Source organism: Pelophylax lessonae (genome assembly GCF_965119305.1).
Source record: "Pelophylax lessonae genome assembly, chromosome: 13".
NCBI classification, from domain to species: Eukaryota; Metazoa; Chordata; class Amphibia; order Anura; family Ranidae; genus Pelophylax; species Pelophylax lessonae.
In genome coordinates, this window is record NC_138780.1 from 32,600,738 (window position 1) to 32,743,588 (window position 142,851).

The 142,851-nt window shown below is 42.6% G+C and overlaps 2 protein-coding genes across 2 annotated transcripts; both read left to right on the forward strand.

Annotated features, from left to right (window-relative positions):
* Positions 1 to 33,367: 33,367 nt before the first annotated feature.
* LOC309569812 (olfactory receptor 5V1-like) lies at positions 33,368 to 34,294 on the forward strand (the record flags this gene model as incomplete). Its single annotated transcript, XM_082275815.1, has 1 exon — positions 33,368 to 34,294. One exon carries the CDS (start codon positions 33,368 to 33,370, stop codon positions 34,292 to 34,294), a length of 927 nt encoding a protein of 308 aa, XP_082131941.1.
* A 17,448-nt stretch (positions 34,295 to 51,742) lies between these two features.
* On the forward strand, positions 51,743 to 102,355 carry LOC309569813 (olfactory receptor 10A2-like; the record flags this gene model as incomplete). The annotated part of the gene is made up of 3 exons (XM_082275816.1): positions 51,743 to 51,860; positions 54,803 to 54,819; positions 101,387 to 102,355. 3 exons carry the CDS (start codon positions 51,743 to 51,745, stop codon positions 102,353 to 102,355), a joined length of 1,104 nt encoding a protein of 367 aa, XP_082131942.1.
* Between the last annotated feature and the right edge of the window lie 40,496 nt (positions 102,356 to 142,851).

Sequence of the window (142,851 nt, forward strand, 5' to 3'; positions counted from 1 at the left end):
CAGCAAGAATGCAGTACTACTGGCCCTCCTGCTTGGCAAGTGCCTGGGCCCCCCCCCTTTGAACTGGTGAGGCCTGGGCCCAGTACAGGAGGGCTGGCTGTACTGCCTTATCAGGGACCCTGCCTGTAGTTACGCCCCTGCCTTGCTCTATATTTGTACTAAAGCTGACGGCTAAGGGCTGATTGAAAAAAGTCTTTGTGAATACAGCAAGCATATCATCATCAATTAGAGGGCCGAGGCAGCATATATATCCGCATGTGCCGCTTCAGCTCAGAAACCCACATCCTAAAAAAAAAAGAGAATATCGCCCACCAGTGGTTGAATCAATTAATCTCCTTTCAATCCCCCGAAAAGCAATCTAACAACCGCCTCTGAAGAGTTTTTTTTAAATAAATTTCTATAATACAAGTAACACATAAATATATCATAGCACATAGTATCAGTAAAAGTAATGAAATTACACCAAGGCAATCCCATTTGGTAAGCCTATTAGACTGAAAAGTGCATATAGTAGGGTATATTAAATCTAGTGTAATAAAAGAGAATCTTAAATCGACATGGTAATTACTAATAGTGAGAAATAAAACAATTTAAATCAAATTCTATCTTGTGTCCTAGTGGCGCGCGGGTCTGTAACTCAAAAAGTCTATCTAGATTCACTCTGACTAAGGTTCTTAATTTTATTATTTCCTCTTCAATGGGGTTTAACACTTTCTATCCCCCAGAAACCTAGTTCTGTTGGATTTTTTTTTATGATGAGTAAGAAAATGTTTAGATACAATATGCTTTGGATATCCTTTTATAATGTTCTGTACATGTTCTCGTAGTCTTTTCCTCAATGGTCTTTTAGTTCTTCTTACATATTGTACAATGGCTCAAAAATGATATGGTCAAGAAATATTTAGAAAGAATAAAGGTGAATAAAGCGCCTGGACCAGATGGTATCCACCCACACACCCAAGAATTGAGCGCTGTAATTTCAAAGCCTTTGTTTCAAATTTTTAGGGACTCATTAAGGACTGGAATAGTACCACTTGATTGGCATAGGGCCAATGTGGTGCCTATATTTAAAAAGGGATCAAAGTCTTTGCCAAGTAACTATAGACCTGTTAGTTTAACTTCTATAGTCGGGAAGGTACTGGAGAGTTTAATAAAAGATCACATAGATGAGTTCTTGCTGAAAAAAAATATTTTAAGCAACAGACAGCATGGATTCATGTAAGACAGAAGTTGTCAAACAAACCTGATTTTCTTTTTATGAGGAGATAAGTAAAACCTTGAACAGAGGGGTGACTGTGGACATAGTATACTTGGATTTTGCAAAAGTGTTTGACACAGTTCCCCACTCACGGCTAATGTGTAAGGTAAAGTTTACAGGCTTGGAAAGATCAGTTTGTAAATGGATAGAAAATTGGCTAAAAGATAGAATTCAGAGAGTAGTGGTTAATGATTCTTACTCTGAATGGTCCAAGGTTATCAGTGGTGTACCCCAAGATTCAGTGTTGAGACCCTTAGTTTTTAATATCCTTATAAATGATATAGGGTCTGGGATTAAAAGTACCATTTCAGTCTTTGCAGATGGCAAGCTTTGCAGTGGAATAACTTCCTTACAGGACTATGTGGCAAATGAGGTTTAATGTTGATTAATGTAAAGTTATGCACTTGGGGGCTAAGTATATGCATGCATCATACATACTAGGAGGAGTAGAACTGGGGGAATTCATAGCGGAGAAGGATCTGGGTGTTCTGGTAGATCCTAAGCGTAATAATAGCATGCAAAGCCAAGCTGTCATTTCCAAAGCAAGCAAAGTCTTTTCTTGTATTAACAGAGGCATGGACTCCAGAGAGAGAGATATAATTTTGCCCTTGTACAGATCATTAGTAAGACCTCATCTGGAATATGCAGTTCAGTTTTGGGCACCAGTTCTTAAAAAAGGATATCTGGGAACTGGAGAAAGTGCAGAGAAGGGCAACCAAACTGATAAGAGGCATGGAGGAGCTCAGCTATGAGGAAAGATTAGAGGAACTACATTTATTCTCTCTTGAGAAGAGAAGATTAAGGGGGAAATGATCGACATATATAAATACATAAGGGATCCATAAAGTGAACTTGGTGTTGAATTATTCACTTTAAGGTCAACACAGAGGACAAGGGGACGCTCTTTACACCTAGAGGAAAACAGATTTAGTCTCCAAATACGGAAAGGTTTCTTCACTGTAAGAGCTGTGAAAATGTAGAATAGCCTCCCTCCAGAGGTGGTTCTGGCTAGCTCACTAGATTGCTTTAAAAAAGGCCTGGGATCTTTCCTGGGTGTACTTAATATAAGTGGGTACTAATATTTATAGGTAAAGTTGATCCAGGGAAAATCGGATTGCCTCTCGGAGGATCAGGAAGGACTTTTTTTCCCCTTCTTTAGCAAATTGGATCATGCTTTGCTGGGGTTTTTCGACTTCCTCTGGATCAACTGCGGGTATAGGATTGTGTATATGGGATTATATGGTTTGGTTTTCTTCACAGTTTTGTGTTTTTTATTGGTTGAGCCAGATGGACTTGTGTCTTTTTTCAACCTGACTAACTATGTAACTATGTAACTATGTAGGTGACAACTGCATTCTAGTAAATATACTGCTCCTTCTGTTCTACACAAGACAAAATCTTTGACCTTATGTTTTATTTGTTGTAAATAAATTCTCTTTTCCTACCATTGCTCCCTTTAGTATGTTTACACGCATAGCATTTCTTACATGGAGAAAAAAATTGTTTCATTGAAGAAGGAGAATTGTTTAGTTGTTGGGGGGTCTAAAATATTTTTCACCAGTTTATCTTTAATTGTTGGTGCCCTCCTAAAGAGAAAGGTTTTTCTGGTAGTAGAGTCTCCAATGTTTTGTCTGCCTTAAGTATCTCCCAATGTTTCTTAATTATTTTCTCTATTTGTTTATATTGGATATTATAGTCCAAAATTATAGCCATTTTGTGTGTATTTTCTGCATCAGTTTGTTTCTCTTTCATAAGGTCTTCTCTCTTCATTGTTTCTATCTCACTTACTTTTTATTCTATAAAAGATCTTTCATATACTTTTTCAATGAATTGATTGCCAATTATCATAGCTTGTTCTCCATACACCTCCTTTTTCTGTGCAATGTCTTCTTAATCTTACTATGGTAATTGCCCCTTCGGGATGTTCATTAACCAAAATTCATGGTGAAGGCTATCAATAGGTAGATAGCTATTTTTATCCACTGGTTTAACGTAGGTTCGTGTTCGTAGTAAATTTCTTTCTTGTTGTATTTCTAGGTCAAGGAAGTATGTTAATTTTGTGCTGGTTTCCCATGACAATCTGATTTTTTTTGATGATCATTAGGCTTTTCCATAAACTCTTTTAAGCTTTTTTTCCTCTCTCTCACATAGTATCAGTACATCATCAATATATCTTTTGTACATCAATAACTCTTTGGGTTTATCTGCATATATCACTTACTGCTCCCATTGGGGCATAAAAATGTTTGCTACACTCTGGGCAAATTTGGATCCCATAGCAAAAATAGTTGTGTTCCAAACTATAATGTAAGCATTTCAATAAAAATCCTCTTTGTGTACTTTTCATGTCACTATATTGCTTCAACTCCCATTCTGAAGCATCGAATGCTTCTTATTGATTAATTTATGATCTATAAGGAAGCTACATCTGCTGTTGCTAATATTAGAGGTCTTCTTCCTATATTGACCTCCTCTAATAACTGAATTATGTGTTTGGTATCACGGAGGTAGGCTTTAGTCGACTGCACCACTGGCTGGAGAAACCAATCAATATATTGGCCTAGTCTTGCACCAACTGAATTGATTCCATTTACAATTGGTCTTCCTGGTGGATGCGCTTTGTGTTTATGAATTTTTGGAATTATATAAGCCGCAGGTATCCAACAGGTAACTGGGACTAAGTATCCCCCCTCCTTTCCTCCATCCCTTATGAATTAATTGTTGCAATTCTTTCTTTTGATAAGCCGTAATATCTTGTAATTGTTTTTGCATCTATAATGTGTATGCCACTTTCGACTGGATTACTATTGCCCCCCCCCCCACCTTATCCGCTGGATGTATTACAGTGTCTTTCCTTTCCTCTAGTTGTTTAATCCCATGACGTATGTGTGCTGGATCCTTTATTTTCCTAATTGGTAATCTATTCAAATCTTGTACTACCATTAGTACCACAACATTAAGGCCCCTTTCACACCTGTCCGCCGATCCCCGCTGAGCAGGCGGATGACAACTTCGTCTCTGCTCTGTGTGCAGAGACGGAGGTGTCAGGTCCCCGCTGTCCTCTATGGGGGTATCAGATGAGAATGGACCGCCTGTCCATTCTCATCCGATCCACCAGACTGATGGAAAATAGGGTTACATCCCTCCGGATATGACAGACAGGATCGGATGTCAGCGGACATGTCTCCGGTGACATCCGCTGCCCCATAGAGATGAATGGGGCATCCGTCCGTGGGTGTCGTGTAGCTCCTGTGTCTCGGCCGGAAAGGGAGAGCCTGTATAGGAAACTGTGATCGGATCACTAGCAGATGATAGTGGTTTTAAATGTGAGTATTACTTTTTTTTTTTAAAAATAAATGTTACATTTTACACAATGGGAGTCTTCTTTGTTTATATATGCTGAAAATCTGGGAGGCAAAGTGTGAGAGGAAGCCTACAGGAGACACTACATGGATGGATTAACAACGATCGCAGCACGAAGGAGAATGTTCATTATTAAGCTTGATTGATCTGTTCGAGAGTATACATCCCATCTGGGAGATGAGCAGCCATCCATTTACAAATAGTCACAGCAGAGGGTGGAGAGTGTAAAACACAGGATGGGACAGAAATAAAATATTCACCTAGTGCATGGAGTGAAAAGCACAGAAGAATGAATTCACTAATTGGGACTGTGTAGTTTTGTATATAGATTTTTGAGCACTGTTGGAATCTATTAGATGAGATAATTGCTTGATTTATCTTTATTATACTAATCAGGGGTCAAGTCCTTGGAAAAAAAGCGTGGGAACTCACCCAAGACCCCCCACCTAAAAAATAAAAAAAAAGTGTGTGTGTATATGTATATATATATATAAAATACGTTACTCCTTTTTTAACAAATAAAGTGCAACATTTATTGTAATGTGCCAGTTTACGAGGACTCCTCCAAAATTAACATGCATTAAACAAATAAATATAGAACAGATGTAACAACAAAATAATTCACCCTGTATGCTGTACTAATAAAAAAAAAACACCATTATGTGTGATAATGGTTCCCTCGCAGGGAATTTCTAAAATAAATAGTGTATTAAAAAAAAAAATGTAACACAGTCCATTAGAAAATATCCCATCAACAGGAAAAATGTTTCCCTTGCTGTTCAAGATGATCAACTTTTCAAGATTTAGTAACATCTGCACTGAGATTTGTGGTCAGCCATTTTGAGACATATGGTAAAGAATCCCATAAATCCCAGGTGTGTTGTTGCAGGTGTATTTTGGGCATTTTTTGGGCGTCTTTGGAGGCAGGCATAACATCTGAACTTCTGTATAGGGGTATATATACACACACACATATATGTATATATACACATACACACATATAGGTGTGATAGGAGCGGAGCCCCATCCCTGCAAATAATTTAATTAGCGCATGTATGGGGTTCCGCTACTTTTACACCTATATGTGTGTATGTGTATATATACATATACGTGTGTGTGTGTATATATATATATATATACCCCTACACAGAAGTTCAGATGTCATGCCTGCCTCCAAAGACGCCCACAAAAAAGCCCAATAAATGCCTGCAAAAAAAACGCCCAGGTGTGAAAGGAGCGGAGCCACATCCCTGCTCTACTAAAAATTCTAAGACAAACAATCTTTTTCCTATAGCGGTCACCCTGACATGGATGAATTCGGTCACCCTGGCATACAAGGAGCGGAACCCCATCCCTGCTCTACTAAAAATTCGAAGAAAAATGATCTTTTTCTTATGGCGGTCACCCTGACATGGATGAATTCTGTCACCCTGCCATAGCAGTAAGAGTCAGTTCACCCTACACTACACTACGGTCACCCTGACACTTAACACTTTCCCTACAGAAACTAGATTATTAAATCTAACTATAGTGGAAAATAGTACCCTAACTACACTAGATATCCTTTTCCTCACACTAATAATTGCTAAATGACACTTTTGCAGCAGGAGTAACAGAACTGCTTCCACTCTCTTCCACAGCCCCTGTATTACAATGCTAGAGATTTGGCGGGGCTATGTTATATACTGGGGGGCGTATTCACTACTGATTGGCCTCTGGACCCCCTAGTCACTCCAATCACATTCCTAGCATCCTCCTGCCCCCTCAATTGGCTTTTACTGATGGTTCTGGTCCAATCACAGGCTTTTAACCTCCCTGGCGGTATGATTCTTTTGGATTTTAGGTGCTGAAAGCGGTACCATTATTTTAGGTGCTGAAAGCATGTAATTCTTGTGAATGAGCAGCCCAAACCAACTGTATACATTTATTATACATATTATATATATATATATATATATATATATATATATATATATATATATATATATGTATGTATACATATATTATGTATACATATATTATATATATATATATACGTATATATATATATATATATATATATATATATATATATATATATATATATATATATATATATATATATATAATGTATACAGTTGGTTTGGGCTGCTCATTCACAAGAATTACGTGTGTATATATATATATATATATATATATATATATACGTGTGTATATATATATATATATATATATATATATATATACATATATATGTATATATATATATATATATAATATGTGTGTGTGTGTATATATATATATATATATATATATGTATATGTGTATATATATACGTATATATATACTGTATATATATGTATATATATATATATACTGTATATATATGTATATATATATATATACATATATTTACATAAAAAGTACAGTAAAACTGCAGGAAAGGGCACTGGGGGGTAATGTAATGTGATTTTATTTTATTTTGAACGATATCAGTGTGTTTGGTGCATTTTACATTCGAATTTGCCGCCGGTTCCACCCCCCGGCGGACGTCTTGTCGCCGGAGACGGAAGCCGGGGCTCGCAGACGATCGGGAGAGAGCTCCGCCGCCGCACACCGCTCGCAGACATCGCTGGATCCCGGAGAAAAGGTAAGTAAAACCTCCTCCAGCATCCAGCGATCTTCCTAGCGCTACCCCGAGTGTGACTCGGGGTTACCGCTTTTGGCACTAAAATCTTACCCCGAGTCACACTCGGGAATACCGCTAGGAAGGTTAAAGCCCAGTTCCTGTCCAATTGCATTTTGATCGGTTCTGGTTGCCGAATTCCGAACTTTTTGAACAGTCAATGTTCGGTCGGACCGATGATCGACCCGAACCGTTCGATCATCCCTAATAAGCGCTATTCACTTGTGTGACAGTGACTAATTGATGCTAGATGGCTTCAAAAGTTGGTCATTTTTATTTAGCGTATTGAGAGAGCGCCTGCTGGGATAGATTCAGCCCTCGTTCATATTCACCGCGGCTTTGAAACCGTGCGACTTAATCTGAAATCGCACGATTTTAAAAGCCGCATATCAGTGAGACTTCTGGTACAGCTTTGAATATATTTGTGCGGCTTAATGCACAGATGTCTATTCAAATCACACCCAAAATCGCCAAAAGTAGTGCATGTACTACTTGCACCGCAAAGTCTGCATTGCACCGATTTGAACGGTGCCATTGCCAGCGATTGGATGCGACTTAATGTTCGATGTGTATTCTGCAAAGTTAAATTTAATAAGGTTTCATTGAAGACATTGCATAAGGATGGTACACTTTTCATTCTATTTTACGGTTTGGCATAAAGCTGGACTAGTCTGGAGCGGGCTGAAAGACTAATAATATCATATAGTATTTTGCAGTCATTTAGAATATTGGTTTAAATGAATCCTGATTTAAAAATAATCAAATAACAGGACAGTGTCCTTTTAAAACTTGAGTTTTAGCATTACAAATTATATATATGGCTATACTGTAGTTACAAAAAATGTTTTACATTTGTTTTACAAAAGGGGGTATTTATTTTTTCTTTCAAATATATAAAATATTTTCTTCTAATTTTGTAAAGCACATAATTAATATATATATATATATATATATATATATATATATATATATATATATATATATATATATATATATATGTATATATCTTTAGCAAATTCCTATGGGTGCATTCCTGTTTATACATTTCTTTTGCATTTCTAGTCTCAAGTGTTTTATACATGTGGATTTAGATTGGGAGAATTGTTCCCAGGGCTGGACGCCTTCAAGTTCCTCCTCCTATATATATATGCTTTATTGTATAATCTGGTGCACATCAACATTATTCAAATCTTTATATGCACTACATACTGTAAAGAGACTATGGATTAACTATAACCTTTATTTATTGAAATTCTCATATTAAATGAAACTTTGTTTTTTTTGGGACTATGAGTGACGTATCTCTAGTAAGTGCCATCTGTTTTGTTTGGTTTATTAGTGATATTTCTTTAGTAAAGGCAGTTTTTCAAATATTGCATCAAAAGATGAGTTAATTTTAAATACATTACATATACTTTATATACTTGCTAAATTGTATATGATCATAATGGTAAGGGTATCTCTAAAAATATATATTTAAAACACACTAACTTAACTTGCAGAATTTTTTTTTTTCTGGTTTTTATACCAAGCTTCCGTTGAGTGACCCTTCCACATAGTTACCATAATTCTAACTGAATGATATTACACTAAAGCATTACTGTAGCAGACAATGTAGGACAGTGGTGTCCAAATTTTTTTCAAAGAGGGCCAGATTTGATGAAGTGAACATGCGTGAGGGCCGACCATTTTGCCTGACATTCTTTGGACCATTAAAATTAAATGCAAATTAACTATTTTATGCAAAGTTTATTGTAAACGGCATACTTTTCATTTCGTCACATGGATGACAAATCTAAACAGGTGTTATGCCAGTTATCATGGAGAGAGCGCTGGTCTTGTCATACTAGCGCCAAATTTGTGTTTTTTAGTGCTCCCTTATCAGGCTAAAGCCTCGTACATACGATCAGATTATCGAACGATCTTGCGTCCGATTTTTGTTGCACGCTAGTCTCATATCGAAAGTGAAGAGGTTACTTTCATATGAAAATTCCCGTACGACAGAATTCAACTTCAGAAGTGATGTCATGTGTTGAATTGTTTTGTATGTGTTCTTTCGTTTCTGAGCATGCCTAGTCTTGCTCTTATGATTTTTTTCAGATTATAACTGTACTAATTAACCTCCCTGGCGGTAATCCCGAGCGGGACTCGGGGTGGATTTTTCATATCAGGAGCTGTAACCCCGAGTCACGCTCGGGGTGGATGTGCAGAGAGCGCAGCGGTGTTCTCTTACCTTCTCCTGGCGATCCAGCGATGATCTCTCATTGCTGTGACCGCCAGCCGAGATCCCCGCCGCTCGCCGTCGGTCTCCGTTGCTCTGATCACTTCCTAGTTCCGTTCCCTGCAGCAGCAATGCTGCATGGGAGCGGAACTAGGGAGGGAAATTAAAAAAAAAAAAAAAAAAAAGTTGCACAAAACACATTACACATTTTATATTATATATATTATATGCATATATATATATGCATATATATATATATATATATATATATATATATATATATATATATATATATATATATATATGCATATATATATATATATATATATATATATATATATGTATATATATATATATATATATATATATATATATATATAATTATATTATTGATTCGATCATAATTCATGCGTTATATATATATATTATATATATATATATATATATATATATATATATATATACACACATATATATATATAATATATAACGCATGAATTATAATCTAATCAATAATATAATTTTATTATATATATTATATATTATATAATAAAATTATATTATTGATTCGATTATAATTCATGCGTTTGTGTTTCAAATTTATCACATCTGGGATGTCTACTAGAGTCTTGTTTTGGTCAGGTTTAAGTCAGTAATTACTAAGAATTGTAGGCCTATAATACATAGCGCCAAATTTCCATGAAAAGAATTGTACCGCTTTTGGTATGTAATTCCTGACAGAATCATACCGCCAGGGAGGTTAAAGGAAAATTGGACGTTGTGTTGACGTATGATAAAAATTTTATAGCCTGCACATCCAGATTTTGTCGTCTGAAAATTAATTATCGGCTGTTGAAAGCACTATACTAACAATCCGAAAATCGGCAGAACGTTCGTCGGATGAAATTTTACTTCCGATTTTCGTATAGTGTGTACGGACCTTAAATCTGAGGCCATATTGAGCAAGGGAAATAAAGCTGGTGGGGATGGGCGGTGGATGTTAACATTTAGTGTATTCACAAGTAACATGGGTGTTGAAAGATCCAGAGATCCCAGTGGTCCTGAGCAGCGCTCTGGGATTCACAGGGGCCACAACAATAGATTTTTCCAAATTATCTGTGGGGCCATATTAAAGCTGCCAGGGGGCCGCAAATGGCCCGCGGCCCGAACTTTGGACATGCCTGATGTAGGACATACTTTGTTTTATTGCATGTGCATGCATTATATCCTTTTCTTTTTTTGCTTGGTAATGCCAGCTAACTGTATTTCCATTTTAGAGATTAGTGCCTTATATAACTGGTAACAACAATAGGACCATAGTGAAAGAATTCATCTTAATGGCATTTTCTGACTTAGCACAGATGCAGATGATACTGTTTGTCACTATTTTACTCGCATACATGATCTGCGTCAATGGAAATATTTCCATTATCATCTTCATTAAAATTGATCCCATACTTCATACCCCAATGTATACATTTATAGGTACCTTTGCAGTCTTGGAAATTATGTTTGTAACAGTCACTATACCTAAGCTTCTTGATAACCTAATTTCTGGAAATAAAAGTATATCTATTTTAGGATGTTTTACCCAGCTATATATCTTTAATGGATTAGGAATAGCTGAATGCTACCTCTTGGCAGTAATGGCCTTTGACCGAGACTTGGCTATTAACAATCCCTTTCACTATTCATCTATAATGAGCAAGAAACTTTGTTTTAAACTAGCTGTGGCACCATGGCTTATTGGGCTTACTATTTCCTTTATGACTACATTTTTCACTGCTCGGCTGAATTTCTGTGGTTCAAATCAGATCAACCATTTTTTCTGCGATGCAACCCCGCTTCAAGATTTGTCTTGCTCTGATCCTTTTCTCAGCAAAGTGACTGTTCTGTTAGCAGCTGTCTTAGCCATAGTCATCCCATTTATTATCATTATAAGTTTCTACTTTCACATTATTAAGACCATTCTAAGCATTAAGAGTACTGATGGAAAGAGAAAAGCTTTCTCCACCTGCTCCTCTCATCTTACTGTGACCAGTCTGTTCTATGGCACAGCCATAATTGTATATATCACACCTATTGGCACCCAATGTAATAAATTCCTAGCCCTTGTATACACTGTTCTCACTCCATTGTTAAATCCCTTTATTTACACCTTGAGGAATAAGGATGTAAAGTCAGCAATAAAAAAGTTAAGACCTAACCCCCATTCACCATAATCCAAACTTCCCTTCAGGTGTATCTGACTCCTTTCTCGCTGATGTATGGCCACACTCTAAAATACAGGCGCAGCACTTCTTTGACAAAGGACACCTTTTGACCCTACCCTCACTATTCTGTCGCTTAACAAACCAAGCATTTCCCTTCAGGACTTGCATCCAAATCTGACAATTCCTAAATAATCCCAAACTAATCCTGTTCTGGTCCTGCCAACACATGGCATTCAAAGTGATATGCAACAAACGGGAACCACAAACACACTTAATTTCTGATACATACTTACTGCCGTTCTCCGAACATAATCCCAAGTATAATAAAGTGAGAAACAAATGGGAACAAGAACTATCCTTAGACTTCACAGAGGAGGAATGGGAAAATATTTACACATACAAGGGAACAATTAATGTTTCAAGATTTAAAATCTTCCCAAGGGGGTATAGCACCCCCATGCATTGCACAAGATCTATCCCACAGTCTCACCCAAATGCTGGCGATGCAATGAAGGTGAAGGCTCGCTTTTACACATTTGGTGGATGTGTCCACTAATCCAACCCTTCTGGATGGAAGTCCACCGCCTTACCAACCAAATCACGAAAAATTCTTTAGACTACTCCCCAGCACAATTTATGTTGCATCACTCCCCAATATCGAAAAAAAGCATATTTTCGCTCCCAAGCTCTGCATATGGTAAATGCAGCAAAAATGCGCATACCATTCCAATGGCGAGATCCCAACCCCCCAACCATAGCTTAGTGGCTCCAACGTATAAAGAAAACTGCTGAAATGAAGAAGCTTGTCCAACAAGCAAAGGAGACACAGTCCAAATTTACCAAGCTATGGTCCTGTTGGCATCACTTTGTCACAACGGATGAATGCTCTCAACTCTTGTCCTAACTAGGTACTTTATATCTCTGACACCTTGAGGCAGAGGAGAATGGAATCCTTGTTTCCCCCTCCCCCTTTTTTCTTGCTCTTCCCGGTTCCCTTGGGCCCTACCACCCTACCTCTTCTTAGATCCTAATCTTGTTCTCCCCTTCCCTCTTTTACAACATTAAGACCAACAAGCTATCACACCATACTTATAAAATCCCAACATATACAGTATGTTACCTAGCTCTCCAGAGACTAACTGCCCACCTAAAAGGGTAATTGCCCCATGGCAAAGATTGACCCCTCTTACATAAGGGTTGGGAACAATAATCCTTTAAGAAGCCATATGATCCAGGTACCAAAGCTGACTGAACACTGCCCTGAGAGCCAACCATTACTAACGTTTATGTATACCCAGCTACGATAACACATTTTTTTGGGCTTTTCGGTTCAAGCACAAATCGTATTATATGTAAAAAATTTGTAGAACATAGATATCTCCAACCATGTTCTAACTGTTATATACTCGCTTCACTCCCAGTGAAGACTGTTACATGACCTGATGTGCTGACTCACATATGTAAACATTACCTTTATGGACTATTGTGTTTCCTTGCCTGAAATAAAGCTTTTGGGAAAAAAAAAGAAGCTAAGACCATTTTCTGATTGTTTCTGCTTTTTGTTAGCAAAGAAATAAAATAAAGTATTTATTTTAGTTTTTTTTTTTTTTTTTTTTTTTAAACATATTGTACCATTATTTGTTTCCTACATTAGAATCTCTAAATAGTATTTTTTCCTGTCATCTTCTGGCAAAAAACTCAAATGTAAATGGAACTCCCACCACTTCATAGAGTTATTTTTGGCTTCCTCTGGATCTACTGTGTGTATAGAGTTCTGTATTTGGAGGTTTCTGTTTATTTATTTTTTGTATTGGTTGAACCGGATGTATGTATGCCTTTTTTCAAAATAACTATGTAATCATGTAACCAATGTATACAGCTCAGTTCCATTGTCAGCCATATTTCTGGTGTCTGCACATACTGGGTTATGATGCCACTGTCTTCGTCCACGTTTCATCTTCCAACACTTCATTTGGGTACTAAATATGTCTATCTGTGAGTGTTATTTTATTGTTTTGTAAACTTTGAAATAACCAATTTTACACTATGATGGCATGTATAATTTCCCTTGGAGTTCTAAGAGGAACAAAGGAGGTCTAAGAAAAAGTTGGAGATACAAGTATTGAACACAGTTTGGCCCAATCTCTATGGAGGGGTCAGCATAGGGGTGAATTATCATAATATCAGGGGTGGAAGAAGTGGTGGGAGCATGTGTTGATTTGTCAAGCACTTTTAGTACCATTGACTTAAAGACTAAATTATGCAGTCGATCATTTGATTGTTGGGAGTTTTTTGCACTGAATATTATATATATATATATATATATATATATATATATATATATATATATATATATATATATATATATATATATTTTACTGGTTTTAATTTTTATCATTTTTTTGCAAGCAGTTAATGAGTCAAATCTGGCAGGAACAGCATTTAGAGCAAGGGTCTTCAAACTATGGCCCTCCAGTTGTTCAGGAACTACAATTCCCATCATGCCTATTCATGTCTGTGAATGTCAGAGTTTTACAATTCCTCATGGGGTGTGTAGTTCCTGCAACAGCTGGAGGGCCGTAGTTTGAGGATCCCTGATTTATAGCAATCACTGAACACTTGGTAATTTCATGTCAATGCAGTATCCCTCACATAACACTTTAGGGGAATGTTGGACTGATTTGTTAAAGCGGTAGTATACCGCTTTTTTCACTTTTAACTACAGGTAAGCCTATAATAAGGCTTACCTGTAGGTACAATTAATATCTCCTAAACCGGCGCGGTTTAGGAGATATTTGCAGTGCATGCAGCCGCTCACGCGAGCGGCGCATGCACTCTGAAGGTCCGGTGGACCTTCAGCTTCCCTTGCCGGGAGCTTGCTGGAAAATGACTCCCGCGTGCATTGCGGCTCCGGCCAATCATAGCGCCGGAGCCGCTGAACCCAGAAGAGACACTGTGGGATCATGTCAGTGCCCGCAGCGGTGTCCGGGGGTCCGTGTCGGGGCTTCGTTCTAAGGTAAGTAATTCATAATGAGCTAGAATGCGATGCATACTAGCTCATTATGCCTTTGTCTTGCAGTTTTTTTTTTTATTTTTTTATTTTAGGTTTACAACTGCTTTAAAGGAGTTGAGAATATCCACATAATAAACCATATGAATATTCATTTCAATTATCCAAACTTGTGTAAAGCACATTCTTGCTCATGTTGAATACCCAGTCGTATGCAGAATAAATAAGCTATGGGAATTTGTTTTTCACATAATTGGAAAACTGAAAGAAAAAATATTTACACAATTTATTTTTTATTTATTTAAATCAGCTTTCCCATGAAATTTTTTCACAGTTATATTTGTTTCTATTTTTCTACCAATAGAGCTGCCTTCATGTATATATTTAAATATGGAATTCATTATTAATATAATATATTATACAGTTATTATTAACTACCTCAATACTGGGCACTTAAACCCCCTTCCTTCCCAGACCAATTTTCAGCTTTTAGCGCTGTTGCATTTTGAATGACAATTGCGCGGTCATGCAACACTGTACCTAAACCAAATTTGTGTCATTTTTTCCCCACAAATAGAGCTTTCTTTTGGTGGTATTTTATCACCGCCAGGTTTTTTCTTTTTTGGTGCACAAATAAAAAAAGACCGAAAAGTTTGAAAAAAAAAAATAGTTTTTTTGTTTAGGTTATAAAATTTTGTAAATAGATAATTTTTTTCCTGCACTGATGAGCACTGATGACGCCGCACTGACAGGCACTGATGAGGAGACACTGATGGGGTGGCACTGATGGGGTGGCACTGATGGGGTGGCACTGATATGCAGCACTGATGGGCACTGATAGGTAGCACTGATATGCAGCACTGATGGGCACTGATATGTGGCACTGATAGATAGCACTGATATGCAGCATTGGTGGGCACTGATAGGCAGCGCTGATGGGCACTGATAGGCAGCACTGATGGGCACTGATCGGCGGCACTGATGGGCACTGATAGGCGGCACTGATGGGCACTAATGGGTGGCACTGATGGGCAGCACTGATCGGCACTGATGGGGGGCACTGATGGGCACTGATAGGCAGCACTGGTGGGCAATAATGGGCACTGGTGGGCGGCACTGATAGATGGCAATAACGGGCACTGATGGGCAGCACTGATAGATGGCATTGGTGGGCAGCACTGATAGGGGGGCACCACTGGCAGGCTCTCTGAGCCCTGTTTGCCATCCCTGGTGGCCATGGTGGGCATCCCTGGTGGTCATGGGTGGGCATCCCTGGTGGCTCTAGTGGCATCCCCTCCCCCCAGGGCTGCACTGGTAATCAATCATCTGATTACCAGCACAGACCCCCCCTGTGATCAGTGAGTAATTAGAAATACTCACTGATCACCCCGGCTGCAGAATCGATCCTCTGATCTTCTCCTCACTGACAGGATCTGTCAGGAGGAGAAGAGATCGAAGCCGTTACAACGGCTGTATTGACATTACATGACGGTTGTGATTGGTCACAGCCGTCATGTGATCAGGAGGGCCAATCACAGGGCCCTCCTGCCGAGGCTTGTTGCTCTGTGTCCTAGGGACACAGGCACATCAAGATCGCGCCGCTGCGCGTGCCCGCGGCGGCGCGATCTCTCTCCTTCTGAAGGACGTTCCGGAACGTCCATTCAGAAGGACGAGACTCCCACCCGGCCGTATATGTGCTATGGCCCGGGTGGGAGGTGGTTAAAGCTATTATTAAAGCTATCATCCAAAAAAGGTGTACTAGATTGTTTATTGGTTAATAAAAAAAACAAAATCTTTGTGTCTTTTATTTTTCATTATTGATAAAGTATTTATAAGATAAGGAATTGCTATAAAACTCTTTTTGGGTAGAATCCTGAACATTTTAGTAAAATATTTTTGAATAAAAACAAATTTACATGCTGAACCAGGAAGTTTTTAGTATGTTTATGGAGCCTCTATTAATGAAATAAAGCAACACTAATAGTGTGGCACATACACTATATTGTCAAAAGTATTGGGACACCTGCCTTTACATGAACATGAAGTTTATTGGCATCCCGGTCTTAGTCCGTAGGGTTCAATAATGAGTTGGCCCCCCCTTTGCAGCTATAACAGCTTCAACTCTTCTAGGAAGGCTGTCCACAAGGTTTAGGGGTGTGTCTATGGGAATGTTTGACCATTCTTCCAGAAGCACATTTGGAAGGTTTAGGCACTGATGTTGGACAAGAAGGCCTGACTCGCAGTCTCCACTCTAATTCATCCCAGAGGTGTCCTAACGGGTTGAGGTCAGACCTCTGTGCAGGCCAGTCAAGTTCCTCCACCTCAAACTAGCTCATCCATATTGTTATGGACTTTGCTTTCTACCAATGCTTAAAAAAAATGTATTTAAAGCTGAACACTAGCTCCCATTCTGCAGACTTGCACAGGAGGCTCTGGCAGCTCCGCTCAACTAACTTGCACCATGACATCACATGAAATGCTCAGGCACTGCCTCTGCCAGACCCTTCCCCTGCCGGTTTCACCAAAATACACTGTAGCAGGCACTTGGATGGTCTCAGCTGGCTCCGGAAAAGAACTGTGCATGCGTAGTTCTGAGCTGAGCTTTACAGCCATATTTTTTACTCGCAACCTTTTCCTGTCACTGGTATTTACTGGCAGGAAAAAAGTGTCCCATTTTTACTGACTGCCAGTAAAAATACTGACAGATGACAACACTGACCAGATATTGAAATGTTAGCTTATCAAAAACAGTGTCAAATATTGCACTAGTTTTATGTTGCCCTCTTTTACTTTTATAATAACAAATATTAAAAAAAAAATAAAATGAAGTGTTATTACTCGGATAAGTACATTATCTATATCAGTGATCTTTAACTTGTGATCTGCCCAACTTTTTCTGCTCAACAGCTGCCCCTATTGTTAGTCTTTTTTATATGGCCCATTACAATTCCTCTTCTTCCAATGTGGCCTGGGAAGGTTACAAGTTTGGATACCCCTTTTCTAACCTATTTTCTTTTTAAATGATGCATATATGTTTTCAAAGTGCATCAGTTTAACATCTTCTAATGTTGCCAAGGATTTGGCTGTCAGGTTTATATTGCTGTCACTGGTCACTTTCTACTATATCCTACTATGCTTTCAAAGTGGAACAATCCACCTTTTCTGTTAAAAATGTTGTGCACATTACTATCACGTAAAGAAAGTCTATTATACCTTTTAGGCGACTCAAACATAGCTTTAGATTTACAACTGAATAAGTCTGATCCCACTAGTAATTACCTAAACAATCCCCAAAAGCCAGACACAATTTAACTAAAAAGCTAAATAGTATGACCTGATAGATATACTGTATGGTGAGAATGTAACCCTTCAAGCAGAGTTTTTATTCATTATAACCATGTTTACTAATTACCTCCTCCATGGGAGACTGCCACCATCACTGTGCCCAAAATAAAAATTGTAATATGGTCAGACCATTCTCTGGTCTTATAAGCTTTCACAGAATTCAGATCTAGGCTAAAGTGGGGACTGAATAAATCCCACCTATGCACCCCAATAACATGTCAGGACATATCTGATAAATTGAAACCATACATGTTAAATTGTTAAACTGAATTGTTCAGAGGACACGTCTCAAGTTGATACACATATGGCGCTTTTCCACTGCATGGAACCGAACGGTTCGGCACACTTTTGTGCTTTTCCACTGCTGGTACCGCATGGTACGGTGTCGGAACGGTTCGGTAGGGTACGGCGGCGCTTTTCCACTACATGGAACCGAGCGGTACGGTACGGTACGGCTCTGAAAAAACAGTACCTACTCGATTGTGGTTCCAACACGTACCATAACTGGTACCATATCCCACAATCCTTTGCATGCAGTCACTTCTAGCCACTGATTGGTCAGAGAATCCCACCCACCCCGTTGTTATCCCACCCACTTAACTTTAGTACTACTTTAGTGGAAAAGCAAACCTATACCGTACCGTACCGAACCGTTCCAACACCGTACCATGCGGTACCAGCAGTGGAAAAACAAACCGGGCCAAGCAGGGCCAAGCAGGGCCGAGTAGAGCCAAGCCGGTCCTTGCAGTGGAAAAGTGCCAATAGAGAGAGATATCATCCCAGTAGCTTCCAGGATGAAGCATAATAAAAGTCTGCTTAGTAAGCAAAAGCAAACTGAATTTGAGGCCTTGATTAAGAAACAAACAAATTCCCCAGAAAGACTTAAAGAACAAAATAGAAACACAGTGTACAAGTACATGACTGGGGTATTGCCCAATATCACAGGCTGCCCGGGCTACCACCTAACCACCCACACCTCCCTGTGTCCCAATAACTGACACACACACCTGGTATGGTTTTAAAACGGCCAAGGCATCCTATTTATTAACACAACAGAAATGATAAACCACATTTTATTACATCCTTTTAATATCAATCCTCAAAAAACCAGCCTGCCAACAAAAATACCTGCTCTCCCAATAGGTCTCCGGATTTTAGAAGGCACCCTTAAACTGACCAACCGACTGTATCTGCCACCATCTTCGTGTCACCATAGGCCCCCAGACGCACTTACACCGACTCGGGGACAAACACTTGTCACTCCTCCCACCGATACAGCCAGTTTCCAACTATGATTCTTAACACCACCACTTCTTAGGGCAGGTACACCCATACCAACGATGGGCCCAGACGGCTCGCTCTCCAAAGAGCGTACCACTCCCCTGCCCTCAAAAACCCAGAGACCTCTGCCGCTGCAGTGACTAATAAAACTTGCAACAAACCACAACCCACGGCCAACCCAACAAACCCCCACCATGGGGCGGGAGGGAGGGAGATTTTCACCCTGCGCTGTCCCTTGCTGGAATGAGGCTACCAGCAACACTCCCCCAGAAGACCCCTTTGAGACCACACCCTGCCCCACCCTGTCGTCCACCAATAAGGTAAGTCTTTTATTTACTTAAAGACTCCTGAACTTAATTAACCCTTAGTTCTGTGGCCTGTAAGTCCAAACCCCAGTCATGCAGGCCCTCTGTCTAGGCTGCGCCTCAGCTCCTGGCCTATTCCTTGACTGGGGTATTGCCCAATATCACAGGCTGCCCGGGCTACCACCTAACCACCCACACCTCCCTGTGTCCCAATAACTGACACACACACCTGGTATGGTTTTAAAACGGCCAAGGCAGCCTATTTATTAACACAACAGAAATGATAAACCACATTTTATTACATCCTTTTAATATCAATCCTCAAAAAACCAGCCAGTCAACAAAAATACCTGCTCTCCCAATAGGTCTCCGGATTTTAGAAGGCACCCTTAAACTGACCAACCGGCTGTATCTGCCACCATCTTCGTGTCACCATAGGCCCCCAGACGCACTTACACCGACTCGGGGACAAACACTTGTCACTCCTCCCACCGATACAGCCAGTTTCCAACTATGATTCTTAACACCACCACTTCTTAGGGCAGGTACACCCATACCAACGATGGGCCCAGACCCTCGTTCTCCAAAGAGCGTACCACTCCCCTGCCCTCAAAAACCCAGAGACCTCTGCCACAGACGCCCAGCGTGAAACCTTACGCCTGGGCGTCCCCCCACACCCGCACAGCCCTGCGTAAACCCTCCTGCAAACCCAAGCACCACAAGTTGATGCCCACCGCATTAAGGTGAACTCCATCCCCACGCAAAAACAATCCCACATCCCGCTCCAGCTCCAGGTGCCGCACCACCAAGCCCCCATTACGGACCACAAACCTGGACACCTCTTTGTTGACTTTGATGCGCGCTTTGTTGAGCCTGTGCACCGACCTGGCCAAACGCCACGACGTCCTGGCTACTATGTCCGACCACACCACCACCGTGTCCGGAAAGAGGGTGCGCAGGCGCAAGAAGTCAAACTTAATGTCCCGGATCAGCTCCCTCATGGAACGAAGCCCCAAGTCATTCCCCCCCACATGCAACAGGAGCACGTCAGGAGGCCTATCCAACCTGGAGCAGCGGTGAACCTCAGGTAACACTCGGGACCACAGCATGCCCGGCACCCCAATCCATTTAACCCTGGCCTCCCTCCTAGAGAAACCCAACTGCCGACCATCCGGGCGAACATCCGCCTGCTTCGCCCCCCAGAACACATAAGAGTGCCCCAGGATCCACACCAAGCATTCAGAACCTGCAAAAGAAAATAGGACAATAGCCACCAAGGGAACCACACCCCCAGTCAACACAATGATCAGACGGAAAAGAAAAAACACGGAACCTGAGGGGTTCACACAGAAACACGACACAAGACTACACGAAAAAGACACGACCCCCCCCCCAGGACTCTCCCCGGAAGGACACCCAAACACCCCCACACCCTCCAGTCTTACAACAAATGCGGGCGGACATACAGCCGGAACCGCCCAGACTCCCAACGGCCAATCTTCTGCACCACTCGCTCCTCCAGACCCCATAGATCCGCCTCCGTAGCCTCCCCAATGCGGAAGGAATGCGAGGAAAAATTGGCCGCCGACCAACCGGCAGCCACCAAGGACTTCCGGAAAACCGACACAAACTGGAAGCTGGACAACGCCGATCCATCAGCATGCTGAAGCAAGGGCCCCGGTCCCGAGGGCCGTATAAGAAACCAGTCCCGGACAGCCCGCACCGGGCACACCCGGGAGCCCGGTATCTCGCCCAAGTCAATCCACCGTCCCACCCCACACTGATCCGTCTTGGACCTGCGGACCCGCAAAGACACCCCTGCCCCCCCAAACGACACCTCAGCCACATCCAGACCACCACCCCCTTTCCGGGACTGACACACCAGCTCACCTACCCGAAAAGCCCCGAAAAAAGCCAACACGAAAGCCGTACGAAAGAGGGTTGCCTCGAACGGCGAGGAACAGACCCCACCCAAACAACCCACAACGGCCCCCAACATAGCAAACGAGACCGGGCGACGGGAGTCCGGAGCCCCCTTACCCCGCCTGAAGCCCCGTGCCGCCCGCCTTACCATAAAATCCTTGGTCACATCCCTGACTCCTGACAACTGAAAAAGAAACGCCAGAGCCGCCAACTTCCGGTTAAAACAAGAAACGGACACGCCCGTTTCCACCTGCAACTCGAGAAAACACAACACCGCACCCAAGCTATCCGCATCCGAGAAGCAGCCCCCAAGGTCACTCACCAGCCCGTGCCACTCACCCCAGACCTTCTCATAAGCCAACCACGTAGACGGGCACACCGAATTCCTGACCAACCCAGGTATCAAGCGAAGGCGATGCTCCACAAGTGTTCCGGACAGGGCAGCCCGTTCCGCTCCGCTTCCGGTGCCAAGACGCAAAACTTCTCCCACTGAAAACGAGACAGAGCATCAGCCACTGTATTCTCAACACCCGGTACATGCACAGCACAAACATAACAATTCAGACACAGACAACGCAAGACCAAATGCCGGAGAAAACGCACCACCGGGGGAGAGGAAGCCGACGTGTTATTGATGGCCTGGACCACCCCCATATTGTCACAATGGAAGCGGACCCTCCGGTCCCGCAAAGCCTCCCCCCACAGCTCCACCGCCAACACAATCGGGAACAACTCAAGAAGCACCAAGTTGCCCAGCAACGCGGCCTCCCGCCAAGAAGCCGGCCACACCCCCGCACTCCATTGCCCCCGAAAGAAAGCCCCGTACCCCACCGACCCGGCCGCGTCCGTAAACAGATCCAACTCGCCCTGAGACACCATGCCGGCCATCCAGAGTGACCGACCATTGTACAACTCCAGGAACGAACGCCACACCAAAAGATCCGCCCTATGGTCCGCCGACAACCGCACAAAGTGATGGGGTGCCCGTACTCCCGCCGTCGCCGCCGCCAGCCGGCGACAAAAAATGCGACCCATCGGCATAATGCGACAAGCGAAGTTAAGCTTCCCCAACAGCGACTGAAGCGCCCGCAACTGAATCTTGCGACTCCCAAGCGCGGCCACCACTGACGTGCGCAGGTCACTCAGTTTATCCAGCGGCAAGCGACACTCCATCGCTTCTGTGTCAATCACAATGCCCAAGAACTGCAAAGCGGTAGCAGGCCCCTCAGTCTTCTCCGCAACCAGCGGTACCCCAAAAGACCCGAAGACATGTTGCACCGTGGACAACAGGACCCTGCACACCGGGGAATCGGCCGGACCCATCACCAAAAAATCATCCAAATAATGAATGATGGAAGACAACCCAGAAACGTCCTCCACCACCCATTCCAAAAAGGAACTAAAAGCCTCAAACAAAGAGCACGAAATGGCACAACCCATGGGCAAACAGAGGTCAACAAAGAACTGACCCTCCCAAACGCAGCCCAACAGATGAACACTGCTAGGGTGTACCGGCAACAACCGAAAGGCGGACTCAATGTCCGTCTTGGCCAAAAGGGCCCCCGCCCCCAACATGCGAACCCACGCAACCGCCCTATCAAAGGAGGCATAGGACACCGAACAAAGGTCTGGATCAATCGCATCATTCACCGACACCCCCTTAGGGAACGAAAGGTGATGAATCATCCGAAACTTGTTGGGCTCCTTCTTAGGAACCACCCCCAACGGGGACACCACCAGGCCCCCCATCGGCGGGGAGGAAAAAGGACCCGCCATCCTGCCCAAGGAAACCTCCTTGGCCAATTTTTCGGACACCACCGCCGCATGCAGTTTGGCAGACCGCAAATTATCAGGCACAGGGGGGACACTCTCAAGCGCACTCGGAATCACAAACCCCTCGGAGAAACCCCGAAACAACAAGCGCGCCGCGTCCCGATCCGGATACCTACCTAAGAACTGCGCCATTCTTTCCACCCGAACTGGGGTCCTCCCCCTTTCCAGTGTCAGACGGCTTCCCCTTTCCCTGCCGGAAACACTTAGACCCAGGGTGCGAGCCCCCGCAACTGGAGCACTCGTGCCGGAAGCGGCAAGAGCCCCCGAACTTGCAGTTCCCCTCGTTGAACTGCCAGCAGAACCCCTTGCGCTTTGAGGCCGACAGAGGAAGAAACGCCACCCCCGGCCCCCCCGGAAAAGGGGGTGCTGGAGCCCCGCGCCTGTGTCATAAGCTTCATCCACAGGCCGATATCCTTGTGGTCCCACCGCAAGTCAGGGCGAACCGCCTTCCGTTGCCGGAACTGTTCGTCGTACCGCAACCAGGCCACGCCCCCATACACCCGCATCGCCTCACCGATAGAATCGAGGTAACAAAAGAGCGCCGAGCAACACTCAGGCGACTTTTCCCGATGACGCAAGCCAGAATGTTGAACGCCTGCAGCCAATTCCCGAACGTCCTCGGGATCAGCCGATAACGCCGCTTCTCCTCCTCCTCTTTCTTGCTCTCGTCCGGCTTAACCTTATCCAGGTTAAACTTTTCCAGGGGGAGCAAGGAGAAAATTTCCACATACTCACCCTTCCAGATGCGTTCCTTCACCTCCGGCTTGAGATGAGCCCCCAAGGGGCCCTCAAAACAGACATAAACCTCGCAGCGCGCCGCATCCGACAGGCGCACGCCGTCACCATCCCCCGCCGTCTTCTTGGGGTCCGGCACCGCAGGAGCTACCAAACCCGCCACCTGCGAGCCGCCCGCCGAAACGGACCCCACACCAGCTGCTGCACCCGGAATGACGGGCGGCGGGGCAGGCCCGCCCTGCCCCCCAACCGCCGACCCCTGCACGCTCCCCCCCCCGGTCCATGCCTGCACCGGGGACCCTGCCAACACCCGAGGCCCACCATCCCCGCAGCGCGACAGCAGCGCGCTGAAGCCAGACATAAAGGCATGCAACACATTAGCCACAAGCCCCTCCCCCCCACAGCAGGAGCCCCAGACAGGGCCCCCCCCCACTCACCACCCCGGGAACCCCCCCCAAGGCACACAAACCCCCCAGTACAGACACCCCAGACTGTACAGACGAAGAGACAAGAGAGCTGCCAGAGGCAGACTTACCAGGCTGTGCCGAGGCCCCCGGCCTCACAGCCGCAGATCCAGGTCCTTGAAGTCGACTCCGGTCCTCCTGCTGGACATCCAGACCCGCCGACAGCTCTCCATCCTCAGATCCAGTCAGCTCACCCTACGAACGATCGTCCGCTGCAGCGCCACCGCCATCCAGCAGAGGGAGCTCCAAGCGCCGGCCGATGACGTCATCCACAGCTCCGCCGCGATCTCCCGCCACTCTTCTCCTCCGCAACACCCGCTGGGCACTCTGCAACCGGGAGGCAGCCGCCGCAGTCCGCTCCGGAGTCCCAGATGAAGGGCCGCTCGATCCACCACAGGTACCGCTGCTTCTTCCACAGGAAGTCCCGGCCGCCATGGCTAGGCCGCAACCCGAAGCTGCACTCCTCCCACGCCGAGCTCCGCCCCTAGCTGGCCGACCACCAGCGGAGCAGGCCGCAACAGCACTTCCACGAGGAGAGGGGGGAGGGGAGCGCGACACCGACCTCGCTCGCCCTCCAGGGGCCCGCCGGTGACGGGGATTCCTCCCAGCCCCCCTGGGAGAAGAGGCAGGCATCCTAGGGGTCACTTCTGGGCTCAAGCGCTCAGGGGGCCTTGACCTCCTAGCGCGCACTCTGTGGGGCACGGGCACAGCAGGAGCCCGGCCCGACCCCGAAGCACCTCAGGCATCTGAGCACGAAGCCACTGAGGTCCATTCGCCAGCGCAGAAGCCCTCACGCTGGCCAACATGGCTTCCAAATCCTCCATCCTGATTTCTTTTAATGTCTCTGCACACAGGAAAGAAGATTTTCACCCTGCGCTGTCCCTTGCTGGAATGAGGCTACCAGCAACACTCCCCCAGAAGACCCCTTTGAGACCACACCCTGCCCCACCCTGTCGTCCACCAATAAGGTAAGTCTTTTATTTACTTAAAGACTCCTGAACTTAATTAACCCTTAGTTCTGTGGCCTGTAAGTCCAAACCCCAGTCATGCAGGCCCTCTGCCTAGGCTGCGCCTCAGCTCCTGGCCTATTCCTTTTCTGCCTCACCACCAGAGTTTAAAAGAGCAAGAGATGGGTTACATTTTATTATTACTTCCAAGTGGATAAAACTGCAATTGTATTTTCCAGAAATCTCACCCCTAAACTTGACTCAAATCCCAAAGAATATTAAAGCATGGCTAAATCACTCAAAACTGATTCACAAAAAGTGATCCAAATAACTTATACAAATGGAAGCCTTTTTTTTTTCCAGAGAACACTATGTCCCTGTGTTGTCCCCAGAACATAGAAACCAAATGGAAAAACCCAGCTCACTCAAAGAGATGACTGTGGTGCTCAACATTCAAAAATATTAAAAGCTCTAGGGTCAGATTGCTTTGCCATCTTATATTGCTTGACGTCATTGTAGCCGAGTACTGCTTGGATCTTGAAGAGGGGGACATATCCCGAAAGCTTGTCCTGAAAAATTGTATGTTAGTGCAAATAAAAAAAGTATCACGGACAGTACTCAATTGTCTCCATCTTATATTACAAGTACAAAAAAAGAGCCATCCATTTGCTTCCACACTTAGAACAGTAAACATTTCTAATACAGTAAAGAGTTTGGCGTCTATATACATCAAGTTGAAAAAAACCTATATCACTATGATACTGAAAACTAAGGGAAAGATCATGAGTTCTCCAATTACAGACTTGATAAACAACAACCTAAAATTGATTATCAAGATATTGGCAAATTGGTTATCAGAGTTTGGAGGCATACATTTATAAAGATGAAATTAGTTTTATAACTCACCTAGAAGGTTCTGATCACATACACTACCGTTCAAAAGTTTTCCATGAAAACCTCACACTTTTATTCATCAAATGAGTTGCAAAATGAATAGAAAATATAGTCAAGACATTGAGAAAGAAAGGTGTATTGAGGCAAAAATGGACTTTCATGGTACCTTAATAGGCACTTTACACTGTTACTTTTCTAAAAAAAGAATTTTATTGATAACATTCATTAAAAACAACAATATTCATCAGCAATAACACATTGTTTGTCCTATTTGCTCACTATAATTTATTACATAGGATGATCTCAAGTAATATCCGTTGGTTGACATCATTTGAAGGCTGAATACTCAACATGTTTTATGGGAAAACATTTACCGCTTCTTCAGGAGCTTAGCCCATAAAAAGGAGCAAACATTGACATCTATTGCTGCAATACAGAATGAATAACAAAAAAAAATCCCAAGGTATATACAACAAACATCAATATACTGCATTGAAACTTGTATAAGAAAGTGCTGTGAGGTCCCATTGCATGCTCTTACCTAGAACAGGACCACCCGCAAGGAGTGTCGGAATGTACGCCTGTCTTGGCGAATGTGGGAGTCACATAGTCAAGACATTGACGATGTTAGAAAGAATGATTTTTATTTGAAATAATAATTTTGTCCTTCAAACTTTGCTTTCATCAAATAATTCTCCATTTGCAACAATTACAGCCTTGCAGACCTTTGGCATTCTAGCTGTCAATTTGTTGAGGTAATCTGAAGAAATTTCACCCCACGCTTACTGAATCACCTCCCACAAGTTGGATTGGCTTGATGGGCACTTCTTACGGTCAAGCTGCTCCCACAACAGCTCTATAGGGTTGATATCTGGTGACTGCGCTGGTCACTCCATTACAGACAGAATACCAGCTGACTGCTTCTTCCCTAAATAGTTCTTGCATAGTTTGGAGGTGTGCTGTGGGTCATTGTCCTGTTGTAGGAGTAAATTGGCTCCAATCAAGCACTGTCCACAGGGCATGGCATGGCGTTGAAAAATGAAGTGATAGCCTTCCTTATTCAAAATCCCTTTTACCTTGTACAAATCTCCCCCTTTACCAGCACCAAACCACCCCGGACCACCACATTACCTCCACAAGGCATCAGGCACTCCTCAAGCATCTGTTCACTTGTTCTGCATCTCACAAATGTTCTTCTGTGTGATCCAAACACCTCAAACTTAGATTTGTCTATCCTTAACACTTTTTTCCAATCTTCCTCTGTCCAATGTCTGTGTTCTTTTGCCCATCTTAATCTTTTCCTTTTATTGGCCAGTCTCAGATATGGATTTTTCTTTGCCACTCTGCCTAGAAGGCCAGCATCCTGGAGTCGCCTCTTCACTGTGTATGTTGAGACTGGTGTTTTGCAAGTACCATTTAATGAAGCTGCCAGTTGATGACCTGCAAGGCGTCTATTTCTCAAACTAGAGACTCTAATGTACTTGTCCTCTTGCTTAGTTGTGCACCAGGGCCTCCCACTTTCTTTCTATTCTGGTTAGAGCCAGTTTGTGCTGTTCTCTGAAGGGAGTAGTGCACACTGTTGTAGGAAATCTTCAGTGTCTTGGCAATTTCTCACATGGAATAGCCTTCATTTCTCAGAACAAGAATAGACTGTCGAGTTTCAGAAGAAAGTTCTCTTTTTCTGGCCATTTTGAGAGTATAATTGAACCCAGAAATGCTGATGCTCCAGATACTCAAGTAGCTCCAAGGAAGGCCAGTTTCATAGCTTCTCTAATCAGCACAACAGTTTTCAGCTGTGCTAACATAATTGCAAAAGGTTTTATAATCATCAATTAGCCTTTTAACACAATTAGCTAACACAATGTACCATTAGAACACAGGAGTGATGACTGCTGGAAATGGGCCTCTGTAATACCTATGGAGATATTCCATTAAAAATCAGCCATTTCTAGCTGGAATAGCCATTTATCACATTAACAATGTCTAGACTGTATTTCTGTTTAATTTAATGTTATCTTCATTTAAAAAAAACAGTGCTTTTCTTTAAAAAATACGGATATTTCTAAGTGACCCCAAACTTTTTAACGGTAGCGTACATACAATAGACAATAGACATCAAATTTTTAATAAAAGCAACGTGATATGGTGATCACGCGTCAAGGAGTTTTCTCCTCTTACAGGACAAACTGTATAAGACTTTCAATTCTTGCCCCTGGAATACCTCTTCTACCCTCTAAACAGATAGGAAATGGGGTAAAATGTATTCTTTATCCTAAGAACCCTACATTCCTGACCTATAGCAAAAATACAAGTAAAGGGCTTCAAATTGGACCCTGCAAATTTTTAAGGACATCCTTTAGGCATGTCCATTACTTCTATATTGTCTGCAATGATAATATAACCCTTGGTCTTATCTCGAGAATAACCCTAGATATCATAGGGATAATGTAAACAGATTGAGAACATAAATGTGCTTTATTTGCAAATGATCTACCATTGGTTTTATAGTCCCTGATAAATAAATTCAAACTTCAACAGGTACACAGATCTCCAGTATTAGAATTAATATCACTAAATAATAAGCAAGATAAATTATTATGATGCTAATTGAAATACTTACCCAGGGCAAAAAAAGAAAAGAAAATGCTATCTTCAGTGGAACTCAGATTTTGGTATTGTACCAGGGAATAAAAATAATGCCAACTATATTTCAAAAATAAAAATTATAAAATAAAAAAAAACAAAAATAAAAATTCTACCTGGGTGGTAAAAGCCACAGAAACAGGTGGAAGGGTGTGTTTTGGAGGAAACGACTTGATGAGTTGGGGTAAATTTACCACCTGTAGAGCATTAGTTTTGCACAGTTGTACAGTATGTCCTGTATTTTGAGTAAGCTGGATAAACTTCATCCTAAAGTATATTTTTCAGTTTTAATGCTTTTATTGATTTTATTTAAAAAATCTACATATATAGTATGCAATAAAGCATAAAGATAATAGTATTACAATGTGTGGATGGGTTTTTCTATTTGTCTTCCATCTTTTCTTGAGTCCAGGATATTAACCTACCACCATTAGTTGTACATATTGTAAATTATATTTCATTCCCTTTGAGTTTTGACAACCATATCTTAGAAAATTAGTTGGAAGGAGTATCAAAAGAAATTAATAGGAGTAGAGTGGAGAGGGGACCTGATGGCGGACCGAGAAGCACACTAGTCTCTTAGCTCTACGCTTCCTCTTCACATCCTGCTGTCCATCCTGCCCCGATCAGCCTCCTGTTTGTATCGCCAGACTCCCTGGAAATTCGTACACATACTGCCTGCCTTACATGGAAAAAATTGGCCCGCATAAATCGGCTATGATGGCTGGAACGATGGACTGGTTCCTTAGCCAAAATGGCGCTGGTGATCCTCCTTCCCTCCTCGGCCACTGCAGCCCCGCTACTCCTGCACAGCACACAGGAGGATTTCTTCCGCTCTATGTCCCCGGGACTCCCTGACACCCCACGATCCCCTGCCTGTGAAGAGGAGGTTATACAGGATACAGAGGGACAAGGTGAGCCAGTACTTCCCCCTGCTGAGCCCACATTAGCCCAGATAATGTCTGCTATACAGGATTGCAAGACCACATTAACTGCACAAATAGAGATTATACATATCAATTTTTCTTTATTGAAGCATGATGTCCAGCACAAGGGCTGCCGAGTCACAGTAGACGACCTTGAAAATAGATCCCACCGAAATAACCTGCGCTTTGTGCTGTCCCCTGAGCAGGAAATAGTCTAGAGCAATTTTTACTCACCTGGCTGAGAAAGACATTAGGCCATGATGCTATTCCATCCACATTCACTATTGAACAGGCACATTGTACTCCCCCTTGCCCCCCCCCCTGTGGGCGCCCCACCTCGATCCCTAAAAGCTTGCATTCTTAATTTTCAAGATAAGGTGGCTATTCTGCATACTGCATGACTGAAGGGTGAACTGCACTACAACAGTCAGGTTATTCGAATGTTCCCAGATTTTTCAGCTAAAGTTCAAAAACAAAGAGCTTCCTTTATCTCTTTTAAAGCTAGTCTTCGAGATCAAGATATACCATATTCCATGCTACACCCAGCAAAACTCAAAGTCATTCATCCCAGCAAATCCCACTTTTTCACCTCTCCTGCTGACACTTCCACCTGGCTGAACGACACCTTTGGTGGCCCGTGACGTTCTAGAAGGTGCTAACCAACTAAGCGCCTTGTTATTGCTGCCCTATATATAACAATTGGACTTTCTTATGACTGCAGGTTTTATCTGAGTATCAGTTACCTCCAAGCTGGTTGGCTCTACATTATCCTGTTTGCCCTCTTTGCACAGCTGAGGATGGTTCCCCTGAGGTGGGCACAGTCCTCTGGACCATTGTTTCTGATGAAGTTCACACTTCTGCTATCCTGAGGATCGATAGGCCTGGGCAGTCAAGGCATACTTTTCTATAAACTTTGGGAACATTACACTATACATGTTTCTCCCTGAAGAGGATCACACATGATACTTGGTTTTTCATATTTGTTCTTGTCCCCTACCTGGTTGTGATGTCCACATCATGGAGTTAATTGACTATTGTTTCACTTGTTCGGGTCATAGGCTCTCTATATTTGGGATGGGTGAGTTGGGATTTTTATTTGTTATTGCTCTCGTTTTCTTTTGTGGCATTTCAGTTTTTTTAGTTTCTTCAACTTGTTACCTATTGTTTACCAGTGCCTCCAATATGTCTCCCCTACAGTCGGGGGGCCTACTATAATCACTTTGCTATGCTGCCTATGGATTGTCGGATGCCCCTTGGAGTATCAGACATTTGTTCATATTTTTCATGACCTGTTAATATGGATGATCGGTTGAGAATTCTTTCTTGGGATGTTAGAGGGTTGAACTCACCTCGCAAGTGGTCCCTGGTTTTCTCCTTTCTTAAAAAATATAAGCCTCACATAGTCTGTTTGCAGGAGACCCACCTGGTAGCCCCTAAACACCTAGCATTCTATAAAAAAAAAAAAAAACCTGTTGCTATATGGATATGGTTATGGTTTGTCCCAGCCCTAGTCACTGTCACTTCTGCAGGATAGCTTTATTTGCATGTAAGTTTGGAAAAGCAATTTCAAAAGCATGCTATAGTAATTGGAACATAACTTTTTTTTTGCCTTTAAATCTTTTCCCTCAAAGATAAAAATTCTCTATTAAAAAAAAAAATATATATATATATAAGTCAATGTCAAAACAAAGTATACAGTATATAAATAACTAAAAATACCTATAGGAGTTTGTTATATTACTTTTAATTTTTACTCTCAGATGTTTTATTAAAATATACAAATTACTTTATCAAATGGGAATTGCAATTCTCCAGGTTCTTCCTTCCTTACCTATGATTTATTTTATAAATTGATGCACATGCACATTGTTTAGAGCTTTATATGCTCTACATGATGTATGAGAGAGAAAAATAATACATTTTTTTATTAGCTTTGTCTGGACCATGGATGATAATTTACTAGTAAGTGTGAAGTAAAACAATGAATAACCTAAATTTGAATGTTAGGGTAAAATTCCCATATAGTTGTTACAATGCATTTAATCAAATGGTTATTTTAAGTACAAAAGATCTTTTTTGCCATAGTTACAACATGCAGTGAATATAAAAAAAACAAAATGCACCTTGTATGATTTTTTTTCCTGGTTGTACACTCCTGGCTATATAATATAGTAAAGCAATACAGTATACACCAAAGCATAACTGCAGTAACCATTGAATGACATACTTTAGCTCAGTGTTTCTCAACCTTTTTTTCATTTAAGGCACCCTTTAAAATTACAGACAACCTCAAGGCACCCTCAAAAATGATGGACAGTCTCAAGACACCCCATTCTAAAATGTAAAAAAAAATTCTAATAGCTTTACATAATGCAGCAACATCCACACATAGGACACCCAATGTTAGCGGTGATTTATTCTTCAAAATTAAATATACTTTCTGGTACGGACTAGTATTCCAATGTTTTCCTTCTCCCTCAATTTCTTTCCATCAGTCAGCTAATGTGACCCGAGTGCTGAAGGTGAGGGACACAAGGGGGTCAAACAAGGATGCTGTGGAGGCAACATATGGCACTTTTCCACTGCAAGTACCGGCTCGGCTCTACTCGGCCCTGCTTGGCCCTGCTTGGCCCGGTTTGCTTTTCCACTGCTGGTACCGCATGGTACAGTGTTGGAACGGTTCGGTACGGTTTGGTATGGTTTGCTTTTCCACTAAAGTAGTACTAAAGTTAAGTGGGTGGGATAACAACGATTCTCTGACCAATCAGTGGCTAGTAGTGACTGCATGCAAAGGATTGTGGGATATGGTACCGGTATGGTACCTCTTGGAACCACAATCCAGGTGGTACTGTTTTAGAGAGCCGTACCGTTCAGTTCCATGCAGTGGAAAAGCGCTGCCGTACCGTACCGAACCGTTCCTACACCGTACCATGCGGTACCAGCAGTGGAAAAGCACAAAAGCGAGCCGAACCGTTCGGTTCCATGCAGTGGAAAAGCGCCAATACATCCTCCTTAATAACTAATGACATCATTGGTTGTTAGGGTGCCAGTGTCTAGAAAGTAGTAATGGTGCATAATGAAAAACATTTGGCTTTGTGTATCTAAAAGGTAGGCTTGATCCACCTACTAGCTTGTATACAATTTTTGATACATTTTTGGGCATTTTGCCAAGCCACCCCTAAAGAAACCACAAGGCACCCTGATTGAAAAAGGCTGCTTTAGGTAATGTAGTTATCTTTATGCAATGCATGTTTTCTTCTTCCCTTGCTTGTTAGTGGAAGCTAACTGTATTTCTTTCTTAGAGATTAGCGTCCTACATCACTGATGACAACAATAAGACCATGGTGAAAGAATTCATTCTATTGGCATTTTCTGACTTAGCACAATTGCAGATATTACTGTTTGTCACCATTTTGCTCTCATACTTGATCTGTGTTACTGGAAATATTTCTATTATCATTTTAATTATAACTGATCCTTTACTTCATAACCCAATGTATACATTTATAGGCACCTTTGCATTCCTGGAAATTATGTTTGTAACAGTTACAATACCTAAGCTTCTGGATAACTTAATTTCAGGAAAAAAGAGTATTTCTTTTCTAGGATGTTTCACGCAGTTATATTTCTTTAACGGATTAGGGATAACGGAATGCTACCTCTTGGCAGCAATGGCCTTTGATAGGGATTTAGCTATTAACAACCCCTTACATTATTTATCTATTATGAGTAAGAAGTTTTGTTTTAAACTAGCTGTGGCACCATGGATTATTGGGCTTTCTATTTCTTTTGTGACTACATTTTGCACTGCTATTCTACAGTACTGTGGTCCAAACCAGATCAACAATTTTGTATGTGATGCAGCACCGCTTCAAGATTTGTCTTGCTCTGATCCTTTAATCAGCAAACTGGCTATATTAGTAGCGGCTGTCTTAGCTGTAGTCATCCCATTTATTATCATTATAGGTTTCTACATTCATATTATTAACACCATCCTAAAAATTAAAAGTTCTGCTGGAAAGAAAAAAGCTTTCTCTACCTGTTCCTCTCATCTTACCGTGGTCAGTCTGTACTATGGTACAGCCATGATTGTATATATCGCACCCATTGGCAGCCAAATGGACAAATTCCTAGCTCTTGTATATACTGTCCTAACTCCTATGTTAAATCCATTTATTTACACCTTGAGGAATAAGGATGTTAAGTCAGCAATAAAAAAATCAAAATCTTTATTAACTGGCTTACTGACTGTTTCTGCTTTGTGTTAAAAAAAAAAAAAAAAGGAATAACTTTATTTACTTCGATTTTTAGAGAATTGCATATGTTTCCTAAATAAGAATTCTTGTGTTTGACGTAAATGTAATAATTTAGGTTTAAATGAATTTACATTAAATCGAATAACTTATGTTTCTTGAATAAGAATTCTTGTGTTTGACGTAAATTTATTGATTTAGGTTTAGATGAATTTACATTAAATCAAATAACTTAAATGTAAGTTTTTTTTTATTTAAGTTTGAGTGCATGCGATATAATCTATCTATCTATCTATCTATCTATCTATCTATCTATCTATCTATCTATCTATCTATCTATCTATCTATCTATCTATCTATCTATCTATCTATCTATCGGCTAAATTCATTTTATGCTTGTCTATTGAATTCCAATACATTTTTTTTTTTTAATCCGAGGTCATCATAACCTTTCTTAGGCCTCATGTACACTACAGCTTCTAAACTTAAAGCGGAGTTACACCCTGGGAAAGCTTTTTTTAATAAAAATATCCCGGGACAGTCAGGGCTAGTACATTCCACAATGGATATCCTCTGATCTGTCCCGGGTTGCACTTACCTTTTAGAAGAAATACTTACCTTGAAAAAGTATTGTCCAGCGCTGCCATCTCAGGTGCAGGCAGCTTGAAGCCAGCGCGATCCTCTTCTGTGTCCTCTTCCGTCTTCTTCGGTCCCACAATGCACTGCACCGACCCCGCCGTCACTTCTGGTGCCGCAGCGTCATCCCTGCACAGCTTCTGGGCATGCAAGGTATGACGGCGCCTGCACCGGAACTGATGTCGGGGCCGGTGCAGGCGCATTGATTCCTGGGAGCGATGACGTACAGCTCCCAGGAATCATTGCAAGCCAGGAAGTGATGAATCGCCGTGGCCGCCGAGGGGAGAAAGAGGAAGTAAGGTAAGTATATTTTCTTCGAAGAAAGGAGAGAGCGGCGCCAGCTTAGTATAGTACAAGTTTATTTAACACTGTTAAAATTGGTGACTCACTGTCCGAGGTTGGGTGAGACCGGTACACAAAGACTGTTAGGGTCATCCATCTTCCTCTTCCAGGATAGTGGTCATAGGAGAAGGTGGTGAGGTTCCAGAGGTATAGCCGAGCCGTTGTGGGGCTGCTAGTTGTCACTGGCCGCGGCGGAGCATGCACAACAGGGCTCCGGCTGCCGACTTCTGATCCCTGATGACATCACTTCCTGGCAGGAGAAAAATAGGGGTTGCACGCGTTCGGAGCATCCGTGCTCCTTCGTCAGGCGATGGGAGTGTCTCAGGTGGGGCAGGGAATTTATACCCTGTTGCCGGACTAATTGCAAAGACATCTGTCTGTGGGGGGGGCGGAGCCAAAAGACTCTAAGAAAGTCATCTCAGTAAAAACACAATTGGGGATACATGTCTCTAGGAAATCCATAAAAGTACATAAAAATACATAAAAATACATGATGGTATTACACCTATTTTTCTCCTGCCAGGAAGTGATTTTTATGGACTATCACTAAGTGTTTTATGGACTATCATGGACTAAAAATACTATCTTGTCCCTTAGTCCTCATTTACATTGGAGTGACTTGCCATGCAATTTGACAGATTAAATCGCATGACAAGTTGCACCACAGGCTGCTGAGGACGTATGATTACGAAACGCGTATGGCGTATTGCATCACTTCCGGTTCCTGCATTGAGTCTTGGACCGCATTGAGTTCCACACGCTGTTTTACACCGCTCGCTTGTTACCATACTATTGTGACTACCCTTAATCTTGTTTTTTGTGCAATAAACTCTAATTTTGGCAATATTACACTATGTGCCTTTCCTTCACATCTTGAACACCTGTACTACTGATACCCCGCGGAAACCTGGAGTACTTATCCCATACCGCCAGGATATCACCAGACCCCAGCTCCCCTCAGGATCTCTCCTACCCATGAATCCCCATAGACGTCCAATCCAGGAGAATAGGATTCACCACCTGAATACTACTTATACCCGCTCTATACCCCTGTGTGGGGTGGGTATCTCTGGTGAGTGTGCTATCTACCGGAGGGGTCATGGAGCACCTCACTGCCCACCATGGGGTCACTTATTGTATTTTATTTCACACGAAGATTGTCACCTGCTTAATCATCTTTTGGATACTCTCAGTCACTTTATCACAAGTTCATTGTTTATATACCACATTGGACTTTTCTTCCCTCTTTGTATACACTACCACCATTTATTTATTTATTATTATATGTCACTAATTTATATTGGTACACACCAATACCATTCTTGGGTATTCATGCACTTGGCACTTTGAATCCATGGTATTCTGTCTATTGTACCATATGCACTTGCCACTTTGAGTTTATGATATTTTTGCCTACTATACCATATGCACTTGTCACTTTGAGTTTATGAAATTTTGGACTATCATATATTTCACTTCACTTGTGGTCACACATGCACTTTGTTTTTTATTACTATTATAGATTTATATATATTTTTTGTGACATTGATGGTTGTATACTTATGTACTTAGCACTTTGATTCTTCTTTATCTGTTCTACATTTTATATATTTATACAGTGCATATGTTTACATGGTTTTTACCTCTCTCTTTTATATTGTCTATATATTACCAACATTTTTTACATATTTATTGTCATATACATCCGACATATCACCTTTATTCACGTTTTTAATCACTAGACAGCGCCATTCCCCCCACTCCCTTCCATTTATTTGATGTTATTTCTTTATTAAAGCAGTTTACTGTACTACCCAGTGTGTTCTGCGCTCACTTCCATTTTAGTTTCACAAACACCTTGCCTTGAGATGTATGCATGTAGTATTGTTTGTTGCTGCTTCAAAGACTGCAGGATGTATTATTATCAATAAGATGGATTCAATTATTTAGTTAAAACAAAAACAGAGTCTAAAATTAACATACGTTGTATCTGGAAGGTATTCACAGCGCTTCACTTTTCCACATTTTGTTATGTTACAGCTTTATTCCAAAATGGATTAAATCCATTATTTTCCTCAAAATTTTACAAACAATACCCCGTAATGACAACGAGAAATAGGTCATATGTTTTCACACCCTTTGCTTAATACTGTGTTGAAGCACCTTTGGCACAGATTACAGCCTCAAATCTTTTTGATTATGATACTACAAGCTTGGCACACCTATTTTTGGGCAGTTTCTCCTATTCTTCTTTGCAGGACCTCTCAAGCTCCGTCAGGTTGGATGGGGAGCGTCAGTGCACAGCCATTTTCATATCTCTCCAGAGATGTTCAATCGGGTTTAAGTCTGGGCTCTGGCTGGGCAACTTAAGGACCTTTACAGAGTTCACCCATAGCCACTCTTTTTTTTTATCATGGCTGTGTGCTTAGGGTCGTTGTCCTGTTGGAAGATGAACCTTTGGCCCAGTCTGAGGTCCAGAGCGCTCTGGAACAGGTTTTCAACAAGGCTGTCTCTGTACATTGCTGCATTCAACTTTCCTTAGATCCTGACTAGTCTCCCAGTTCCTGCTGCTGAAAAACATCCTGACAGCATGATGCTGCCACCACCATGCTCATTATATGGATGGTATTGGCCAGGTGATGAGCGGAGCCTGGTTTCCTCCAGACATGAGGCTTGCCATTCAGGTCAAAAAGTTCAATCTTTGTTTCATCAGACCAGAGAATTTTGTTTCTCATAGTCTGAGAGTCCTTCAGGTGCCTTTTGGCAAACTTCTTATGGGCTGTCATGTGCCTTTTACTAAGGAGTGGCTTCTGATTGGCCACTCTACCATACAGACCTGATTGGTGGAGTTCTGCAGAGATAATTGTTCTTCTGGAATGATCTCCTCTCTCCACAGAGGAATGCTGGAGCTCTGTCAGAGTGACCATTGGGTTCTTGGTCACCTCCCTGACTAAGGCCCTTCTCCGATTGCTTAGTTTGGCTGGGCGGCCTGCTCTAGGAAGAGTCCTGGTGGTTCCAAACATCTTCTATTCACGGATGATGGAGGCCACTGTGCTCATTGGGACCTTCAATGCTGCAGAAAATTTTCTGTACCCTTTTTTTAGATCTGTGCCTCGATACAATTCTGTCTTGGTGGTCTACAGACAATTCCTTGGACTTCATGGCTTGGCTTGGCTTGTGCTCTGACATGCACTGGTAACTGTGGGACCTTATATAGGCAGGTGTGTGCCTCTCCAAATCATGTCCAATCAACTGAATTTACCAAAGGGGGACTCCAATCAAGTTGTAGAAACATCTTTAGGATGATCAGTGAAAACAGGATACACATAAACTCTATTTTGAGTGTCATGGCAAAGGCAGTGAATTATTATGTATGTAGAACCCTCCTAGGTAGGTGCTAGAGAAAATATATATTGGTCCTGTCTGCTTATCAGGGGGGCCTGATCATTCAGTTAGGCTGTCATATGTTTCCAGGTGTGGTCTGTTGAGTCTGGGGAGTCTCCCCACTGTATCCAATGAGGGCCCTTATTGGACAGTGAAGGAAACCTGGCAAATAGTGCACCAGGGCTCATAGCTGTCCCAGTGGGTGGAGTTTGCCGCAATGCACCCTGGGATCTAATATAAGTCTGGGGGGAGCATGTGACAGAGGGTCTTTGGTGGGAAGCAAAGTCCCAGGAGGAGGCTGACGGCTGTCTCTCCTCCTGTCAGAGCAAGTGAGGGTGTCCTGGGCCTAGAGGACCGGAGGTTGAGCTGGGCTGCAGGAAGAGGATCCAGATTGTTTCTGACCGAGTGGAGCTGCTGGGCAGAAGTTTCCAGTGAAAACAGTGTTGTGAGTAATCGAGACTGCCCAGGGGTCTGCCTAGGACAGGGGGCCACTCCAGAAGGTCAAAGGGATCCGGGAGCCTGTTAACCAGTAGAGGAGGCTTAGAGGAAGGGGGTGCCAGTGTTTAAGCTCTGAAGACAAGTGAGAGAAATAGGGGCGCAGGTGTGGGCCCTGAAGTGTTCAGCAGTGCAGCAGTAAACAAGTAGCTACCTCAGCAAGAGTGCTTGAGGGAGCTGAAAGAGGACTTCTTTAGTCAGAAAGAAGTCACAAGTTAGTTCAGCGTTAACAGGCATGTGGCCAGCATTAACCAGCATCAAGCCAGCGTTGATAGGCATGCAGCCAGCCTCAAGTCAGCGCCAAATAGCGTTTTCAACTGTCCCCACCTATTTGTGAATAGTTCAGTTCAAGGAGTATCCCACTCATCCCTTCTCCTATCCATGTTACAAAATAAATACAAAAACCCAAGATACTGGACTGGTCATTGTATCAATGCTCACACTTGGAGAAACATGTTTAAATGTGCTGTTGTTGCTAGTGGTAACCCAGGGGGACCCATATCCAGCAAAACGGCTGGGAATTGTTCTAAATGTAAATGTGATTTTTTTCATTTTTAATAAAGTGGGCAAAAATTTCAAACAAACTTCTTTTACTTTGTCATTATGAGGTATTGCTTGTAGAATTTTGAGGAAAATAATGAATTTAATCCATTCTGAAATAAGGCTGTAACATAACAAAATGTGGAAAAAGTAAGCCGCTGTGAATACTTTCCAGATTGCAGTACTTTACTGCAAGCAGGCAGGCTCTTTATTGCATAAGAGTCATGCGATTTCTCTTCTGCCATAAAATAAATCTACCTGTCTGCTTGCATTGTCCTTTAAATGGTACACTGAATTGGGCATGCACAGCTCAGTTTACATTTAGGTACATTGCCTTTGGGCTGTGATGACTGAACTCCTGGGCACGCATGCAAATGATATTACCCTGTACCAGCCAATCAAGATGGTAAAAGACTGGAACCCAGAAGAGATCAGAGAGAAGATGTCAGCAAGAGACCCTGTGAGCTTTGAACCATCGAAGCAGTGGTAAGTTTTGGTTACTTTAGTTCACCTTTACAAAACAACTGCCTATACAGATAAGGGGCAAGTAAAACATGTGTAAAGGGGCTACAACCCTCCCATATAAAAGCTCCGCCCGGTGCTCAGATCTTGAGGTATCTGACACCTCCAACGTACCAGAGTAGGAAAGGGATGGTTTGTCACTTAGGATGGCATCCAACAAAATAGTATTTCTTTGCTCAGTAAACATGTACAATGCTATAAAACAGCATACGCATTTCGTACATTAGTCCTTAGTCATGGCTGATAAAAAACAAAATAAGTACCACTTGAATAGTATATAAAAAGGTCAAATGATTAACCAACACAAGTGAAAAAAAATGCAAAAAGGAAAACCGACATGACTCCGTGCAATGGAACACATCGCAGAAGATAGACATATGAAAAAATAGGTATATAAAAAGTGACCCATAATAGCATGCATAGTTCATATTATTCATCCCATCTGTGATTCAGTCCCTGTGGGGTGCGGGTCTGCATCCTGTGTATCCAGTAAACTTCACGTTATAAAAGTCTCTGATCTCTATCCACCCCAACCCCCCCTGGCTGCAGGTAAAATCCTCTCTAAATCACAAAATGAAAAAGAGGACATATCTCCCCTGTATACATCTCTGAAGTGTTTCAACACATTGGAGATACAGTATTTCTGGCATTGGGATTAAAACTGTCAGAGTAATGTTTAGAGATGTGTTTGCGTAAGGACAGTACGGTACAGCCCAAGTTTTGCACTTTACATTTATCACATTGGACTACATATACCACATGACTCGAAGCACAATTAATATACTGTGCAATTCTATGTGTTTCTCCTGTGGCAAAAGATGTAATATTCTTATTGGGTCTATGAACCCAACAATATTTGCATGTTCTAACCCCACAGTTAAATGATCCTGGATAAGAGAGCCAGGTTTTGTGGGTAATATGGGAGTGAACATGACTAGGTATCAAAATTCAACGCAAAGTGGGGGCCCTACGGCTACTAAAGCTAATACAGTTGGATAAGATGTTATTTAATGCCTTATCAGTGTACAAAATGGATATGGTTCTTTTTTTTCCATTAAACTCACTATTATACTCTACAGAATAGGTTGTGACAAAATGTATCCTCCCATCTTTTTCTGGATTTGGCTCTGGACCTAGATTTAACAGAATGAGTACTAGAGAGTAAATCCTCCTGTTGTTTATTACAAGTGACATTAAATCCCCTAACTATACTCCATTGAGGGTAACCCCTGATTGGAGAATCTGTCTCTGATAACCTCACAGTTGTTAGGACTAACAACTACTTTCAGGAAGTCCTGTGTGGGTAATGAACACAATCCTAAGATCCTAAGTGCCCCAGGACGACGTCACATATGGCAAAACGCGTTGGATTAACGATGTACTGACGTCACCGAGTACTGAGTGATCCCAGAAGGAGGGGTGTATTGTTTGCCGGCCGTCTTTTATCTGTGCTTGAGGTTTACTTCTTTGCTGTAAGTGAACATTTATTTATAATAAAGTGCTATAAGGTTTTACACTATGGCGGTCTTTTATCTACATTTATGGGGATCATGGACTGCAAGGAGGAATATCCTATGAGGAACACAGTGGAGATTATTGGTTATACATCCCTTTACTTGTGGCGTGTGTAATCTGCATTTGGCCATCTCCTCCGGTTTCCTGGTACTACGCTGAATCCACTTGCATGAACATAACGGCGAGGTCTATTGGTCACATTTCCATCTGTCTGCCTTTTTGCGTTTTTGACCCTTTAGGGTCTCCCCTTCTGGTAAGCAGAAAACGTGTGCGGTGGTGGATACACATGAGTGGTGGTGGACAAGCCTCAAGTCACCTGACAATTTTTCACATATCATTCACTTAGATATATTTATTTTTTTACCTGTTTTGGACTTATTGAATATTCACTTACTATTCAAGAGTGTATAATTTATTCACAATTCACATAGGTGTTTAATTTCCTTATTGTATAAATTGTCATCAATCACTTTTCACAGCGCAGCTTTATTTATATTTTTGTACATTTTTTGTGCTATCTCACTGCAAGTTGCAGATAGTAATTATTGTTTAGCGCAGTTAGGGGTGTTTTATTAAGATCCTAAATTATGCCTGTTTAGTCTTCCACTTATTTCAAGCATATTATTAGGGGACTATATGTCCTCCTCCTTTACTTTTATCAATATTAATGTCCTGAACACAAGACAAATCCAATTTATTAACGAGATCCCTGAAACCATCCATCGTTTCTCCCAGCCCCGCATCATCATTGGGGGATATTTCAACGCGACCTGCAGGAGATAGACAAATGTTTTTTTTATAATTCAGGCTCGCAAAGGGTGACTCCTTTCGTAAATGTATTAGAGTTCATACATTTTTGGCTCTTGGAGAATTAAACATCTAACCCACAGACAGTATACATATTATTCTCCTCCCCAAAAAATGTTTTCTAGACTTGATCATTTCTTTATTTCAGCCCCTATGTCAATATGTACTGTGACCTCTGAAATTGCTTCAATTACCTGGTCTTACCATGCCCCTATAACCCTGGACATTACCCTGTCTGCTTCTCCCCCTAGAACCTGTCATTGCTGCCTTAACAACTGTCTCCTTAAATCATTGGCTACTAAAGGCAAGCTGGCGAAAGACCTGACAGAGTTTTTCTAGCTTAACGAGGGCTAAAAAGGTGTCTACGCTGTGGGAGGCCCATAAGGCTTTCTTTCAAGGGCAATATTTCTCTGACAGTTCTCGTCTGAAAAGAGAAACTTACAGTCTTAGAGCCTCTTTACTCAGAAAGTTACGTGCCTCAGAGGGATTGCTCCTGTGCTCCCTCACAGTGTCTCACCTTCATGAGGTTACTTCTCTCCATAAACAGCTAAAATCGCTGGCCATGACTAAAATTGCAAAATCCTTGTTGTGGGCCATGCAGAAGTTCTATGAATTTTCCAATAAACCTCACAGAATGCTAGTAAATAAACTGAGATCCCACCCATTCCATTCCTTCCTTGGTTTTGCTAATGTAGGCTGATGCTACCCCGACAAATTGTCCCCAAACGATGGCCAAAGTCTTTGGGAAGTTCTATCAAAATTTGTACAATTGTTTGACTCCTGAAAACCATTTTAATTTCCAGCAAGATAAATTTGACAAGTTTTTTACGAATCATAATTTGCCTAAACTATCGCCCTCAAATTTAATCATGCTTAACGCAGTTTTCTCTCTTGAAGAACTTACTCAAGTAGTCAAAGACCTTCCGCTTCATAAATCCTCAGGTCCTGATGGGCTCCCGTATTCCTATTACAAAATGTTCTTACCCATCTTAAACCCCCACATGTTGAATCTTTTTAGATCCTTACACAAGGGGACAGTTCCTCATTCTCATTTTATGCACTCAAATATCTCCATCATACCTAAACCCAGCAAGGACCTTTCCACCCCAGACAACTACGAACCTATAGCCCTCTAAAACTTGGACTATAACATTTTCACAACAATTTTGACCAACAGACTGACTCAGTTACTCCCCAAATTGATCAACAAAGACCAGGTTGGTTTTGTTCCCATACCTAGTGTTGTCTAGACACGCTGGGGACAACACTAGGTATACAATAGATCTCATAGATCCTATAAAATACATTTCCCCATCCTACATCTTAAGTCTTGTTGCTCAAAAGGCGTTTGACCGCCTTAGCTGGGCATATATGTTTATTACTTTCTCCTATTATGGTTTTAAGGGACCTTTTTTTAATGCATTATATGCCTTACAGTATATTCTCATCCTACAGCTCAATTTCAACTGTCCTCCTTCTTGTCACCCAGGTTCCCCACGGATAATCCCCAAGCAGGGGTGTCCACTATCTACCCTGCTATTTATTCTTTGCTTGGATCCCCTGGCTGAGGCCATTCGATTGTACCCAGATGTTTAGGGAATCCTGATGCACCAACAAGAGTACAATTTGTCTTATTTTGCAGACGATATCCTGCTGAGGCTGATCAACCCTCTTGTCTCCCTGCCATTGCTTCATAAGTTGTTGTCCTCTTTTGGAGCCTTGAAGGTATACAAGGTTAACACTACAAAAACAGAAGCCAGCCCTACCAGTCCACATCCGTTCAGACCTTCTTGCTCATCTCCAACAAACATTCCCCTATCACTGGTGCTCCCACTCCCTGAAATATCTTGGGGTTCATATAACCCCTTCGTATAACGCCCTGTATTGTATCAATTATCCCTCATTGTTTCCGGAAATTACTCGTTCTTTGCATCAATGGGCCACTTATCCTATTTCCCTCCTAGGTAGGGTAAATGTTCAAAAAAATTATATTTTACTTAGATTGCTCTACTTTTTTGAAACCCTACCTGTGGTCATTCCTATGTCTTTAACTTAAGTCCCTACAGCAGAGGTTTTTGAAATTCATATGGAACAATAAGTCTCACTGTATAGCCAGTTCTGTGCTGATTTCGCTGAAGTCACTTGGAGCCCCTGACATTGTAAAATATTACTATGCTTTCTACTCACAGGCTGCTGTCTCCTGGTCTAGCCTACATGCTCCAGTCCTAACTGTTGGTCTGAAATTGAAAGAGGCTCCCTTTACCCTGTACATCCATGCATGGTCACCCTCGCTTCACAACAATGTCATATTAAAATGCATGTGTTTTGTTTTTATTTCATTTACTTTAACAAAATGGAAAAATTTTTATAACAAGTATTCTCTGTCCTCACCATGCTTCCCCTTTTCTAATATACTTTTCAATCCGATCTTGCCTGAAAGTTTATCTTTTGGGTGTATGTTACCATGGATACATGCCTCTTTTTTCAGCTTCGTAATTTAGTCCTTCCTGTGTCCCGCAGGTTGCACACCTTTGAGAATCTTCAGGAGAAATATCACCTTCCTAAACACATATTTTACTTTTACTTACAGGTTAAACATTTTTTTTCAGCCCTTATCCACTTCCCTCATTTTGGATAAACCTACTACTTTTGAATTTATTGTATCTGTGGTTAAGGCCCCTACCAACATCCTTTGATCTCCCCCATTTATAAAAATCTTCACAAAATAATTTCCCTTACAGAAGAATCCCACTCTTACATGCGCAATTGGGCACAAATTCTCCAGAGGCCAATCTCACTTGCCTCTCTGGGGATAAGATTTGGACTTCTGCTTTCACATAATCTAGATGTGTGGTGCAGAAAGAGACTGCTTTAAAAATGTAAATGTTCTGGTACAGAACTCCAGAGGTTATACATCGGCAAGACCCTTCGATCTCTGGGATGTGCTGGTGCTGTAGCCTTGAATAAAGCTCTCATTACCATGTTTTTTGGAAATGTTTACGACTGAGCCCCTTTTGAAATTATGTTATGTTGCTGCTTCAACACTTATTTCAAAGGTCCTTTCAATTGGATCCTGCTCATTACTTGCTAGGCCTTCCCTTCTCCGGTGTCTCTAAACTAGTTAAGTGATTGATCTCATACAATCTCCTTGCTGCCCAGAGAGCCATCCCTCTTCATTGGTTGTGTAATGATCCACCCACAAAACTCCAGATTTTACATATTGTGGCTGATATCCGGAGAATGGAATTCCTTACTGCCACTGCTACTAAAACTCTCATACAGTTTATTAACAGTTGGGACATCTGGGATCACTCGGATGACTCACCTCTTCCTACACCTTCTTAACACTTCTAATGGCAGCTGTCTCATTTCCTGTTGCCTGCTACTCCTCCTTCTTCAGGTGTGTGTTGCAGTAGTATCCTGAGATTTTGCTAGGAGGGCCAGCATGTTTCCGGTATTTTTTTCCCTCTTCGTAATGGGCTTGCTTACAAAAAAACCCTTCTATTCTCGGCTCTTTTTAATGATAATGTTCGATAAATCTATTGTGCTTCAGTCCATTTAGTTAAGTTATCTGGTGATGTGTCTTCTACATATATTTTTTTTATATTTCAGTCCCTTTCCTCATTGTGTTTATCTCCCAGACCTCCCAGAGATTTGCTGAATTATTATTCCCCTTAGGTAAACTTTAAGCGTGTCCCATACTATGTCCTGCGTTGCTGATTTTCTATTATGCTCCAGAAATTCCCGAAGTGTGTCTATCACAATTTTTTTGGGAGTAATCAACTGTAACCAAAACAGATTCACTCTTCATTCTCCCCCTTCCCATAATTTTCCCAGTCCTGATGTCAGAACTAAAGGGGAGTGGTCCGACAATCCTCTAGCCTCATATCTAATATCTGTAACCATTGTAGCAAGGGCATCATTCCCTATTGCCATATCTATTCTAGAAAGTGACGAGTACGTACTCTAGCAACATGAGAACATCCAAGCTGTTGGGGGGGGGGGGGGCGTTCATGTCAAATATCCCTCAGCCCTGTCTCTCTAAATTTATTATACAATAATGTATATGTGAAAAAAAGTGCAAGTGAGTACTGGCGCTGCCCTTTCAATAAAATTGTGATGATAAGTTTGTTAATGCTCGTGCCTGCAGCTGCTGCCCTCACCATGAACTGCCACCTACAGGTGGTGTTTCATGATGTCTAAAAGTGCTGCTGTGCAGGTGAGTAATGGTGCTGCCTAGTTTGAGGTAATAAATATATTGGAAGAAAAAATATATAGGTAGAAAAAATATATTTTCTATATATGAACACAATAAATGTGGCTGCTGACCCCACTCCAATTGATCCCTAATAGTGGCATCCACTCATAGGGTGTTGAATAGGTAATAATGCTATGAGTGTTGAAAAACCTTAGTACAGGTGAGGAAACAAAATAATGAATACATATAGAAAGTGACAAAAAGCTAAAGTGCTGGTGCAAAATGAGTGTCAGCTTATTCCATGAATTCAATAAGTACTCCCCCGTGCTAAAATTAAAAAATGAATATAAAACATCTAATGCCTCATTTCCATTAAGCTGTACGGTTCGGTTTGGTACAGTTCAGTACAGTTTGGAACGGTATACCTTGATCAGGCTTGCGTTTCCACCGCCAACAGTTCCTCAGCAAAAAAATTATCTCAACAGTATAGCTCCACCCTGTTGGTACGGTACTAATGTGCTTGGTACCCCACCTATAGGGTCTCCAAAAAGTGGTATGGTACGGTTCGGAATTAGGGTACCATTCTCAACTTTTGACAATGGAAACTACAAAAATTGCGTACCGTACCGAACCGTACGGCTCAGTGGAAACAAGGCATAGGTGCACTGTGATTCAGAAATAAGGTGCAAAATTCACAAATCACAAAAGCCAAAAGGTCTGTGTAGAAACCCCCATACACGGGGAGTTCTTTTTCCTTTAAAGTGTGCGTGCTTATTTTAGCACTGTGTTAGTCCAAAAAAAATGGTGCTTAGTGACAAAAAATCAACAAGGTGACATAAAGTTCATCAAGGTGCTTCAAAATAAATGTGGTTGTAAATAAGATTACAGAAGAAATCACTTGTGCTGTGACAGGCTCCCAGTGAACTCACTCATGTCCCCCTTGGGGATACATTTACCAGATTGCAGACCCCTTACAGGGGAAAACAGCCACTCTCCAGATTATGTCAGAGTGATGAAATGCGTAGGGCGAAGTCTATTGTCATGACGTCACTTCCATTAATTCATTGAATAAGCTGACACTCATTTTGCACCAGCACTTTAGCTTTTTGTCACTTTCTATATTTATTCTTTATTTTGTTTTCTCACCTGTACTAAGATTTTCAACACTCATAGCATTATTACCTATTCAACAACCTATGAGCGGATGCCACTATTAGGGATCAATTGGAGTGGGGTCAGCAGCCACATTTATCCACCTGAATATTCTTCACCATGTTAAAACCCCCTTCTGTCAGGACTGGTACCCTTGGTTTTTCAGCCATAAATTCCAACAAATGCTTAATTACTTCTAGTTTGAAGGGTGGAGGATAATACACATTCATTAGTATGCAAAGCGTCTCCACCAGCATACAATATAAAAATATGTATCATCCCTCACCATCTATCTTTACTTGCCTACAGGAGAACTTCTTTGATCTATGTATTAGGATACTCGTTCCTCTTGAGTATTGAAGTGAGAATCCTTTACATCTTAACCGTGAAACAGTTTCTTTTGTTGAAAATTGTGTGGAGAGGGCTAGGCTGTAAACGAGATACACAAGCACCGTCCCCAAAATAGTAATTGGGAAGAAAATTGTAATTCAGATGTGGTAGAGCTGGAAAGAACTATGAATTCTCCAACAAGCCACCCCGCTAGAGAGATGGCCGAAGTGAGTGCCAGAAAATCAGTATAGCTTTCAAAAAAACACAATCAGGAGTGCTGCAGTGTCTGCTTTTCATTTATACAACATGTATCAGCTGGTAATGTGACTCCATTCCCAGGTGATACATGTTGTATAAATGAAAAGCAGACACTGCAGCACTCCTGATTGTGTTTTTTTGAAGGCTTCTTTCCGGCTCTTCAATTCCGGGCCCCTGGGAGGGTGTATCCCCTCCCCCCTGTGGATTGATTTCTTTATATATGGGGACATTTTCTCCCCTTTTTTCCTTCCTTTGATACAATGGGTACTAAGGTGATGTCACCTGTTGCCATGTTTGGCAGTCTGTAGTTTGACCAGTATTGTTGGATACTATGACACGTTGCAAAACTGTTTGATGTATATGTAGTGGCTGGATCCTGAAGAAGCTATTTCAGTGAAACGCGTTGATCCATCCACAGATCTTACATTTTATATTCAGGCCTTGAGACCTGTCATGCATGCATATCATAAATTCTCATTGTATCAATTTTAATGGATTATCTGTAATAAATAAAATTGTTTAAGATTTTACATCGTATGTGGATATATATTTTTAATATTAGGCACATTTAAATCCCCATCGTCCAGATCTGGTAGTTTCAATTTCGCTACCTTCCCTCCCCCCCTTTCCTGTGTGCTTTCCACTACCACACCTGGATTACAATTTTCTTCCCAGTTTCTTTTGTTAAATGTGTCTCTTATAGGCAAAGGACAGCTACTCCAAAAGTTGAAGCTATTTTTTTAATAAATGGCCCAATCCCCTCACATTCCATGAGCAAATTGTAATTCCTTCATTCATTTTTACTCAAAAAAATAATAAAATTAATGTGCGTATAAATTTGTGAGCCACCCTGTGTAAATAGAGGCCATATGCCATGTTCCTTTAACCCATAACCTCTGTGCTTTATATACAATATCCCTCCCTATTAAGCAATTTTCCCAATGTGTACTGTACCTTTTCAGTACCAAATAACTGTGTCTGTTTTTTCCATTCCCATCTCTCTATTTTGACCCCCTCCCCCCAAAGAAAAAAAACCCCTCCCTTTAATTCCCCTTCAATCCCCCTCCCTTCCATCCCCACCCCCCCCTCCAAAAAAGAACAAAGGCAAGGAGCATTGATTGTGACCCCCTAATCTTCCTGTGTGAATATCAGAATTTCTACCTGCAAAGAATACCATAGTCAGTGCCTAAACACTTGCAACTCTCAAAACAATCACACCTTCTAACCTGTAACTCCATTCTGATGCTCCTATTTAAACAAACAAAAAAGAAAAAGGTGAACCATGTATAAGATTTTACCTGGCCTCTGCAAATATTTATATAGTATGCTAATTTTTTACAACCAAGAGGCGGCTGCGGCAGGCGCATCTTAAATAAAAAGAACCATACTATTTGCCACAACTTACAGTCATGCCGGGTATAAAATGGCATATTGCACATTTAACTGCTGCAGGCGCCTCTTGATATTTTTAAATTTCACCCTCCTTCTCTGTATTTCTGCTGAGTCTGGAAAAAATGTTCACCCCATTAAGTCTTACGTCTTTCATTTCTCTTGCTTTTTTGCAATATTGTTTCTCTGTCCTTAAAAAAAATATTTCATAAGCACAGGCCTTGGTATCCCACCCAAGGGAGGGGTTTTCAACACGACTCTATGAGCCCTTTCAATTGCAAACATGGGGGAGAATTCTTCTTTTCCAAAAATCTCTTGGATCCATCTTTCCAAAAAATCTGTCATATTGTTCCTTCACTTCTCTCTGGTAGACCCACTGTTCGAATATTATTTCTCCTTAGCCGGTTTTCTAGATCTTCCAATCTATCATTCTGCCTTTTGACTGTTCCCTTTAAGAGTTCAATCTCCTGTTTCATAGGTGTTAGTCCATCTTCAACCCAACTTACTCTGCTCTCCATTTCTGTAGTACGCTCACACACTTTTTGTAAATCCTGTATTACAAATGACATTTCCTCCTTAATATCCTTCAGTTGGTCTCTCATTTCTGACAAGGCAGATTTACACCCATTAACCGCCATCAATACTTCTCTCAAGGATGGTTCCTCTGCAAATGAAACTTCCAGGCCAGAGAGATCATTTGGGCCCGCTAGGATTGGGGTGCAAGGTGCTGACGCTGCTTTAGGAGGTCTACTATGTGGACTTGATCCTTTCAGAGCTAAGGAGAGTGGTGAGGATAATTTTAGTTGTTGTCGCTTCCCGGTGTTCTGAGATAAATTATGGGCATATTTCTCCAGTTTCTCTGCCACTTCCTTGCTTTTTTCCTTGGCCGCCTTTTGGGACTGTAAGCTAGTGACATCCTGTGATGCTGGTATATCCCCCTTTTTTCTCGTCATCATTTTCAGCTTAACAGTAAAAATGGGGGGGGGGTCAGAGAATAACAAAGACAAATTCTAACAGTTCCTCCTCCTCCTTTATCTCTCAATAATGTTTCAACAAATTTACAGAACTAGTATCCTCTTTTTTTGGGATTTTTTCGGCAATAATAGAAGAAACAATGTTACATTTTTTTACATATTTATTATTTCATATGTAAAAAAAAGAGGATACTAGTTCTTTTTAATAGGTTTTCAGGGATAATGGCAAACATCCCTTTGGTTTAATGAGCATCAGTTTGTCAACAAATTTACAGAAAAAAAAAATTACATATCTATGCCAGTTGATATGTATAAGGGCGACCAGGAGGGAACTAATAAAACACAGGTATTCTTCCAGAGTTCCAACAGCACCATAGGCAATCAGTCAGCCCTCACCAGCAATGGCTAAGAGCTCTAGGACAGCAGTTCAACAAATTCAGCAAGATCTGATAAGAATCTAATAAAGACATATCATCCATCCAAGGCTAAAGCAAACTTGCAGGGTCCAGGGCAGACCGATGAGGGCCGAAGCCCTCTAATTGCAGCTGAGGAAGACCAACTAGAGCCGCTTTGAGCCACCAGGACCCGAGGGAGGCCGCCAATCATGGCTGGCTGGCTTCAGGCACAGACTGACATGAGAACCCAGTAGTGCAGGCTGATTGAACAGCCCAGTTACGCCAAACACCGTCCCTCTGGTCTCCAGCTTCTGAACCGCCGCTCCACACTGCATCGTGCTGCAGGCAGTCATTCGCCTGATCCCCGGGCACACCATGTAGACACACCGGTTAGCTGTCAGGGTGGAGGAGCGTCAGGTAAGTCACACGGGCCTGCTCACATCAGCATTAGACCACACCAGACCCAAGTATCTGCATATTTGTTCTACATTATTACTCAAAATATTGAAGTCAGAGGTTTAGCGTGATGGCCAGACAAAGAGCATTGGCAGAATTAGAAGTCAGCAATGACAGGTTTATTTTCGGAAGCACCCCAGCACAGAATCAATACATGCAAAAGTCAGAGAAAAAGACATCTGTTAAAGGTAATTTTGTAAAAAGTAAAGAATATAGCAGGAGCAGGTAATTCTTCTTTATGTCTCACTGCGTTAGGCTAAGTTTACACTAGCTTCAAAAGCGTAAGCGGTTTTGAAGCTCCACTAACGCCTGTCAAAATTGTGTGCATTGCAGCATTCAGTGTTTTTCACTTGGTCACATTAGCGTCACATCAAAAGTAACCAATCATAGGTTCAGCCAGGCTGTACCACTTCCGAAATACTTCCATTGGTGTCAATGTAAACGCACTGCAAATGTGCCACAAATGCCACAAATGCTCCTATGGTTTTTTCAGCACATTTGAGATGCGTTTAGAAACTCATTACTAGCCAAGATTTTTTCTTATGTGATGCAAACACATTAAAAATTCATGCTCTACAAACATGGAGTGAGACTTTATATAGGTAGGTAGGAAATTATAAAAATAGCTCTTAATTCAATAGAATTAAAAGATACAGCACAGTATAAAAGATTGCAATCAATTACATCAAGGGTTTATATAGCATGTATATATTCCATCAAATGATAATGTCTTCAATGACAGTCCGTAAAAAACACCTCAATGTTTTTCAACTACAGAGACTTCATCAGGAGATAAATAGCACAGTCTGAAATATGATTATAAATAAATACCAGCATTCCAGCAACATTCAGAGGACATTATAAAAGGAAAAAAGCAATTGTAAACCAACTAAGTATTAGTTACACAGACCCCATTAATACATACATAAAAAGAGAGGATCCAAGTCCAAGGAAAACCCTAGAATGCAGGCCTGATGTAATGCAACAGATGCTGGGCCCTGCCACACCCTAAAGCCAATGGCAAAATGACAGCCTAGCAAGAAACGTATAAGTATGGAGTTGGGATACAACTGTATCTGCATGATATTAAGGGAGTGTTAGAGGAGCATTAATCCCCAAACAGGCTCACCTAGTATAAATTAAAGTATACCTAGTATACAGAAGGAAAACCTTCAAAGGTAGGGCTCATTAAGTTCTCAACCCCTAACAAAAAAAAAAAGAAAATGTTTCTATGTATATAAATATTTTCCAAAACATTTTATTGAGGTAAAATGGAATGACATAACAAGTGAACATCACTTTTAGGAAGTACAAAATGCATCAAAAAGAAAAACAAGGGAAACAGCAACAGTACGCACAGTGAATAGGGTTGAGTGAACAAACCACGACACAATCATACAGTGAAGTACAGGAGTATACAAGATCATCACAAGTCAGGCAGTGTAAACCGTTTAGTAAGGTGAGGACAATCTTGGTTCCCATACTCTTGGTGCAGGGCCGTGGGGAGAACACGTAAGCAAAAAAACGTTGCGACTTCCACCAAGGTTGGGTGTGCAACGGATAAGGCACCTTCAAGGGCATTGGTGGCTCCCCCCATGTCCGGACACCCCCAAAGGGGAACACGCTGTATCCGGGCAAAGGGTTCTATGTATATAAATATAATGACCAACCCATCTACCTGATAAAGATGAATGGTGAAGACATGAAAACATGTCATGGGACAACCACAATGGTCTTGAAAACAGTCTAGCACACACAGCAATGGCTATAGGAAACAAAGCAGGCAACATATAGTCCGACTCCAACTAATCAGCTGATGCCAATCAGAACCCAGCGGTAATTCCCACCATAGCACTGGATTATTGGGCTGAAATAAAACAGCAGGGCAATGGGAGGAACAAAAAATAGGAACCTCCCTCCTGCATTCCCTGCTTGTGGTCACTGCAAAGCCGCACATCCAAACCCAACAGAGGCACCGGCGAAGTGCCTGCATCACTTCTGGCATGGTCCATGTCAATTGAAAAAGCGCCAAACCATAGAAATTTGGCCATCACAAGTGAGGGAAGACCACCAGAACACCAAAAGGCCAATCTGCATCATACAAAATGTAAAAACAGGTGGCCAAGAATGGACTAGAGCCACCATGTGGGAAACAGATGACAAATAGCAAATCCTCACTCCTTTGGATCAAGGTCCATGGTGTAGGGGCTGGACATGCTGGTCGTCCATCAGAGCCAACCAGGGAAATCCTAAAAGGGACATGCATCCAATTGACAATTAATAAACACAACAAATAAAAAAGCAATAAAAATTATGAAACCTATTGGGTGGCCCTAAGTCTATGAATTCTCTGGATTCTCGTTGTAAAATATGCTTGTTCCAGTCTCCACCTCTGGTGTCAGGAAACACTTGGTCCAGCACTCAGGAGCATAGATGGGGCATATGTTTAGTTATGTACTTGTACAGTAACAGACGTTCCCTGTCGTGGCAGCTGTTATGTGTTCATATATCCTTCTCCATAGCTCTCTTATTCTTTTGTCAATATAGAAAGATCCATAAGGACAAGTCATAATGTATACAACACCCCGAGTTTGCAGAGTCTTTAGGAATAAAGGTATGACCAGTAGGTAAAATAGGATTCCTATCAGGACATATAAATTTACAGTAATTACAGGTCTCACATGGAAAAGTACCTCTCAAAAATCTCGAATTGTGATGTTTAGATGAGCTAAACACACTAGAAACGAATTTAGATGAAGGTGATCGTCTGTATGTAATATGCAGTTCAGAAGGAATTATTTCCAAAATTTTAGGGTTAGATGGTGCCAATATTTTTGGCAAAATATCAATTCAATAAATAAAGAGGCGAAAAAAAATTATAAAAAGAGGGCACTTGCAGAATATTTGGTTCACTTAAGAAAAGAGGATGCCTTGTCCTCTTCTCATTTTTTATTTTTTTTTTGTTGGTGAATTTCTATAGGTGGTTTTATTTGGATTTTGTGGAAGTGAATATTATTTATCATTTATAGTTTGTACATGGGTGGGTGTTCGTTTTAGTTTGTTAGGGACTTTCTCCTGTTTGTTTGTTTTGTTTTTTTTTTTAACATTTCATTTTTTTGTTCTTTTTAAGTCTCTGGTAACCACAAGGTATTTAGTGAATTGTGTTATGGATAACATATGCTGGGAAGTGTTGTTTCTTGAGTATTGCACAGGTAAGGTTGCTGGCGGTGCCTGATGTCCTTGTCTGTCCCCTCATGCAAAGCTTGCAATACATACATAGTACATAGGGGGTACATAGTACCCCTACCCAATCACCAAAAAATGTGTTAAAAAGTAAAAATTAAAAAACACAGAAATAGTTTTTGACAATACCTTTATTGAAAATTAAAAAAAACAGTGTCCCCCAATGTAGATCCATCATCAATCACGCCGACCTGAAAAAGAAAAAAAAAATTGTTCTACTGTCCAGTAAGGCAAACTGCCGAATGCTGTTCTTGCTGTTTGATAGTTCTTATATAGGTAAGGGCCCCCCTTGTGACCTCAGGTAGCAGTGCATGCTGGGTCCATGATGTCACAGGGGACAGTGCCACTAGGTGGCCCTACCTTTATATATATAAGGACTCTCAAACAGGAATCCAGGCATTCGGTAGTTTTCCTTACTGGACGACGGAGAAATTTTTTTTCTTCTTCGAGTTGGTGGTGCAGCGGGCAGCATTATTGGCTATGGGTCTACATCGGGGGACACTGTTTTTTATTTTTTAATAAAGGAATTTTCAACAAATTGTCTGTGGGATTTTACTACTTTTTTTACAATTTTTTTGTGAATTAGTAGCCATATTCATTAACATGGGGGGGGGCGGAATCTGGGGGGCTTCCAGATTCCAAAAAGCGCCCTACTCACAGACCCCCACAACCACAGCCCAGGGACGTGGGGATGAGGCCCTTGTACCCATCAACATGGGGGGGGGGGTTTCAGCAAGCCAATAGAGACATGCAATACACTATGGGGTTGATTTACTAAAGGCAAATAGACTGTTTAGTTTGCATAGTGCAGGTACACTCTGCATTTGCAGATGCTCCAGGACTTAGAAGATGAGGAAAGCTTCTCTTTAAAAAGAATACCCAAACACATGCATGGAAAAGTAAAAAAAAATGTTTGCTTGCACATGATTGGATGATAGAAGTCAGCAGCTTCTGCTCCTTTACTAAGCTCTGAAGCAATTGCTCTTGCAACTGCACTTTGCAAAGCACACATTCTATTTGCCTTTAGTAAATCAACCCTTATGTGAGACTCTAAAAAATCTGTCCTTATCATTTACAATATTGGTCAATAATGGACTCTCAGCAGTGGCGGATGGTGCTCCATGGGCTGGGGGGCAGCGGATGGACCACACCATACCCCCCCGGACAACACCAGCTCCAGTCCGCACTGCCCCCCCCCCTATCCCCCGGTCGCCGGCTCACTCACCCTAGGCAGGCAGCGGAGGTGGCTTCCCACTCATTCTCCTCCCTCTTCCTCCTCCGCTCCTTTGCAAATAGCATGGCTTTTTCTTTCGGCCAATCAGGAAACGGGTCTCAGGACTCCTGATTGGCTAGGAGGAAAATCAGTGTGGCAATAGCGAATATTCATTTGCTATTGTCACACAACTGGGTGTGCTCAGTGCACAGTGCTCTACGCCCCAAGCCCACCCTTTTTTGAAGCCCATTAGAGCCTCTGGCTCAAATCACATGCTTAAAAAAAAAAAAAAAAACCATTGGAGTCCATGCGTCCGGCGCCCTGCATGTATATTAGGGGGCCAGATGCATGGATAGGGCCGCCACTGACTCTCAGTAATAAATATCCTCTAAAATGTAAAAACAAAGACTACCTCTGTCATACTTGTCGCCACTATCACTAGAGATGAGGAACAGTGATAAGAATTGCTAGGGGCTAGTGATACCATTTAGAAAATACTTCTTAGTGGCTGTAGTACAAATGAATGAAACATAAAAACAAACTTATAGCAGTGTAATGGTGAAACACAGCAAAGTACTAAAAATGTATTAGTGTTGATGGTGTGTAAGACTGAAGAGCTCGTAATGGAGTAATACTGAAACCTGGCCTGCCATTAGATATCATGGGTCCTCATACAGTCCACCTGACAGGGCCCCCAGTCTTGTAGTCTCAGTCAACAGGGATATCCATATTTATCTAAATATTGATTCAGAAGCAATAAAATGTGGTTCAGATATGCCTCTCTATGGGTGGAAATATCTCTTGTAAGTATATGTCAATAGTACTCACCTCCCCCTGACTCCTCTGCTCACTCTTCACACATGTAAGTTCCTTGCTACTAATCAAAGATAAAGTCTGACCGCACTCAGGAGTTGATGAAAATGGAAGTGTTTTATTCCCCATAAAACTTGAATACATACAGTGCATCACACAGACATGGGACAGGTTGATGTGTTTCCCGATTCTACAGATCGCTTACTCATAACCAATAGTGGGAAATCGGTGAGAGAGCCGTATAAGTAGGCAGGCAACATATCAGCTGAAACAGATTCAATGAAATGATCAAACACACCCAGAATCTGATGTTAAAATGCCTAGCACTAGTTCCTTGCTACTTCTGGCTATGTCCAGCATGCTCTCTTTGGCTGAAGGGACTAGAGTGTGTAGATGACCATGCTGGCCTGGTGAAGCATCTGGCAAATTGTTGGTGGCTCTCTATGTGATTGCTATACTAAGGGACTTTTCTGGGGAGTTTGTCCCCAAAAGTGGACAGTGGTAGTGGATTCTATTAGGATCCTGTGGCAGCTACCTTCCTAATATAAGGTTAAATGTCATTTCAGCTGGATTGACTTGGGTAAATATGGGGGAGCGCCAGATAAAAAATGGTCATCTGGCTTGGTGGTTTATCATAAAACGTTATTGCACTGACAGAGGTTACAGTAGAGCAAATACATTTTAGGAGAATAGCTATTTTGTGGAGTGGTCCCAGTCCATTAGAGGCTGATGAAAGATAAATATATGTTGTCAGCTGAGCAGCAAAATTCTGGTGTGCTGTGAGCAAGGTGCAGATGCAGTTCTGCTATACTTACTCAACTCATTGGTTGCAGGCTGAGAACCAAGCACCTTAGGCAGTGCCGGGACAAAGTCATCCAGCGCCCAGGGCAAGGATGCCAAACTGCACCCCCCCTTCCCTTGGGGTTAGGGTCAAGATGACCACCCAACCCTGCAATAAACCATTGCGCCCAGGGCAACTTCTCCTCCTGCCCACCCCTTGTTCCGGCCCTGACCTTAGGTATCTCTATTGGCCACTGCAGTCTCCCATTGGAAGCACCCATTCTACACTGTAGAATTCCCTACTGCCTGCCACCATCCCCTACAGTGTCACAGGACAGGTCAGTGATATAGAGGCTACGGCCAGCCTTCCATTACTCTCTTGGGCCCCCTTGCTGACCTGATGGGACCGGTATGGGAGGGCTGGCTGTACCCCCTTATTGGCAGCCCTGACTGGAGCAGTGAGATGTGTCCAGCTTGTTTCTGATTTTTACATTCAATAACTGAATGTTAGTGTGGAATGGGGGAGGCTGGTAAAGCTGCAAACAGGCATAGAAAAATCTACTGAATGTCACCACAGTGTAAAATGACACAAGAATTTTGGTATGAATTTCCAAAACTTCCACATGACTGTAGATATCCACATCCTAAATTTCCATTTGCAATAGTAACTAATGCAAATCAAGTGGTTACACTAGAAGAATATACTCAAAGTTTAAATTATGATGTAAATGTTTTCACTGAAGCGAAAAAAAAAAACTTCATACACATTGGATTTTGCTGGTTCTTTTTCTCAGTCGTCAAATCTCAATGGGAAAGCAATCTTACAATTATCAAACACACATGATAATTGGGAGCTGCATTTACTCTTATAAAGGATATATATGTGAGTCTAAAGATTCTGGTTTCATACTTATTTGAATACTCATTCATCAGCAGATCATACCTTAGGCCTCACCAACATCCCCTTTAATGGAAAATGGGAAATAGCTCTGAAGTAAGTTTAGAAGCTTTGTCCCATATGTATTTCACTGGTTTTCTGTATCCGGCTTAATTTACATTATTGTATTACTGAGGAAAATTATATGATTTGCACCTGTAATGATATTCACAGTGCATGGATTAAAGAGGTTAAAAACTCTTCCAACTCTGCTTTTATTTTTATTTTTTTTTTTTATAACATATTTTATTTTATTTTCAAGGGCAACAATAACAAAGGGAAAAACAAACAAAAAAACAATAAGGCAACATTCGACCAGCATGTAGAGAAGAGCTTAGTTCAGTACAGATAGGTCATTTTTTTTGTTTTATTTTTTAAATTTTTTTTTATAACATATCTTTATTGATTTCCAAAGGTAACAATAACAAAGGCAAAAACAAAAAAAAAAAAAAACAATAAAGCAACAATAGTTCAACAATAAGGCAACATTCGACCAGCATGTAGAGAAGAGCTTAGTTCGGTACAGACAGGTAATTATTTTTGTTTTATTTTTATTTTCTTTTATTTTCTTTTTATAACATATCTTTATTGATTTTCAAAGGTAAAAATAACAAAGGTAAAAATGACAAAGGGAGAAAAAAAAAAAAAAAAACAATAAAGCAACAATAGTTCAACAATAAGTAAAGTCAACTCTGCTTTAGAGTTATTGTTTAATCCCGAGTTTACTTATACCTCTGTGAACAAGCGTATTTACCAACAGCTGTTGGTGGTGGCAAAAGGGCTAGCAGAACCTTGATTGCATGCAACGACAAACTAACTTTTAATTTTTTTTTAAGTTGTAGTTTTATTATTTTTACTTCAGTACAAGCAAGCATTTGGACATTGGTAGCGGTATTAAGACTTTTTCAATGTTAATTCCTTTGCATGCCTTTATACCAGGCATTCAATATATTCAAGGATTACTTGTGACAAAATGAACTGATTTTATGCATTGGCTAGAATTTCAAAGGTAAATAGCAAATTTCTCCAAAGTCCGAAGTCAGTGACACTCACTTCTAAAACTCACTTGTAAATTAGACTACAGCAGACTAAACTGGATATACATTTTGAAGAAAGTAACACTAGAAAATATTGTAGAAAATTATTCATTTGCTCTCATTATTATTACCCACAAAGACAAAAGTTAAAACACCATAGAGAAAAATCCTGTTAAAATCAAATCTAATACCCATTCCACAATATCCATATGTAGTTGCATATTTAAAGTCAATGCATAACTTGAGATAAAAAAATATCGAAATGCTTTGAGACTCAAGGTAAATTATTTTGTCTAGTAAATAACTTAGAATGGTTGCTTACAAAATTTGCTACTATGCTCTTATATCAATAGAGTAAGGCCTCATGCACACTGGGCAAGCCATTCTTCTGGCATGGCAAAGGCACCTAAAGCTAAGCCTTTTTGTAAATGTGTTTAGGTGCCTCAAGCAGACCACAACAAAAAATTGGTGCAAAACACCTAACTCCTGCGCTCTGGGAGGTAATCTTCTAACCACATCCAGCCACACTCATGCGGCTACCAAAGACTTTCTACTTGGCTTTGCTTGGATACTTCGGCCTTGCAGCCCCTTTTCAAGACCAGGGTAGTCTGAGACCACTAAAATCAAAGAAAAAACACAAGGGGGAACCGGCCTAGTGCGTTATCCTCTATAAAGGTTTTATTGAATAAAAGGTATAAAAAATACTCACAGCGTCTTGGTAAAGGCATATCAAATGGATATAGTGCCATCTGCATCAGAACCACAAAGTATAGCGTCCTCTGAAGCTAGGCTCATACCTTGCTCATATGCTATACCTTCTGGTTCTGATGTGGATGGCACTGTATCCATTTGATATGCTTTTACCAAGAATCTGTTTGTGAGTATTTTTATACCTTTTATTCAATAAAACCTTTATCGAAGATAACGCACTAGGCTGGTGCGCTCTCGTGTTTGTTCTTTGATTTTAGGTGCCTCAAGCGCATGGGTGTTACTTTATTTCATTGGCCAGAATAATAATTTAATCTGACCATTGAAATGGATTATTGCTCAAGTGCTTAATGCACCCAGTGTTAATGTGCATTTAAATGCATTTACACACGTTTAGGCTCATCAAGCATTTCATGCTGCCAAAACACTGCTGCTCCTGAATATGCATGTTTTTATTTTTTTTGCCTCTAAACACCTGTAAATGTCTATGTGTGCATGGATACATAAGCCAACATTGAGGGTTGCTTACCAGCAGAAAAAAACTCAAACACTCCTAAAAGTGGTATATTTAAAGCCAAATGTGCATGAGGACTAAGAATTTATGGCCTCATAAAAAAAAGGTATAAAAAATGCCAGCTTTTCTTTTTTTTCCATGCCTTTGAGTGCAGCTGTATATTAACCACTTGCCGACCGCCACAAGTACATATACTGCAGCGGTCAGCCCCTCACAGGCAAAGTGACGTATGGGTACGTCAGTAACGTCACTAGCCTGTGAGGCTCTGGGGAGCGAGCGTGCGCCGCCGGGTGAGCGCTCCCGCTTGGTCACGGACGCCCCTGCGCGTGTGCCCGGTGGACCTGATGTCCGCCGGGCACTCGCGATCGTCCGTTACACCGGGAGAAAGGCAGGCGGCTAATGTAAACAAAGCCACCTGTCACTCTCCCCTGTTTAAGAATAGTGATCATACGGTTCTACTATGTAGGATCGTTCTTACACCTCAAGCCACAACCAATCACAGTTAGAATCACGCCCCTAGGGACACACCTATCCCCTCCCTCTCAAAAAAGTTAACCCCTTCACTGCCAGTGTCATTTTTACAGTAACAGTGCATATGTATAGCACTGATTACTGTAGTAATGTCACTGGTAACCCCAAAAGTGTAGAAAAATGTCAGTCAAGGGTCCGATCTGTCCGACTCACCAAAGCCAAGTTCTTCCACAGCAAAATTCTCATTCTGGACCCCAGATCCATTCTCACACTTTTATTAATCACTTTTGGACCGGAAGATTATCCCCCTAATGACCAGGCCATATTTTCCTATTCGGCACTGCATTACTTTAATGGTCAATTGCGTGGTTGTGCGACGCTTTACCCTAATAAAATTGATGTCTTTTTTTCCCACAAATAGAGCTTTCTTTTGGTGGTATTTGATCACCTGTACGATTTTTATTTTTTGCGCTAAAAACAAAAAAAAAAAAGCGACAATTCTGAAAAAAAACAAAAAAACAATATTCTTCACATTCTGCTATATAAAATTCCCAAGAAAAAAAAAAATTAAAAATCAAAGTTTTTTAACTTTTTAGGCCAATTTGTTTTCTGCTACATATTTTTGGTAAAAAAAATCGCAATAAGCGTATCTAGATTGGTTTGCGCAAAAGTTATCGCGTCTACTAACTACGGGAAAGATTTATATAATTTGTTTTTTTTTTTTTTTTACTAGTAATGGCGGCCGATCTGCGATTTTTAGCGGGACTGCAACATTGCGGTGGACAGATTGGACCCCTAACTGACATTTTTGACACTTTTGGGGGGACCAGTAACATTACTACAGTAATCAGTGCTAAAAATATGCACTGTTACTGTATTAATGACACTGGCAGGGAAGGGGTTAACACTGTGGGTGATCAAGGAGTTAAATGTGAGCCTAGGGGAGTGATTCTAACTGTATGGGGGCGTGGCTTGTGACATGATCACAGAGACCTGTGATCCTATATAGAAGGATTACAGGAGCTCTGTGATCATTCCAGAGAGAAGAACGGTCAGCTGTGTTTACAACAGCTGAGCGTTCTTCTCACTCAGCGGGGAGCGATCGCGGGTGGCAGGCGGCAATCAGAGCCGCCTGCCCCGTGCATCAGAGTCCCCGCTGCCGAGTGAGGGTGGGAGCACGCCGTCAGCGGTACGCGCTTGCAGCCTAGCTGCAGGTGTGCGAACGACGTAGCCCTATGTCGGTTCGCGCAGGAGGGCCTGCCTGCCGCAGTATACAGTGGGTACGGAAAGTATTCAGACCCCCTTAAATTTTTCACTCTTTGTTATATTGCAGCCATTTGCTAAAATCATTTAAGTTCATTCTTCTTCCTCGTGAATGTACACATAGCACCCCATACTGACAGAAAAACACAGAATTGTTGACATTGTTGCAGATTTATTAAAAAAGAAAAACTGAAATATCACATGGTCCTAAGTATTCAGACCCTTTGCTGTGACACTCATATATTTAACTCAGGTGCTTTCCATTTCTTCTGATCATCCTTGAGATGGTTCTACACCTTCATTTGAGTCCAGCTGTGTTTGATTATACTGATTGGACTTGATTAGGAAAGCCACACACCTGTCTATATAAGACCTTCCAGATCACAATGCATGTCAGAGCAAATGAGAATCATGAGGTCAAAGGAACTGCCTGAAGAGCTCAGAGACAGAATTGTGGCAAGGCACAGATCTGGCCAAGGTTACAAAAAGATTTCTGCTGCACTTAAGGTTCCTAAGAGCACAGTGGCCTCCATAATCCTCAAATGGAAGACGTTTGGGACGACCAGAACCCTTCCTAGAGCTGGCCGTCTGGCCAAACTGAGCTATCAGGGGAGAAGAGCCTTGGTGAGAGAGGTAAAGAAGAACCCAAAGATCACTGTGGCTGAGCTCCAGAGATGCAGTCAGGAGATGGGAGAAAGTTGTAGAAAGTCAACGATCACTGCAGCCCTCCACCAGTCGGGGCTTTATGGCAGAGTGGCCCGACGGAAGCCTCTCCTCAGTGTAAGACACATGAAAGCCCGCATGGAGTTTGCTAAAAAACACCTGAAGGACTCCAAGATGGTGAGAAATAAGATTCTCTAGTCTGATGAGACCAAAATAGAACTTTTTGGCCTTAATTCTAAGCGGTATGTGTGGAGAAAACCAGGCACTGATCATCACCTGTCCAATACAGTCCCAACAGTGAAGCATGGTGGTGGCAGCATCATGCTGTGGGGGTGTTTTTCACCTGCACGACAGGACGACTGGTTGCAATCGAGGGAAAGATGAATGCGGCCAAGTACAGGGATATCCTGGACAAAAACCTTCTCCAGAGTGCTCTGGACCTCAGACTGGGCCGAAGGTTTACCTTCCAACAAGACAATGACCCTAAGCACACAGCTAAAATAACGAAGGAGTGGCTTCACAACAACTCCGTGACTGTTCTTGAATGGCCCAGCCAGAGCCCTGACTTAAACCCAATTGAGCATCTCTGGAGAGACCTAAAAATGGCTGTCCACCAACGTTTACCATCCAACCTGACAGAACTGGAGAGGATCTGCAAGGAGGAATGGCAGAGGATCCCCAAATCCAGGTGTGAAAGACTTGTTGCATCTTTCCCCAAAAGACTCCTGGCTGTATTAGTTCAAAAGGGGGCTTCTACTAAATACTGAGCAAAGGGTCTGAATACTTAGGACCATGTGATATTTCAGTTTTTCTTTTTTAATAAATCTGCAACAATGTCAACAATTCTGTGTTTTTCTGTCAGTATGGGGTGCTATGTGTACATTCATGAGGAAGAAGAATGAACTTAAATGATTTTAGCAAATGGCTGCAATATAACAAAGAGTGAAAAATTTAAGGGGGTCTGAATACTTTCCGTACCCACTGTATATGCGGTGGGTGGTCCAGAACCGGTTACATAGCTTAAAAAGACCACTGCACGCCCAAAAAAAGATTGCCATTTGCAAATATAGAAAGTTGTGAAAGTAAGCATACAGCCAGTCAGTAGTAAAATAGTAAGAACGATAGCTGAGCTGAAATGTTAAGACAACATGCTTCCAAGTGATGTAAAATGGGTTGTCTTTATTATGAAAACCCTTGAGGTGATTGCAGCCGTATTAGTGCATGTGCAGCAAAAAAAAAAAAAAAATAGTATTGTCTTTTATACTTTTTTAATTTGCACTAAAACTAGCTATTTAGGGGAACACTTTCTGGGTGTTCCCTTCTTTTTCTTCTTGGTCCAAGCAGTTTTCTATTGCTTGAGTACTGTTTGTACCAAGAAGAAGGGACGACCCCTAAAGAATGTCCAGAAAACATAAATGCTAGTGCAAATAAAAGAGTATCATGAACAGTATCCAGTTGCCTTGATGATTACCCCCCAAAAATTAGAAGAGGAGTTCTAGAGGTCTGGAAGGGTTTGTCTGGAAGTGGTTCCAACACCACTGATCCCTGTTTCCTATGGAATGTTATAATGGCTGAGAATGTCTGAAGGCTGCAGCAAGCAGGCTATACTTGCCTCTGTTTAAAGACTGGATGATAGCTGTGGCAAAGTGGAACAATTAGGAAATGTATTGACAAAATCGCAAAGAAAGAAAAGGTCTTAATGGCGGAAGAAATGGTGGCCACCATAGGCATAGGGCAAGAGGAATATGTTCAAATGGTACACAGATTAACACGTGTTGCATCCAGTGGTGGACTCAGAGTTGAAGGAACTATCTAATGGAAGAACATGAGATGACACATGAAATGTAGGTTTTGCTTCATCCATTAGCAGGCAAAAGACAGTAAGCACGGAAGCCAATAATGGGTTGCAGGGTCCAGACATTGCAACATATACAGTAGTTGAGGGCAAAGAGCAAGAGCTGGGTCAGCCAGTGTTTGGCAGCAGAAGGCAACAGTAACAGTAGAGAAAGTATAGGGAAACATTGCAACTATTTGATGAGGACAGTATAATAGATGGTGGATATGATAATTGCAGGACAGAAACAGGAAGGTGAAAATAAAAATTGCAATTATATTACCAAAGTTAAATGTAAACATGTCAAGAGAGCATAAAGGTCCGTTCACACTATGGCGATCCGACTTCGGGGCGACCTGTGAAGTCACGTGCAGTGCGACTTCGGCGTGACTTGCACGGACTTCATAAAATGAATGTCTATGCAAGTCGCCTCCAGGTCGCCCCGAAGTAGTACAGGACCCTTTTTCTAAGTCGGAGCGACTTGTGTCGCTCCTGTTAGAACCGTTCCTGAACTACACTATGGGACGCGACGGACCGCAACTTGTCAGGCTGACCAAGTCGCGGTCCAAGTCGGATCAGTGTGAATGGGGGCTAATTGTTAGCAAGGAACAGGAAGAAGGCCACCACCTCTTCAGATGTACTATGAAGATAATTAGTTAATGTCCTTCATGGTATCATTACAGGAGTCTTCAGAGAACACTGGAATACAGATATAAAAGGTACGATTTTTTTTTTCCTATGAATGAGTGCTCTAAACTTTACATACATGGTAACATCTAAAGTGTGTTTTCACTTCTGCAGCCAAATTGGGATAACACTAGGGTTGAGCGGACACCTAGATGTCCGTGTTCGACGGGTTCGGCCGAACTTTAAAAAAAAGTCCGGGTCCGTGTCCCGGACTTTTACCGAACTTTTCCCGGACACCGAACCCCATTGAAGTCAATGGGGACCCGAACTTTAAGGCACTAAAATGGCTCTAAAACACCAAAGGAAAGGGCTAGAGTGCTGCAAATGGCAGCAAAACGTAATTAAGAGCATGGCAAGTGCTCTGCAAACAAATGTGGATAGGGAAATAACTTAAAACAACAAAAAAAAACAGAAAAATAAAACAATGTTCTTCTTCATCTCTGAAGGACGAGGCCCATATGGAGTAGGAGGGAGGTTGAGGTGGTGGTGGATGTGGCGGTGACATAGGCGTGCGCACAGGGTGTGCTGGGTGTGCCTGGGCACACCCTAATCACCTAGGGCACATAGCATTGCCAGTGAGGAGATGGGAAAGATCTCCCTGGGACCTGCTCTGCTCTATTTCTCCTTGCCTACAGGTACATGGCCCCGATACATTACTCTCCCTGCTGGCAAACACATGCATGTGTATTTCAACTTTGGGGTGCACACCTTAATGCAATAGGCTGCGCACACCTATGGGCGGTGTAGGTGGAAGCGGCGGTGGAGGAGGACCAGGGCCGGATTAACAGCATCATGGGCTTGGTGCTGAGGATTTTGAAGGGCCTTAAGGGCCGTGCCTTGCCATGCACCCAGAGGAGGAAGGGTGCAGCCATGCATGCCTAATTCAACATGGGATGCTGTCTCTGAAGCCCATAAACACATCCATGCATCGCCAACTGTCCCTCCTTGTCCGGCCTTCACGCTGTGTGGGGAGGTTCTGAGGGTGCTGCCTGGGGAAGCAAGCATAGAAGCCAGACTTCTGTGTTTACAAGTGACAGAAGAGCGGTAACAGTGAATATGGCCAACCCGGGGCCTATATAAAAGGTAGGGGCCTGGAGCTGCAGCTCCAATAGCCCCTACATTAATCTGGCCCTGAGGAGGAGGACGAGGTAGCCAACACTGCTTCTTTTCAAAAATTTTAAATGAGGGTACACCCCAAAAGAGTGAGAAAGAGCAAAAATGGAACAATGGGTGGGTAAGGTCGGTATCCATTGCTATTCTGCATAAGGTACGGAAAAGTCCCGTGGGATCCATGCCTGGTTCATTTTAATGAACGTGAGCTTGTCCACATTGTCTCTGGACAGGCGGCTGCGCTTGTCTGTTATAACGCCCCCAGCCGTGCTAAATACCCGTTCAGATAATACACTGGCTGCAGGGCACGCCAGCACCTCCAAGGCGTAAAGGGCAAGCTCAGGCCATGTGCCCAATTTGGAGACCCAGAAGTTGAAGGGGGCAGACCCGTCATTCACTACATGTAGGCGTGTGCACACATACTGCTCCACCATGTTGGTAAAATGCTGCCTCCTGCTAAGACGTTCCATCTGAGCTGCTGGTGCTGCTGTTTGTTGTGGCGTGCTGACAAAGCTTTTCCACATTTCGGCCATGCTAACCCTGCCTTCTGAGGTGCTGGCGGTGCCCTGGTTGCGTTGGTGACCTCCTCCTCCTCCTCCTCTGCCTTGTGCTTCCACTGTGGCCCCGCTGTCAGATGGGAATGCCAGCAGCATGGCGTCTACCAGCGTGCGCTTGTACTCGCGCATCTTGCGATCGCGCTCCAGTGAGTGAATTAAGGACGGTACGTTGTCCTTGTAACGGGGATCCAGCAGCGTGGCCACCCAGTAATCAGCACAAGTTAGAATGTGGGCAACTCGGCGGTCGTTGTGGAGACACTGCAGCATGTAATCGCTCATGTGTGCCAGGCTGCCCAGAGGCGACGAAAGGCTGTCCTCTGTGGGAGGTGTATCGTCCGTGTCCTCTGTATCCCCCCAGCCACGCACCAGTGATGGCCATGAGCTGGCCTGGGTGCCACCCTGCTGTGAACATGGTTCCATCTCCTCCTCCAGCTCCTCCTCCTCCTCATCCTCCTCATCCTCCAGAACTGTGCCCCTGCTGGACAATTGCGTCCCTGGCGTTTGCGTGTGCAGGAACCCACCCTCGGAGCCCCTTGCGAATGACTGCCCTGAAAGCCTTGGAAATGTTACCTCTTCATCCTCCTCCTCCTCCTCATCCTGTGCCACATCCTCTTCCATCATCGCCCGAATTGTTTTTTCAAGGAGGCATAGAAGTGGGATAGTTAAGCTGAGAACGGCGTCATTGCCACTGGCCATGTTGGTGGAGTACTCAAAACAGCGCAACAAGGCACACAGGTCTCGCATGGAGGCCCAGTTATTGGTGGTGAAGTGGTGCTGTTCCGCAGAGCGACTCACGCGTGCGTGCTGCAGCTGAAACTCCACTATGGCCTGCTGCTGCTCGCACAGTCTTTCCAGCATGTGCAAGGTGGAGTTCCACCTTGTGGGCACGTCACATATGAGGCGGTGAGCGGGAAGGCCGAAGTTACGCTGCAGCGCTGCCAGGCGAGCAGCAGCAGGGTGAGAACGCCGAAAGTGCGCACAAACGGCCCGCACTTTCTGCAGCAGCTCTGACATATCGGGGTAGTTTTTAAGGAACCTCTGCACCACCAAATTCAGCACATGCGCCAGGCAAGGGATGTGCGTCAAACCGGCTAGGCCCAGAGCTGCTATGAGATTTCGCCCGTTATCGCACACCACCAGGCCGGGCTTGAGGCTCGCTGGCAGCAACCACTCATTTGTCTGCTGTTCCATGCTCCTCCACAACTCCTGCGCGGTGTGTGGTTTGTCCCCCAAACAGGCAAGTTGTAAAACTGCCTGCTGTCGTTTACCCCTGGCCGTGCTGAAGTTGGTGGTGAAGGTGTTACGCTGTCCGGATGAGGAGGCGGTAGAGGATGAGGAAGCGGAGTAGGAGGAGTTAGGAACAGGAGGCAAACTGAAGCGCCCTGCAATCCTCGGTGGTGGAAGGACATGCGCCAAATTGCTATCCGCCTCAGGCCCATCCGCCACTGCATTTACCCAGTGTGCCGTTAGGGAGATATAACGCCCCTGACCGTGCTTACTGGTCCACGTATCCGTAGTTAGGTGGACCTTGGCACAGATGGCGTTGCGCAGTGCACACCTGATATTTTCCCCCACTTGGTTGTGCAGGGAAGGGATGGCTTGCCTGGAAAAGTAGTGGCGGCTGGGCACGACGTACTGTGGGACAGCCACCGACATAAGGTTTTTAAAACTGTGCGTCTCCACCAGACGGAATGACAGCATTTCAAAGGCCAATAATTTTGAAATGCTGGCATTCAGGGCCAGGGATCGCGGGTGGGTAGGGGGGTACTTCCTCTTCCTCTCAAGTGTTTGGGAGATGGAAAGCTGAACGCTTCCACGGGACATTGTGGAGATGGTTGTTGGTGACCCAGGTGGTGGTGTTGCTGACAGATCGTCTGTTTGCGGGGTGGCAGGTGCCGGTATCACTACAGATGTGGCTGGAGCGGCCGAGACTGCAGCAGAAGAGGAAGCAGGATGAGCCAGAGACGTTTCTTGGTTTTGAAGGTGTGTACTCCACTGCAGCTCGTGCTTTGCACTTAGATGCCTGATCATGCAGGTTGTGCTCAGGTTGAGAAGGTTTATGCCTCGCTTCAAGCTCTGATTGCACAGGGTGCAAACCACTCGTGTCCTGTCATCAGCACATTTTCTAAAGAACTTCCACGCTAGAGAACTCCTTTGAGCTGACTTTGGTGCGCTCGTTCCCTTGCTGCGTTGGGCAGTAGCGGGCGTAGTGTCTAGGGCACGGCCGCTCCGCTTCTGCACCCTGCTCCCTCTTCTGCTGTGCTGGTGGCTCTGTGCGACCACCGCCTCTTCCTCCAAACTACTCAGGTCACCTGCATGACGTTCATTCCATGTGGGGTCGAGGACCTCATCGTCCTCCACATCATCTTCCACCCAGTCTTCACCCCTGCCCTCCTTGTCGGTCTCCAAAATGCTGAACGCCGCAGCAGTTGGCACCTGCGTTTCGTCATCATCGGAGACGTGCTGCGATGATCCTTGCATGTACTCATCTTGAGAAATAAGTGGTTGGGCATCGCTGCACTCAATCTCTTCCACTTCTGGGGCAGGGCTAGGTGGATGGCCCTGGGAAACCCTGCTGACAGAGTCCTCAAAAAGAATAAGAGACTGCTGTATGGCTTGGGGCTCAGACTGCTGGCCTGATTTGCAAGGGGGTGAGGTGAAAGACGGTTGGACATTGGCTGCAGGTGCCAACTCTGACCTTTCTGCAGTAGACTGGGTGGGAGACAATGTGAAGGAACTGGAGGCACTGTCAGCAGCAAACCAATCTACTATCGCCTCAACTTGTTCTGGCCTCATCACTTCTAGGGGCGTTTGATGCCCTACCAAATACTGATGCAGGTTCTGTCGCCTACTCACACTTGAGGAAGGTGTTTCACTTGTGCGTGTAGCTGGCACAGATCGACCACGTCCTCTCCTTGCAACAGGAGCTCTACCAGCAGCACCACGACCCAGGCCACGGCCCTTATTTGACGGTCTCCTCATATTTCTGTAAATTAAGATCTTGCCCTAGAAAGGTTTTTATTGAATAACGGAATAGGAAATATGATCCAAAAAAGTGTATGTATCTCGCACGTACAAAACCACACTAGGCCCCAATTACTATTGTTTCTACCCCTAAAAGGATGGATGAGGAGTAGGAGGAGTATGGAACAGACAGCACCCTCAAATCTTCAGAAGTATGAGATGAACCCCAAAAACTTGGAAAGGTGGATCTCACACGTACCGACACAGACTATCCCGCAATTCAATTGATCCTCAAAGGTTTTTATTGAATAGCGGAATAGGAAATATGATCAAAAAAAGTGTATGTATCTCGCACGTACACAACCACACTAGGCCCCAATTACTATTGTTTGTACCCCTAAAAGGATGGATGAGGAGTAGGAGGAGGAGTATGGAACAGGCAGCACCCTCAAATCTTCAGAAGTATGAGATGAACCCCAAAAACTTGGAAAGGTGGATCTCACACGTACCGACACAGACTATCCCGCAATTCAATTGATCCTCAAAGGTTTTTATTGAATAGCGGAATAGGAAATATGATCAAAAAAAGTGTATGTATCTCGCACGTACACAACCACACTAGGCCCCAATTACTATTGTTTGTACCCCTAAAAGGATGGTTGAGCAGTAGGAGCAGGAGTATGGAACAGGCAGCACCCTCAAATCTTCAGAAGTATGAGATGAACCCCAACAACTTGGAAAGGTGGATCTCACACGTACCGACACAGACTATCTCGCAATTGAATTGATCCCCAAAGGTTTTAATTGAATAGCGGAATAGAAAATATGATCAAAAAGAAAGTGTATGTATCTCGCACGTACACCACCACACTAGGCCCCAACTACTATTGTTTGTACCCCTAAAAGGATGGTTGAGCAGTAGGAGGAGGAGTATGGAACAGGCAGCACCCTCAAATCTTCAGAAGTATGAGATGAACCCCAAAAACTTGGAAAGGTGGATCTCTCTCACACGTACCAACACAGACTATCCCCCAATTTAACTGATCCCCAAAGGTTTTTGATTAAATAGCGGAATAGAAAATATGATCCAAAAAAAGTGTATGTATATCACACGTACACAACCACACTAGGCCCCAATTACTATTGTTTGTACCCCTAAAAGGCTAGATGAGGAGTAGGGGGGGTATGGAACAGGCAGCACCCTCAAACCTTCAGAAGTATGAGATGAACCCCAACAACTTGGAAAGGTGGATCTCTCTCACACGTACCAACACAGACTATCCCCCAATTTAACTGATCCCCAAAGGTTTTTGATTAAATAGCGGAATAGAAAATATGATCCAAAAACAGTGTATGTATATCACACGTACACAACCACACTAGGCCCCAATTACTATTGTTTGTACCCCTAAAAGGCTAGGAGTAGGGGGAGTATGGAACAGGCAGCACCCTCAAACCTTCAGAAGTATGAGATGAACCCCAACAACTTGGAAAGGTGGATCTCTCTCACACGTACCAACACAGACTATCCCCCAATTTAACTGATCCCCAAAGGTTTTTGATTAAATAGCGGAATAGAAAATATGATCCAAAAAAAGTGTATGTATATCACACGTACACAACCACACTAGGCCCCAATTACTATTGTTTGTACCCCTAAAAGGCTAGATGAGGAGTAGGGGGAGTATGGAACAGGCAGCACCCTCAAACCTTCAGAAGTATGAGATGAACCCCAACAACTTGGAAAGGTGGATCTCTCTCACACGTACCAACACAGACTATCCCCCAATTTAACTGATCCCCAAAGGTTTTTGATTAAATAGCGGAATAGAAAATATGATCCAAAAAAAGTGTATGTATATCACACGTACACAACCACACTAGGCCCCAATTACTATTGTTTGTACCCCTAAAAGGCTAGGAGTAGGGGGAGTATGGAACAGGCAGCACCCTCAAACCTTCAGAAGTATGAGATGAACCCCAACAACTTGGAAAGGTGGATCTCTCTCACACGTACCAACACAGACTATCCCCCAATTTAACTGATCCCCAAAGGTTTTTGATTAAATAGCGGAATAGAAAATATGATCCAAAAAAAGTGTATGTATATCACACGTACACAACCACACTAGGCCCCAATTACTATTGTTTGTACCCCTAAAAGGCTAGATGAGGAGTAGGGGAAGTATGGAACAGGCAGCACCCTCAAACCTTCAGAAGTATGAGATGAACCCCAACAACTTGGAAAGGTGGATCTCTCTCACACGTACCAACACAGACTATCCCCCAATTTAACTGATCCCCAAAGGTTTTTGATTAAATAGCGGAATAGAAAATATGATCCAAAAAAAGTGTATGTATATCACACGTACACAACCACACTAGGCCCCAATTACTATTGTTTGTACCCCTAAAAGGCTAGATGAGGAGTAGGGGGGGTATGGAACAGGCAGCACCCTCAAACCTTCAGAAGTATGAGATGAACCCCAACAACTTGCAAAGGTGGATCTCTCTCACACGTACCAACACAGACTATCCCCCAATTTAATTGATCCCCAAAGGTTTTTGATTAAATAGCGGAATAGAAAATATGATCCAAAAAAAGTGTATGTATATCACACGTACACAACCACACTAGGCCCCAATTACTATTGTTTGTACCCCTAAAAGGCTAGGAGTAGGGGGAGTATGGAACAGGCAGCACCCTCAAACCTTCAGAAGTATGAGATGAACCCCAACAACTTGGAAAGGTGGATCTCTCTCACACGTACCAACACAGACTATCCCCCAATTTAACTGATCCCCAAAGGTTTTTGATTAAATAGCGGAATAGAAAATATGATCCAAAAAAAGTGTATGTATATCACACGTACACAACCACACTAGGCCCCAATTACTATTGTTTGTACCCCTAAAAGGCTAGGAGTAGGGGGAGTATGGAACAGGCAGCACCCTCAAACCTTCAGAAGTATGAGATGAACCCCAACAACTTGGAAAGGTGGATCTCTCTCACACGTACCAACACAGACTATCCCCCAATTTAACGGATCCCCAAAGGTTTTTGATTAAATAGCGGAATAGAAAATATGATCCAAAAAAAGTGTATGTATATCACACGTACACAACCACACTAGGCCCCAATTACTATTGTTTGTACCCCTAAAAGGCTAGATGAGGAGTAGGGGGAGTATGGAACAGGCAGCACCCTCAAACCTTCAGAAGTATGAGATGAACCCCAACAACTTGGAAAGGTGGATCTCTCTCACACGTACCAACACAGACTATCCCCCAATTTAACTGATCCCCAAAGGTTTTTGATTAAATAGCGGAATAGAAAATATGATCCAAAAAAAGTGTATGTATATCACACGTACACAACCACACTAGGCCCCAATTACTATTGTTTGTACCCCTAAAAGGCTAGATGAGGAGTAGGGGGGGTATGGAACAGGCAGCACCCTCAAACCTTCAGAAGTATGAGATGAACCCCAACAACTTGGAAAGGTGGATCTCTCTCACACGTACCAACACAGACTATCCCCCAATTTAACTGATCCCCAAAGGTTTTTGATTAAATAGCGGAATAGAAAATATGATCCAAAAAAAGTGTATGTATATCACACGTACACAACCACACTAGGCCCCAATTACTATTGTTTGTACCCCTAAAAGGCTAGATGAGGAGTAGGGGGGGTATGGAACAGGCAGCACCCTCAAACCTTCAGAAGTATGAGATGAACCCCAACAACTTGGAAAGGTGGATCTCTCTCACACGTACCAACACAGACTATCCCCCAATTTAACTGATCCCCAAAGGTTTTTGATTAAATAGCGGAATAGAAAATATGATCCCAAAAAAAGTGTATGTATATCACACGTACACAACCACACTAGGCCCCAATTACTATTGTTTGTACCCCTAAAAGGCTAGATGAGGAGTAGGGGGGGTATGGAACAGGCAGCACCCTCAAACCTTCAGAAGTATGAGATGAACCCCAACAACTTGGAAAGGTGGATCTCTCTCACACGTACCAACACAGACTATCCCCCAATTTAACTGATCCCCAAAGGTTTTTGATTAAATAGCGGAATAGAAAATATGATCCAAAAAAAGTGTATGTATATCACACGTACACAACCACACTGGGCCCCAATTACTATTGTTTGTACCCCTAAAAGGCTAGATGAGGAGTAGGGGGAGTATGGAACAGGCAGCACCCTCAAACCTTCAGAAGTATGAGATGAACCCCAACAACTTGGAAAGGTGGATCTCTCTCACACGTACCAACACAGACTATCCCCCAATTTAACTGATCCCCAAAGGTTTTTGATTAAATAGCGGAATAGAAAATATGATCCAAAAAAAGTGTATGTATATCACACGTACACAACCACACTAGGCCCCAATTACTATTGTTTGTACCCCTAAAAGGCTAGGAGTAGGGGGAGTATGGAACAGGCAGCACCCTCAAACCTTCAGAAGTATGAGATGAACCCCAACAACTTGGAAAGGTGGATCTCTCTCACACGTACCAACACAGACTATCCCCCAATTTAACTGATCCCCAAAGGTTTTTGATTAAATAGCGGAATAGAAAATATGATCCAAAAAAAGTGTATGTATATCACACGTACACAACCACACTAGGCCCCAATTACTATTGTTTGTACCCCTAAAAGGCTAGATGAGGAGTAGGGGGAGTATGGAACAGGCAGCACCCTCAAATCTTCAGAAGTATGAGATTGTGTTCACTGTACCCCACAAAGATTGAGTTCACTGCACCCCACAATGATTGTGTTCACTGCACCCCACAAAGATTGTGTTCACTGCACCTCACAAAGATTGTGTTCACTGTACCCCCCAAAGATTGTGTTCACTGCACCCCACAAAGATTCTGTTCACTGTACCCCACAAAGATTGTGTTCACTGCACCCTAAAAGGATGTTGTTCACTGCACCCCACAAAGATTGTGTTCACTGCACCCTAAAAGGATGTTGTTCACTGCACCCCAAAAAGATTGTGTTCACTGTACCCCCCCAAAGATTGTGTTCACTGCACCCCACAAAGATTGTGTTCACTGCACCCCAAAAAGATTGTGTTCACTGTACCCCCCAAAGATTGTGTTCACTGCACCCCAAAAAGATTGTGTTCACTGTACCCCCCAAAGATTGTGTTCACTGCACCCCACAAAGATTCTGTTCACTGTTCCCCACAAAGATTGTGTTCACTGCACCCCAAAAAGATTGTGTTCACTGTACCCCCCCAAAGATTGTGTTCACTGCACCCCACAAAGATTCTGTTCACTGCACCCCACAAAGGATTTTGTTCACTGCACCCCAAAAAGATTGTGTTCACTGCACCCCAAAAAGGATTTTGATCACTGCACCCCAAAAAGGATGTTGTTCACTGCACCCCAAAAATGATTTTGTTCACTCCACCCCAAAAAGATTGTGTTCACTGCACCCCACAAAGATTGTGTTCACTGCACCCCAAAAAGATTGTGTTCACTGTACCCCCCAAAGATTGTGTTCACTGCACCCCACAAAGATTCTGTTCACTGTACCCCACAAAGATTGTGTTCACTGCACCCCAAAAAGATTGTGTTCACTGCACCCCAAAAAGGATGTTGTTCACTGCACCCCAAAAAGGATGTTGTTCACTCCACCCCAAAAAGATTGTGTTCACTGCACCCCACAAAGATTGTGTTCACTGCACCCCAAAAAGATTGTGTTCACTGCACCCCAAAAATGATTTTGTTCACTGCACCCCAAAAAGGATTTTGTTCACTGCACCCCAAAAAGGATGTTGTTCACTCCACCCCAAAAAGATTGTGTTCACTGCACCCCAAAAAGATTGTGTTCACTGCACCCCACAAAGGATTTTGTTCACTGCACCCCAAAAAGATTGTGTTCACTGCACCCCAAAAAGGATGTTGTTCACTGCACCCCAAAAAGGATTTTGTTCACTGCACCCCAAAAAGATTGTGTTCACTGCACCCCACAAAGGATTTTGTTCACTGCACCCCACAAAGATTGTGTTCACTGCACACCAAAAAGGATTGTGTTCACTGCACCCCAAAAAGATTTTGTTCACTGCACCCCAAAAAGATTGTGTTCACTGCAGCCCAAAAAGATTGTGTTCACTGCAGCCCAAAAAGATTGTGTTCACTGCAGCCCAAAAAGATTGTGTTCACTGCAGCCCAAAAAGATTGTGTTCACTGCAGCTCACACACAGAAAAATGGATGTGGATCACTGACACCTGCCTATCTCCAATCCCACACCACACAGCAATATCGATTGTAGTTTGTAGAACACAGTTTCCCTAAAATTCAGCAGACTCTGTCCCTAACAGGATTGAGAAGAGATCGTAGATCAGGATTGAGTGCAGATTCACCCCACCCCCCACACAGCAATATCGATTGTAGTTTGTAGAAGACACTGACCCTATAATTCAGCAGACTCTATCCCTAAAATGCCTACAACTCGCCCTGCCTAAACACTCCGACCTGTCCCTCAATTCTATCCGGACACAAATGGTTTTTTCCTGCCTATCTTTCCCTAATCAGCAGCCAGCACATTGATGTGTGCTCTGTCCCTTAGCTAAGCAGCAGAATGACGCTGCTGCGGCGGCTGCCTCGAACTTATAAAGACTTGGTCACATGCTTCAGACGGCCAATCACAGCTACTAAGACATTTGCAGGCATGGCTGGGATGGCTTAAGGCACACCAGTTAAACGATTGTTGATTGGCTGTTGAAAGCCCGCCATGAAAAGAGCGCCAAAGCATGCAAAACCCGGAAATAAAACGACCGAACACGGATTTTTACCCGAACATACAGTAAAGTGTCCGTGTCCGTGTTCGGGTAAAAAAAATCCAATTATTCGGTACGAACACGAATAATACAGTCCGTGTTCGCTCAAAACTAGATAACACCTACTTTAGATTTGTTACATGTCCCAATTTACATAGTATAACTTAAAAAAGTCTTCTTCATTATCAGTTGTATCTACAGTAGATGTGAACACTGTCTGTTCTAACAAAGGGTTTAGAGCTGTGGTTGTTGTGAACCCCTGGTCCCACTAGCAGGCCAGGTTTGCAGCATAACAGAAATACATCACAGGTGATATAATTAGCTACTCAGTGATTGCAGTATTCTAGTCTGCATTTCCCCAAGGTAATACTTAAAATCTGGCAGCATTTACAGTATTTATAAAGCCTCTAACATAAAAAAAAAAAATTGATCCTGTTACCTTAAAGCATGTTATACAGCACAGTGCTTTGCTGTGTAATTTGGCCCCTTCTGTCACCTAAAATACCTGGCTGATCCTGCCTGGCTATGTCCTCCCCTCTGTAAACTGACCATGGTATACCATGGTGGCTGAGCCCTGACACTGTTGTCAGTTTACCTGCCTCCGTCATCCTGTGTACCCCCTGTGTCTGTGTTTTATAAAAATAAGCCATTCTTTACAAGTTTTCAGAGCGCCACTCGTCGCTCATGTGACCCGCCGCCTCTCTCCTCCTCCCCTCCTGACTGACATCAGTGAAGAATCCTCGGCCCCGCCCGCTGTAAGCAGCTGTCAGATGGGAGAGGAGAGAGCCGACCGGTCACATGAGCGGTGCTGGACCCTCTGAAAATTGGTAAAGAATGGCTTATTTTTTTAAAACACATACACAGACACACAGGCACACAGGATTATTAAACAGACCAGACAGGATGGTATAAAGTGGTTTAACAACCACTTGAAAGGGGAATTTGAGATTCCGGGGGGGGGGGGTGCATTTGCCCCCCTTTGCCCCTACTTGCGGACGCCCATGTAAGGAAAGACTCATTCTGACATTGTTCAAAAAACCTTGCCATCAGCAAGGGTAGGAAATATGTTTTAAATTTTTTTTTTTTAAGAATGCAGTGTAAATGTGGACACATAACAAACATATAGTGGGGTTTTCTGAAATTTAACTGCAAATGTGGAAATGCACTTTAAGATGTACTTCTTCACAATATTTGTTTAATACGCTGACCTAAAATGTGTACTCAAAATATTGCCTTTTTTTATGTTATGTGGAGACACAGAGGAGGATTCTGAAACTGTATAAATACAGCGCTCAATGGCACAAGTAGTCAACTGCTTGCAATAGGTGTAAATATACAGAAAACCACCTTCAAAACAAATAAAACTTTTGTTTCATCTATGTTTTTTATAAGTGGAGGATGACACTATGGAATGGAACAGTCAATGTCGTTATTTCACAAACAACATTACTAACTTGGCTTTACATTGATTAAACTTACCTCCCCATTCTTTTTACCCACTTCATCGTTCCTTCTCACTAGGGTTGAGCGAACACGGACTGTATTATTCGTGTTCGTACCGAATAATTGGATTTTTTTACTTTACTGTATATTCGGGTAAAAATCTGTGTTCGGTCGTTTTATTTCCGGGTTTTGCATGCTTTGGCGCGCTTTTCATGGCGGGCTTTCAACAGCCAATCAACAAGCGTTTAACTGGTGTGCCTTAAGCCATCCCAGCCATGCCTACAAATGTATTAGTAGCTGTGATTGGCCGTCTGAAGCATGTGACCAAGTCTTTATAAGTTCGAGGCAGCGCCGCTACGGCGTCATTCTGCTGCTTAGATCAGGGACAGAGCACACATCAACGTGCTGCCTGCTGATTAGGGACAGACAGGAAAAAAAAAAAACATTTGTGTCCGGATAGAATTGAGGGACAGGTCGGAGTGTGTTAGGCAGGGCGAGTTGTAGGCATTTTAGGGAGAGAGTCTGCTGATTGCTGTGTGGTGTGGGATAGGAGATAGGCAGGTGTCAGTGATCCACATCCATTTTGCTGTGTGTGGGCTGCAGTGAACACAATCTTTTTGGGGTGCAGTGAACACAATCTTTTTGGGGTGCAGTGAAAACAATCTTTTTGGGGTACAGTGAACACAATCTTTTTGGGGTGCAGTGAACACAATCTTTGTGGGGTACAGTGAACACAATCTTTGTGGGGTGCAGTATACACAATATTGGTGCAGTGAACACAATCTTTTGGGGTGCAGTGAACGAAATCCTTTTGGGGTGCAGTGAACACAATCTTTGTGGGGTGCAGTGAACACAATCTTTTTGGGGTGCAGTGAACACAATCTTTGTGGGGTGCAGTGAACACAATCTTTTTGGGGTGCAGTGAACACAATCTTTGTGGGGTACAGTGAACACAATCTTTGTGGGGTGCAGTGAACACAATCTTTGTGGGGTGCAGTGAACACAATCTTTGTGGGGTACAGTGAACACAATCTCATACTTCTGAAGATTTGAGGGTGCTGCCTGTTCCATACTCCCCCTACTCCTCATCCATCCTTTTAGGGGTACAAACAATAGTAATTGGGGCCTAGTGTGGTTGTGTACGTGTGAGATACATACACTTTTTTGGATCATATTTTCTATTCCGCTATTTAATCAAAAACCTTTGAGGATCAGTTAAATTGGGGGATAGTCTGTGTTGGTACGTGTGTGATCCACCTTTCCAAGTTTTTGGGGTTCATCTTATACTTCTGAAGATTTGAGGGTGCTGCCTGTTCCATACTCCCCCTACTCCTCATCCATCCTTTTAGGGGTACAAACAATAGTAATTGGGGCCTAGTGTGGTTGTGTAGGTGTGAGATACATACACTTTTTTGGATCATATTTTCAATTCCGCTATTTAATCAAAAACCTTTGAGGATCAGTTAAATTGGGGGATAGTCTGTGTTGGTACGTGTGAGATCCACCTTTCCAAGTTTTTGGGGTTCATCTCATACTTCTGAAGATTTGAGGGTGCTGCCTGTTCCATACTCCCCCTACTCCTCATCCATCCTTTTAGGGGTACAAACAATAGTAATTGGGGCCTAGTGTGGTTGTGTACGTGTGAGATACATACACTTTTTTGGATCATATTTTCTATTCCGCTATTTAATCAAAAACCTTTGGGGATCAGTTAAATTGGGGTATAGTCTGTGTTGGTACGTGTGAGATCCACCCTTCCAAGTTTTTGGGGTTCATCTCATACTTCTGAAGATTTGAGGGTGCTGCCTGTTCCATACTCCCCCTACTCCTCATCCATCCTTTTAGGGGTACAAACAATAGTAATTGGGGCCTAGTGTGGTTGTGTATGTGTGAGATACATACACTTTTTTGGATCATATTTTCTATTCCGCTATTTAATCAAAAACCTTTGGGGATCAGTTAAATTGGGGGATAGTCTGTGTTGGTACGTGTGAGATCCACCTTTCCAAGTTTTTGGGGTTCATCTCATACTTCTGAAGATTTGAGGGTGCTGCCTGTTCCATACTCCCCCTACTCCTCATCCATCCTTTTAGGGGTACAAACAATAGTAATTGGGGCCTAGTGTGGTTGTGTACGTGTGATATACATACACTTTTTTTTATCATATTTTCTATTCCGCTATTTAATCAAAAACCTTTGGGGATCAGTTAAATTGGGGGATAGTCTGTGTTGGTACGTGTGAGATCCACCTTTCCAAGTTTTTGGGGTTCATCTCATACTTCTGAAGATTTGAGGGTGCTGCCTGTTCCATACTCCCCTACTCCTCATCCATCCTTTTAGGGGTACAAACAATAGTAATTGGGGCCTAGTGTGGTTGTGTACGTGTAAAATACATACAATTTTATGGATCATATTTTCTATTCCGCTATTTAATCAAAAACCTTTGGGGATCAGTTAAATTGGGGGATAGTCTGTGTTGGTACGTGTGAGATCCACCTTTCCAAGTTGTTGAGGTTCATCTCATACTTCTGAAGATTTGAGGGTGCTGCCTGTTCCATACTCCTCCTACTCCTCATCCTGCCTTTAGGGGTACAAACAATAGTAATTGGGGCCTAGTGTGGTTGTGTACGTGTGAGATACATACACTTTTTTTGATCATATTTCCTATTCCGCTATTCAATAAAAACCTTTGGGGATCAATTAAATTGCGGGATAGTCTGTGTTGGTACGTTTGAGATCCACCTTTCCAAGTTTTTGGGGTTCATCTCATACTTCTGAAGATTTGAGGGTGCTGCCTGTTCCATACTCCCCCTACTCCTCATCCATCCTTTTAGGGGTACAAACAATAGTAATTGGGGCCTAGTGTGGTTGTGTACGTGTGAGATACATACACTTTTTTTGATCATATTTCCTATTCCGCTATTCAATAAAAACCTTTGGGGATCAATTAAATTGCGGGATAGTCTGTGTTGGTACGTGTGAGATCCACCTTTCCAAGTTTTTGAGGTTCATCTCATACTTCTGAAGATTTGAGGGTGCTGCTTGTTCCATACTCCTCCTACTCCTCATTGTGCCTTTAGGGGTACAAACAATAGTAATTGGGGCCTAGTGTGCTTCTGTACGTGTGAGATACATACACTTTTTTGATCATATTTCCTATTCCGCTATTCAATAAAAACCTTTGGGGATCAATTAAATTGCGGGATAGTCTGTGTTGGTACGTGTGAGATCCACCTTTCCAAGTTTTTGAGGTTCATCTCATACTTCTGAAGATTTGAGGGTGCTGCCTGTTCCATACTCATCCTACTCCTCATCCTGCCTTTAGGGGTACAAACAATAGTAATTGGGGCCTAGTGTGGTTGTGTACGTGTGAGATACATACACTTTTTTTGATCATATTTCCTATTCCGCTATTCAAAAAAAACCTTTGGGGATCAATTAAATTGCGGGATAGTCTGTGTTGGTACGTGTGAGATCCACCTTTCCAAGTTTTTGAGGTTCATCTCATAGTTCTGAAGATTTGAGGGTGCTGCCTGTTCCATACTCCCCCTACTCCTCATCCATCCTTTTAGGGGTACAAACAATAGTAATTGGGGCCTAGTGTGGTTGTGTACGTGTGAGATACATACACTTTTTTTGATCATATTTCCTATTCCGCTATTCAATAAAAACCTTTGGGGATCAATTAAATTGCGGGATAGTCTGTGTTGGTACATGTGAGATCCACCTTTCCAAGTTTTTGAGGTTCATCTCATACTTCTGAAGATTTGAGGGTGCTGCCTGTTCCATACTCCTCCTACTCCTCATCCTGCCTTTAGGGGTACAAACAATAGTAATTGGGGCCTAGTGTGGTTGTGTACGTGTGAGATACATACACTTTTTTTGATCATATTTCCTATTCCGCTATTCAATAAAAACCTTTGGGGATCAATTAAATTGCGGGATAGTCTGTGTTGGTACGTGTGAGATCCACCTTTCCAAGTTTTTGAGGTTCATCTCATACTTCTGAAGATTTGAGGGTGCTGCCTGTTCCATACTCCCCCTACTCCTCATCCATCCTTTTAGGGGTACAAACAATAGTAATTGGGGCCTAGTGTGGTTGTGTACGTGTGATATACATACACTTTTTTTTATCATATTTTCTATTCCGCTATTTAATAAAAAACCTTTGGGGATCAGTTAAATTGGGGGATAGTCTGTGTTGGTACGTGTGAGATCCACCTTTCCAAGTTTTTGGGGTTCATCTCATACTTCTGAAGATTTGAGGGTGCTGCCTGTTCCATACTCCCCTACTCCTCATCCATCCTTTTAGGGGTACAAACAATAGTAATTGGGGCCTAGTGTGGTTGTGTACGTGTGAGATACATACACTTTTTTGGATCATATTTTCTATTCCGCTATTTAATCAAAAACCTTTGGGGATCAGTTAAATTGGGGGATAGTCTGTGTTGGTACGTGGGAGATCCACCTTTCCAAGTTTTTGGGGTTCATCTCATACTTCTGAAGATTTGAGGGTGCTGCCTGTTCCATACTCCCCCTTCTCCTCATCCATCCTTTTAGGGGTACAAACAATAGTAATTGGGGCCTAGTGTGGTTGTGTACGTGTAAAATACATACACTTTTTTGGATCATATTTTCTATTCCGCTATTTAATCAAAAACCTTTGGGGATCAGTTAAATTGGGGGATAGTCTGTGTTGGTACGTGTGAGATCCACCTTTCCAAGTTGTTGAGGTTCATCTCATACTTCTGAAGATTTGAGGGTGCTGCCTGTTCCATACTCCTCCTACTCCTCATCCTGCCTTTAGGGGTACAAACAATAGTAATTGGGGCCTAGTGTGGTTGTGTACGTGTGAGATACATACACTTTTTTTGATCATATTTCCTATTCCGCTATTCAATAAAAACCTTTGGGGATCAATTAAATTGCGGGATAGTCTGTGTTGGTACGTTTGAGATCCACCTTTCCAAGTTTTTGGGGTTCATCTCATACTTCTGAAGATTTGAGGGTGCTGCCTGTTCCATACTCCCCCTACTCCTCATCCATCCTTTTAGGGGTACAAACAATAGTAATTGGGGCCTAGTGTGGTTGTGTACGTGTGAGATACATACACTTTTTTTGATCATATTTCCTATTCCGCTATTCAATAAAAACCTTTGGGGATCAATTAAATTGCGGGATAGTCTGTGTTGGTACGTGTGAGATCCACCTTTCCAAGTTTTTGAGGTTCATCTCATACTTCTGAAGATTTGAGGGTGCTGCTTGTTCCATACTCCTCCTACTCCTCATTGTGCCTTTAGGGGTACAAACAATAGTAATTGGGGCCTAGTGTGCTTCTGTACGTGTGAGATACATACACTTTTTTTTGATCATATTTCCTATTCCGCTATTCAATAAAAACCTTTGGGGATCAATTAAATTGCGGGATAGTCTGTGTTGGTACGTGTGAGATCCACCTTTCCAAGTTTTTGAGGTTCATCTCATACTTCTGAAGATTTGAGGGTGCTGCCTGTTCCATACTCATCCTACTCCTCATCCTGCCTTTAGGGGTACAAACAATAGTAATTGGGGCCTAGTGTGGTTGTGTACATGTGAGATACATACACTTTTTTTGATCATATTTCCTATTCCGCTATTCAATAAAAACCTTTGGGGATCAATTAAATTGCGGGATAGTCTGTGTTGGTACGTGTGAGATCCACCTTTCCAAGTTTTTGGGGTTCATCTCATACTTCTGAAGATTTGAGGGTGCTGCCTGTTCCATACTCCCCCTACTCCTCATCCATCCTTTTAGGGGTACAAACAATAGTAATTGGGGCCTAGTGTGGTTGTGTACGTGTGAGATACATACACTTTTTTTGATCATATTTCCTATTCCGCTATTCAATAAAAACCTTTGGGGATCAATTAAATTGCGGGATAGTCTGTGTTGGTACGTGTGAGATCCACCTTTCCAAGTTTTTGAGGTTCATCTCATAGTTCTGAAGATTTGAGGGTGCTGCCTGTTCCATACTCCCCCTACTCCTCATCCATCCTTTTAGGGGTACAAACAATAGTAATTGGGGCCTAGTGTGGTTGTGTACGTGTGAGATACATACACTTTTTTTGATCATATTTCCTATTCCGCTATTCAATAAAAACCTTTGGGGATCAATTAAATTGCGGGATAGTCTGTGTTGGTACGTGTGAGATCCACCTTTCCAAGTTTTTGAGGTTCATCTCATACTTCTGAAGATTTGAGGGTGCTGCCTGTTCCATACTCCTCCTACTCCTCATCCTGCCTTTAGGGGTACAAACAATAGTAATTGGGGCCTAGTGTGGTTGTGTACGTGTGAGATACATACACTTTTTTTGATCATATTTCCTATTCCGCTATTCAATAAAAACCTTTGGGGATCAATTAAATTGCGGGATAGTCTGTGTTGGTACGTGTGAGATCCACCTTTCCAAGTTTTTGAGGTTCATCTCATACTTCTGAAGATTTGAGGGTGCTGCCTGTTCCATACTCCTCCTACTCCTCATCCTGCCTTTAGGGGTACAAACAATAGTAATTGGGGCCTAGTGTGGTTGTGTACGTGTGAGATACATACACTTTTTTTGATCATATTTCCTATTCCGCTATTCAATAAAAACCTTTGGGGATCAATTAAATTGCGGGATAGTCTGTGTTGGTACGTGTGAGATCCACCTTCCCAAGTTTTTGGGGTTCATCTCATATTTCTGAAGATTTGAGGGTGCTGCCTGTTCCATACTCCTCCTACTCCTCATCCATCCTTTTAGGGGTACAAACAATAGTAATTGGGGCCTAGTGTGGTTGTGTACGTGTGAGATACATACACTTTTTTTGATCATATTTCCTATTCCGCTATTCAATAAAAACCTTTGGGGATCAATTAAATTGCGGGATAGTCTGTGTTGGTACGTGTGAGATCCACCTTTCCAAGTTTTTGAGGTTCATCTCATAGTTCTGAAGATTTGAGGGTGCTGCCTGTTCCATACTCCTCCTACTCCTCATCCTGCCTTTAGGGGTACAAACAATAGTAATTGGGGCCTAGTGCGCTTCTGTACGTGTGAGATACATACACTTTTTTTGATCATATTTCCTATTCCGCTATTCAATAAAAACCTTTGGGGATCAATTAAATTGCGGTATGGTCTGTGTTGGTACGTGTGAGATCCACCTTTCCAAGTTTTTGAGGTTCATCTCATACTTCTGAAGATTTTAGGGTGCTGCCTGTTCCATACTCCTCCTACTCCTCATCCTGCCTTTAGGGGTACAAACAATAGTAACTGGGGCCTAGTGTGGTTGTGTACGTGTGAGATACATACACTTTTTTTGATCATATTTCCAATTCCGCTATTCAATAAAAACCTTTGGGGATCAATTAAATTGCGGGATAGTCTGTGTTGGTACGTGTGAGATCCACCTTTCCAAGTTTTTGGGGTTCATCTCATACTTCTGAAGATTTGAGGGTGCTGCCTGTTCCATACTCCTCCTAATCCTCATCCATCCTTTTAGGGGTATAAACAATAGTAATTGGGGCCTAGTGTGGTTGTGTACGTGTGATATACATACACTTTTTTTTTTATCATATTTTCTATTCCGCTATTTAATCAAAACCTTTGGGTATAAACAATTAAATTGCGTGATAGTCTGTGTCGGTACGTGTGAGATACACCTTTCCAATTTTTGGGGCGCATCTCATACTGCCGAGGATTTGAGGGTGCTTCAGTCTGCCTCCTGCCTGCTCCTCCTACTCCTCTTCCTCATCCTGCCTTTAGGGTAGAAAAAATTGTAATCGGGGCCTAGTTTGTGTTTGTACGTGTGAGATACACCGTTTTGTAAAATTTGTCCTTTTCCGCTATTCAATATACACCCTTTTGGAGTGTAAAAAATTTAATTACGGCATAGTCTGTATCGGCACGTGTGAGATACACCTTTTAAATTAGTTTGGCGCATCTCCTTCCCCCGCCAAGGATACAAAAAAATTTAATCGGGCCTAGTCTGTGTTTGTACGTGTGAGATTGTAAGATCCTGGTACCTGCGGTACCCTTCCAGCCTATTAATTGTACATTACGTTCCACCATATAGATAGGTGGAACGCATCTAGTACCTGTCCCTTTAAATTCCATGACCTCATCAGTGAGTGCCGCTCTGAGCGGCTATTTCAACCGCCGGCATTCACTCACATGTGTTCGTGCAAACCGCTTGCTACAGCATTACCTAACGCTGCCGAATCCTCCAGCTATTCCCTAATACCTGGATTGACCGAAGACTTGCTACAACATCTTGTATCTCGCTACAAGATCATTACCTCACCGCCGGAACCCTCTCCTTACAAACCTACCAGTGATAAGTACCCCACAGGGGAATACCTTCCTAATCTACTTTCACTACTACTCTGCTTACTAAAGACTATTGCTACTCTAAGAACTATACTGTTACATCTATCATCTGCACGCTACTTAGATTGCAAGCTCTTGAGCCTATTACCATCTTGTCACTGCACTAGCCTAGCATCTCCTGTACACTCCATCTGCTCTTCACTACCACCTGTACCCGTACATGATTGCTATCCTAAGTGCTTACTATCACCATCTGTTACCTCTTACCATTGCTATCACTATCCACGCCTGTCCCCTCAGTATCACCTCTATACTTTCACATATAAACATATCACTCCAGGAACATCTTTAATGAGTGTCTGTGTCTGTGTATGTGCTTGCTGAGACAGGCTGATGCACAATGATGAGTCTTGAGAGTTGGATATGGTAGTTCAACACATCTCTACATGACTACTGAGTGTAACTTCCGCAGCTGCAAATCCACACCACACAAATAAACGCCGGAGCGTTACAGATTTCACGAACCCGAAAAATGGATTCAGCGGAAATAGCTACACATGTGATACAACTATCACAAAAGGTAGATTCATTAATTCTTTCACTTACTGAAGTGAAAAAAGAAAACCAGACCTTGAGACAGCAGATAGCCCGTGTTTCACAGCTCACTGCTGCCCAACCCCGTGAGCCCAAAATAAACCCTCCACAAGTGTTTACGGGTGATCGGAAAAAATTCTGTGAATTTAAAAATGCATGTCAATTGCTTTTTAATCTAAAACCTCGCACTTACACTACAGACCAATTAAAAGTCTGCACCACTATATCATATATGTCAGGTGATCCACGGGCTTGGGCAGACTCTCTTATTGAGAAAAATGACCCTCTTCTCAACTCCTATCCTACGTTTTTAGCAGAGCTCTCTAGCCTATATGAAGACTCTAATAGGCAGAGTACTGCTGACAGCCAATTGAGGGCTTTAAAACAAGGAAGGAGACCTGTTGAAGATTTCGTAGCAGAGTTCAAGAGATGGACCCTTGATTCAGGGTGGAATGATGCATCTCTGCGAACCCAGTTCAGGCTTGGGTTATCTGAAGCCATAAAAGACGAGCTCGCCCGAGCGGATTTACCTGGCACCTTGGATGCCGTGATACAACTTAGTATCAAAATAGACAGACAATTGCGAGAGAGGAAGGCTGAGAAAATGGGAATCCCATTACCCAACCCTTCTCGGGAGTCGTCCTTCGATCCTACTCCTATGGAGGTAGGAACCATCCGCCCACCAATATCGTCTACTGAAAAGGCCAGGAGAAGAACAGAAAATCTCTGTATGTATTGCGCCTCCGCCGAACATTTGATAAGCGTTTGTCCCCTTGTCCACAAGAAAAAGGGTGAGTGTTCACAGGTCTTGCTGGGGGGATTAACGACTTCTTTTACTAATCCCTATCTCTTTATTCGTTTGATCCTACAGTGGGACCAAATTAGGATCACCACCAAGGCCATGATCGACACAGGATCTTGTGGGAACTACATTGACACTAGTTTGTTGCTTTAAATAAAATACCTATTATTTCAAAACCTAAACCTGTCTCTGTTAGTTTGATTAACGGTATTCCGTTATCTTCTGGTCCAATTACCACTCAGACACAAGCACTCCTTGCTACTGCTAATGAGTCTCATGTTGAGACCACCACGTTTGATGTGTTACCCTCACCACATTTTCCCATAATTTTGGGACTTCCCTGGTTACATATACATCAACCAACTATTGATTTGAAGACACGGTCCCTAACCTTCCCTTCTCACTATTGCGAGACCACGTGTAACCTCCAATCTCAAAAGAAAATCCTGTCCATGGTGTCAGAAGAAATTACACCACCACCATGCTATCAGGATTTATCAGAAGTCTTCCTTGAGAAAAATGCTCAAGTGTTGCCTCCCCATAGGGACTACGATTGTTCTATTGACTTACTCCCTAATAGTAAGCTACCTTTCGGTCATGTTTATCCTCTTTCTCAGGATGAACTTTCTCATCTCAAGGAATACTTGGATGAGAACTTAGCGAAAGGGTTCATTAGACCCTCTACTTCTTCCACAGCTGCAGGACTTTTCTTTGTCCGCAATAAGGATTTAAGCCTTCGGCCTATTATTGACTATAGGCAATTAAATATTATTACGATAAAGGATCGCTATCCCTTACCTCTCATCCCGGAACTGATTGAACAAGTGCGTGGAGCCACTTACTTCTCAAAGTTAGACCTTAAAGGGGCTTACAATCTCATCCGCATCCGTAGTGGGGATGAGTGGAAGACGGCATTCAGAACTAGATACGGACTATTCGAATATCTAGTGATGCCGTTTGGGTTGTGTAATGCTCCCGCAGCATTTCAGCGGTTCATAAACAACATCTTCCGAGATCTACTCGATGTCTGTGTCGTAGTATATCTGGACGATATACTCATTTACTCTCAATCCTTGTCGGAACATAAAAGACATGTAAGACTTGTGTTGTCCAGATTGCTCGCACACAACTTGTACGTAAAACTGAAGAAATGCCTATTCCATAAGGAAGAGGTGTTATTCTTAGGATACATCATATCCAAGAACAGCATCAAGATGGATATGAGCAAGATATCCTGTATTCTGGATTGGCCTGTACCAACAACTCGTAAGGCCTTACAACGATTTCTTGGATTCTCAAACTTCTATAGGAAGTTCATCAAGAACTTCTCGTCTATTGTGAGACCACTCACACAACTTACAAGTGTTAAGCAAACATTTAAATGGTCTGAAGAAGCAAATAAAGCGTTCAGCTTGTTGAAATCAAGCTTCACTACCGCTCCCATACTACGCCATCCAGACCCATCCCTCCAATACATCTTGGAGGTAGATGCGTCAAATATGGCTGTAGGAGCAGTTCTTTCCCAACGACCTACGAATACTTCACCACTTCACCCAGTTGCCTTCTTCTCTAAATCACTAAGTAACCCAGAGGTGAGCTACCCAGTGGGTGAAAAAGAGTTACTTGCCATGAAGTTGGCACTGGAGAATTGGCGACATCTACTTGAGGGCACCCGGTTGCCAATACTCATATATACAGACCATAAAAAACCTCCAATATCTCCAGACCAACAAGACCCTTTCCCACCGACAGGTACGTTGGTCACTATTCTTCCTAAGATTCAATTTCTTAGTGACCTATACACCTGCAGACAAAAACAAGAAGGCAGATGCGTTATCACGGTTAACCGAAGATAACTGTGCCGAAATTCCTTCATTACCTATAATACCCCATGACCGTATTATTGGTGTTGTTCGTCCCTTAAAGGAAGAGATTCTGCACAGTCTAAGACTGGATTCACCACCACCTCAACTAAGTACTGATGCAGAAGGCTTCCGCTACTTTAACGACAAACTCTACATACCTCCCGGTATGCGTACCAAAATCTTAGAGTTATCCCATGACGTACCTATGGCAGGACATATGGGTATGACTAAGACATTTAATTTGCTCACTAGGCAATTTTGGTGGCCTGGGATGAAGACGTCTGTACAAAAATTCATTTCTTCATGTGACATCTGTGCAAGGTCCAAAATTGACACTACAAAACCTTCTGGTTTACTTTGCAGTCTACCAATACCCAAAGTTCCATGGGAAGTTGTGTCTTTAGACTTCATAGTGGAATTACCACCGTCCAAGGGATTCACTACCATCCTAGTGTCAGTGGACCATCTGACAAAAATGGCACATTTCATTCCCATTCGCAGACTACCTTCATCTAAGGAAACAGCGGAATTGCTAGTAAAATATGTGTTCAAACTACATGGAATTCCAAAGACTCTTTTATCTGACCGGGGCTCGCAGTTCATCTCTAAGTTTTGGCAAGCTCTATGTCACATACTGCGCATTGAGCGAAAACTTACCTCCCCCTATCACCCACAGACCAACGGACAAACTGAAAGAGTCAACCAGTGTATTGAACAATATTTGCGTTGCTACACCTCATACCTACAGGACGATTGGGTGGACCTCCTCCCTCTGGCAGAATTTGCTTATAACAATGCAACCCACAGTACTACTAAGCAAAGTCCGTTCTACCTGAACTATGGGTTCCATCCCACAATTCTTCCACCACGCATCCTGCCATCAAGTAACCCAGTAGCCTCTGACTATCTCACCCAAATAAAAGACTCTTTGGGCTTACTTAACACCACCATCTCACATGCTCATAGCCAACAAAAGAGGTACTATGACCTCCGCAGAAGACCTTCACCTCAATATGCTATTGGGGATCTTGTTTGGCTATCTACGAGGAACTTGAGGTTGAAAATTCCTAGTAAAAAGCTTGGACCTCTATTCCTGGGACCTTTCCCAATTGAGAAGCTCATTGGGGAATCTGCAGTTCGACTCACTTTACCGGCAGATCTTAAAATACACCCCACGTTCCATGTATCTCTATTGAAGCCACATACACCCAACCAAGGGATTAGACCTACCATCGCGCCTCCACCTCCAATACAAGTTGAAGGTGGAGAAGAATTTGAGATTAAAGAAATTTTGGATTCTCGTATCCACAGAGGAAAGCTACAATATTTCATAAGATGGAAAAACTATGGTCCCCAAGATGACACCTGGTTGGATGCTTCTGACGTCCACGCACCCAGGCTTATACGAAGGTTCCACTCCAAATACCCGGAGAGACCAGTGTTATAGGCCTTCCAGGAGCCGGCCTTGGGGGGGGGGGTACTGTAAGATCCTGGTACCTGCGGTACCCTTCCAGCCTATTAATTGTACATTACGTTCCACCATATAGATAGGTGGAACGCATCTAGTACCTGTCCCTTTAAATTCCATGACCTCATCAGTGAGTGCCGCTCTGAGCGGCTATTTCAACCGCCGGCATTCACTCACATGTGTTCGTGCAAACCGCTTGCTACAGCATTACCTAACGCTGCCGAATCCTCCAGCTATTCCCTAATACCTGGATTGACCGAAGACTTGCTACAACATCTTGTATCTCGCTACAAGATCATTACCTCACCGCCGGAACCCTCTCCTTACAAACCTACCAGTGATAAGTACCCCACAGGGGAATACCTTCCTAATCTACTTTCACTACTACTCTGCTTACTAAAGACTATTGCTACTCTAAGAACTATACTGTTACATCTATCATCTGCACGCTACTTAGATTGCAAGCTCCTGAGCCTATTACCATCTTGTCACTGCACTAGCCTAGCATCTCCTGTACACTCCATCTGCTCTTCACTACCACCTGTACCCGTACATGATTGCTATCCTAAGTGCTTACTATCACCATCTGTTACCTCTTACCAGTGCTATCACTATCCACGCCTGTCCCCTCAGTATCACCTCTATACTTTCACATATAAACATATCACTCCAGGAACATCTTTAATGAGTGTCTGTGTCTGTGTATGTGCTTGCTGAGACAGGCTGATGCACAATGATGAGTCTTGAGAGTTGGATATGGTAGTTCAACACATCTCTACATGACTACTGAGTGTAACTTCCGCAGCTGCAAATCCACACCACACAAATAAACGCCGGAGCGTTACAGAGATACACAGTTTTTTATCCTATTCCGCTATTCAATATACACCCTTTTGGTGTAAAAAACATTAAATTGCGGCATAGTTTGCATATTTGACTGTGAGATACACCCGTGCGATACTGTTGTTCTTTTGTTCCGCTATTCAATAAACACCTTTCTAGATCTTAAATTACAGAAATATAAAGGAGACCGTCAAATAAGGGCCGTGGCCTGGGTCGTGGTGCTGCTGGTAGAGCTCCTGTTGCAAGGAGAGGACGTGGTCGATCTGTGCCAGCTACATGCACAAGTGAAACACCTTCCACAAGTGTGAGTAGGCGACAGAACCCGCATCAGTATTTGGTAGGGCATCATGCGCCTCTAGACGTGATGAGGCCTGAAGAAGTACAGGCGATAGTAGATTGGGTTGCTGACAGTGCCTCCGGTTCCTTCACATTGTCTCCCACCCAGTCTACTGCAGAAAGGTAAGAGTTGGCACCTGCAGCCAATGTCCAACCGTCTTTCACCACACCCTGCTATCCACCATGCCACCATGCTATCAGGATTTATCAGGATTTATCAGAAGTCTTCCTTGAGAAAAATGCTCAAGTGTTGCCTCCCCATAGGGACTACGATTGTTCTATTGACTTACTCCCTAATAGTAAGCTACCTTTCGGTCATGTTTATCCTCTTTCTCAGGATGAACTTTCTCATCTCAAGGAATACTTGGATGAGAACTTAGCGAAAGGGTTCATTAGACCCTCTACTTCTTCCACAGCTGCAGGACTTTTCTTTGTCCGCAATAAGGATTTAAGCCTTCGGCCTATTATTGACTATAGGCAATTAAATATTATTACGATAAAGGATCGCTATCCCTTACCTCTCATCCCGGAACTGATTGAACAAGTGCGTGGAGCCACTTACTTCTCAAAGTTAGACCTTAAAGGGGCTTACAATCTCATCCGCATCCGTAGTGGGGATGAGTGGAAGACGGCATTCAGAACTAGATACGGACTATTCGAATATCTAGTGATGCCGTTTGGGTTGTGTAATGCTCCCGCAGCATTTCAGCGGTTCATAAACAACATCTTCCGAGATCTACTCGATGTCTGTGTCGTAGTATATCTGGACGATATACTCATTTACTCTCAATCCTTGTCGGAACATAAAAGACATGTAAGACTTGTGTTGTCCAGATTGCTCGCACACAACTTGTACGTAAAACTGAAGAAATGCCTATTCCATAAGGAAGAGGTGTTATTCTTAGGATACATCATATCCAAGAACAGCATCAAGATGGATATGAGCAAGATATCCTGTATTCTGGATTGGCCTGTACCAACAACTCGTAAGGCCTTACAACGATTTCTTGGATTCTCAAACTTCTATAGGAAGTTCATCAAGAACTTCTCGTCTATTGTGAGACCACTCACACAACTTACAAGTGTTAAGCAAACATTTAAATGGTCTGAAGAAGCAAATAAAGCGTTCAGCTTGTTGAAATCAAGCTTCACTACCGCTCCCATACTACGCCATCCAGACCCATCCCTCCAATACATCTTGGAGGTAGATGCGTCAAATATGGCTGTAGGAGCAGTTCTTTCCCAACGACCTACGAATACTTCACCACTTCACCCAGTTGCCTTCTTCTCTAAATCACTAAGTAACCCAGAGGTGAACTACCCAGTGGGTGAAAAAGAGTTACTTGCCATGAAGTTGGCACTGGAGAATTGGCGACATCTACTTGAGGGCACCCGGTTGCCAATACTCATATATACAGACCATAAAAACCTCCAATATCTCCAGACCAACAAGACACTTTCCCACCGACAGGTACGTTGGTCACTATTCTTCCTAAGATTCAATTTCTTAGTGACCTATACACCTGCAGACAAAAACAAGAAGGCAGATGCGTTATCACGGTTAACCGAAGATAACTGTGCCGAAATTCCTTCATTACCTATAATACCCCATGACCGTATTATTGGTGTTGTTCGTCCCTTAAAGGAAGAGATTCTGCACAGTCTAAGACTGGATTCACCACCACCTCAACTAAGTACTGATGCAGAAGGCTTCCGCTACTTTAACGACAAACTCTACATACCTCCCGGTATGCGTACCAAAATCTTAGAGTTATCCCATGACGTACCTATGGCAGGACATATGGGTATGACTAAGACATTTAATTTGCTCACTAGGCAATTTTGGTGGCCTGGGATGAAGACGTCTGTACAAAAATTCATTTCTTCATGTGACATCTGTGCAAGGTCCAAAATTGACACTACAAAACCTTCTGGTTTACTTTGCAGTCTACCAATACCCAAAGTTCCATGGGAAGTTGTGTCTTTAGACTTCATAGTGGAATTACCACCGTCCAAGGGATTCACTACCATCCTAGTGTCAGTGGACCATCTGACAAAAATGGCACATTTCATTCCCATTCGCAGACTACCTTCATCTAAGGAAACAGCGGAATTGCTAGTAAAATATGTGTTCAAACTACATGGAATTCCAAAGACTCTTTTATCTGACCGGGGCTCGCAGTTCATCTCTAAGTTTTGGCAAGCTCTATGTCACATACTGCGCATTGAGCGAAAACTTACCTCCCCCTATCACCCACAGACCAACGGACAAACTGAAAGAGTCAACCAGTGTATTGAACAATATTTGCGTTGCTACACCTCATACCTACAGGACGATTGGGTGGACCTCCTCCCTCTGGCAGAATTTGCTTATAACAATGCAACCCACAGTACTACTAAGCAAAGTCCGTTCTACCTGAACTATGGGTTCCATCCCACAATTCTTCCACCACGCATCCTGCCATCAAGTAACCCAGTAGCCTCTGACTATCTCACCCAAATAAAAGACTCTTTGGGCTTACTTAACACCACCATCTCACATGCTCATAGCCAACAAAAGAGGTACTATGACCTCCGCAGAAGACCTTCACCTCAATATGCTATTGGGGATCTTGTTTGGCTATCTACGAGGAACTTGAGGTTGAAAATTCCTAGTAAAAAGCTTGGACCTCTATTCCTGGGACCTTTCCCAATTGAGAAGCTCATTGGGGAATCTGCAGTTCGACTCACTTTACCGGCAGATCTTAAAATACACCCCACGTTCCATGTATCTCTATTGAAGCCACATACACCCAACCAAGGGATTAGACCTACCATCGCGCCTCCACCTCCAATACAAGTTGAAGGTGGAGAAGAATTTGAGATTAAAGAAATTTTGGATTCTCGTATCCACAGAGGAAAGCTACAATATTTCATAAGATGGAAAAACTATGGTCCCCAAGATGACACCTGGTTGGATGCTTCTGACGTCCACGCACCCAGGCTTATACGAAGGTTCCACTCCAAATACCCGGAGAGACCAGTGTTATAGGCCTTCCGGAGCCGGCCTTGGGGGGGGGTACTGTAAGATCCTGGTACCTGCGGTACCCTTCCAGCCTATTAATTGTACATTACGTTCCACCATATAGATAGGTGGAACGCATCTAGTACCTGTCCCTTTAAATTCCATGACCTCATCAGTGAGTGCCGCTCTAAGCGGCTATTTCAACCGCCGGCATTCACTCACATGTGTTCGTGCAAACCGCTTGCTACAGCATTACCTAACGCTGCCGAATCCTCCAGCTATTCCCTAATACCTGGATTGACCGAAGACTTGCTACAACATCTTGTATCTCGCTACAAGATCATTACCTCACCGCCGGAACCCTCTCCTTACAAACCTACCAGTGAAAAGTACCCCACAGGGGAATACCTTCCTAATCTACTTTCACTACTACTCTGCTTACTAAAGACTATTGCTACTCTAAGAACTATACTGTTACATCTATCATCTGCACGCTACTTAGATTGCAAGCTCCTGAGCCTATTACCATCTTGTCACTGCACTAGCCTAGCATCTCCTGTACACTCCATCTGCTCTTCACTACCACCTGTACCCGTACATGATTGCTATCCTAAGTGCTTACTATCACCATCTGTTACCTCTTACCAGTGCTATCACTATCCACGCCTGTCCCCTCAGTATCACCTCTATACTTTCACATATAAACATATCACTCCAGGAACATCTTTAATGAGTGTCTGTGTCTGTGTATGTGCTTGCTGAGACAGGCTGATGCACAATGATGAGTCTTGAGAGTTGGATATGGTAGTTCAACACATCTCTACATGACTACTGAGTGTAACTTCCGCAGCTGCAAATCCACACCACACAAATAAACGCCGGAGCGTTACAGAGATACACAGTTTTTTATCCTATTCCGCTATTCAATATTCACCCTTTTGGTGTAAAAAACATTAAATTGCGGCATAGTTTGCATATTTGACTGTGAGATACACCCGTGCGATACTGTTGTTCTTTTGTTCCGCTATTCAATAAACACCTTTCTAGATCTTAAATTACAGAAATATGAGGAGACCGTCAAATAAGGGCCGTGGCCTGGGTCGTGGTGCTGCTAGTAGAGCTCCTGTTGCAAGGAGAGGACGTGGTCGATCTGTGCCAGCTACACGCACAAGTGAAACACCTTCCACAAGTGTGAGTAGGCGACAGAACCCGCATCAGTATTTGGTAGGGCATCATGCGCCTCTAGACGTGATGAGGCCTGAAGAAGTACAGGCGATAGTAGATTGGGTTGCTGACAGTGCCTCCGGTTCCTTCACATTGTCTCCCACCCAGTCTACTGCAGAAAGGTAAGAGTTGGCACCTGCAGCCAATGTCCAACCGTCTTTCACCACACCCCCTTGGAAATCAGGCAAGCAGTCTGAGCCCCAATCCATACAGCAGTCTCTTCTTCTTTTTGAGGACTCTGTCAGCAGGGTTTCCCAGGGCCATCCACCTAGCCCTGCCCCAGAAGTTGAAGAGATTGAGTGCAGCGATGCCCAACCACTTGTTTCTCAAGATGAGTACATGCAAGGACCATCGCAGCACGTCTCCGATGATGACGAAACGCAGGTGCCAACTGCTGTAGCGTTCAGCATTGTGGAGACCGACAAGGAGGGCAGGGGTGAAGACTGGGTGGAAGATGATGTGGAGGACGATGAGGTCCTCGACCCCACATGGAATGAAGGTCATGCAGGTGACCTGAGTAGTTTGGAGGAAGAGGCGGTGGTCGCACAGAGCCACCAGCACAGCAGAAGAGGGAGCAGGGTGCAGAAGCGGAGCGGCCGTGCCCTAGACACTACGCCCGCTACTGCCCAACGCAGCAAGGGAACGAGCGCAACAAAGTCAGCTCAAAGGAGTTCTCTAGCGTGGAAGTTCTTTAGAAAATGTGCTGATGACAGGACACGAGTGGTTTGTACCCTGTGCAATCAGAGCCTGAAGCGAGGCATAAACCTTCTCAACCTGAGCACAACCTGCATGATCAGGCATCTAAGTGCAAAGCATGAGCTGCAGTGGAGTAGACACCTTCAAAACCAAGAAACGTCTCTGGCTCATCCTGCTTCCTCTTCTGCTGCAGTCTCGGCCGCTCCAGCCACATCTGTAGTGATACCGGCACCTGCCACCCCGCAAACAGAGGATCTGTCAGCAACACCACCACCTGGGTCACCAACCATCTCCACAATGTCCCGTGGAAGCGTTCAGCTTTCCATCTCCCAAACACTTGAGAGGAAGAGGAAGTACCCCCCTACCCACCCGCGATCCCTGGCCCTGAATGCCAGCATTTCAAAATTCTTGGCCTTTGAAATGCTGTCATTCCGTCTGGTGGAGACGCACAGTTTTAAAAACCTTATGTCGGTGGCTGTCCCACAGTACGTCGTGCCCAGCCGCCACTACTTTTCCAGGCAAGCCATCCCTTCCCTGCACAACCAAGTGGGGGAAAAAATCAGGTGTGCACTGCGCAACTCCATCTCTGGCAAGGTCCACCTAACTACCGATACATGGACCAGTAAGCACGGTCAGGGGCGTTATATCTCCCTAACGGCACACTGGGTAAATGCAGTGGCGGATGGTCCTGAGGCGGATAGCAATTTGGCGCATGTCCTTCCACCACCGAGGATTGCAGGGCGCTTCAGTTTGCCTCCTGTTCCTAACTCCTCCTACTCCACTTCCTCATCCTCTACCGCCTCCTCATCCGGACAGCGTAACACCTTCACCACCAACTTCAGCACGGCCAGGGCTAAACGACAGCAGGCAGTTTTACAACTTGCCTGTTTGGGGGACAAACCACACACCGCGCAGGAGTTGTGGAGGAGCATGGAACAGCAGACAAATGAGTGGTTGCTGCCAGCGAGCCTCAAGCCCGGCCTGGTGGTGTGCGAAATCTCATAGCAGCTCTGGGCCTAGCCGGTTTGACGCACATCCCTTGCCTGGCGCATGTGCTGAATTTGGTGGTGCAGAGGTTCCTTAAAAACTACCCCGATATGTCGAAGCTGCTGCAGAATGTGCGGGCCGTCTGTGCGCACTTTCGGCGTTCTCACCCTGCTGCTGCTCGCCTGTCAGCACTGCAGCGTAACTTCGGCCTTCCCGCTCACCGCCTCATATGTGACATGCCCACAAGGTGGAACTCCACCTTGCACATGCTGCAAAGACTGTGCGAGCAGCAGCAGGCCATAGTGGAGTTTCAGCTGCAGCACGCACGCGTGAGTCGCTCTGTGGAACAGCACCACTTCACCACCAATAACTGGGCCTCCATGCGAGACCTGTGTGCCTTGTTGCGCTGTTTTGAGTACTCCACCAACATGGCCAGTGGCAATGACGCCGTTCTCAGCTTAACTATCCCACTTCTATGCCGATGTCGATAGGGAGGGGATTCCACAAGGTGTGGTGACGGTGTTAAGTTCTACCTACAGCCATATTCACCTTCCCTGATCATCTATAACCACCGCTTTGATTGATTAGGTGTGATGCAGTGTATGGACTTATGACTGTGGACTGTTATTATCTGGTTGCAGCACTATTCATTTACTTTACTAGCGATACTAATGTTGGACTTTCTTTGTAAGGTTTAACGTACTGTATTTTATTTTTAATCATCCTTGTCAAAGTGGCTGCTTTTATTATTTGATTTTTAATTGAGAATCATTTTAAGGTGTTTTTCTTTTCAATCTTATTTTATTAGAAAATACAAGTGTACACAAGAAAAAGGGAAAACAGAAATTCTCTCCAGAACCATCTTACTTAAAGCGGTTGTAAACCCTATGAAAAAAAAAAATAAAAAAAAAACCTGCAAGACAAAGGCATAATGAGCTAGTATGCATCGCATACTAGCCCATTATGTTTAACTTACCTTAAAACGAAGCCCCGACACGGACCCCCGGACATCGATGCGGGCGCTGCCATGATCCCTCGTCGTCTCTTCCGGGTTCGGCGGCTCCGGCGCGCTGATTGGCCGGAAGAGACGGCTCCAGCGCGCTGATTGGCCGGAGCCGCGATGACGTCACTCCCGCGCATGCGCGCGGGAGTGATTTTTCCGGCAAGCTCCCGGCAAGTTAATTGAAGGTCCCCCCGAACCTTCAGAGCGCATGCGCCGCTCGCGCGAGCGGCTGCATGCACTGTAAATATCTCCTAAACCGTGCCGGTTTAAGAGATATTATTTGTACCTACAGGTAAGCCTTATTATAGGCTTACCTGTAGGTAAAAGTGAAAAAAAGCGGGATACAACCGCTTTAATACCACTTAACATGTTACAAGTATTTTATGTTAATGTTAGAAATATAGATATCAAACATTTAATATCCAACAAACATTATGGCTACACAGAGTACTTTATCTTACAAAACCTTAATATATTGTTAGTAAGACCAACTCATATCATGATTATAATCCCCTAACTAAATGCTCCTCTGAATATATCACTTAATCCTAATTTACAAATATGATAAAATGTCTTACTTGGTTTAATGACTTGATGTAAACACTCTCAACCGAACAGGGGGAAAAAGAAAAGAAAAAGACAAAAAAAAAAAGAAAAAAAATATAAAATTAAACACAAAAAGTACAAAAAAACACAGAAAATACGCACAGAAAGTATGCACTCCGCTATGACGATATATCAGTGGCCCACTTAACAAATTCAGCTGAATCCTGAAACTCAGCCCACACGGACCAAGTATTCGCAAAACGTTCCAAATCATCAAGTTCTTGCGCAATTAAACGTTCCAAGGCTTTAATTTTATCCACCTCTACCGCCCACTCCATCAGAGAGGGCACTTCTGATTGTCTCCAATATCTAGGGATCACATTTCTCATAGCAGCCAAAAAATGGCGTAGGATATCTAACTAACCAACCTGAGAGGTCCCGGTATCAAGGATAACAGAGCTATCTCAGGGGAAGGAGTCATTGTGGTCTCTGTCAACCTGCAGTGCAAAGCAAAAACATTTTCCCATAACTTCAGGATTTGGGGGCAGTGCCACCATATATGTAGCATTGTGCCCCTATCTGAGGAACATCTCCAACATACATCGGACGATGTAGAATCTATATATTTGATAGTAACCGGGGATCGATACCATCTGGTTAGTAGTTTTAAGGTATTTTGTTGAGTTCTACTGATTGGTGCTGAGTGGAGGCATTGCAATTTTTCTTTTGTTGCTTCCTATTTTTGAATAAATGTGTACAATGCTTGTAAAGATTAATTTAATTCTTTCAGAAATATGTAAATGAATCCGCGCTTAGGATATCTGTATACCAATATAAACAATGGCTGCTGCCCACCTCTAAAACTATAATCCTAGGATGTATAGTTAAAATTAATAAAGACATCTACCTCCCCTTTCTTTATTAATTTAATTCTTTATTATTTCTTCACAGGGATCAATCTTTTATGGCATAAATGATATCAATAAGACTGTGGTGACGGAATTCATTCTTATAGCTTTTTCCAGCTTGAAGCAGTTCCAAACTTTACTCTTTATTTTTATCCTATTGGCATACATTGGTTGCATTTCAGGGAACTGTGCCATACTGATATTAGTAAAAAATGAACGTACACTTCATACACCTATGTATTTTTTTATTAGCACTTTTGCTTTCTTGGAAATTATATTTGTATCAGTCACCATCCCAAAACTTCTAGCTAATTTGATGGAAACTAGTAAAACAATATCATTTCTGGGATGTTTTGCACAGCTGTATGCTTTTAATTCTCTTGGCGTAACAGAATGTTATCTTCTTGCTGCCATGGCATTTGATCGGTATTTAGCCATTAATAATCCTTTGCACTATAGAGTTATTATGAATAAATCCCAATGTGTTAAACTTGCAGTCGCTCCTTGGATTATTGGAATTATCATAGCTTTCAAACCTACAATATTCACAGCTCAGTTGGAATTCTGTGGTCCTAATGAGGTTAATCATTTCTTCTGCGACTTGGCTCCATTGCAGAATTTGGCTTGTTCTAACCCATTTATCAGCAATGTTGTTACAAGTACAACTGCAGTGTTTGCAACAGTGGTCCCATTTGTGCTGATTTTGGGATTTTATGTACATATAATTAAAACTATTTTAAAAATTAAGAGTTCGAAAGGAAAACGAAAATCTTTCTCAACCTGCTCATCGCACCTTATTGTAGCCAGCTTGTTCTATTGTACTGCAATTGTTGTATATGTCAGGCCCAAGGGTAGTCAGTATGACAAATTCCTTGCTCTTATGTATACTGTTTTCACTCCACTTCTAAATCCATTTATATACACGTTAAGGAATAATGATGTGAGGACAGCTTTGAGGAAATTAAGACTATTAAGAATCATTGGTAAAATCAGGAGTGACCATAAATTTTGATTTGGAAACTCTTTGGAAATATACAAGTAACTGTACAAGAATTTGGGGTCTCAACTACAGTTTTGTTACATAGTTACATAGTTACATAGTTGGTGAGGTTGAATAAAGACAATAGTCCATCCAGTTCAACCTGTGTAGGTGTGTGTGACTGTAATCATCTAACATAGCCCTCAATCTCCTGATCCTTGAGATGTAAGTCTAAGAGTCTTTTGAAAGTCACCATACTACCCGCAGAAACCACCTCTTGTGGTAGACAATTCCACAATCTTGTAGCCCTAACAGTAAAGAACCCCCCACGTTGCCTGAGGTTAAAACGCTTCTCCTCTAATCGCATTGTATGTCCTCGAGTCCTCATGCAATTCCTTCGAATGAACAGCTTTTCTTCTAAGCTGAGATCCCCATTAAGATATTTATAAATTGCTATCATGTCCCCTCTCAGACGTCTTTTCTCCAGGGAAAATAAATCGAGCGATTGCAGCCGCTCTTCATAGGTAAGGTCCTCCAACCCCCTAATCAGTTTAGTTGCCCTTCTCTGGACTTTCTCCAGCTCCAACACATCCCTCCTGAGGACTGGCGACCAGAACTGGACAGAATACTCCAGATGCGGTCGGACCAGAGTTTTATAAAGTGGAAGGATTATAGTCTTATCTCTGGAATACATCCCTTTCTTTATGCATGCTAATATTCTGTTGGCTTTGGAAGCTGCCGCTTGGCATTGCATGCTGTTGCCTAATCTATCATCAACTAAGACTCCCAGATCCTTCTCCATTTTTGATTCCCCCAAGGGTTCCCCTCCTAACGTGTATTGTGTTTTTATGTTTTTGGTCCCCAAGTGCAAAACCTTACACTTCTCCACATTAAACCTCATTTGCCATGTCGTTGCCCACTCCGTAATTTTGTCCAGGTCATTCTGTAGGATATCTGCTTCATGCTGTGCAGTTATTGCCCTGGCCAATTTTGTATCATCTGCAAAAACTGATAACGAACTACTGATCCCGTCCTCAATGCTGTTTATGAATAAATTGAACAAGGTTGGTCCCAGGACTGAGCCCTGGGGCACCCCGCTTACTACCTCAGACCAGTCTGAGTATGCGCTGTTTATTACTACCCTTTGGACACGGCCTTTTAGCCAATTCCGTATCCAAGAGCAAACCCTGCTGTCGATACCTGCAGACCTTATTTTATAAATTAAGCGCTTGTGGGGAACTGTATCAAACGCCTTAGCGAAATCCAAGTACACCACATCCACTGGTCTCCCCCTATCTAGCTCACAGCTCACTTCCTCGTAGAATGCTAAGAGATTGGTTTGACAAGATCGCCCATTTGTAAACCCGTGCTGGTTACTACTGATGATGTTGTTGTCTTTAGCATACTCTACGATATAGTCCCTTATCATCCCCTCCAAAAGTTTACATATTATTGATGTCAGACTGACAGGCCTTTAATTTCCCGGGATATGTCTCTGGCCCTTTTTGAATATCGGAATCACGTTAGCCTTCCTCCAATCCCCTGGTACATCTCCTGTCCTAATACTGTCAGCAAAGATCAGGAACAGTGGTCTAGATATAACCATACTGAGTTCCTTGAGCACTCTCGGATGTACGCCATCCGGGCCTGGTGATTTGTTTGTGTTAAGTTTATCCAGTCTTTCCCTGATTTCCCCCTCTGTTAGCCATAGTGGCAAGTCCTGTGTATTACTACTAACCATACAGTCATGGTCAGTGTACCCTTCCTTTTCCTGCGTAAAGACTGACGAGAAAAAAGAATTCAGCACGGTTGCTTTTTCAGTGTCCTCTGTAACCATCCTCCCATCATCGCTAATTATGTGTGCAATATGCTCTGCCCTAGTTTTTTTGCTGTTGATATATTTAAAGAATTTCTTTGGGTTTTTTTTACTATCCTCCGCTATTTGTCTCTCAAAGTTGATTTTAGCCATCTTGATTTCGTGTTTACACTTCTTATTTTCCTCCTTGTATTGCTGGAAGGCCGATACGGTGCCCTCTGATTTATATTTCTTGAAGGCCAATTTTTTTCCCCTAATAAGTTTTTTAACGTTACGGTTTAGCCAGCCAGGTTTGGCTTTGTCTCTTCTAAATTTATTCCCCATAGGAATGCACTGCAAGATGCCTTTGCTTAATATTGTTCTAAAGCATTCCCATTTTTCCTCTGTGGTCAGTGATCCCAGGGTTTGGTCCCAGTTTACCCTTTCCATCAATGAGTACAATTTTGGAAAGTCTGCCCTTCTGAAGTTTAGGGTTCTTATGTTCCCCACTTGCCTTTTTATATTGTTATTTATACTAAATGTGATCATCCTGTGATCGCTAGAGCCCAGGTTGTCCTGGACTCCTACCTCCGAGATTATGTCTGGGTCATTAGTGATCAATAGATCCAGGATAGCATTCTCTCTAGTAGGGGAATCCACCAACTGCGACATGTAGTTATCCTGTAAGGTTTCCGTGAATAGCCGGGCCTTATGCGAGTGTGCAGTCCCCTCTTCCCAGTCAATGTCGGGATAATTGAAGTCCCCCAATATGATGACTGATCCTAGTTTTGCCGCTTTACCTATTAGTGCTAAAAATTCCAGCTCTACCTCCTCCCCTTGGTTAGGTGGCCTATAGCAAACCCCCACAACTACTTTTCCCTTATCTTCTTCCCTATCGAGTTCAACCCACACAGATTCTAAATCCATGCTCATCCCATCCGTAATGTCACTCCTTTCTAGCACCTTTATATTGTTAGCTATGGTCCTTTGTCATAGACAGATGTCAACTAGGAATGGGGATCGAAGCTACCATGGGTTCAAATCAAATTTGACATGTTCAAGATTAGTGGTCCCAGCAAATCTATTCACCGGTTCACTTGGGAGCATTTTTAACCACTTGACCACTGGAAGATTTACCTCCCTTCATGGCCAGGCTATTTTTTACGATACGCCACTGCGTTACTTTAACTGACCATTGCGCGGTCATGTGACACTGTACCCAAATACATAGGTATTGGACAGAGGGGTGGCTGTGGACGTGGTATACTTAGACAGAGGGGTGGCTGTGGACCATAGGTGTGCACACAGGGTGTGTCGGTGTGTGCCTGGGTACACCCTAATCGCTCTGTGCGGTGCCGATTCCCCTTGCTTCCTGGGGCCCCCTGTCTCCCCCTTGCAGTGCTGCCAGCTTCCCTCCTCTCCTCTTCTGCTCACTGCTTTGGGGGATGTTTCAGGATGGATGAATGAATGAACAGAGTGTGTGATTTGTACCGATCACTCTTGTGTTCATTCTTAACTGAAGCATAGTAAACTAATGTTTACCATGCTTCAGTTTGTGAATGAACAGGAAGACGCTCAGCACAGAGCACTTCCCATTTGTTCACTGTCCAGTGCAGCTGAAGCTGTAGAGAAAGGGACAGGGGAAGCTCTGTCCTCAGTCCCTTTCTCTTTGTTTGGACCCAGGGCTTTTTTTCAGCAGGAACGCGGGGAAACGCAGTTCCAGAACCTACAGCACTGACTTTATGCAATGGCAAGGGGTGCTGGGGTGTGCTGCAGGGTCTATTGCTACTGGCTGCTGGGGAATCTTTTCTAGCTGGAGGAGATTTATTCTAGCTGGAGGGGATCTATTTTTGCAGGGGGGTCGGTTGTTGCTAGTGGGGGACCTATTGTTGCTAGGGGGTGTGTCTTATATTGCTCGGGGGCTCAATTGTTGCTTGTAGAGATCTACTGTTGAGGGAGGGGTCTATTGTTGCTGGGTGCTGGAGAGTCTATTGATGCTGGCCGTGGGAGATCTGTTGTTACTGCCGGGGGTCTATTGTTGCTGGGGGATTTATAGTCACTGCAAGGGGTGGGGATTTTGTTTCGGGTGGTCCATTGTTGTTGCAGGGGATCTATTGTTGCTAGAAGGGGCTAGCTGCAAGGGATCTATTTTACTGCTTTTGTTGGTATCATTAACATATTCCTTACAAATGAATGATCACCTCAAAATTATGCTTTGGTCTGTATTCTCTAAAAAGGCAGTAATGGGAGGTGGGTGGGGGGTGTAACCAAGGAACAGTACTCAGGGGTGGGTAGGGGTGGAGAAAAGGGGTCGGAAAGAGTTTCTGCCCCTATTCTCTGAGAAAAAAAGCTCTGTTGATATTTCCCCAAAGGCTCCTAAAAAAAAACTGTAAAAAAAAAATGAATTATTAAAAAAAAATGAAATTGTAAAAAAATAATAAAAACTGCTGAGGCCGCCCACTGCCCTACTGACACCAATCCCTGCTCTGCTGACACCATCCATGATCTGCTGATATACACGCATGTGTGTTTGCGCTCTGGGTTGCACACCCTAATGCAGTAGGCTGTGCACACCAATGCTGTGGACATAGTATACTTGGATTTTGCAAAAGCATTTGATACCATTCCCCACACACGGCTAATGTGTAAGGTAAAGTCTACAGGCTCTTACTCTGAATGGTCTAAGGTTATTAGTGGTGTACCCCAAGGTTTAGTGTTGGGACCCTTACTTTTGAATATCTTTTTAAATGATATAGGGTCTGGGATTAAAAGTACAATTTCAGTCTTTGCAGATGACACCAAGCTTTGCAGTGGAATAACTTCTTTACAGGATGTGGCAAATGAGGTTTGATGTTGATAAATGTAAAGTTATGCACTTGGAGGCTAAGAATATGCATGCATCATACATACTAGGTGGAGTAGGACTGGGGGAATCCATAGCGGAGAAGGATCTGGGTGTTCTGGTTGATCATAAGCTTAATAATAGCATGCAATGCCAAGCTGCGGTTTTCAAAGCAAGCAAAGTCCTTTCTTGTATTAACAGAGGCATGGACTCCAGAGAGAGAGATATAATTTTGCCCCTGTACAAATCATTAGTAAGACCTCATCCGCAATATGCAGTTCAGTTTTGGCACCCGTTTTCAAGGATATCGGGGAACCGGAGAAAGTGCAGAGAGGGGCAACCAAACTGATAGGAAGCATGGAGGAGCTCAGCTATGAGGAAAGATTAGAGGAACTGAATTCATTCTCTCTTGAGAAGAGGAGATTAAGGGGGGATATGACCAACATGTATAAATACATAAGGGGTCCATATAGTGAACTTGGTGTTGAGTTGTTCACTTTAAGGTCAACACAGAGGACAAGGGGACACTCTTTACGTCTAGAGGAAAACAGATTTCATCTGAAAGGTTTCTTCACCGTAAGAGCTGTGAAAATGTGGAATAGACTCCCTCCAGAGGTGGTTCTGGCTAGCTCACTAGATTAATGTAAAAAGTGGTTGCTTGTTGGCGGACTTGCAAACACTCACCCAGCGCTCAGAGCAATTATTACCATACAACTTATTAAATAAATTCTTATAAAACAATTCTAATATTGAGCAGCTGCTGTAATCATACAAACTTATAGCAAAGTGGAATTAACACCCCAGTATCCAGCCAAACACACCAGTATCAATGACACTCAGCAGCGCTAATGAGTCTCTAAACATATTAAAACTCTTCCCTCGGTGGGGCCTGTGAAAAAAGAACAAGTGCACTGTACATATAGTACTATTATATGTCCATAAACTATGCATAAAGTCTCCCCATGTTGGTGTTGTTCATTGGTGTTGTTCTCATCATTTAAATCGTTTATTAATTTCCCGATGTTTATAACACTGTTCAGGTAGGTTAAGACTTCCTCTACCACACCTCTTGTGCTCCCCCCTGTAGGTAGTGGGCACTCACCAGATAATATTGGGAAACAGCACCTTGTATATACAGGTTATCTCCTCTCCTCTCCAATGCCTTTTCTCTACACCAATCCGCGTCTGCACCCCACGAGCCAGATGACCCTCACATGGGTTTAATGGTGAACACCATCATCACTCAGACATTTCTCATAGGCACATCCAGATCATTGGTTGGAGGAAAGAAAAACGGGGGGACTAATAGTTTTGGCAATTTATTAATAAAACAACATAAACTAAACTCCCGCTCCCCCTTCAGTTATAAGCTTACATTAAAAGTAAAGAAACAGGCAATGAATATATTCGCATGGATATAGAACACCGAGCCCCTCTCACTGCGTCTGTTCCGCTCCGTGCGGCTGTTAGTGGCGAGTTCTGGAAGTTCGGGCTTGGCGTCTGTGTATGTGTATCCAAGTATGTGGTCCCAAGCTTCAGCAGAATACCCACGATATATACCCTACCAAAACAAAAATTTAATTTATTTATGAAAGACTTCTGCTCAGCCCCCGATGGACTTTCCACAGTCTCATCCCTCCTATGGAGGTTTTTAAGGCAATCTGGGGGGGGGGGGGGGGGTTGGGAATGAATAATGTAAAATTGAGGAATGAAATAGTAGTTAACTCACCTCAATACAAGGCCCCAAAGGTCAATCTGTGGCAACAGGTCAAATCAAAGGTAAAGAAGGAGAAACAAATTCCTCAAGCCGGACCACTAAATGAGGGAAGCCCTAGGCCACGCCAGAAACATCCGCAACATTAAGAACCTGAGAGGAGGAATAGGAACTATAATGGATATCAACAATTCCCAGAGAGGCCATATACATACAATAGGTATGAACCACTGAGTACATCAGAAGATTATCACCAATCCCCATACCATCCTTTTTTAGGAAGAGGCGGGGGGGGGAGGGAACGAGGGAGAGGGGGATGTCCATGGAGAGGCAAACCGTAGAATGTGCCCAGGGAGGCAACTGGGGCATATCACTCCCATTGGGAAAGAAACAAAGATAGTCAGTCCCAAACACAGTATCACTCAGGGAATGTCGTGCAGGACAGAGGATCCAGAAAAAATGTGCGTGTGTGTGTATTATTAATACTGCTTTAATCACTTAACATATGTGCTCACTAAAAAACTTTCCCTTTAATATTAATCTGTGCCCTATGGTTCTTGTTACAGAAAGGAAAATTCATGAAAACGCTGTGCGGCCCCAAGATGGACTCTTGGAATGACACTCAGAACTGCTGCAGCAAGGTTGAGCTGGAGAGGGGGGAATGTTTCAGCTTGTACCTGCAGAATGTCACCATGGCCACCTCACACAGAATACAGGGCATAAAGTTGGAGTGGGACAATAGAAGCTCATCTGCAGCTGAATACATGCCCAAGCAGATAGCGACCCTGCACCCAGAACCACATGGAGGAATTCAACCCATCAAATTCCATTGGATGCTGTCCCTGTGTAATATATGTCATGAATCTCATTTATCCCAGGAAAGTTTATGTACCATGGGGGGAAGATGGTCCATTCTTCAGGAAGCCTGTATGTAGTCTGCTACTGCTTATAGTACAGCAAGTCACCATTGTATAGAATACATAACAATGGAGTTACTAGCCTTTACATTGCATTGGTGCTATGTGGCTCCCAGACACATTTCTTGAATAGGTGGCAGTATCACTGGCATGGCTGGTAAAGGGAGGGAAAAGGGAGGCTTGTGCAAGATGGTGCCATTAGACAATCAGTAGTGCCAGCCTTATAAATGCTTGTACCCAATCAGCTGCTCCCTTGCATATAACCTACAGCTTGCTTTATTCAGATTCCCTCGGTTTCTACTTAGGCATGCAACCTACACCCTATGTAATTGCCTAGGGGGTCCTGTATAAGTGCCTAGTCAATCTATGTAGAGGCCCAATGTTTCCGTTTTTAGTGATTTCTTTTTCTTTTTCCAAAGGTCTTATGTTTTAGCCATGGATCTAAACCACCGGTCCTAGACATTCTGTATTGGGCTGTATATATGCCTAGTCAGTCTGAGACCCTATATCTCTGCTTAACTACCACAAGGGTCCTTAACATTTACCTAAGGGTGCCCTTGGCATGTGCCTTATCAGCCTAATTGGCTCAAATACAGTGTTGGAGGGGTCTGTTAATAATTTTCTGTAAATAAAAACTTTCCAATGATGCCTTTAGTGCTGTAGCACCCCATAAACCTTTAGAAGACAATGTCAGCACATAAATCTAGTCCTACCACTAGACCTTTTATTAGCCATTGAAGTTATGGGTGGGTGCCCTTAAGCTGCTCATAAAATGGCATCTTCTATCCCCCCCCCCCCTCAAGAGTTCCAAGCTCTGCTCCCCATCCGCACTGCCGAGCAAGGGAGACTCCTTCTACTGCTTTACCTGCATTAAACAGAGGAGCCAGCAGAGGGCACCAGACTTTCCTTGTAATGGAAACGGCAGGGGTGTAGAGTAGAGAACACACTTCTGGACTCTTTGTGGGATGGAAGAGGCTGATGAATAAAACTTACCCTGCTGCCATCTACCCAAAGCTGTGATTATTTTGCTGGGTGGACTTACCCTCTAGAGCTGGCCACACATGGTGCAATCTGCTTCTACAATCTCTGTACAATTCCTTTAAATTCACCAACTATATAGTGTGAGCACAGCTAGTCAATGCCTTCAATCTTAATTTGGTTGGGTAGGCATTAGGTAATCCCCAGAAAATCATCATAAGAAGGTTGTCCAATCAGGTTATAATGTGTGTAGCTAGCGTAAGAGTGGAACTTTTAAATACATTTTCCATTTCTATAGAAAATACATATTTCTTCTATCACTGACGGCTTTAAGCTCACATTTAAAAACCTTTTATGTGATAAGGAGATTTAAAGTAATAAAATAAAAGTTACTTTTGTATGTATAAACGCAGTGGAAGAAAAATAAAAATGTAAAGAAGCCTCATTTTGTTTCTATGCTGACTTTTATTACTACAATATCCCCACCCGCAACCCCAGATTTCACTTTCCTGTATCAGAAGCTGAGTGTGATAGGGGGTAGAGGTTCGGGGGCAGGTACTAAGGCTTGCTCACACCTTGTAGCTGGAGGTGTGTGGTAGGATGACTGTGGTGCTGATGGCACTGATACCGACACACCGCACATTTCATTGGTGGTATTAAACCCACAACCAAAAATTTAATATATTGCAGCTTACCAATCATTAGATAGGGTGGCTGCTTTTGGTTCTGTTTTCTTAGGCTTTTTTTCCCTCCGTTTTCACCGGGCGACGTGGCCAGTAAAACACCTCCTGTAATAGTGAGACACAACTCTGGAGGAATGAGTACAGGGGGCACAGCAGATAGCAGCATTGTCAGTCTGGGGTGGGGGGTGTAAAATGTATTAGCTGGAGTTTGGCTTCTGTTTGTAAGTATATTAATTTGCGAACACTTTGTTACAGTAAACTGTTTTGGGATAAAGATTTTGTATGAATAAATAAAAGCTGATCGTTAGGGATGATCGAACTTCCCGAAAGTTCGGCCCGGATTTCAGAACCGCATTGAAATCATTGGGACCCGAACTTCGGTAATCAAAAAACACTATTTTGAAGCCCCTAAAAGGTGCCTAGGGTTCTGGGTCATGCCCCAGGGACTATTAATCACACAAAAAAAAGTTCTTAAAAATTGTCATTTTTGATAGAGAGCCAACTATTGAAAAAGTTATTGAAAAAAAAAAGAGATTTCTTTGGATTTAGTGTCTGGGGGGTCTAAAAAGTGTGCCTGTGAAGTTTCAGCTCTGTAGCATGTCCAGAACCAGAAAAAAAAGATTGTTTTTATTAGAATTGCAATAGAACAGGATAGTGGCTCCGCTATTTTCACACCTTGTCGGTTTTGTAGCAGGCGTTTTTTTGGGCATTTTTTGGGGGTCTTTGGAGGCAGGCATAACATCAGAACTTCTGTGTAGGGGTATATATACACACACACATGTATGTATATATACACATACACATACAGTATATAGGTGTGAAAGTAGCAGAACACTATGCTTGCGCTAATGAAATAATTAACACCCATATGGTTTCGCTCCTTTCACACCTGTATGTGTGTATGTATATAAATACATATAAGTGTGTGTGTATATATACCCCTATACACAAGTTCAGATGTTATGCCTGCCTCCAAAGACCCCCAAAAAATGCCCAAAAAAAATGCCTGCAACAACACACCTGGGCGTTTTTGTAGCAGGCGTTTTTTGGGCATTTTCTGGGCATCATTGGAGGCAGGCATAACATCAGAACTTCTGTATAGGGGTATATATACACACACACATGTATGTATATATTCACATACACATATATAGGTGTGAAAGTAGCAGAACACTATGCTTGCGCTAATGAAATAATTAACACCCATATGGCTTCTCTCCTTTCACACCTATATGTATGTATGTGTATAAATACAAATACATATAAGTGTGTGTGCATATATACCCCCCATTCACTAATGATTGGCCTCTGGACCCCCTAGTCACTCTAATCACATTCCTAGCATTCTCCTGCCCCCTCAATTGGCTTTTACTGATGGTTCCGGTCCAATCACTGCTTTTAAAGCCCAGTTCCTGTCCCATTGCATTTTGGTCGGCTATGGTTGCCGAATTCCAAACTTTTTCAGCAAAAAGTTCGAAATTCGGCCGAATTTCGAACAGTCAATGTTCGGGTCGAACCGATGGTCGACCCGAACCGTTCGATCATCCCTACTGATCATTTTATACACCCTTGCCAGTGTTAAATGGTTTGTCTTATCCCTGTAAACTGATCATTTCTGTTGGAGAGCTTGTTCTTGTGAAAAACAGGCTTGCTGGTTCGATCACCAGATGAAAATAGAAGAAAGCTTAAAGAAAACGAAAGCAGCCATCACATGTAAGAATTGGTAAGCTGCAATATCGTTTTTGCTTTTGGGGTTTGATACTGATTTAAGTTCTATTGGCTGAAGTGTGGGGTGATGTGGTAGTTTGATGTTCGTTTTTCCTGATCATTCCAAAATATTGCACCTACGCTGAACAAGTCTAAATAAAGACAATTCTTTTCACATAAGATTAGGGTGTGTTGGCTACATTTGGAAATAAAATAAGCCATATTGGGATGGGAACAAACCCCTTCTAATAAGACAGATGGACTTTAAAGGATGTGGGGCTGTCCATTGAGATGAGCACCCCGCACGGATCACCCAGCCATCACACTCGCCCGCATCACATCCTCTCCCCATGTGTCCACCAGCTCTCCTCACCTCTCCAACCAAAGGAGGAAACAGCGGACTTACAGGCAAGTCATCCCCGGCTTACAATTCTACCCCCATGTCGGGGAGCCCAGCTAAAGCTAGATTCAGGCTGGATGAGAACCATGAAAGGGGGGGGGACCCTGACAGTGGTGCAGAAGAAGATACTAGAAACCTGCCAGACTCCATAGAAGAGTTCCCTACCCGTAACAGGCCTGTTATTGATACAGTCCTAAAGGACATGCTAGTTTCCCTCAGAAATTCCCTGCAATCAAATATGGCCTCCCACATGAATAAAATTAGCAGGGACCTTCAGTCAGTCACAGGGAGGGTGGATCATGTGGAAGAGAAAATGGGGGAATTCGCTACCACCATAAATGATCTCATTGATGCCCATGAGAAGCAGTAAGATGACATGGAGGGGGTAAAGGCCAAGCTAGCGGATATTGAGGATAAATCAAGGAGGAACAATCTAAAAATCAGGGGGATCCCTGGAAGCATTCCTCAGGATGGTCTACGCGAATACGCCTTTACTCTCTTTAAAGCATTGTTACCTGACTCCACGGATCTGGACCTCACCATAGAGATGAGCACAAGACGACATTGTATAAAAGAGTATACAGTTTATTATACAAAAGTAGGTATGAAAGTAATAACACATACAAAATTGATAATGAGAGGGCTCATTACATGTACATCATATACTGTATCTTGAGATAACTAGTTAATGATGAAGGTCCAATGTGTTTCGTGAACACAATTCACATTCTGCTTTCTCAGGGACCCTCCACATCAACTAGATTGTCACACAGACTTGAAAAGAGAAAACATGTTACATATACAGAGAGTCATATCACATATAGGGCTTTTCCCATTAGACTGACAAGATATAATAACTGTGCTCACCAATTACATCAAAAGGAAATCATTGGGCCATCCACACATGTTCGGTACACGCCAGGGTCATGTAGCAACCATATGAATATGGATAATGTTTTCTCTTTTTTCTTTTTAAGTCTGTGACAATCTGGTTGATGAGGGATCCCTGAGGAAGCGGAATGTGAATTGTGTTCATGAAACGCGTTGGACCTTCATTTTCCTCATTAACCACTTTAAGATTTGCCCCCATCCTGACCAGGCCCTATTTTGCGATTCGGCCCTGCGTTACTTTAACGGACAATCGCGCGGGCATGCGACGCTGTACCCAAATAATATTGATGTCCTTTTTTTCCCACAAACAGAGCTTTCTTTTGGTGGTATTTGATCACCTGTGCGATTTTTATTTTTTTTATGTATTTTTTGCGCTATAAACAAAAAAAGGGCGACAATTTAAAAAAAAAAAAACAATATTTTTCACATTCTGCTATATGACATTCTCAAATAAAAAAAATTAACATTTTTTAACATTTTAGGCCAATTTGTTTTCTGCTACATATTTTTGGTAAAAAAAAAATCGCAATAAGCGTATTTTGATTGGTTTGCACAAAAGTTATAGCGTCTACTAACTACGGCAAAGATTTATGTAATTATAATTGTTTTTTTTACTAGTAATGGTGGTGATCAGTGATTTTTAGCAGGACTGCGACATTGCGGCGGACAGATTGGATCCCTGATTGACATTTTTGACACTTTTGGGGGGACCAGTGACATTACTACAGTAATCAGTGCTAAAAATATGCACTGTTACTGTAATAATGACACTGAAAAGGAAGGGGTTAACCCTGTGGGTGATCAGTGCGTTAAATGTGAGCCTAGGGGAGTGATTCTAACTGGGGGCATGGCTTCTGAAATGATCATAGAGACCTGTGATCCTATATAGAAGGATCACATGAGCTCTGTGATCATTCCAGGGAGAAGAATGGACAGCTGTGTTTACAACAGCTGTCCGTCCTTTCTCAGCGGGGAACGATCGTGGGTGTCAGGAGGCAATCGGAGCCGCCTGCCCGCTGCATCGGCTTCCCCGCTGCCGAGTGGGGGCAGGGGTGCGCCGGCGGCAGCGCGCGCTCGCCCCCTAGCTTCCCACGTGCAACCAACGTAGGTCTACCTTGGTTTGCGCAGGAGAGCCACCCTGCCGCAGTAAAAAGGCGCCGGTGGTCGGGAAGTGGTTTACTAGTTAAGCTATATGATGTACAGGTAATGAGCTGTCTCATTATGAATTTTGTATATGTTTTTACTTTCAGAACTAATTTTGTATAATAAGCTATATACACTTTTATACAATGTCGTCTTGTGCTCCTCTCAATCGACTGCCCCACATCCTTTAAAGTCCATCTGTCTTATTGGGAGGGGTTTGTCCTCGTTCCCCTATGACTCATTTTATTTTCAATTTACTATTAGAATGTGGGCTGCTGTCTCTAGAACTGGTAAACTGTAACTTTATCTATGTTGGCTACAAATCATATTTTAATTTTTTTTCTACATGTGGTGGTTTGCGTTTAAAAAAAAAAAAAAAAAATCACAAAAACACAATGTGAATTGGCCTGATGGTAAATAAGGCATTTTGCCTTGTCTTGGGACAGTGCAGGGCAAGGCCACACCATGTTCGATGACGAAGAGCTCCGATGTCTGGTGCATGAAAGGACATTGCTCTATAATCCTAAGGTCAATGAATACAAGGATCTCTGCAAGCGGCACAGGACATGGAAGGATATTGCTACACACTGTTTATGTTGTTTAGGATGCCTACTGCGGCTGCTCACGAAAAAAAAAAAAAAAAATGGCATAGAGAAAATGACGGGCCAGATAGCGCAACTACACGCCGCATTACAACACATTTGAAGAAATCAACGGATAGAAGGAAAATGGCACCTGATATCACAGAAGATGTTGCTGGTTATTGGGTCAAACTAAAATAATGCATGCAAACACGCCAAAATGTGTAAAATGCTCTACAAAAAGCAGGATTATTCAGCACTAGAGGGAATGGAAGCTTACAGCAGGAATTTGGATGCTCTCTGGGAATGTACATTATTTTAAAATCCAGCTTTATTTTCTGTGGAAATTAGTCTGGTTAAAAAAAGACACAAGTCCATCCAGTTCAACCCACAGAGAATAAAAACCAAAACAACCCACAGTGTATACAATAACACAGAGGTCAGCCATTGGGGCAAAATGCATCCGAATAAAAAAAAAAAAAAAAAAAAAAAAAAACATAGGATATATATTTGAAGGAAGAGTAGGGATTATTATTATTATTATTTTTTTTCAATGAGCTGCAGTATCTCCAATATACCTTTTTCACCATAAGATGTGTGGCGAACTGCAGCAACTGTGATGAGCTTTTGTACAACTGGAGAGTGCCATTAGATATATGCTGGACTGCAATATATGTTTTCACCACTAGGGGGCGCCATCAGACACCTGGGGAACTTTAGTCAGCTGCAGTATAATTTTTTAACCACTAGATGGCAAAATACAGTCACTAATAAATGTTTTCACCACTAGAAGGTGCCATCAAATGCAGGGTGAACTGTGGTCAACTGCAATGTCATTTAACCACCAGAGGTCACTATTAAATAGATGAGGAACTGCTGTAGCTGTAATATTATTCATTTGTTTTTTTTTTTTTTTACCACCAAAGGATGCCATCAGATGATAAACTGTAATAAAGTGCAGTAGCTGCAATATACTGTGTTTTTTTTTACCACTAGAGGGTGCCATCAAATATTGAACTGTAGTAAACTGCAATATCATTTTTAATCACCAGAGGTCACTATTAAGTGGATTGTAAACTGTAGTACCTGCAATAGAAACAATTATCACCAGAGGGCACCATTACAACTACAGTAGCTGCAATATACTTTTTCACAACCAGAGGGCACCATCTGACAAATGGCCAACTGTTGTCAACTGCCACTGCATGCAAAATTGTTTTTTTTAGCATCAGAGGATACCATTGGACGGATGGCAACATACAGTAACTGTAATATACTTTTCTACCACCAGAGGGCGTCATCAGATAGATGGTAAACTGTAATAAACTGAAGTAGCTGCAATAAATTTATTTACCACTAGAGGGCGCCAACAAATGGATGGTGAACTGGAGTCAACTGCAATGTCATTTTAACCACCGGAGGTCACTATTAAATGGATGAGGAACTGCTGTAGCTGTAACATTGTTTATTTCTTTTTTTACCACCAAAGGGCACTTTTAGATGGACAGCAAACTAAAGTAACTGCAATATACTTTTCCACCACCAGAGGGCGCCATCAGATGGATGGTGGACTAAAGTAACTGCAATATATAGCAAATATATAAGCGAATAGGATATCGCCACAAACACCCCGTTGTGATGTTTTTCAGCAAAAATGGAGTTAAAAAAAAGGCCACCTGTCAATCACCTCTGAAAAGTGATCCAAACACAGATCGCTCTTCAAAGGAGATCTAGATTTATATATATGTCTAAATCTACCCTTCTGAACAGGTTTAGGATAGGAGCCAGCTAATGCAATGCCCCTCCCTCCTCCTCTCCAGGCAACCAATGAGCACAGAGCACAGCATGCTGCAGGTTACAGACATTGCAGACCCTCCTGGAGAATTCCCCGATTCCCCCCATCTCCCACCAATGGGATGACATCCCAGAATTCCCGGGTCAGTCCCAGCAATTCCCCAGTATGTATATTCAGTGACACCAAGGTTCAATGGATGGAAGCTGTGCAGGTACAGGTAAACAACAATGAATTGTGATTGGTTGCTGCAATCTGCACTCTATACTCCGCCCCTTGTAATGTCCTCTGAATGGGACAGTCACTGTATAATGATGGCACAAGGCGAAGTCTCTGATGGCGCCCTCTGGTGGTTAAATATTATATTGCAGCTACTGCAGTTGACTACAGGTCACATATCTGATGGCTCCCTCTGGTGGTGGAAAAGTTTATAGCAGCTTCTGCCGTTTATTATTCGTCTATTAGCGTTCTCTACTGGTTAAAAATTGATGATGATGCAGTTGCTGCAGTTGACTACAATTCCCCATCTGTCAGATGGTGCCCTCTGGTGGTAAAAAAAAAGTATATTGAAGGTAGCGGAAATTCACTACAGTTTACCATTTGTCTGATGGTGCCCCCTGGTGATAAAAACAAGTATATTGCAGCTTCTGTAGTTCGCACAGTTCATCATCCGTTTGATGGCGCCCTCTAGTGGTACAGAAGTATATTGCAGCTACTTCCGTTTATTACAGTTTACCATCTGATGGCGCCCTCTGGTGGTGGAAAAGTATATTGCAGTGACTGTATGTTGCCATCCGTCCAATGGCATCCCTGATGGTAAAAAATATATTGCATGTAGTGGCATTTGACAACAATTAACCATTCGTCAGAGGGCGCCTTCTGGTGGTGAAAAAGTATATTGCAGCTACTAGAGTTCACAATGTTTCTGTTGGCGTCTCCCGTTGTGGAAAAGTATATTGCAGGTACTGTATTTAACCATCAATCTAATGGCCTTATCTGGTGGTAGGAAAATATTTTGCAGGTAGCGGCAGTTGACTATAGTTTACTATTTGTCTGATTGTGCCCTCTGGTTGTGAAAAAGTATATTGCAGCTACTGTAGTTTGCTATCCATGTAATGGTGTCCTCTGGTAAAAAATTGTTTCTATTGCAGGTACTACAGTTTACAATCCATTTAATAGTGACCTCTGGTGATTAAAAATGATATTGCAGTTGACTACAGTTCACTATTTGATGGCACCCTCTAGTGGTAAAAAACAAAGTATATTGCAGCTACTGCACTTTATTACAGTTCAACATCTGATGGCATCCTTTGGTGGTAGAAAAGCATATTACAGTTATTGTATTTTGTAATATGTCTAATGGTGATCTTTGATGGCTAAAAAATATATTGCAGCTGACTAGTGTTGAGCGAACACGGACTGTATTATTCGTGTTCGTACCGAATAATTGGATTTTTGTTACCCGAACACGGACCCGAAAACTTTACTGTATGTTCGGGTTTAAAATCCATGTTCGGTCATTGTATTTCCTGTTTTGTATGTAATGGCGCGCTTTTAATGGCGGGCTTTCAACAGCCAATCAACAAGCGTTTAACTGGTGTGCGCCATCACAGCCATGCCTACTAATGTATTAGTAGCTGTGATTGGCCATCTGAAGCATGTGACCATGTCTTTATAAGTTCGAGAGCCCCAGCGCGCCACGTCATTCTGCTGTAGTTTAGGGACAGAGCACACATCATACGTGCTGGCTGCTAATTAGGGACAGACAGTGATTCTGTGAAAAATTGCGTCCGAAAAGAATGCAGGGACAGGTCGGAGTGCAGGCAGGGAAAGTTATTAGAGCATTTTAGGGCGAGGCTGGAGATTAGGCAGGGTCAGTCTTCTACATCGATTTTGCTGTGTGGGGGGTGGTGCAGTGAACAATCTTATTGAGCATTTTAGGGCCAGGCTGGAGATTAGGCAGGGACAGTCTATTTTGCTGTGTGGGGGGTGGTGCAGTGAACGATCTTTTTGCCTTCACTTGAGCCCACTGAGGAGGAGGGAGAAAAAAATCTATTTTTATCAGTCTGTTGTGTGCAGCGTTCAGCTATATTTCACTACAGATTGCTGTTCTAATCTGCTATTAAAAAATTAATTTAAAGGGGAATTTTTTTAAGAGCACTTGCCATGCTCTTAACTACATTTTGCTGCCATTTGCAGCACTCTAGCCCTTTCCATTGGTGTTTTAGAGCCATTTTAGTGCCTGAAAGTTCGGGTCCCCATTGACTTCAATGGGGTTCGGTGTCCGGGTAAATTTCGGAAAAAGTCCGGTATACGGACCCGGACTTTTTTTTCAAGTTTGGCCGAAGCCGCCGAACACGGACATCCAGGTGTCCGTTCAACTCTACAGCTGACTACAGTTCACCATTCGTCCGATGTCATCCTCTGGTGGTGAAAAAGTATAATGCAGCTACTGTATTTCACCTTTTGTCTGGTTTTGCCCTCTGGTAGTAAGTATATTGCAGCTAATGCAGTTCACCATACGTCAGATGGTGCCCTCTGGTGGTTTAAAATTATCTTGCAGTTACTGCAGATGACTACATTTCACCAGATGTCTGATGGCATCCTCTGGTGGTGAAAAAGTAGATTACAATTTCTGTAGTCCACGCTCCATCTGATGGCGCCCTCTGGTGGTGGAACAGTATATTGCAGTTACTTTAGTTTGCCGTCCATCTAATAGCGCCGTTTGGTGGTAAATAAATAAATAAATAATATTCCAGCTACAGCAGTTCCTCATTCATTTAATAGCGACCTCTGGTGGTTAAAAAAAACATTGCAGTTGACTACAGTTCAATATCAATTTGTTGGCGCCCTCTAGTGGTAAAGAAGTACATTGCAGCTACTTCAGTTTTTATTACAGTTTGCCATCTATCTGATGACGCCCTCTGGTGGTGGAAAAGTATATTACAGTTACTGTATGTTGCCTCTGGTGATTAAAAATTATATTGCAGTTGACTACAGTTCAATATTTGATGGCACCCTCTAGTGGTAAAAAACAAAGTATATTGCAGCTACTGCAGTTTATTACAGTTCACCATCTGATGGCATCCTTTGGTGGTAGAAAAGCATATTACAGTTACTGTATCTTGCAATATGTCTAATGGTGATCTTTGATGGCTAAAAAATATAAAATATATTGTAAGAGTATCAGGGCTTTGTAAATATCCCTTGATTTTTGTTTAGGCAATAAAAGTGATAAGAAATGCCCCCCTAGATCATATTTGAATCCCTGATTTCTTAAATGCTCCTCCTTATCTATTTGTAAAAATGATAACTGGATTCCTCTGTTCCCTTCATCCACAGATTAATCCCTAATCACCTTAAATGTTGCTTATTCACAATCACATATGATAGTATTGAATACGTTGTTATATATTTTGCTTGTAACAATCAATGTGCTTCTTTTTAGCGTTGATCTCTCCCGAGTCCACTAGGGGTCACTATTTAGGTGATAACACGTCAGCAGTGAGCCTGACTGTCTTTAACCAATGATTGCTGAGCTCCTAGTATTTAAAGACTGACGTAATGGACGCTAAGTACGTCCTGAAGAAGCGTGCTGCGTCACGCGAAACGCGTCGACGTCATACACCACTACGCTCGCGGACTCCACCCTCCACCCTATCGAAAACTTTGACCGTGCTCGATGCCCAAGCCCTGATTGGTAGACGGACAAGCTCCTACGCTCTCTGGCGGACACTAAGGCTTGCCCTCCCCAACGGACTCACCATGGCCGGACATACAATCGGACTGATTTCTGACGGACAGCACTAAGCGGACATGACACGGACTCAGACCATCCATACGGTCAGTAAACGGCTCTGTTCCTGTGACTACTTATTTGCTTATATGCCTGTCCTGCTGATATCCTTAGAGATAGAAGGCTGACTGAACGGTCGGAGACATACCAAGTGTGTTTATCAGCAAGCATAACTCTATATACCGGACTGCAATATCTACAGACCACAGGACATTTAGCTACAGAGCACTCTGTCTGCTCAGACACATACACTGGTTGAACATCAGACCGGGTATGCAAATCAATGTCTAAAGTCATATGTTTGTCTGCCTGCTTCGCTTGCTTAACTGTCCGTTTAAGTCATATGTCCGTGCCGCTCTATATGGTGTCTACTGCTGTGTTATGTGTGTAAAGATTCACCTGGAAAGTGCAGCCATTCAGTACATGTCCATTTGCCAGAAGGGGATGTGGTAGAGCCATCAATTACCCTTGCATACCATGTGGGTGTGAGGATCCTGCACCGAATGGTCATACTTGGAGACTTTTGATTACCACCAACAAAAACTCTTATATCAAGATCTCTACGGATATTCCCAACTGGATGTCTCTACTGGGGGTGGCTCTCTCCATACATGTTATGTTCACACTCCAAAAGCGCAATAATTAATTTCATTTTTACTATGAACATTTTTTTGAATATTTTTTTGAATTTTCAAGTGATCGCTGGATTTTTCAATGTTCAATTGGGGTGGTGGGTGGAGCCTGTAGCGTAGTGGTGCCATTCTTTCACTAGACAGGACCTTTTGCAGTGTTTCATCTTCATGCTGATATGTAATTTTCTTATTACATTCTGTGCAATGCTGATGCTGTTGTTTACAATTTTATTCCATATATTTTTTCATTCAATAAAGCTTTTTGTGATTTAATTTACCTCACCTTTGTTGTAGCCATACTTTGCAACTGCTTTTCTTTACCCCCTTTTTTTCTTATAAATTCTTAGTTGCTTGGCACACAGGCTATATGCCGCTGGGTTTGAGGTAATATAATTTGTATACATACACAACACCCCCATACCCCATTGTGGGTTGAGTGGGCTTTCTAAGGTCCGGTATTCCTCTCCCCCCCCCCCCCCCCTCCCCCACCCCTTGGAATACATCTAAAAAATATATTGTAGCTGACTACAGTTCAGCATTCATCACCCTCTGGTTGTAAGAAAGTATATTGCAGCTACTGCTATATATATATATATATATATATATATATATATATATATATATATATATATATGCTAATCTGTGCCTTTATGATTCTTGCTACAGAAAAACATTTATGAAAACTCTGTGCTGTGACGTTGGGGCCCCCCTGTGTGCCCGGCCCCCTACACGAGGACTGGTGGTCCCCCCCGGCAGTGGCCCTGCCTTCAATATATGTTTTATGGCCAGAGGACGCCATTAGATGGATGGCAAAATACAGTAACTGTAATATACTTTTTCACCACCAGGGGGCACCATCAAACAAGCGTTAAACTGTAGTCACTGCCACTACCTGCAATTATTTTTTTTACCACCAGAGGACGCTATTAGACTGATGATGGTTAAATACAGTTACTGCAATGTACTTTTTCACCACCAGAGGTCATCAACAAACAAGCGTTAAACTGTAGTCACTGCTGTTACCTGCAATTTTTTTTTTGCCACCAGAGGGCGCTAATAGACTGATGATGGTTAAATACAGTAACTGCAATATACTTTTTCACCACCAGAGGGAGCCATCAAACAAGTGTTAAACTGTAGTCACTGCCGCTACTTGCATTTTTTTTACCACCAGAGGGCGCTATTAGACTGATGATCAAATACAGTAACTGCAATATACTTTTTCACCACTAGAGGTCGTCAACAAACAAGAGTTAAACTGTAGTCACTGCTGTTACCTGCAATTTTTTTTACCAGCAGAGGGCGCTATTAGACTGATGATGGTTAAATACAGTAACTGCAATATACTTTTTCACCACCAGAGGGCGCCATCAAACAAGTGTTAAACTGTAGTCACTGCAGCTACCTGCAATTTTTTTATTTTTTACCACCAGAGGGTACTATTACACCGATGATAAAATACAGTAGCTGCAATATAATTGTTAACCACCAGAGGGTGCCAATAAACAAGCGTTAAACTGTAGTCACTGCCGCAACCAGAATTTTTTTTTTTTTAACCACCAGAGGGCGCTATTAGACTGATGATCAAATACAGTAACTGCAATATACTTTTTCACCAACCGAGGTCGCCAACAAACAAGCCTTAAACTCTAGTCACTGCTGCTACCTGCACTTTTTTTTTTACCACCAGAGGGCGCTAATAGACTGATGATGGTTAAATAGGCCGCACCTGTTGTCTCCCGGGCCACGCCTGATGCTCAGTCCTTTATGGAGTCTGATGTTGGGTCTGAGGTTGAGGAGAAGGAGGCAGAGCAAGCAAGAGGGGAGAGCAGACGGCCCGCTCCATCTAAGGCCGCACCTGTTGTCTCCCGGGCCACTATACAAACCTCTTCTTGCTGGGCCTTTTTTGAGACATCCCATGCAGACATAACAGTTGTGATCTGCAAGATTTGTAAGAAGTGTATAAAACGTGGCAAAAATATCAACCACCTGGGTACAAGCTGCCTAAACAGGCATTTGACAACCCACCACTCGGCCCGTTGGCAGGAGCATTTGAAGAACCCACAAAAGGGCCAAAGATCGGTCAGTCGGCCTCCTAGTTCTCCTCGCGCTCCTCCTCATGCTCCACCTGCACATCAGTCTGTTCCTGGCCCTGCTATAGTCACTCGTCACCTGTTGGCAGCCTCCACTGGCAGGGATGATGATATAGCAGGCAGTGTCGCATCTACCTCCAGCACACCACCAGCTGTAACATCTAGACGCCAAATTTCGATTCCACACATGCTGGAACGAAAAAAAATGTATACTCCCCGCCACCCACATGCCCAGCGTCTAAACAGTAGTTTGGTAAAACCTCTGGCTCTGCAACTCTTACCATTTAACTCACCACCAAAGGCCCAATTTTTAAGCATCCTTTACTTCTATTCAAAGTCAAGAGACAACAGTATTCATCCAAAACATCTCTAATCTTGTTCACTCTGCACTACATTGTGGCCCCTACCCCTAACCCTCAATGTATCCGTGCATATATGTCTGTTTCTTGTGAGAATTCAAGTTAAAGTGCACCAAACACCATTTTACATGAAATAAAGTGCAACTACATACATCTTTGGACTTCTTGAAAACATTTGGTAATAATAGCCCCATTGTGGAAATACACCCGTTAATTATATGCACATTTAAAGAGACAGCACCTTTTTCCAAAAAAAAACTCTAATCTTGTTCCCAATGCACTGCATTATGTCCCCATCATACACAATGGCTGTGCCGTTGATTAGGAGCAAAAGAAAGGTGCGGTTAGGCAAAAGGTTGAAGGTTTGGTATGCTATAATTCTGGTTCTGGACATGCTACAGAGCTGAAACTTCACATGTACACTTTTTAGACCCCCCAGACACTAAATCCAAAGAAATCTCTTTTTTTATTTTTCAATAATTTTTTTAATAATTGGCTCTCTATCAAAAACAACAATTTTAAGAACTTTTTTTTGCCTGATTCATAGTCCCTGAAAGCTCTATTTGTGGGGGAAAAAAGGACATCAATTTTATTTGGGTAAAGAGTTGCACGACCGCGCAATTGTCTGTTAAAATAACGCAGTGCCCAATCGCAAAATATGGCCTGGTCATTAACCACTTTACCACTGAGTACTGGAATAGTACTGCGGCAAATTGGCACGATCCCGTCTGACGACGTAGACCTACGTCGCCAGACTCCTCCCCTGTAGGCGGCGCTCGCGCGCCGCCGGAGGCGCGCTCCCGCTGTTTTCAGTCACAGCAGGAGTCGGGCCAGGGGAGGAGCAGCGCTGCTCTTCCCCGATCGTCGGGGAATCGAGTGTGGAGATCCGCCCGCTTGTGTAAACACATGCGGGCGGATCTCCTAAGTGACAGGCAGGGTCAGATTGCAGGGTTCAGCATAGCTGAACATGCGATCTGTCCCTGTGTCACACAGTCCCCTCCCCCCACACATGTCAGTAAGCACCAGGCATACATTAACCCCTCCCTCTCCAATAAAGGTCACCCCTTCCCTGCCAGTGTCATTTTTACAGTAACAGTGCATATGTATAGCACTGTGTGTGTCAAGTAGTGCAGCGCTATGAACAGCAAAATTAATTGTGCTTGAAAAGTTGATAAATTAATATACAATTGACAACAAGGCAATATAATGAAATAAATCAATTGTACTAAATCAAAAAGTCCATTCGGCATATATAGATGGTGGAGAGTCCACTAGAGGGTGAAGATCCCAAGATGTGAAAGAGCAATGGAAATAAAACAGTCACCCGTGCGGATAGGCAAGATGGCAGCTTACCGCAATGAGTGGGCCTCCAAATTAATGGATGGGCCACTAAGAGCATAAAGTAATAACTCCTATGGACTGGGTTCTCTCCTCTGCGTGAACGGACCAAGTATCACTAGACTGCATCAAACCCTCACTCGCTCATAGATCCAGACACGACTCCGATATGTATGGCAATATGTAGAGGATAAAAGCATTCATAGCGTAATCCCGTTTGGCGGTATAAAAACAGCTTTATTCAAAGTTCTACTTACATGGCAGTAGATCAACACAAGCGAATAACACATAAAAAGCGGCGTCCCGCTATGATCAGTACAAAGCCGGCGTCTTGGGGGCGTGGCAAGCGCGATGTCCGGAACCTCCCGAAACGAAATTTAGTTTGGGTATGGCATCGCACAACCGCGCAATTGTCAGTTAAAGTCGCACAGTGCCGAATCGCAAAAAGTGGCTCAGACGTAATTGATTAGTTTGTGCAAAAGTTATCGCATCTACAAACTATGAGATATACTGTATTTATGGACTTTTTGTTTTTTATAATGGCAGGGATCAGCTATTGTTAGCGGGACTGCAACATTGCAGCGAACAAATCTGACACTAACCCGTGACACTTTTTAGGGACCAGTGACACCAATACAGTGATCAGTGCTAAAAAATTCACTGTCACTGTACTGACACTGGCAGGGAAGGGGTTAAAATCAGGTGGGATCAAAGGGTTAAATGTGCTCCTAGGGAGTGCTTTCTTACCGTGTGGGGATGCTTTGACTGGGGGAAGACAGAGATCTGTGTTCCTGCTTACAGTCCATAATTCCAAAACCATCTCATGAGTGAGCAAGAGAGGGTGACTATGGTCCAGTATACACTCTTCCCATAGAGACTGAACATAGCCACCCCCTCTAACAACTAGTCTGATCACAGTAACAAATAAAATAGGAATTTGGAGATTTGGACAGTGGCGGCCCGTGCATAGGGGGCGCCAGGGCGCCGCCCCCTACCCCTAAATAAAAAAAAAAAAAAAAAAAAAAAAAAAAAAAAAAAAAAACGAACAAATAAAGTTGTCCAAAAAAAACAATTGGGTTCGCCGGCCTTGCCTGAAGGAACTGGTGGCTGGGGGGGGGGGGGGGGGTGGGGTCACGTCCCAGAAGAGGCGCTGATTGGCTGCCTTCTGGGGGGTAGGGGGGTATCCTGGGCACAAGTCTTTGCGGTTGGACACCCCCACTTTCTGATATCCTGGCTGTGATTGGTCCAGTCTACAGCCTGGACCAATCATCATCCAGGATATCGCTGACGTCGCAATGGGGGCGGTGCCGGTGCGTGCGTCAGTCACTCACCGTCACCGCTGCTCAGAGAAAAGGAGAGGCCACCCGCCGGTTCCTGCCGCCGAGACGAGGGAGAAGGACCCGCCGCAGAAGAGGAGGAAGAAGCTGAGCCGCGCCGCCGCCAGGTAAGTTTGAAGGGAGCAGGCCGCCCGCCGGTTCCCGCCGCCGAGACGAGGGAGAAGGACCCGCCGCAGAAGAGGAAGAAGCTGAGCCGCCCCGCCGCCAGGTAAGTTTGAAGGGAGCACGCACGCTGGCACTCTGCAATCATTGGGGGACAATGCTGGCGCTCTGCAATCATTGGGGGAAAATGCTGGCACTCTGCAATCATTGGGGGACAATGCTGGCACTCTGCAATCATTGGGGGACAAAGCTGGCGCTCTGCAATCATTGGGGGACAATGCTGGCACTCTGCAATCATTGGGGGACAATGCTGGCACTCTGCAATCATTGGGGGGCAATGCTGGCACTCTGCAATCATTGGGGGACAAAGCTGTGGCGCTCTGCAATCATTGGGGGACAATGCTGGCACTCTGCAATCATTGGGGGACAATGCTGTGGCGCTCTGCAATCATTGGGGGACAATGCTGTGGCGCTCTGCAATCATTGGGGGACAATGCTGTGGCGTTCTGCAATCACTGGGGTACAATGCTGTGGCACTCTGCAATCATTGGGGACAATGCTGTGGCACTCTGCAATCATTGGGGACAATGCTGTGGCGCTCTGCAGTGATTGGGGACAATGCTGTGGCGCTCTGCAGTGATTGGGGACAATGCTGTGGCGCTCTGCATTGAAAGGGGCTCGCACGCTGAACTCTGCATTGATGGGGGCACGGAACAGTTGCATTGAAGGGGGCACGCACGCTGAACTCTGCACAGTGTTTATTGCACTGAAGGGGGCACAGCACAGTTGCATTGAAGGGGGCATGCACGCTGAACTCTGCATTGTGGGGGCACAGCACAGAGCTCATTGCATTGAAGGGGGCACAGTGTTTATTGCATTGAAGGGGGCACAGCACAGTGTTTATTGCATTGAAGGGGGCACAGCACAGTGTTTATTGCATTGAAGGGGGCACAGCACAGTGTTCATTGCATTGAAGGGGGCACAGCACAGTGTTTATTGCATTGAAGGGGGCACAGCACAGTGTTTATTGCATTGAAGGGGGCACAGCACAGTGTTTATTGCATTGAAGGGGGCACAGCACAGTGTTGCGTTGAAGGGGGCATGCACGCTGAACTCTGCATTGTTGGGGCACAGCACAGTGTTCATTGCATTGAAGGGGGCATAGCACAGTGTTTATTGCATTGAAGGGGGCACAGCACAGTGTTTATTGCATTGAAGGGGGCACAGCACAGTGTTCATTGCATTGAAGGGGGCACAGCACAGTTGCATTGAAGGGGGCATGCACGCTGAACTCTGCATTGTGGGGGCACAGCACAGTGTTTATTGCATTGAAGGGGGCATAGCACAGTGTTTATTGCATTGAAGGGGGCACAGCACAATGTTCATTGCATTGAAGGGGGCACGCACGCTGAACTCTGCATTGAAGGGGGCATGTACACTGGTCTCTGCATTGAAAGGGGGCATGTACGCTGGTCACTGCATTGAAAGGGGGCATATACCATCTCCTGTACCATGACCTGTGACATGCCTATACCATATCTGTGCCATGCCTATACCATCACCTGTGCCATGCCTGTACCATCACCTATGCCATGCCTATACCATCACCTGTGCCATGCCTGTACCATCACCTATGCCATGCCTATACCATCACCTGTGCCATGCCTGTACCATGACTTCAAAGTCACGCAATTTTTTACTGCGTTTTTTGACGCAAAGCAATACCTATTACATTTTTCTTTTTGCGCCCCCCCAAAAATTTTGAGCACCAGCCGCCACTGGATTTGGAGAAGGTTGAGAGCAATAGAAGGGACATTTCTGTGTGAAGAATATATGCTTGAATAGATTTTGATTTTTTAAACCAGAGTGCAGTGTCACTTTAATACTTAATTATACTTTACATTGTTTTATACATAAGCAATGTCATACCATTCCCAATAATTTATAAATAGTAACTTTGGTCCAAATAATTTTACATTTCTGATTATTGCTAATTGTTTTTTCCATTTCCACTCTGAAAACAAAACAAATTGCTTTAATGTATTTACCTGAATGTTCTTATATATACAGTTTATTATTAAATGTCTGTATTTAATCACATAATTCCCTCTCCACTGGTAAAAAGACAATAGTAAAGACTATAGACCTGATTTCCAAAACAAGGCCCAAATAAGTTTAATAAAGTGAACTGAAGTATAGTAGTGTATGATAAATCTGAAGTATAGTAAATCTTCCAGAGGTCAAGTACTTAATTGCATATGCTGCTTCACTTCTTCAGCATTTCTTGTTTGTAATTTTCCTACAGATACACTTTTATTAATGAATAGAATGAATATGGGCTGCTTTTAACATAATAAAAAATACACATAAAGATATCCTACACATAGGCGCAAGTAGAATCGATCAAAGAGATGAAAAAAAAAAAAAATAGTTATTTTGTGTTAATGGTGGTTGGTCTTTTAGAGTTTTTATTGAATTCGATTTTTTTTTTATAACTCTAGCAGAAAATAAAATAGAAAAACATCCTGGATCTAGAAAATAAAGTGGCAACACTGGGTAGCATCAGCAACCTGGAAAGGAGCTTGGACATTACCCAGCAGGTGCTGGCAGGGGCCAGCATAGAGGAGGGAGGAGAAGAGGAGACGCAGGCACCAGAGGTAGGCAGTTGGGTGACAGTTATAAGGAGGGGAAGAGGGAAGAGCGCTAGGGAGGCCAGTCCTGAGTTGGTACACCCCAACAAATATGCCAAGGTGCATGATGATGGGGATAAAAGCTCAGGCGTCGCAGTGCGGGAGCAGGTGCCCTCCCCCAGCTGCCAGGGGAGTGGCGGCTCTAGGAAGGGGGGGCAAGACTCAGGAAAGGTTAGACAGGTTGTGGTAGTGGGGGACTCAATTATCAAGAGGACAGAGAGGGCAATCTGCCAAAACGATTGTGGTAGCAGAACAGTATTTTGTTTACCGGGTGCTCGAGTTCAGCACATCGCGGATTGGGTAGACAGATTGTTGGGCAGGGCTGGGGAGGACCCAGTGGTCATGGTGCATGTGGGCAACAACGACCAAGTAAGAGGAAGGTGGAGGATGCTAAAGAATGATTTCAGGGACTTAGGGAATAGATTGAGGAATAGGACCTCCAAGGTCGTTTTCTCTGAAATACTGCCTATACCTCGAGCCACACAAGAGAGGTAGAAGGAGATTAGGGAACTAAACAAGTGGCTGAGGAATTGGTGTAGGAAGGAGGGGTTCGGGTTCCCAGAGAACTGGGCTGACTTCTCAGTCGGCTACCGGCTCTTTAGTAAGGATGGGCTGCACCTTAATGGGGACGGTACAGCTCTTTTGGAGAGAAAGATGGCCACCAAGTTGGAGGGGCTTTCACGCAAAGGACAGAGAGTATTACTGATGTCAGCAGCGACAGCAGGGCCGTAACGTCTAAAACGTCGGGGGGCCTGTGCGGGGAAACCTCACACCAAACAGGAATAAAATTAAGCACCATTCACTATCAATTTCCACAATATGCAAATGCCAGGAGCCTAGCTAATAAAATGGATGAGTTGGAACTGTTAGTACATGAGGAGGACATAGACCTTTTGGGAATAACAGAAACTTGGTTTGGCCCATCACATGACTGGCTGGCCAATATCCAAGGGTATTCTGTGTATCGGAATGACAGGGTAGGAAAAAGAGGGGGAGGGGTATGTCTCTATGTCAAGAATAATTTAAGGGTGGTGAGAGGAGTGATATTATGGAAGGGAGTACAGAGTTAGAATCCGTGTGGGCAGAACTCCTTGGGGAAGAAGTAAAGGGAAAAGTAATTGTGGGGGTTTGTTAAAGGCCACCCAACCAAAGGGAGGAGGTAGAGCTGGGATTTATATCACTGTTGGGTAACGTGGCAAAGCTGGGATCAGTCATCATATTAGGGGACATCAATTATCCCGACATTGACTATGAAGAGGGGACTACACACTCACAAAAGGCCTGTCTCTTCATGAAAACCTTACAGGAAAGCTACATGTCTCAGTTGGTGGATTCTCCTACTAGAGAAAATGCAGTGCTGGATCTATTAATCACTAATGACCCAGACCTAATCTCGGAGGTAGGAGTCCACAACAACCTGGGTTCTAGCGATCACAGGATGATCACATTTAGTGTAAATAACAATATAGCAAGGCAAGAGGGGAACATAAGAACCCTAAACTTCAGAAGGGCAAACTTTCCCAAACGGTGCTCAATGATAGAGAAAATAAACTGGAACCAAACCCTAGGAACACTGACCACGGAGGAAAAATGGGAAAGCTTTAGGAACATATTAAACAAATGCATCTCGCAGTATATTCCTATGGGAAATACATTTAGAAGAGCCAAAGCCAAACCTGGCTGACTTAACCGTAATGTTAAAAAACGTATTAGGGAAAAAAAATGTCCTTCAAGAAATATAAATCAGAGGGCACATTATCGTCTTTCCAGCAATACAAGGAATCAAATAAGAAATGTAAATACGAAATCAAAATGGCTAAAATTAACTTTGAGAGACAAATAGCGGAGGATAGTAAAAAGAACCCTAAGACATTCTTTAAATATATCAACAGCAAAAAAATGAGGTCAGAGCATGTTGCACACATAATTAACAATGATGGGAGGATGGTTACAGAGGACACTGAAAAGGCAACCGCTCTAAAAGCTTTCTTCTCCTCAGTCTTTACACAAGAAAAGGAGGGGTACACTGACCATAACTATATGGTTAGCAGTACTTCACTGGACTTGCCGCTATGGGTAACAGAGGGTGAAATCAGAAAAAGGCTGGATCCTTTGCCTGTCTGAAGTGGTCTCCGACCTCCTGGTGTTGTATTTTTACCATTGGCTGTGCGCTGTATTTCTTTATAAGTATTGCACTGATATGTTGACTGTGTGTACCATAACGTGTATTATTGTGTGTTTTCTCAATAAACCTTTCTTTTGATTCAAAAGAAGAAACAGGCTGGATAAAATTAACACAAATAAATCAGCAGGCCCAGATGGCGTTCATCCGAGAGTATTCAAAGAACTTAGTAAAACTATATCTGGACCACTATTCCTGATCTTTGCTGACAGTATTATGACAGGAATTGTACATGGTGATTGGAGGAAAGCTAATGTGATCCCGATATTCAAAAAAGGGCAGAGGCATATCCCAGGAAATTATAGGCCGGTCAGCCTGATGTCAATAATATGTAAACTTCTGGAGGGGATGATAAGGGAATATATCCAAGAGTTTGCTAAAGACAACAACATCATCAGCAGTAATAAGCACGGGTTTACAAAAGGGCATTCTTGTCAAACCAATCTGTTAACATTCTACGAGGAGGTGAGCTGTGAGCTAGACAGGGGGAGACCTGTGGATGTGATGTACCTGGATTTTGCTATAGCGTTTGATACAGTTCCCCACAAACGCTTGATTTATAAAATAAGGTCTGCAGGCATCGACCACCAGGTTTGCTCTTGGATATGGAACTGGTTAAAGGGGCGTGTTCAAAGGGTGGTAATAAATAACACATATTCAGACTGGTCTGGGGTGGTAAGTGGGGTCCCCCAAGGCTCAGTCCAGGGACCAATTTTGTTCAATTTATTCATAAACAGCATTGAGGATGGGATCAGTAGCTCGATCTCAGTTTTTGCAGATGACACAAAATTGGGCGGGGCAATAACTTCACATCGTGAGGCAGAAATCTTACAGAATGACCTGAACAAAATAACAGAGTGGGCAACTACATGGCAAATGAGGTTTAATGTGGAGAAGTGTAAGGTTTTGCACTTGGGGACTAAAAACATAAAAGCACAATACACTTTAGGGGGTGAAACTTTGGGGGAATCAAAAATGGAGAAAGATCTGGGAGTCTTAGTAGAAGATAGACTTAGCAATAGCATGCAATGTCAAGCTGCAGCTGCCAAAGCCGGCAGAATATTAACATGCATAAGGAAAGGGATGTATTCCAGAGATAAAACTATAATCCTACCACTTTTTAAAACACTGGTCTGACCACATCTGGAGTATTTTGTCCAGTTCTGGTCACTAGTCCTCAGAAGGAATGTGTTGGAGCTGGAGAGATTCTAGAGAAGGGCAACTAAACTAATTTGGGGATTGGAGGACGTTAATTATGAAGAGCGTTTACAAGCGCTTGATTTATGGAGAGAAGAGACGCCTGAGTGGGGACATGATAGCGATTTAGAAATACCTCAACAGTGATCTCAGCATAGAAAAAAGACTATTCAGTCGCAAGGAGTGCATGAGGACACGAGGCCATACAATGCGATTAGAGGAGAAGCGTTTTAACCTCAGGCTATGCAGGGGGTTCTTTACTGTAAGGGCTACAAGACTGTGGAATTCTCTACCACAAAAGGTAGTAACTGCGGGGAGTATGGTTACTTTTAAAAGACTCTTGGATGTACATCTCAAGGATCAGAACATTTAGGGGTATGGGAGGTGATTATGGTCACACACACCTACACAGGTTGAACTGGATGGACTATTGTCTTCAACCTCAACTACTATGTAACTATAAATAAAAAGAAGGGACCCTAATAAATCACAAAAGAAAAAAAGTCTACAAATGATTGGAGAGGAGACTAGCAAGCAAGCATGTTTACTGCTGATACAGAAAAAGATTTAATAAAACACAGTTATGTCTATGGAACTATAAAGGGGTATGTAGTTCACCACACTGCAATTTTCAGTATAGTACTGGATAGTGCAGTAAAGCTTTGGATATTCAGTTATTTGGAGAAGCTCTATATCTTTTATTTATGTTGCACATGATCAAATATTTAAAGGGAACACAGCTTTGCATTTTATACAGCCTTACTTTTAGTAAATTAAGCCTAAGGTGTTAATCTATTAAATAAAAAATGTAATTAGGATTAAATTAAAAAATGTGACTCCAATAGACTTCAGTAGGGTTTAGGCTCCACGTTTGGGGACTGGGAAGTTCTAGCTGGGTTCACAGATCCTCCTGCGAACTGAATCCTGGTCAATACACTCATCGCTACTACACAAAATGGGGATGATTTCCTAAAACTGGAGAGTGCAAAATACAGTGCAGCTGTGCATGGTAGCCAATCAGCTTCAAACTTTAGCTTGTTCAATTAAGCTTTGAAAAAAAAAAAAAAAAATGGACACTGATTGGTTAGCTGCATCAGATTTTGCACTCTGCAGTAAATTAACCCTATTGGCTCCTGCCATACGCTCCACTATCATAGTCTGTACATCATCCCCGCGGTCCTACTCTTCACAATTCTCTATGACATATAATACTTGCTGTATAATATTTTGTGCACCCTACTTCCTTATAGCCTGCTATCATACCCTTACACTTTTATCCTTTCCTGCACATATTGCCCCATTCATATGCTGTGCAATTCTCACCTGCACACACTGCTTGCCCTCTGAACTACTCTCTCATGCATGTTAGCCTCTTTTTTAGACTTTGTAATTCTCTCCTACACTACACACATTGCCCTTTTTCATACCCTTTACTATCTCTTCTGCACACATTTCACATCTTCTGTACTCTTTAACCTCCCTGGCGGTATGTTTCTTTCCGATTTTTGGTGCTGAAAGCGGTACCATTATTTTGCATGTAATTCTTAAGAATGAGCAGCCCAAACCAACTATTTACATATGAATTTTTTTTTTTCGCATATAATAAAGTTTGAAACACAAAATCATAAATTATAATATAATAAATAACTATAAATAAGTTTCTGTATATGTGTATATATACATAAAAAGTACAGTAAAACTGCAGGAAAGGGCACTGGGGGGCAAACTAATGTGAATTTATTTTATTTTGCAATGTATCAGTGTGTTTGGTGTGTTTTACTTTTAGAATTTTCCGCCGGTTCCTCCCCCCTGCGAGCGTCACATCGCAGGAGACGGAAGCCGGGGCACACAGAGCATCGGGAGGAAGATCCGCCGCCGCACACAGCCGGGTAAAGGAGACGATATTTGTTATAACTAGATGTGCCAGATAGCTACAGCCTATGTGTAGTATATAGCTTGCCCCAGGCAGGTACTTCACAATATCATAGCATCCAAAATTCAGGGAAGAGGGGGTACCAGCATGTACCGGACCGCCAGTAAGCCTTACATATGTCCCACGCTGTCAAGCCTGTCTTCAGACAACAATTGAAATTGTGGCGAAAACAAATGCTAATGCACCATCCCCATGAGTTAGCCTCTACCCCCCCCCCCCCTAGATAAGTGTGAAGATATGCTTGTATAGCATAGGTAGTTCATAAAATGTTCATAAGGAGTTCATAAAAATCCCATAGGAACTTTGTTGTACTTCAGTAGGAAGTAACAAATCTCTGAATTTGCAAAAAAGGAATACAAGGGGTGCCAGTTAAGTGCAGCATCAATGGATTTATTACAGGTAAAAGTCCAATATTCCAGGAAGTGAGGAGAGCCACTGTGGGACACACAAGACAGGATGTGATGTCACACCTGGGGCAGGCTGGTTGCTATGCTTATGCATTTCGGAACTCATATTGGATCCTTTCCTAAACCATTCACAATGCACAATAAAACATTGGACATGGTTTCTGTTACAAGCGGCTCTTCCAATGGACAGCTTCTATCCAATGTGGTATGGCTGCAGATATGCTCTTTGATTTTATATTTCTGTGAGTTTGATTTTATATTTCTGTGAGTTTGCATTTTGCTTTTTAATGGTACCAACCCCATTAATGCTGCACTTAGTTAGCACCCCTATTTGTTCCTTTATTGTGAGTTCAGGGAAAACATTTTTATCATAAATTCAATGTTTTACCAAAACTCATAACCATGAGATCCATCTGCTATCCAAGGTAGCTCCATAATGAAACCTCATCCCTAGAATGGGTGAGGTTCAGGTTTGCCACTGCCATGGGTTCATGGCAAATTCTTGGGGTTTATAAAATTCAACAACTTCAGTCTTGCAAAGGAACAAACTAAATTGCAGTGCATAGCCTTTGTTCCTGGTCAGCTGAATCACACAAGTCAAAAATCTGAAGGAATTGATATCCCAGCACCATTCTATAAAAGGGTTAGCATGCAGCAGCCATAAAGTCAGTGTGTGTTATAGCTGTTAGGAAGAGCTGATGATTCTGAGATACTTTTTTGGTCCTCTATGGTAGGGCCCAGTTTAATATGCCCTGTGTTCGGCAACAGCTTGCTTATTAGCCCTGCAATTGGCTAGTACTGAATAACGAAGTTCTTCCTTATAGACTTCAAAAGGGTTGGCAGAACAGTTTGCAAAATTCAAACTTTGAACTAGATTCTCAAACCCAGGCAGATTCACCTTCTCTAGGGTGACAATACAGAAGTAACTGGGAGACAGGACATAGTGTTGGCACCTTTTAACAGGAAGTACCTGAACAAAAACCATCAAGGCAAAAATCATAACATATCAGAGTGGTTGTAAAGGCAGAAGGTTTTTTTTTTATCTTAATGCACTTCTGTGTGCAGCAGCCCCCCTCAGCCCCCCTTATACTTACAGTACTTGAGCCCCTTCTCAATCCAGCATTGGGCATGAGCACCTTGACCGTCCGGGATACTCCCTCCTGATTGGCTGAGACACATCAGTGGCGCAATTGGCTGCTGTCAATCAAAGTCAGTTAGCCAATCAGGAGAGAGAATGGGTGGGGTCAAACAGTGGCTCCATGTCTGAATGGACACAAAGAGCTGCGGCTCGGCTTGGGTGCCTCCATAGCAAGCTGCTTGCTGTGGGGGCACTTGGCAGGAGGGAGGAGTGCGAGCGAGGGCCCTTAGAAGAGGAGGGTCTTGGCTGCCCTGTGCAAAACCCCTACACAGAGCAGGTAAGTATAACATGTTTGTTATTTTTAAACAAAAAAAAACAAGACTTGAGCACCACTTTAATAAATGACATTAAATTGATATGAGGATTTAGCGAATAGGTTTACGTACATTTCAGTTTTCTAAGAATGAGTACCAAGAAGCAAACATGGGCTTCCAGGCAATGAAGTGGCAACCTGCCAACAGTCTTATACATTGGTTTGTAGGCAGTTGACAGTGTGCCTATGCTGAAACTTTGAGAATCCTGGAATTTTAATGCTAAAGGCACCATGGCACTCTGTAAAGATTAACAGGGAAAATTACCAGCATGCACATTACGGTACCTTGTTTCTTGGAAGAGTATTGTTTTTAAATATTTCATGAGAACAAGGTCTCTTGAAGATCTCCATTAGTGGATATGAATTATATACAGTGTCTTTTCTTTTATGCCTTTTCAGAATACGATGCACGATACCAACCACACAGTGGTGAAGGAATTTCTTCTGTTGGGGTTTTCCGACTTCCAAGCATTTCAAAATGTTTTGTATTGCCTTACACTTCTAGCATACATTACATGTGTCTTTGGAAACATTGCCATAATTATTTTAGTTAGCATGGAGGCTTCACTTCATAGCCCCATGTATTTTTTTATAAGTGTATTTGCTGTTTTAGAAATAATGTTTATTTCAGTTTCAGTACCAAATCTCTTATCAATCCTACTTCAATCTAAGAAGACCATCATTTTTATTGGATGCTTTGCACAAATGTATGCCTTTAATGCCCTGGGGGAAACTGAATGCTTTCTCCTTGCATTAATGGTCTTTGATCGATACTTGGCTATAAACAACCCATTGAGATATTCAACAATTATGAACAGTACATTTTGTTCAAAATTGGCAGTCCTTCCATGGCTTGGTGGTTTCTTTGTTTCTTTCCTACCTACGTGTCTTACTGTTCTTTTGGAGTTTTGTGGCCCAAACATGATTGACCACTTTTTCTGTGATCTGGCTCCAGTGCAGAATTTGGCGTGTTCCAACTCTTTTTACAGTGGTATGGTTACAGTGTTGGCCGCAATTATTTCAGTTGTGTTTCCATTTGTTACAATTGTCACATTATACATTTGCATAATAGTTACCGTCTTGAAGATTCAAAGCAAGGACGGGAAAAAGAAAGCTTTTTCAACCTGTTCATCTCATCTCATTGTAGTCTGTCTGTTCTATGGTTCAGCAATTATTGTGTACGTCAGACCTCAAGGAAGCCACTATGATAAATTTCTTGCACTAATGTACACTGTTGTCACTCCAGCACTTAACCCCTTTATTTATACCTTAAGAAACAGTGAGGTAAAGCAGGCGCTAAAAAAATTATTAAGAAAACATTTCAAAAAGCGTCCAAGTTAGTGTGATGCAGTTTTTACTTTTACTGGATATTTACTCCATAATATAAGATTGGTGTTATAAATCTAGTTTGAGTATAGCATACCTTGCTGAAATTTTTGGTTATAGCTATCTCACCACAACTGGATCAGTAAAAGAGATCACACTTGCAATGCTTAGATTGGGGAAGCAGAACACTCATCTTAAATAAATATGTAGAAGTTGGCAATCTCCATCCATTTAGTAATTTCAAAAATGATTTAATATTATTTTATGCTCAGAACAGACAATAACCCTAACAATGACACAACATTATACAGTTAAACTCCAGCCAAAGCGATGCTATGTTTATGTAACGTGGAGGAGGGTATACATCCCTATCCAGTTTTTATTGTGTCTTTGGTCCTGTTGGAAAGTGTTTCATCCTTTACCTTTAAAAAATGTCCACAATATGAGCCAACAGAGCTTGCACTTTTCACTTAATTAACAACACCCTTCAGTCTTTACATATTTTGCCTTTGTTCAAGGGGTGGCACAATTTCAGATGGTAGATCTCACTTGTCAAACCCAGATCTTTTTTTATGCACAACCTGATATACTGGGGTAGATTTACTAAAACTGGAGCACATAGAAATCCGTGCAGCTGTGCATGGTAGCCAATCAGCATCTAACTTCAGCTTGTTCAATTAAGCTTTCACAATAAAACCTGGAAACCGATTGATTTCTCTTAACAGCTGTACCAGATTTTGTACTCTCCAGTTTTTATAAACAAGTACCCAAAAAACAATTATAAATTGTACTATTGGAGCCATTGATGCTATTAGTTACATAGTAATCTAATATTTTACCTGTAGAAATCAATAAACAAGAGAAAGGAAAAATTGTTATATATTTATTTAAACAGAGGGAGTTATCATGATGTTCAAAATGAAAACAGAAGAAGCAGTGCTACTACCCATACAGCTCACCAATAAAAGAGCTCCCGATTGCCTGATCCATAGCCGTTTAACTGAGTACATATGTAGAAAGATGATCCGCACATCGAAAGTTACTCTTAAAAAAATCTTCATCTTTATTCAGGAACCAGAGAACACATCTGCTGATAAGATCAGTAGACATGTTTCAGCCTATGAGGCCTTAGTCATAACAATATGACTAAGGCCTCATAGGCTAAAAACGCATCAACTGATTACATCAGCAGTTGTGTTCTGTGGTTCCTGAATAAAGATGAAGATTTTTTAAGAGTAACTACTGGTGTGCGGATCATCTTTCTACAGTTATCATGATGACTCAACAACCTGCGCACCTCCTTACTACTACAGTTATATGGTTAAATTTAGCTACAAATATACAGGCATGCCAAGAAAAGATCAAGCAAAATAAGAAATAATGATGTTGGAGCTTCCTGAAGATGACCAATCAGGTTTAAACGTGTAGGAGCTTTGGTCACGTAAGCATAGCGCAACTTCAGCTGACATCAATTTTGGGCAGTGAACTGCAGCTGACTTCTGGCAACAGAGCGAGGGCGGTCATTATCCCCATACACACACAACATTGTTTACACCTACAGGCAGGCTATATGGCACAACAGCAAGTGAGTTCAATTCTGTGAACCTCTTTTGCAATAAATACACTTTACAGTTTTTGAGCCTCATTTCCTATTATCCTTCCTTTCCAAGCATGATGGTCGGGTAGAGCATACAAGCCATTGGAGACACAGAAGTCACAGATTTATCAAGAGAATGCCCCACAAGCGTTTATTGACCATACTAGAGATAGGTGGTAAAATAATCCTGGCGAGTTTACATCTATGTGGGGCACAAGAAAGCACTTTGTATGTCCATAAGGAGAACCAGCACTTTACAATATCATCACGGGAAGTCCATAAAAGCACTGTCATTTTAAATTAAATTTAAATCTACATACTGGGACTCAGTTATTGATTCACTGTATTTTGTTATGTATTGATTTTTGTACTGCATGTTAATTAATTGTGGAATGCTCTGTCTATTTATAGAGTTTTATGAAGAAATAATGTTTATTTGTAAATACTGAGAGCTGGCGCTTACATCTTAAAACTTTACCCGGATGACACAGGTACTGACCCATGACTTCCACTGCCCAATGTAGTGCAGTTTAAAAAAAATATAGTCCTTTATGTTTTTTCCACTACACACAGAAAATCCATATTGGCAATAGTGATAGCTGGTAAATGTGTATAGTATTGTTCATATTAGGAATGAGCTATTATACTTGTTCAATAGAAATTATCTAATACTTTTCTTAAAACACAAAAAAGAACTGGACATCAAAAAAGTACTACAATTATTGTGGGGATACACAAAATGAGTATGCAAAGGAAAACTTTGGCTTTTTCTAATTCAGGATTGCTATGATGAGTAGATGCTTCTGATAAGCAACTGACCACTTTTGTAAAACAAAATTAAACTCTACTTTGTAAAAATCACTAGCTAACAGGTTAGCAAGAAAGAAACTGTTAGTTATTTCTACTATGACATCTCTTGTCATAAGTAAGTGCAAGATGCTGAAACAAAGAAACTCCTTTGCAAAAGAGAAGGCTTAAGACTCTGGTCCCAAAAGAAGACTAAAAGAAGATATCAGCAGAGGCAGCTGAGTGACAAGGGGTAGCATGGATATTGTGTCACTGGAGGAGGGCACTGTGTAAAGTAAGTCTGGCATCATGTCTGAATTTACTGAATATACCATGCATATAATATGGTAAGAGCTTTGGAGACCCCTTATGTTTAAGGTGTTGTCCTGTAGTGAAATAGAGTTTGGTGGGAGGACCACTGAGTTCAGCAGGAGACACAGGAGATGGACACTCCCAAGAGTTTCTGAAGAGAGTGGTTTTGGCAAAGCATTCATAGAGAGAGAGATAAGCATTTTCTTGCTTCTTTGTGAGTCACTTGAACATTTAACATCCAATTTTAAAAAGTTAAAATTAATATTTCCCAAAAAAAGACTATTAACAAAACACAAATAAAATAAACCTCATATGATTGTGGAATAACTGAGAGGAAATCTAAAAATGAAATGAAATAGCCAACCATACTGTTAAATGTTAATTGTTTACTTACCATAGTTTAAAGTTTCCTTTAAATCATTTTAGATAGATAGATAGATAGATAGATAGATAGATAGATAGATAGATAGATAGATAGATAGATAGATAGACAGACAGACAGACAGACAGACAGACAGACAGACAGACAGACAGACAGACAGACAGACAGACAGACAGACAGACAGACAGACAGACAGACAGATAGATAGATAGATAGATAGATAGATAGATAGATAGATAGATAGATAGATAGATAGATAGATAGATAGATAGATGGATGGATGGATGGATGGATGGATGGATGGATGGATGGATGGATGGATGGATGGATGGATGGATAGATAGATAGATAGATAGATAGATAGATAGATAGATAGATAGATAGATAGATAGATAGATAGATAGATAGATAGCTTTTGATGAAGAATTTTCAAATATTACATCGAAACAAATAAAATAATTACAATATAAATATTATATAAAAAAACTCAAGAGACCGCCACTAATTATTCTTGCTAGGCCTCATTATACATGGATTATAGGATGAGTTAAAAATTCCCATATAAACATATATGCGTTATAAAAAGGTATATCGGATCACATTGTTAGAACACTTCTAATTCTACATCTAATCATATCATACAACATTGACCCACAATGTGTGCATATGCTAAGTTAATATAGCAATAAACAATATACATCTGTCCTACTGAAAACTAGAAAACAAGCTTTTTGGGTGAATTATGTGAGTTATAATATTTTAATGAATTAACAGAAATGCTATATAATTATATTAATAATATAATTTAATGAAAAGGCATATGGATAGAACAATGGGACATATATTTTATCTTCAATTCCATTTTTAAGAGTATGTATATTTCATTATACCTAGACTGGAAATGCTGGAGAAATAAAAACTCTTGATTTTAAATAAACTTGAATTAGATTTTGAATCAAAAAATAATAAATAAGTATTTCATAATGTACACTTTGTGCTGTTAATGGATAATATAATGTAATCCTTTTTTAAATTATTTAAATTAAGTTACACATGAAAATACAGTCATTATTATAGCAATCCAAAACCAACATGCAATATTTTTCGAGAGAATATAAATTAGTTGTATATATATTACATTTTTTTAACTGTAATACTTGAAGCTT